Source organism: Notechis scutatus, chromosome 2, assembly GCF_049901735.1.
Source record: "Notechis scutatus isolate UNSWTSFEM ecotype Mainland chromosome 2, rNotScu1.2, whole genome shotgun sequence".
NCBI classification, from domain to species: domain Eukaryota; kingdom Metazoa; phylum Chordata; class Lepidosauria; order Squamata; family Elapidae; genus Notechis; species Notechis scutatus.
Window position 1 is genome coordinate 127,096,600 of NC_142010.1, and position 144,179 is coordinate 127,240,778.

At 43.0% G+C, this 144,179-nt stretch overlaps 2 protein-coding genes and 1 pseudogene across 12 annotated transcripts in view; 1 reads left to right on the forward strand and 2 right to left on the reverse strand.

Moving 5' to 3' along the window:
* Positions 1 to 2,705: 2,705 nt before the first annotated feature.
* KMT2D (lysine methyltransferase 2D) lies at positions 2,706 to 116,214 on the reverse strand. 11 transcript variants are annotated; one of them, XM_087956136.1, is made up of 56 exons: positions 115,756 to 116,214; positions 114,634 to 114,755; positions 90,932 to 90,998; positions 88,729 to 88,873; positions 88,014 to 88,231; positions 87,054 to 87,163; positions 81,840 to 82,002; positions 81,402 to 81,567; positions 81,187 to 81,301; positions 78,914 to 79,062; positions 76,395 to 76,561; positions 75,870 to 76,001; positions 74,299 to 75,212; positions 73,995 to 74,108; positions 72,430 to 72,540; positions 70,867 to 70,971; positions 69,620 to 69,801; positions 68,607 to 68,771; positions 67,184 to 67,293; positions 66,035 to 66,082; positions 65,701 to 65,940; positions 64,201 to 64,347; positions 63,984 to 64,100; positions 62,970 to 63,106; positions 61,418 to 61,598; positions 60,981 to 61,061; positions 57,296 to 57,412; positions 56,809 to 56,970; positions 56,269 to 56,356; positions 55,916 to 56,151; positions 53,574 to 53,647; positions 52,110 to 52,160; positions 49,996 to 51,726; positions 49,564 to 49,740; positions 48,226 to 48,374; positions 45,415 to 47,585; positions 43,774 to 43,897; positions 41,911 to 42,001; positions 41,289 to 41,352; positions 39,292 to 39,524; positions 35,405 to 38,491; positions 33,227 to 33,370; positions 30,670 to 30,834; positions 27,364 to 27,520; positions 23,288 to 23,369; positions 22,635 to 22,810; positions 20,842 to 20,969; positions 20,198 to 20,324; positions 19,967 to 20,091; positions 17,960 to 19,103; positions 15,113 to 15,249; positions 12,411 to 12,541; positions 10,934 to 11,219; positions 9,356 to 9,429; positions 9,050 to 9,158; positions 2,706 to 5,963 (listed from the first exon to the last, which is right to left on the reverse strand). In XM_087956136.1, exons 3-56 carry the CDS (start codon positions 90,978 to 90,980, stop codon positions 5,871 to 5,873), a joined length of 15,699 nt encoding a protein of 5,232 aa, XP_087812262.1. In that variant the 5' UTR covers positions 90,981 to 90,998; positions 114,634 to 114,755; positions 115,756 to 116,214; the 3' UTR covers positions 2,706 to 5,870. The 11 variants fall into 11 exon arrangements, with proteins under 11 accessions (XP_087812262.1, XP_087812266.1, XP_087812264.1 ...); XM_087956140.1 differs by lacking the exon at positions 114,634 to 114,755 and having other exon boundaries at positions 88,729 to 88,867; positions 90,932 to 90,996; XM_087956138.1 differs by lacking the exon at positions 114,634 to 114,755 and having other exon boundaries at positions 88,729 to 88,870; positions 90,932 to 90,996.
* Positions 28,223 to 28,812, forward strand: LOC113419381 (small ribosomal subunit protein uS4 pseudogene; annotated as a pseudogene).
* Positions 116,215 to 135,262: 19,048 nt separating the features above from the next.
* The window catches only part of RHEBL1 (RHEB like 1), an 18,614-nt gene continuing 9,697 nt past the window's right edge, over positions 135,263 to 144,179 (reverse strand). Inside the window, exons 5-8 of the mRNA XM_026678707.2 lie at positions 143,687 to 143,743; positions 141,993 to 142,040; positions 140,137 to 140,221; positions 135,263 to 136,818 (exon numbers count right to left, since the gene is read on the reverse strand). Of these exons, the coding sequence (XP_026534492.1) occupies positions 136,729 to 136,818; positions 140,137 to 140,221; positions 141,993 to 142,040; positions 143,687 to 143,743 (280 nt within the window). The 3' untranslated portion in view covers positions 135,263 to 136,728. The remainder of the gene's footprint in view (positions 136,819 to 140,136; positions 140,222 to 141,992; positions 142,041 to 143,686; positions 143,744 to 144,179) is intronic.

The window sequence follows — 144,179 nt, forward strand, 5'->3', positions numbered from 1 at the left end:
AAACCAGATGTTGGTCACTTCCTGTTTCAGTCAGAGCCACTCCAGTCTCTTTCCGACACAACCATTGTTATAGTGAATAGCTTTAAGTGGGGGTTTCCCAAATGATGAATTGTCTTTCTACTGGGGAGGTGTCCACAGAATCCAGGGGAGTGTGAGGGACCCTTTAGTTGTACATTGTTACAATAAATCCATCTTTCCCAAAACTTTGTTGTATTGTTTCCATTGTTCATTTATGTTTATTTTGGTGTTCAGATTTTTTGGGACGTGCTACGCACTGTGCTCTATTGGGTCCTCATTTCAGAGCTATTTCCTTACCACAGGAGTCTGGACTGGTACCACCCGTGGCTTGTTGAGAACCGGGCCACACTAGTGGCAGGGGAGCACGCAAAGCTTCACTTGTGCGCACGCGTATGCAAAATCATCCCCACTCCCAAACTGCCGTTGCTACTGCCAGTCCAAGAACCTGCAAAAGTTGGGGATTGCTGTCATACCAGATTCCTCAATGCCTTCAACAGTGGCAGAGCTTCTAATGTACTCTCTTCCCTGGAAAAAGTTGAGATGCATTCAGAGAAGTTATCTTGCCTTGAAAATAACCCGTGTTGAACTGTACAGCACAAACAGCACAGGAAATGTTTTGCGTCATTATGTCATACATTTTAACGATAATTTCATGTCACAAAAATGTTTTATAAAATTTGCCTAATTTCAACTCTCAGGACTTGTAGGTACCAGATTTTGGATGCATTCTGTAAATTTGCCCATTTGAGCTACCTTTGTTCAAAATGTTTTTCCCAATGATATCCCATTTCGCCCTGTTGAAAGTTGACCGTAGGAATACAGATGTACATTTAGATTACACAAAGGGAGGTATGATGGCAAAAAAACAAAAAAAAATTAGGAATCCCTGCTTTAAGTAGTCAGGTAACTCTGGGTAACTCCTCCTAGTTGCCTTTAACTGGTCTAAGTCAAAGAGATTTGAAACATGTCCATTAAAGTTGCCTCTATATAAATCATCAGACTCCTCTGAATGATCTTTGGGAACTACCACCAGTATCTGCCCCCGTGTCTATCCTGACTATCAACAGCAGGCAGTTAACATCTATTCAGGAGTGTATCCTCAGTAAATTTGTGGCGTGTTTAACTTAGTTCTGTCATTGGTCTAGTGATATATCCAAGAGCCCCATTCAGGTGAAGCACTTCTACTTGGACTGGAAAAAAGATCACGCTTAGTGAATATTAAAAAAAAAATCCGCCGAGTTCAAACCAGAAATCTTCTATCGAGAAGACAAATGTCACTCTGCTGTCATATACTAAAATTCTCATCTTGATCTTTAACTGGGTGAAATGGTGCATTGCAGAGCAACGGTTTTTGAACCAAGGTACCTCAAATGGCTAACTTACAGAATGTGCTCAAAATCCAGAACCCAAGATTCTCAAGGGATCAATTTGGGAAATTTGTAGCTACCTACTTCAGTGCTACAGCACCCGGGGTTTTTATTTTCAATATTCTGTGACAGTTTGCCAACCAGTCTTACAATCCCTTGCTCCCTTCCCCACCCAAGCAGCAACAACCATCAAGCAGTATAAACAATAGTGTAATCAAAGAACCACCAAGAAGAAAACACTGCCTGACCAATACTGACAGGGCAAGCTACTATTTATAAACAGAGAGCAAGCCCCTCCCCTTTCTAACACCAAAGACGTACCTAGTTGGATAACTAAACATCTGCAAGCAAACAAGTTCAGAGAGTACCAAGTAGCCCACAAATCTTAATCCATGTATGTCTGATTATTCTGGCTCTAACGAACTCTTTGCACAGCTAGCTTAAATTCCCTCACCCAAAAAGTACTTGTGGTGCTAAAACTATTTTGTACAAGAAAATAGTGCTAGAAATGCAGAAAACTATTTCAAAGGTGATCACCAAAAACAGCGGCCCTATAATGGTGAGGTTGAAGGACATCTCTATTTTAAATTAATTTCCTGACTGTCCTTAAGCATTAAGTCTTACTAATCTTGCTGCACTCTGTGCACTCTTGCTTCAACAGAGGGAATAGGGGCAGTGTCAATTAACCCAGCAGTGATCACTGTTACAGATGATTAGGCACTGGCAGCCCAGCAGAGAAATTAAACTAAAATTAAACATTCAAACATTCATGATGGCTCTCATTCAACTGGCAACTAGGCCATCCCAGGGTTTGTTTTTTACACCAAATAGTAGGAAATAACAGGAAGTGCCCGCTGACTGGCCACCAAACTTGGATATTGCTCCAAATACATGTTTATTGGCAAATCAGGCCTGCTCTTGATGTGCTCTCCTGACTGAAAGAGAACTAGTAAGAAAATAACTTACCTGTATTTAACATCAGATGTGAGTCTATTTTCCACCGGCACATATTAGGCATAGAAAATCAAACTTGTCATTTAGCATTTTTGGAAAAAAAAATCTCAAATTTACAAAGCCTCAAAAAAGCAATCATGAGAAAAATATTTTTTTCATCTTTGAACCCAAACTGTATCTATTTTAAAACTATACCAAATACAGAACAAGGAAGGAGCAAGGATGGGGTTTGATTTTTGATTTTTTGATTTTATTTATGATTTTTAAGGAATAGGTCTATTTTCTTTTCAGTTCTTTCATTATGAAAGATAACTTTGCTATACAGAACTCACACACACAAAGTAACAAAATCCCCAACACAAAATATTATTCCTCACAAAGTCCACACTTTATTTTTAAAAAAGTGATTATTTGGGTTCATAAAAGGGTTAAAACTTAATATATATAATATGTGCAACTGTAAACAGATGTATGGGACAAGGCGTCAAATGCGGTTATACAGGCAGAGAACTTTAAAAAATTTTTTAGCTTCAAGACCAGGTTATAGTTTATATAAAAATTAAAAATCGTAAAGTCTTTTTCTTCATCAGCTAAAATCTACAGAATTATCTTAAACTCTAACCGTCATCCCAAAAAATCTTGACAATCTATTATATTCAGTCATTTTATCATCTTTAAAATCTCTCTCAAGCTTTTAAACCTTTGTAGCAATTCTTTAAAATTTATTTATTTTTTTACATCTTTACAGCCTTCCTTCCAAATTAATGGAAAGACACACAAAAACAAAATCCAAAGAGACAAAAAAATGTATACTGGCTTTAACTCAAACCTTTATTTTTAAAACAACGTCCAGTGGTTTTGTAAATGATAAAAATTCCCCCCTTCTCTACACAAATGTCATCTTATATACAGTTTTAATTACTTTAATAATCTGTCATTACCTCCTACTGTTTTGTAACCGTCATAGATTGGTTTTGCAGAAGCAGCTTTGCACTCAAGAACATGGTTCTCATCTTGCCACAAGTTTTTTTTTTTTTTTTAAAGACACTTTTGCATGCTAACCCTGATTTTAAAACCCCCCTCTTGTCCTTCCTCTGACTTCGACTATGCACACGTTCTCTCTGCACTGTCTGATTGATCATCTGTGAACTGTGGTCGGTTAAGATGCCACTCTTATAGGCGTATTGGAGGATGTGTGTGTTTAGAAACCGGAGAAGGGAAGTGGTGTAATTGTGCGTTAAACGATCTGAATGGTAATATTGTCAGTCGAGAGAGCCTCCTCCATCAAGACCCTCTGACAACATTTGCTCCTCTTGCACATCAACTTCAGTTCAAGGGTACAGCAGTCTTCCAAAGTTTCGTTCAACAGCAGGGAGAACACATATTTTAAATGGTGAAAACGCATTTCTGACTGTCTCACCTGTATAATGCCCATAGTTTGCCTTCGGTTAATAAGAAATTTCCCTATAAGGGGGGGAGGGAGATGCTGCTGGGCAGATGGCTCTTTAGATACTGGTTATAAATTGATTTTTTTCTTCTTCTTATTTTTTAAAAAAGGAAAATATATATATGTATACACATAGGAAGCATAGAAACAAGCTCTTTACATGCTTCCTACCCGAAATTCTGCAAATAAAACAAGTGTATCTCTCTCTCTCTCTCTCATTCTCTCTCCCGAAGTTCCCATCCCACCCAATGGAGGGGGGAGGGCGGGGAAGGTTCTGCAGAGATCCACCCAGCAGTCCAGAAGATAACCCTGCAGGCAGGGCGTCCTGCTCCCCATGCTATTTCAAATATATACACAATATATTTATATATTTATATATATATTTATATATATTTATTTATTTATATAAATAGATAAATAATCCCAAACTCTGCAATGTGCCCACATCTCTCAATCTCCTCTGTTTATATACACAGACATAATTATACATCCACACGCGCACGCATCCACACGGTGAGCCTTCAGAGCAGCAAGTTGATCGGGGGGAGAGGAGAGAGGGAACCGACTGCTTCTTTACCGGAGGGGACGAGTCTCACTGCGAACCAGCTCTCCGCCACCTGACACTGTCAAAGAGTTCGCCAAGGCTAACCCCGGGCCTTCTTAATTCCATGGGCATTTCCCTCTTCCGGCCCACAGGCAAAAAGGGTTTCTCGGGTCTGGGTCTACCAACCAAGCAGCTCTGCTGGGTGTGGTCTCAGGTGACCTGAAGTTCTCTCTCCTCCTTGGCATAGTCAAGCCACCTCGTTTTGCAGTGCGTCCGGCTCTTCTGTTGATGGATGGGGGTTCCCAGAGCTCTGCGGTTCAGCCTCCAAAGAGGTCCAGGAGACTGAGGGCTATACCTGGGGTTGCGGGGGGGGGGGAGGGGGGGAAAGGAAGAGAGAAGAGGAGAAAAGGCAAAGTCCAGAAGAAGACATTTCTCCCCTCCCCTCCAAATCATTTCCCACGGATGACAGGGCAACTGTGGCTCTCCGTGTTCGGGGGACTCAGAAAGAAGGGCGGCACAGCGAGGGGCTCACATTAGAGAGAGGGAGGGGAGAGGGGGGAAAAAAGACACCAAAATCTAACGCTTCAAATGAGGTAGGTTCAAGTGCAGATGCTCCTCGCACATGGAAGATTTCGGGACGGGGGGGGGGGGGGGGGGCAGGGCTAGAGACGGGGACGTTCTGTTTCCAATTCCTGCCAGGCAGCGCCTGCTTTCTCTCGGAAACAGACCGATTCCGAAAAGCACACGTATGTACACCCGCACTCACACACAAAGTTTAAATCCAACACCCAAAAAGTAAAGAAAATCCAGAGGGAGGTGCTCTGGAAAGTGGATTGTCAAGCTAAAACAAGTCTCTTTGAAGTCTCTTGTTACCTTGGTAGATTAGCAAGCAATAGAGATTAGGGGTTCTTTTTTAAAATTCTTCTTGCGTCCAACACGCACACACACAAAGGGGGTGGGGTGGGGGGGAACCCTACAAATTCTTCCCTAGCCATGCTGCAGCCCTCTTTCCCCGGCTCTGCTAGGCAGAATGCCCCAGGGCTCTCCCCCACCACCCCACCGCAGTATATTTCAGATAGTCCATTATATACAGGTGCACCGGGGTAGAAGGACCCCCATTTTGCCCGCAAAAAGAAAAATACTAAAAAGAAAACCCTGAGTTCCAGTTTATCCGTTTCCCCACCCCGGGTGGAGTTGCTAGCGGCGGCTGCCTTTTTGTTGGGGGAAAAGTCGGTTTGCCTTGTCAAGAAGCAGGAGGCAACCGAACCCAACTGCCAAAAGAACCAACTCGATGTAAACCACCAACAATATTGGCTTGCAGGGGCGGGCAGGCTGACATCGCCCCCTTTTGAAATCTGGGTCCCGGCTACCCCACGAGCATGTTGGGATGGCAGGTTCCAATCATGCTTTCCTGGGGTGACTCTCGGCCATGCTGGCTGGTTGGGAGAGTTGGCAGGAAAGGCCTCTCTCGCTCAGCCGAGGGCACCACCTGTGCCAGGCTATCAGGTTGGCCTCTGCCTCGTCAAAGAGCCCCTGGAGGCTAATTCATCCACTTCCTGCAGTTCCAGGCTCCACAATGGCACGGGATTTTGTGCTGATCATCTTCAAAGTCAAACTGGTAATCGTATGTCAGCTGCAGGAGAAAGAAACGAGAACAGGGTAACTCGGGCTTAATTCGGCCCCCCCTTTTTTTTTCTGGGACCACTTATAATGCAGGTGGCCCTTGACTTAATGACCACAACTGAGCCCAACATTTCTCTTGCTAAGCGAAACGTATGTAAAGGGAATTATGCTCTATCTGATCAACTTTCTTGCCACAGCTGTTCAGTCAATCGCTACAGTTGTTAAGTTAGTAACCCGGTTGTTAAGTGAATCTGGCTTCCCCCATTGACTTTTGCTTGTCGGAAGGTCGTAAAATGGGACCACATGACCCCCGGGACCCTGCAACCATCACAATAAATATGAATCTGTTGCCAAGCGGATGAATTTTGATCACGTGGCCACGGGAAATGCTGCTATGGTCAGCAAGGGTGAAAAAACGGTCACAGGTCATTTTTTTTTCAGTGCCATTGTTAACTTTGAACCGTTCAAAGTTACAACAGCATTGAAAAAAAAAATGACTTAAGGCTGGTTGTCACACTTACGACCGTCGTAGCATCCCTGCAGTTGCATGATCAAAATTCAGGTGCTTGACAGCCAGCATGTGCTTATGATAGGCGCACTGTGTCCCAGGGTCATGTGTGTCATGCCCCTGGTGGAGACTGACTCCTAGGGAGAGGAGGAACAGCCAACAGGAAGTGGAAGTGTGGCTCTGGAGGTTGTGGAGGAGGCTGGGGAAGGGCAGAGGCTGGCTGGGCAGTCAGAGGAGGACCCAGGCCCATCCCCTCTCCATCCTAGGGCATGCAGGGAGGAGAGGATAAGGGAGAGATCGTGAATGTCATGGTCTACGGGGGAGGAAAGGGCCTTGATCCTCTTCATGGGCTGCAGCTGTGAGAACTGGTTAAAAGGACGGACATGCGTATGGGCCAGTGCTGGAAACAAAGCGTGGAAGTATCTCTAGTCTGTCGTTCCTCTCTTGAGTTTGGCGTCCTTCTCAGTGTGTGTTACGATATCTGTGGACGTCTTCAAGCCCTTATCTTGCCTGGTTCCCTTAATTGCTTCAGTGTGGTTTGTGTTGTTTTTAACTCTTTATAATTTATAGGCATTTTTAGTTTAAACGGCATTTCCTCTTTTTCGTAAATGCTTGTGGGGGAGTTTTTTGTCTCCAGTCAAGGATATTTGGAGCTTTGAAGCAAAGAGAAGGAATAAAAGGGGCTTCACCTGTTTTTATGACTGTGTTTATTTTGTATCCCACTCTGGGTCATCACAATGTCCTTCCAAGCTGGCTTCCACCACCAAGCGAAGACAATGGGGGAATTGGCTTTGCAGCATGACTGCTGGCCGTGGCACAGAGCCTGAGGTGGCCCTTCCTTTGGGGTGAGGGCAGTGGAGCTGAGGTCTGGGGTCAGGGGTGGCCAGCTGAGGCTGCTGAAGTCCCAAGACTTCTCCTTCAGCTATGCAGAACTGGGGGAGTCAAAACATCCCTCAGTCGTAACGGCAGGCAGGCTGTCAAGCAACCAAATTTTGATCACATGGCCCCTGGGGTGCTGCAACAGCTGTAACTTCAGGGACTGGGCTCAAGTTTGTTTTGTTCAGTGTGATGGTAACTTTGAATGGTTGCTGAACAAATGGTCGTAACTCAAGGAATACCTAAGATGTTGAAAAAAATCCCAATATTTCAATGGACGTATTTTCTTTTTCATATGACTGTATACAAACACCTGTCAGGCATTGGTACAGACAAGGAAAGGATCAAATGCAAACACGTAAAAACGAGATATTCATAGCCCCATTGTCCAGATTAGGCAAGCCAAGTAAAGCCTTTGTGCAGCATTAAAACCAAAATGAAATAAGCTGTAACTTTTTTTTTTTAACGTGTACTCTCTTCCTCATTTAGGAGACATATGGCACTTACCATTTTAAAGCAATGGATTCATTACAGGAGAAAGGCAGAAAACTTTCTCCAAAGCATAATAGTAAGGGAACATAATGTAGAAAATTTGTTGAAGCTTAGCAGATCAGTTTTGTCAATATATAAGTGAGAGATCACTGGAAGCCTGTATGTTCTAGCTTGAGTTGAACAAGAATAAGATAAAAAATACAACGTTCTAAGTAAATACGCTCAAAGTGTACTACAACATGAAATCTAACCTTTTATTATCAGTCAGGCATTTTCCTTGTAACGTTTTAAGAGAAATTGTGCACCATATAGACAGTCCTCCACTTACAATGGCATTTCCATCACTAAATGATGTAGTTGTAGAGCATAACTGTATCGCTTAGTGACGGCAAGCCCTGCAGTCCTGGTTGCCATTGTTAACTGAATCCCACAATAGTTTGATGAGGCAACTTCCAGAGGCAGTGGGGAAGTCGGCTGGAAGTCATAAGCGCCAAGTCCACTGACCGGTAACTGGTTGCTGCCAGGTGAGGGATAGAACAAAGGGGTGTGGGGGGAGGTGTGGGGGTGCAGGGAAAGGTGAGGGAGAGGGAGAAGGTGCAAGAGGCACCGCACAGGTTGGGGAGGGTATGCAAGAGACAAGGGGAAGAGTTGGAGTGGGCCAGGGAGTGTGTGCAAGGGTGTGCCTGAGAGGAGTTGCATAGGCAGGGAAGGTGCAAGGATGAGAGGCAAAATACAGAATGGATGCATGAGGGGTGCAGCTTGGGTCGGATTGTCAGGAAGGGTGTGCAAAGGTGTGAGAGATGTCACCTGGGTCGGGGAGGATGCAAGGGGATGCCCAAGAGGTGTGAGGGGTTGCATGAGGGGTCAAGGAAAGGGTTCACAGCAGCATACGAGAGTTGCAGCGCAAATCAGGGCGAGTGCCTGGGGGTGCGTTAATAGCTGTTGTGGCAGGAGTGCAGATGGGGGAGGCTTGCCCCAGGAACACGTGACTTCCCTGCCAGCATCTCCACTGACTTCTAGAGAAGTCAGCAGGAAAAGTTGCAATCATGTGTTCGCGAGGCGCCTGGCAACCAGCTGTACTTCTGACTTGATTGCCATTTGTTCAATGCAGTCATAACTGGGAACGGATTGCTGACAGAATCGGTTGCTGTCGTAGATCAAGGACTACCTGCAAGTTCATTTTTGTGCTGTCTTTGTGTGTACAATAGTGCAATATTCACCTCCTCTCCTTTGGGTATTCGGCGACTTGAGATGATGATGATCTTGTCTTCCTTGTCAAAAGTCACAACCTCAGCCACACAATTCGGTGCACAGGAATGATTAATGTACCTTGGAGGGGATGAAGAAGGAAAATCATGCAAGGGTTTACCTAACTTTACCTAATTTGCTTTCCCTATATTTCAAATGAGGACTTGAGGAGTAAAGAAACTATTCCCGTTTAAAATCAATGAAGCCTTTAAATGGATCGACAAAGCTAATAACTTTTAATTTTGTAAATGGATACTTATAAATTCAAATTCACTCACCTGGCAGGGCCACCTGTTAGGGTGGCATCGATCACATGCTCATTATTGATACGGAACATGTAGATGCCTCGGTTCTGGAAAAGCATGAAAAGAGAAATTATACAGCAAGTTTCATGTTTCCTTCATGCTTCGCAGATTTACCATCAATTTCAGCTGAATTTAGATTAACTGCTTTGGTAGTACAAATGCTAGGGGACAAGCATGAGATCGCTCTCTTTTGAAAAACTCTTAACATCAGCTGACTTCATCCACATCCAGCACCAAAATATTTAGATTGAAATGTATTCATCCACTGGCTGAAGAAACATCAATGTATACAGGTAATTCTTGATTACAGATGGTAACTGGGACTAGAATTTCAGTTGCAACACAGTTATAATCTGCAATATCATGTGACCACATCACTCAGCAGCGGCACTCCCCGTTGCCATTACTAAGCGAGGACTGTAGGTCGTTGAATTAGTTCCAGGTGGCTTGCAAGACCCAGGTAGGTGCAGCACCTGGGACTGGCTGTTTGACAATTGTGGCAAGAAAGGTTGTAAAATGGGGCAAAATTCACTTAACAAGTTCCTCACTTAGCAACAAAAATTAGGGGTTTAATTGTGCTCCTAAATCAAGGGCTACCTGTATGTGACTGCATGGGTGCTGTGACAACTGGACCTTCAAGGACTGGTTCTAAGTGTTCTTTTTCAGCACCATCGTAACTTCAAATGGTTGCTGAAAGAATGACAAGTGAGCAAGGACTATCTGTGTATACTTTTACCATGTGAATATGGCAAAAATTAGAACACACTTGGTAGATAACCACATGGAAATGTAAACAGACAGAAACAGGCTGGTTTCTTCACCTTCAGAAAGCAGTGCACTGCACATTTCCTCACAAGCAAAATACGAGTTCTTTCAAAACAGAATCTGGGTAAGCTAAAAGCCTGCAAGCACCCACTTCAAAACTTTGCCTAGCTTAAAATTGCAAATGTTGCAATGAAAGAATATAGAAAAGCTTCAGAAGAAATAGCACACCCAAAAAATGCAGCTGCTTCCTTTTTTGTAGAATGAATGAATCTACAGAATGATATAGGGTTTTGATGGCATGGACCGACGCCACTCATGTGATAATGACTTATACATCTTTATTGTAAACTATTCTTCCCCAATTAAAGGACAGAACAGAACTCAGGGAGAGAATTATCCAAGTCCGGTGGCAATCAGAGATCTAGAAATACCAAATATCCAATCAGAATCTGATTCTGATGGAGGCCTCTTCATAAGCAATAACTAAGCCAAGTAACTTTCTCACTATAAATGTTAGCCTAGAATGCCCTTTATAACACGGTTTCCCCACCTTGGCAACTTTAAGATGTGTTGACTTCAACTCCCAGGATTCCTGAGTCATCCATGCTGGATTGGGAATTCTGGGACTTGAAGTCCACATGTCTTAATGTTGCCACAGGAAATACTTGTCTACAAAGACCTATTACCCAAGCGAAGGCCACCCATCCTTCCTGTAATTAGAAGTGGATGTTTCTATTTCCTTAGCCCAACTATATTCCAGTACAGAGTCCTTATTCCACCCCTTACCTGCTCCTCATAGATCTTCTCCCGCCTATTAGCAACCTCGTTCCGGATGATGGTGCCAATGTATTCAATAACCATTGTGTGCTTCTCAAGATCCTTGGCAGCATAAAGCCCAAGCCCCTGGATGCGGGATCGGGCCAGGTACACATTGTTCTTCCATTCGGTCTTGAGACGGCGATACTGTGAGGACTTGGAGTGCACAAACTGCTTGCTATAGGGTGTGTTTGTTTCACCTGTAAATGTACTCTGGTAAGCTTTGGACATGCTGGTGCTGTTCAGAGTGTGGGGCCTTCAAATTACATAGGGGGAGAGGGGAGAAAAACAAATGATACGAAGCCCATCAGTAAAAGTAGTGAAGACTTAGGATAAAATACAGAGATTTTGCGATGCAACTACCATTGGGACTGTGTTGGGTATGTAGAACTTAACTTCTTCGGATCCTAATTGCTGAAATTAATTGACAAAGTTCTTTGCTGTTTCCAGGTGGAAAAAAGACCTTTAAACCATAAACTGTTAAAATAGGTATATAGTTTAAAAGAACAACTCAACCCTTAACCCTAACAAAACCATCTAGAATTTGCTTACATCGCATCACACAGCTGGAAGACGAATCTTCAAACATTATGACTTTATCCAGTCCTTATAAAATCATCCAAGTCAACTGCCCCCAACTTTTTGGGCACCAGCAACCAGTTCCATGGAAATATTTTTCCCCCCGCAGACCGGAGAGGGTGTGATATCACCTGCTGCCTGCATCCCTCAGATGGGGCTTTGCTTGTTTGTGCTGAGCGGTTTCTGGCATTTTGCGGACTGGTGCGCATCCACAGACCAGGGACTGGGGACCCCTGATTTAAGTTAGAGGTCACTCACCACATCTTGGCCCAATGAATTCCACAACTTTAATTTTGCACTACTTGCCCTCTTTCACCTACTCTAAATCTCCTAATAAGTTTCACTTGGTATTAATATATTGACTGTAACAAAAGAAACATATATCCCTGTAATTTTCCTATATATCATTCATGGCTTTGTACACAGTATGTCACCTCTTCCTAACCTGAACAGACCCAATGTTTTAGCTTCTTTTTTTTTTTTTAATAAAGAAAATCTTTGCTTCCTTTAAACATTTTGGTTGTCCTCTTTTATAGCTGTACTACATCCCTTTTCAAAGGTGGTGATTGGAACCGAACACGGTATTTTAGATGCGGTTGTACCCCAGATTTGGAAGAAAAGGTAAGAAATACCGGATTCATTCTTCGCTTTGCAAAGCTTCTCAAGTGGCTCCTCTTGCCATTACAACAGGGCCACAAAAACAGCACAGGAAGCTCCCTTGTTTCAAATCACAAGTGGCTGGCTATGCTCTTTCCTATCAAATAGGATTCTGTCCCAGAATCTTCTGCATACATTTGACTCTCTCAACTTGATATCTCAACGCGGGTTCTTCACTGAAGATGGAGCAACATAAATGACGTTCACTCACCGTTTGTAGTGTGTAAGGATTTTGGGTTCTGATCGAGCGCAACCGGTGGGATTGATCATGAGTGGCAGCTCCATGAGTGGATGACGTCCATAGCGAAACAGGTAATTCTGGCAGCTCTCTACACCAGGCAGCTGGGAAGAGAAGAAGATTTGGCGGGGTGGGGTGGGGGGGAGTTTCACTTAAAAGGCAGTAAAGCTCAGAAAGTGATAAAAAGAAAAGACACAGTGGCTAGACACCATCAAAACCAAACATAAAACAATAAGCAGAAGCCATCTAAGACTGGAAAATGTCTAGTGAGCTGATCCATAGAATCTCTGAGGATCGGACACAATTGAATGGACTACATCATCAATATTTCTACTGCATGAACAGTCCTTCCTCCTGGTGCTGACATAGGAAGACCCAGAGTCAAGTCTACCCTTAATTAGAGTGGCTGACTCGGTAACTATTTGTGACTCACTGTCACCTTAATCTATCCCACAGGGTGGTCGGTATGGAAAAACAATAGAGGAGAGTTATATAATCTTGCCAGGGCTCCTGGAGAAAACACGGTATGAATGGAGAGTAAGCCAGTCCCTCACATGAGCCCACTAAAGCAAATCTGTTCCCAGAGCGTAACATTCAAGGGGATATCAATATGATAGCAGCCTCACTTCCAGAACTGGTGTCCTTCTTAATCAGTTTATCAGCATCAACTGGGAAGCATGCTGTAGGCTGTATTTCTGGGACTGTGGCTTTTTATTAAACTTTTTATGAGCTGTGGATCAACCTATACACAGCAATGAGAGCATCTCGCGGAGAGTGTAAGGTCCCTTTTGTGACAAATAAAACATTACCAAGATGACACATTAATTGAGTGGACCCCACTGAAAGAGGGAGCAAGGATAGGACTTAATTTTAAGGCATCTTCAGTTTGTTACTATAAGCCAAGAAAACATATACCGTATTTGCCGGCGTATAAGACGACTTTTTTGCCCTGAAAACATGCCTCCAAGTGGGGGGTCGCCTTATACGCCGGTAAATACGTTGTCACTCGGTGCAAGAGCGACGGGGCGGGCTCCGCAACTTGCGAAGCCCCTTCAAGCCCAGCCAGAGTCTCTTCCTCCTCCTCCCCCTCCGCGCCGGCTCGGGCGCTGGAGGCCAATCTGGAGGTGGGGTGGGGGTGGAGCGGGAAGGTCTCTGGCGGGCCGCCGCCCAGCCAGCCCCGAGCCGCGTAATGGCCCGGGGAGTGGGAGGGAGAAGGTGGTGGGGGTGGACTGTGGCGCCCTCCTTCTGGGCAGCGGGGCGGGGGCGGCATTTGCTCCTCCCGCTTCTCCCTCCTCTTTGAAAGACCGGGAGGGCTGTGCTTGGGGCAGGGGGTGTCCTCGGGAAGTTCCTGATGGGACCCCGCTGGGCAGGGCCACCCGGCCCCGAGCTGCTTTCCAGGGTCCCCTTGAGAAGAAAAGGGTCCGGTGGGCGGTGGAAGAAGGCGAGGACCTCCTCCCGCCCCCTGTCCCGTCCCGTCCCTCCTCTTGTCCCCTCCTCGCTAAGAGAGAAAGATCCGCTCCCCTGCACCGAGCTGCCACCCGCGCCGCTCCCGCCAGCGCGCTGCGACTTGGGAACCGGCCAAGCGACTTTAAACCGAACGGAGGCCAGAGATAGCCGGAATTACCCTCCACACACACACACACACACACACACACAGAGAGAGAGAGAGAGAGAGAGAGAGAGAGTTGGCAGCTGTCCATCCCCACCCTTGAGTCCCGATGGCACGCACCGGGGCTGTCACAAAGAAAGGGAGAGGAATTGAGTGCCAGCCTGAGAAAGGCGAAGCTGCCTCTCTAAAGCATTTTGGTGGCTTTGTAAGTTTGGGGGAAAGGGGCGGGGGTGTCAATCAAGAATTATATCCAGAATACCCCAAGTGTTACAACTTACCGTATTTGCTGGCGTATGAGATGACTTTTTTGCCCTGAAAAACATGCCTCCAAGTGGGGGGCTGCGTCTTATACGGCGAGTATATAACAAAACTATATTTTGAGTGGAAATGTTGGGGGCTCGTCTTATACGCCCAGTCGCCTTATACGCCGGCAACACGGTAGTTTATTCAAAATTAATATTATCTGCTTTACACTATACCAAGCATGCTTGCTAAATAAGACCATGTGTCTTGGTAGACTTGTAATAGAAAGTTAGTCTGTTCTGCCACCAAGTTCTCTGTCAATAGAGACTGGAGGACTTATGAATGAGGAGTTACTATGGTCCATAAAGACTATCAGTCTTGCTAGTTCTTTTTTCTTAGGGTTAGAATCTGAGTGGCCTATATCTAGTGATGGGTCACATAGATAAATTTTAGATGCTGCTAATCTACCACCTACTCTACTTCACAGCTTTATTCCTGAAAAATGGCCAGGAAAATCCTAGAGGTGGTAGTTGTAGTCTTTTTTTTTTTTTTTTTGGGGGGGTGTCAATATCCATGCCAAGATTGTTGTTAACTTGGCATTTCCCGGTCTCCATGACAGTCATGGGAACATCCCTATTCATCAGTCTGCCCACACAGAAGGCAGGATATATCCTCAGTCTGATTTAGTTGTTAGATTTGAGCCGGTCATAAAAGAGTTGAACGATCCCCCTTAGGATTAGATCATTTCCTGTCAAGATTTGGGCTGCTGGCACCAGTTTTACTTCCTGATTCAGGGTTTCTATTTCTTGCATTTGGTACATACGGACTCCGCGATGCGCAGAACAGCATGCACTGTCAAGCCAAAGAGCTCTTCTCCCTTTAGATACTCAGGGAAAAGTCGCAGCATGTCAGCTTCCTTGCGCATCATAGCCACCGGTTCGATGATGCGGTTCCAGACGGCTGTTACAAGAGAGGAAAAAGGAAGAAGAATTGAAGACGAGACATGTTCATTCATCTGAGACAGTGAAGTACACATTGGCTGAGGGAGAGAATCAGAAACCAGATTCCAAATATATCAAAATGCTTGGCCATATACACAATCATCTATAGTTTCAAACAATGTTCAGGAATTCAGGCATAAAAATGCAATAACTAGAGATGGCACAAACGTGCATTAGGCATCCTTCAATAACTGCTAAGTAGATACATGCCACCAGCTCCCTAAAAACTGACTGACAACAGGGCAGAATTGGGCAAAAGGCTTGTCTTATAATGTCCATGCCGAGAGGCATCCACCCTGCGTTTGTTCCACCAAAACAATTTGTTCTACTTATTACCTATTTTCTGTATCTCAATATTAACACTCCACCTGATGTAAAGAGTACAGGTAGTCCTTCAGTTAACAATGGTAAATTGGGACTGGAATTTCCATTGCTAAGTTGATGCGGCCGTAAAGCACAATGACTTCATCACTGCACTCCCCGTGACTGTTGTTGAGCAAGGATGACAAGTCATTAAATGAGCGCCAGGTGACTCACAAGCAGGCTGACAGGCAGGTAAGTGGCTGCAGATGGGGGGGGGGAGTGTGAGCAGATGCCAACGAGGCACAACAGGAGCATAGGTGGGTTGGCTGTTGCCAGGTGAGGGAGAGTGCATGCGATTTACCAGAGCAACTTGCAACCTTCCCTTCCAGCTTCCCAGTTGACTTTGCTTATGGGAAGCGGACATAGAAGGTCACAAATGGTGATCATGTAACCCTTGGATGTTGCAACTGTTGAAAGGGGGGAGTCGGTTGCTAGGCATCCAGATTTGATCACATGACTGCAGGGATGCTGGGACAACCAGAACTTCGAGGACTGGTCATTTAGTACCGTTCATATAGTGCGGTTGTAATTTTGAACGAGTGAGCCGTCATTAAACAAGAACGATCTGGATGCTCGTATAATTTATACCGTGTCTTCTAACTGTAGAAATGGAATAGGTACTGTTTACTGACATGAACAAGACCAAAAATTTGGAACGTTGAGTGAAAGCTGTTTTACTTTTAAGGAAACCTGTTCTCTGGGAAATGAACCGACCCCAAAAGGGAACAACGGTTTGATATGTATGAATATACAGCTATGCTTCTCAACTGGGAGTATGTGTCCTTCTGGTGGGGAAGTGACCTTCCTTCTCAATTGGGAAAGAGTAAAGAGAGAAAGAAAAAGCATAAGCACTAGTTACCTCTCTTTTAATTTGGGTGGGGATTGTTTGTTTGCTTGTTTAGGCTTGGGGAAAAGATTGCTCCCATATCAGCAAATACATGTAGTCTTCGACTCACAAAAATCCCTTTAGTGACCGTTTAAAGCAGGGGTGTCCAACCTTGGTAACGTTAAGCCTGGAGGACTTCAACTCCCAGAATACCCCAGCCAGCAAAGCTGGCTGGGAGTCTGGGAGTTAGTCCTCCAGGCTTAACGCTACCAAGGTTGGACACACCTGGTTTAAAGTTATAACGCCACTGAAAAAAAGTGACTTATGTCCATACTTCACACTTACAACCGTTGTAGCATCCCCCTAGTCATTGGATGAAAATTCCGACACTCTGCAACCGGCATGTATTTATGATGACTGCAGTGTCTTGGGGTCATGTGATCTCCTTTTGCGAAGTTCTGACAAGCAAAGTCAGTGGGGAAGCCAGATTCAATTCACAATCGTGTTACTGACTTAACTGCTTCAGCGATCCACTTAACAACGGTGGCAAAAAAAAAAAAAAGTAAAATGGGGCAAAATTCACTCAGCAGCTGGTTTGCTTAGCAACAGAAATTCTGGGCTCAATTGTGGTCGTACGTTGAGGACTACCTGTACTGTTCCAGCCCCAGTAAGTTCTCAGTCTTGCCGCCACCCTCACCAAAAGTTCCTTCAGGGAGCTTGCCATGCCCTCATCCCCTTGTCAGAAGGCTGAAGGTCTGTATACACAGGCCTCAGGCCTGGGCCAAAGAAACGAGGATGGCACAGATTGTTATTTCCATAGATACTTTACAAAGAAATGGTCACTCTAGTCCAGGGGTGTCAAACTCACGGTGTCACGTTATCATCATGTGACATATTGCGACTCCCCCCCCTTAGCTAAATCGGAGGTGGGCGTGGCCAGCACGTGATGCATCCGGCCCGTGGGCCGCGAGTTTGACACCCCTGCTCTAGTCTGAACTACCTCTATGTGCCAATGTATTATTCCCTTGTCTTCCTGATCTTGAAAAACTAACCTCCCTCCTCCTCCCTATGCTCTTTTTAGACCGAAAACATGAAAAACCACTTTTTCCAAGCCACTTTTAAAGACTGGCTGACAAGCATGATTTACCATGTAGCAACTATTTTAAAGTGTTATTCATTTTACAGGCTACCCAAGAGGACATCTTTGGAGGTCTCTGCTGAGCTGTGCAGGGTCCAAAAGTCTCCCTCCTACTTTCAAATATGAAATAAGCTCAATGGGTCAGAAAACAGACTGATCTTAACATACGCCTTCAGCTGCTGTGCTTTTCAAAGAATTAATTCTGCGCAGAGGAAGTGGATTTTCACAAGTCAACCCGGCACAATATTAAGACCCTCGGGATCTTAGAGGAAGAATTCTGGCCCTACTCCAAAAGCTCACAACCAACACACTCATGACAACGGAGCCCAAGCTGATCTCTACCCTGTGGCGAGGAATCTGTGAAGACCAAATCCTCCAAACCATGCTCCATCACTTGAACCACAAACTCGGGCCGGCCGTTGTTCTCGCAAATGGTACAGCGGTAGCAGCAACGCCGGTTGTTGGTCCGCAAACTCCAGTAGATGCGGGTGGCCTCGTAGCCCACAGGGTAGAGTGCCGTGGCGCTGTGAAAGTCTGCCATCTGGTGGGGCAAGAGCTGCCCTATGGCATGGAAGACCAGGCCTCCCACTCGGAACATGTGGAGGCGCTCCCCGCGCTGGATGATGCTGGCGATCTGCTTGACCTCGTCCCGCTCGATGTAAACCCGCCGGAAGACAGTGAAGGTGCTGAGCTCCTGGTCGCAGGGACCCTTGAGCTTGTGCAGGGGGCACAGCATCGTCTTGTCCTTGAAGAACATGCACTTGGCACGGATAGCACAAGCAAAGTGATAGACGTTGGGGCAGCGGATACGGTTGCAACTGTTAGTGGCACCGGTCTTCTGGCAAAGTGAGCATTTGGTGAGCAGGCCCCGGTGCAGCGCCACTTCCACGTTAATGAGGGCCCCACCCTGAGTCTCGTAAACCTCCGTGGACCAGAGGGCACAGTTGAGGTGCACCCACAAGTCCAGATCAAGATTAAGGAGGCGGGCTGGCCCATCTGTGGCCCCATCTCCTTCCTCGTGGCAAAAGCAGCACTTCCGTAAATCACGTGGCACTTTCTCGGGCCGAAGAGTGGTCGCCAAGCGCTCGATGAACTCCGCAATCTCCCTCTCCCCGTCACGCTTGGTACCACCCTTCTGAATGGTAATGAGGAAGCGCAATCGTTTCCAACGCACCCCTTTCCACTTTTTTAGCCTTGGCTTGCTCTCCTCATTCTCTTCCAGGGGCCTGGAGCGAGGCTTGGCTTTAGGGGGAGACTGAGGAGCTTCTTCTTTAGGAGATGAGGGCGGAGGGGAGGCCACGGGTGCAGGGGGTGCTTCGGGCTCAGGCGGCGGCTCGGGAACCTTGGGTGGGCTTGGCGGAGAGGGTGCAAACGGGGACAGGGGAGGAGACGGTTCTTCAGGAAGCATCAAAAGTTGCCGGACATCCAGATTGGCAACGTTGTTGATGTAGCAGTGTTGAGCAGCTTTTTCTGGAACGGAAGTCTCCTAAAGAGGGGAAACAAGAAACTTATCAGGTACTCAGAACCGGAACACCTCTATCAGCTGATCAGAGTTGCTTCTTTATTCTGCTTGACCATTTACAAGAATCTTGCCAGACTTGACTACACTCTCTTGGGAGCCATCCGATAAAGGCTTCAGGAATTCTAAGGGAGGGGTGGGCTGGGGTCTGGCCTCTGTGCCTTCCTTCCCTGCAAGGACTCCAAGCTTGATAGTTTTTTTTTCACTTTTCCTCCCACTCTAGCTAGAGATTCTATCACAAACTTCTTTGAAAAAGAAGCAACTAAGGCTACCAGCCAATTTGCTTGATAGTCGTAGACATCCTCCCAGCACAACATCTGGTTTTAACATGAGCACTATTCCATCACCACCAAAGGCAGTTGGCTATCAGAAATTTGACATTCCCTTTTTTTCCCTTCTTCTTCAGAGTTTGGTTAAGAGAGATGGCTGTCTAGGGGAACTTGCTGAATGTCATGGGAGGAGAGCAGGGGTGTCCTCAGAGAGGAAATAGGAGTTCTCCCCCCTGAAAGCAACCAAGTCTGTGAAAGATCACAAGCTCTATTCGAGGTAATCAACATCTTCTCTCAATAGGGTGCAAAAGATGAAATGGGGGGATGTGGCTCTGTTGTAAAGTATCATTATCTTCTCTCAAGATCTTTTTTTTCCCCTAATTTGAACAAAATAGTAACAAAATATGAGGTTCTGGTGATAATCTGTAATCTATTCTTACATGAAAAAGGAAGAAGAATTACGCCAAAAACTCGAACAATTTTCTTTCAAATAAGCTTATTGCAAGTAGTTCAGTAACAAAGGAAATTTAAAAAAAAAGAAGCTCCCAGCTCCTCCTTTACCTGTTTGAGCAAAGTTAAGATGTCCAGTTCATTCTTGAGACTGTAGCCAGGCAACATGGCGTCAAACTGTTTCAGCCACTCCGGTCCTCCTTCGGGGCCCTTTGAAACAACCGGCTTCTCTTTACCTAAGAAAGTTGGGATAGAGAAACAGGGACCAATAAAAGACAAGACCGGAAAAAAACCCCCGAAAAAGATGTACTGCCAAGAGGCCATCGTGACTAGAATACTCACTTTGTGCATCAGTTTCACCTTTCCTGGGTTCACCGGTGACATTTCGCTCTGGAAACAGCACTTCATAAGAACTGGGGATCTTCATGCTCAAAAGCTCTGCCACTGCCACCATGACACCGTTCAGGTTCTGGAGAAGACGATGGGAATGGTCAGGAAAAGCATTTTCGGCAGATTGAGAAATGGAAACACCCCCCTCCCCAAGCCCTTTAGCATAGCCTAATCACCAAATAAATTTTTTGTTTAAAGGATCCATTTTGTGACCGAAGAATGTCAGCACATTCTTGTCGATGTGGAGGACACATCAACCTGAACACCTGCCAAGTGCTTGACAGCTGTTTAGTAATGAGACCCAGAAAAGTAGCAACAATAAAAGATGTTCTCCGACTCAGGAGGAGCTGTCAGAATAGGCGATGGCTATGGCACAAAACAAAACTAGAGACTTCTTGCATTTCTACCAAATGTGGAAAATGGATCATGGTTCAGGAATAGTTGATAGGGCTCTGAGACAAACAAGGCAGATAAGTCACTTCATGAGGACTTTATCATGCCTAAGATACAGCAACTCTTGCCAACTCATGGCCTTCAAATATCTTGGACTATAATTCCCAAGGCTCAAAAGACGACTTTCGTTGCTCACTTCATACCTTGGCAGCAGCTGCAGACACGGTGAGCATGACAGAGACCTCACTCCCTTTGGCTCTCTCCCAGGAAGTGCCGGGTGTCTCCTTTCCCACTGGCTCTACAGTCCCATAGGATTTGGAATCTGGGAAAACTGAAGGAAGGAAAGCAAAGGGAAAATTGCCGCTCAAGGTCGTATTCCAGGAATTCAAACCACTTATCTAAGGTTACGGTAATTCAGCACTCAACCTGGAATCGTGTATCTGAATAGACTTAAGTCACAGATCAACCGATACAAATGCCAGCATTTTCCTGAAGGTGTGGCTCACAGTGTCAGTCTGGGAGATTATAAATTATACAGAGCAGAAGGCCAGAGATGAGGTGGAGGATAACAACAGCAATGAGCAAGAAGGGGAACTCAACATCTAGGAGACCTCATTAATTGACCTCATTCACTTAATATATTATACTTTACTCGGGGCTGTCCTTAAAGACAATCCAGAAACCTCAACTAGCATATGACGCCATGCTCTGTATGTCCAGGGAGTTGTTGTATTCCTATCATTTAACACTATTACTGCTACAGGGGCTGCACTGGTTGCTAGTATGCTTCTGAGTGCAATTCAAAACATTGATTATTCCTTACCCACTTGCCTTCTAACATACTATTTTTCCCAGATAGATTCTGCCTATCCATCTGAGCAACCATAGAATGCCTGCTGAAGTTCTCCATCTGTAATGGGACATTGTGGGAAGGATCACAGAAGTGCCTCTCCTCTAGAACAGCGGTCCCCAACCTTTCTGGCTCCATGGACCGGCAGCAGTGGGTAGGGCAGGAGTCAGCAACCTTAAACACTCAAAGAGCCACAAAGGTCCTAACCAGAAGCCCCCTGTTCAATTCTGGAGCCGATTCCCCCACCATAGAGTCTCCTCCTAGCACTACGTCCTTTTTCTTCTGCCGACCCGAAGTCCAGTTCCCCCATCATAGAGTCTCCTCCTAGTGCGGCGTCCTTTTTCTTCTGCCGACCAGAAGTCCAGTTCCACCACCATAGTCTCCTCCTAGCGTGGTGTCCTTTTTCCTTTTACTGACCAGGGACAGGAAGCCTCAGCAGAGGGATGAAAGAGCCACATGTGGCTCCAGAGCCGCGGGTTGCTGACCCCTGGGATAGGTGATGGTTTTGCACATGCAACATAACTCCCGCACATGCACAAATGAAGCTTTGCACACTTACCTAACACTTACGCGGCCCAGTTCCCAATGGGCTACGGACCGGTACCAATCTGAATCCTGAGAGGTTGGGGACCCCTGCTCTAGAATATCTTATTGTCTACACCCACAGGTGGCTCCCACTTTCACAACCTATGGAAGACCTGGCTAATTTGAGAGGTCTTAAATAGAGTTTATACCAAACTGGAATTGTTATTGTTACATTTAACAATATGTATAATGTATAATGCAACAGTTTATTATGGTCATTACAGACATTGGTATGTTGTTGTCATTGCTGAGGTATATAACATTTAGAATCTTTTTAGATCGACACAGTTTGGATTAGAGACTACTTCTCAACTGGGAAACAGAGATGCAACAAGGATTAAAGATTATTCTAGCTCTGTCTTCACCACGGACCCCCTTTAAGTACCTTTTGTGGCCACGGAACCCCAAGATTTAATTCAAGATTTAAATCGTAACATTTCTTCAAGCCTTCCCAGACCTCCTGTGACACCGCAGCCCCCCAGGGGTTCGCAGACCGCAGGTTGAGAACCACGGTTCTAGCTCATGGGTTATCTTCCATACAAGTTATTACTTTTCACGAACCTGGGATGCTGGCCTTTGGAATTATGGGGATGACAGGGGACATGGGGCACTCCTCCACTTCAGACTTGGCTCCAATCAGCAATGGGAAGCGTGGTATCTCTTCTCCCAAGACGCTCTCTGGAGACGACGCTGGGACAATGGAGTCAGGGCAATCACTCTCCTCATCACTCTCCATCCTGCAGAGATATTGGAGAATGGTTATACAATTTAGGATGCTTCCGCTCCCGCCTGGCTTTTGTGAAAGTGATTTAGGGGCATTATGGAGGTGCTGGTGAATACCAACTTATCTTGCCATTTCCAGAGTTAAGAGGTGGGCAGGATATAAATTTGGGAATCGGATGAAATGAAGTAAATTAGCAATGGACTCCAACTACACCAAGACAAAGAAGGCTAACGCTCCCCAAAAGAAGCTTTATATTTTCCAAGTTCAAAAGATTATGCGCTAGATCTCATTTGCTTCCTATAAACTAAACAATATCTCTTGATTTCATGCCCCCCTCAGATGTATGGACTTTGGTACACTAGTTGGGGATGGTGTGAATTAATGATCCACACATCCGAAGGAAACCGGGATGGGGAAGATTTCAGATGGCACAACTTTTCTTTTTCAGTTTGTCTTTTGTGTTTCTGCTCAATCAGACTTTTATTCTCACCTGACGTCCTCGGTCTGGTTGTGTGGCGGGGTAGGCAGAGCTGCAAGCAGATCTAAGCTTTTCACTTCCACAGGGGGAGCATCTGCATACATGGAATAAGAAAGAAAGGATGAAATATCAGATGCTCCAGGAGTACCGTTAACCATGCCTACAGCATGAGAATTCACAGCCTGTGGTTCTGCACTAATATACACCAGAAGCCTTTTCTTTCTATATATTCCCCCCAATTCTTGGCAAAGAAGAGGTCAATGGGAAGTAAGGATAAGGCCTTTTCAGTGATACAGCAGTGCCTTGCAAAATGCCATTCTGTAACCAGGAAGAGATTAAATCTTCATCATCATTTATGTTTCAGAAATTTGCAATCATTTCCTATTTTCCTCTTGGCCACTCTTTATCATTTTTAATATTTCCTTTTAAAATTTCTTATAAAATAAAAATGTGAAGAATCCCCAGAAGTTGGGAATAAACTGTGTATAAAAAGTTTTGTAACAGCAATTTATAAATATTCCTTATTTGCCACTTTTCTCAGAGCTTAACACATACAAAAATCATTTCCAGATACTTCCGGTTTGAGCTTCTTCGGCAACGGACCGAAATCTGCAATCATGCGTGATTTTGATCTGTGCTCGCCGCTGGAGCGCCCCGAGCCGGCTGGTTTCAGGGCTATGCCACCCTGTAGAGGTGGTGAAGAGGGGGGAAACTGCCAGCAGGGTTGAGGAGAGCTGCATCTCTCCTCCCCAGCTGGCCATTACTCCCTTTCCCGAAGGCGGCTGCAGCGGTGGTCAGAAATGGCCACCTCAAAGAAGAACTCAACCGGAAAAGAATGTGCAGGAGGAAGATAAAAAGAGAAAGTTTTGGCTGACCAGGTGGAACTGAAAAAGCCACAACATAAGGTACCCAGGAATTTGAACCATAAAGAATAACATTGCTCCCAAAGAAGATTTTGAAGCGGCGAATGAGAGGGAAGGGAAAGGATTTTGTGTTTGTTTTTTCTTTCCTTCCCCATATTAACAACTAAGAGATTTAAGGAAGAAACCGACAAAACCCACTTTAACATTAATAGGCATTTAAACTGAAAATAAAATGTCAAAGGGATAATAAAGACTTCTGGATTTTCAAAAAATTTTAAAAGAAGGAAAGGGGAGAAAAAGAAAAAAACAAAAGGGTGCGATCTGGAAAAATGGAGACCACCTGGAAGTAAAAGGAATTAACAGTTAAACTTTTACAAGATTCCTAAAAGATACATTCCAACTGAAACTCTGTAACAAGATAATAGAACCCCAGGAAGAGAAAGTGGAAAAAAGAAGCAAGAAGAAACAGCTTGGATTATTTGGATTACTTGGTGATTTTTGGATTTCGGGTTATTGGATCTAAAGGACTAAAATCAATCGGGTGGTTGTTTAAAAGTTTTTAAAATGGTATCACTCTTGGAAGAATTGAAAAAGGAACTTTAAAAAAACAGAAGATGCACAAGAAGGAAGAGGGTTTTTTGGGTTCGTATTTCAATTTTTATAAATGGAGATCTTCAACTATGAGAAACAACAAGAAATGCCTGTAGAACAAGAAGGGTGAGACAAAGAAGAAGCCATCTTCAATGACCAAGTAATTGTATGGGGGGGAGGAAAAGGGGGGAAAGAGAGTGAAAAATGTAAGATCTGAGAAAACAACCAAAAAAAAGAATAGTTTGAAAAGTAATTACAACGTTAGAAAGAAACAGAAGACTACAGAAGAGAGAATTAGAATTAGAGAGACAATGGGTCAAAAAGGGGAGGGAGAAGAAGAGGGGGAAGAGGGAAAGGAAAAGAAGTTATAAAGGACAGAAACGGAATATAGAGAAACAGGGAAAATGTACAAGGATTAAAGGTATAAGCCTATTCAGAAGACATAGAGATAATGGGTGAAAATTTAGTTGAAAGAGGGATTCTGCAAGGGTACATAAGATAGTATTGTTATATTAGAAATAGAAATGAACTTAGAAAATATGAAACAAGTGTGATTAAAATGATAGATAAAATACTAATTGGAATGGAATGGAATGTTTGTTAATAAATAAATGAAATAAAGAGAATGAGAGAATGAAATTAGGAAAGGATGGGAACATTTTAATTATTATTAATGAGTTATAAAAATTTAAGTGAAGAGGAATATGGAAGAAATATGAAAAAATTATGGAAATATTATAAGTGTTCCTAAGGAAGTATGATATCCCATTGAAAAGAAATGTTAAAGATGTTAAAGATTATAACTAACATTAATGATAGAGCTGAATTGGAATATAATAAGTATTTTATTTATTATTGTTTTATATATATACTTTCTCTTTAAGAACTTAGTGTGTACCAAGCAGAATTCGACTGGAAGTTATGTGTTATATTGAATGTTACAATTGTAAAGGCATAAATTGAAGTTTAAATAAGAGTTGAATGGACAAAAATTAAAAGATACAAATGTGTCATACTCCAATCAGTAACTATAGGGGAAAATTTGTTTGAGAAAAGAAAATATAAAATTGAAACAGGACAGACAAAAGTATAAATGTAATGATTAGAAAGATATTGAAACTTAGAAAAAGATATATATATATATATATAATTGTATTTAGAAAGGAATGAGATAATTAAAAGCAAGGTTGAGAAAACTAAGGGAAGGGAAAAATTATTGAGAAAATGTTAAAATAGTAATAAGATATGGAATAGAACACAAAGATGAATATGAAATTGAGTTTGGGTCTGTATGGAGAAGTGATAACCCGGGACCATGCTATTCTCAAAAAAAGATATTTTATTTGTATTATGTTTTGTGAAAACCTAAATAAAAATTTTACCAAAAAAAATAATTCATTTCCAGAGACCTCCTCAAAGCTCTTCCTCTTTGCCTTCTCTATATGTGATCCTTCGCCTTAAATGTTTGCTCTACAGGTAGTCCTTGACATACAACCATTCATTTAATGACCATTTGAAGTTACAAGGGCACTGAAAAAAGTGGCTTACGATCAGGGGTGGGATTCAAATTTTTTAACAACTGGTTCTGTAGGCATGGCTTAGGTGGTGGGCATGGCTTGGTGGTCATGTGACTGGGTGGACATGGCTTGGTGGTCATGTTATTGGCTGGATGTGGCCAACTCAATATCACTCACATTGAGGCATGCATCTCCTTGCCTGGCCTCTCATGACTGTGGGGATGCTGCAACAGTCGTAAATGTGAAAAATGGTCATGTCACTTTTTTCAGTGCCATTGTAACTTTGAATGGTCACTCCACACAAGCAAAGTACCAGCAAAGGAGGGGAAAAAAACTTCAGAGATGTTCCAGAGACAGGAAGTCTAGTCCTGCCAAGAATGTAATAAGGGTTAATGGAGAGGCAGTTTCTGTAAGCAACACCAGAATGTTTCCTTCCTGCCTTCCTTACAGGATTAGGCCAGTAATTTCTTCTAACAACCGGTTCTCCGAACTGCTTAGAATGTTAACAACCGGTTCTAGCGAATAGATGCAAACTGGTAGAATCCCACCCCTGCTTACGATCGGTTTTCATATTTATGACTATTGCAGCATTCCCATGGTCAGGTGATCAAAATTCAAAGGCTTGGCAATTGGCATGTATTTATGACAGTTCCAGTGTCCCAGGACTGTCTGATCACCTTTTGCAACCTTCCGACAGGCAAAATTAATGGGGGAAGCCAGATTCACTTAACAACCGTGTTACTAACTTAACAATTGCCATGATTCGCTTAACCACTGTGGCAAGAAAACTTGTAAAATGGGCCATTTAACTAATGTCTTGCTTAGCAAGGGAAATTTTGGCCTCAATTATGGTCATAAGTTGGATCAGCTGCATTGCTTATAATGTATTTCACTGCTAAGATAAAACCTTCTGAATCACAGCACTTTCTACTGAACCGATTTATTTAATTCCCTCGTCTCCTCCACTTACGAAGACCAAAATCAGAAGCTTCCGGTGTTATCCCACCAGATACAAAACAGAACACGTGCTGAATATCCACCACACTGCAGCATTCAGATGCCTCCCTGAGTGTTTTAGGCCATAACCTTAACATCCATGCTCAGCAACAGCTCTCACCCTTCTGTCCTCCAGGCTCATGGGGTAGCTCTGGCTCTTTGAACTGCCCGGTCAGCTCCTCAGAAGACAGGACGCCATTCACCAGCTTCTGCTGCACAGAGGGTGGGGGTGTGGGGGGCAGTGAGGAAGGTGGTGTTGGAGGGTTGCTCAAGTTGTTCTAGACAGAGAACACAGGAATCAACACCCACCACAGTCCCCTGCCTGTTTTTTTTCCCCCTTCATTTCCAAGGCTGCACAAATCTGACAGGCTACTCCATCACATGCTGCATTTACATTCTTCCTTTTACCGTTTGAGCTGCCCCAAAATTGTGTTATAAGTAATGCAAAGATATGAACACCTCCTTAGAACATGACTGAAGTGTGAAGAGTGATTTTGTGGTCATGGAGATTTGCCTACAACTGTTCTCTGGCGGCCTGGTCTACCACTCTACATCCCTGCCTTGAAAAAAAAATTCTACTAAATTGTATTACATTTACCCCTGAATGCAAGCCTTCTCTGCACTGATGTAGTCAAGCATAGCACAACAAAAGTGCTACAGTACTCCTTTCTTTTCTTTGATCTTCCCAAGATCACGTTAGAAGTTTAGGAAAGAACAAAACTGTAGCCAATGAAAAAAACATGCTAGTGACTTCAGTGTGACACATCTGAAGGACTACCAATTTTCTTTATTGACAAACAGGAAGAATCTTGTCTTATAGGGCAGATTAAACACCTCTTGAAAGTTCATAATTATGAGGCAGAACTAGTTTATAGTTTTAGTTTGTATTTTTATTTTATTTTAAATCATTTTTAGATTAAAGATTGTTTTGCTAACTCTGTGTGTACACACACAAATAAATAAATAAATTTAAATATTTATTGGTGAAACTTATTGGTGAATATGGGCTGCGGAACAAGCGTGAGGTATGGCGAGTGAAGTTCACTTTGGCCAAGATCCGCAAAGCTGCCCAAGAGCTGCTCACCATAGATGAGAAAGATCAGCGGCGCCTTTTTGAAGGCAATGCCTTGCTGCGCCGTTTGGTCAAAATTGGGGTGCTGGATGAAGGGAAAATGAAACTGGATTACATCCTGGGTCTGAATATTGAGGGTTTCCTGGAGCGTCGTCTCCAAACTGGGCCTGGCTAAGTCCATCCATCATGCTCGTGTTCTTATCCGCCAGAGACACACCCATGTAAGGAAGCAAGTGGTGAACATCCCTTCCTTCATTGTCCGGCTAGATTCCCAAAAGCACATTGATTTCTCCCTCCATTCACCTTATGGTGGAGGCCGACCAGGCCGCGTCAAGAGGAATAATGCTAAGAAGGGCCAGGGCGGTGCTGGCGGTGCAGATGATGAAGAGGAAGACTAAAATGTAGAATAAGGCTTTCCTACCGTATAAATCGGTGGGCCACTGAGCCTATCTTACATCATCCAATAAAAAGTACTTGTGGATAAAAAATAAAAATAAATTTAAATAGTTAAAACAAATTACTGAGCCAGCACATGGCAAATGCTATTAATTACTACTTAAATATCTGTATATTTTACTTTGGATATTACACTATTATTAATTTCTGTTTAGATTATTTTGTTGCTATTATTATTTAAACAGTTCTTTTTTTTAAAAAAAAATCACATACTGTTTCTTAGCTTGCCATGCTGTATATGAGACCCCTTTCTGCTTAAATTTGGTTAATTTCTGCTGTAAATGAAGACAGTCATTTTTTTTTTCTCTCCATTGCCACATAATTCTTCAATTTTAGTCTCCCAATCCTATGTTGATAGTAAAGTTTCTTTTCCAATGTTGCTCCAGATTGATTCTTGTTGCTATCAGCATATATCTTAATACATTATGATACATTTCATTTATATTCTCTGAGATCATATCTAATAAAATATTTGTAGTTTAATTTAAATTTTATATTCAGATTGTTTTGGTTTACTTCTTTCCAGTACTTTTGGGTTTTCTTCACACAACCACCATATATAGATGGAAAATGTTCGAATGGAACAACTTGCCATGGCCCGCTCACCACAGCCAGCTTGCCATGACCAACTCGCCTCTGCCAACTTGCCACAGGATACCTCTACGTGGCCAACTTGCCACAGAGACAACTCACCATGGGCAGCCGGAGGAAGAGCCGGGCAGGAGGGTAGATATCACAGGATGCTGTGGCAGGCAAGCAAGTGGTGGGCAGAGCACACTGGATGCGGTAAGAGGATGGATCACATGCGGGTGAGTGAGCGGGTGGATAGAGTGTCCGGGTGTAGAGAATGGGCCCAATGGGTAGCAGTGGAGGCATTGCTCAGAACATGTCTTTTCAGCAGCTCAACTTCTTGCCAACATAGAAGTTGAAAACAAAGCATCCGTGGCATCTTACAAGCTAGTTTATTGTGATAGAAAGTGTGAGGGTTCTTCTTTCCCAGAATGGTTGTTTCACAATGGACACATACCCCCTGCCACCCCCGACCGCTGCCACTTCCCCACTGCCCACCCCGATGCCGTCACCTCTACCATCCCCAGCCTCTTCCACCTGGACTCTGATGCAGTGGCTCTGCCCACCCATTCACTCGCCTGCTTGACTCTCACACGCAATCCATCCTCTCGCTGCAGCCTGTGCATTCTGCCCACCCACTTGCTTGCCGCACCTTGCACACTGTCCTCCTGCTCGCTTGCCCGCTGCATCCCATGCGCTCTCCTCATCCGCTCACTCGCCTGCCACACGCCCACATGCTCTGGCCACCAGCTCACTCACACACTGGACCCTACACATTCTGCCCACCCGCTCCCTTGCCCACCCAACCCTTCCTCTGGCCACCAACGGAAAGTGGTCCCCGCAGCTACATGGACATGTGGAAGTGTCTGGCGGCAACTTTGTAGTGGCGAATTGGCCACAGTGAGTTGTCCTAGACCCTCAAGACTTTCCCTATGTGTGGTGGCATTTCCAACATTTATTGTTACAGGATTTATCCATCCTAGCAATTGTTAGTGGAATTATATACCATCTGTAGAACGTTTTGCACCAGTTTTCCCTCAGATGATAGCTTGGTGTAAATTTCGATTCCCCCACCCCATGAAACTTCCCATTGATCCACTGCTCTTGCTTCTTTGAACTTCTGTATCCATTTTATCATATAGCTTTATTTGTCCCGTCTCCATGAAACATGCAACATATTAATATATGGGTGAAATGAGTGTTTTTCTCCCCACTCCCCCAGCTTATTCCCTCTTTCTTATAATTTAATGTTTTCTTTTTTTCTCTCTCTTTCTTTTTCTATATTCAAGTCAGCTAAAAAAGAATAAAATGCCACAGGGCTGGCCTTACTTTGGTGAGCAGCTGTGAGTAGTAATCTGGAATGCTGTCCAAGGCCGCATTGCCAAATGTGCCTTTCAACTGGCTCTTGCCATTGATCGGGCTGCTTCCAAAGGGGGGAAAGAGGTTGAAATTGGCTGTGATTACCGGTTCCATCAGAGGCAGCAAAGAGAGTTCCTGAGGAGAAAAGAAATGAATCAGACCAAGACCAAGGCTGCTTCATATACCGACACATCCTGCAGAATTAGAGGAATCTTCTGATATAAATGAAAGGGAACAGTATGAGTTCACGGGCCCTAAAGGTCTAATCATGGACTTCTCTCTAGGCCTATTCTCCCATTACTTTAGTGGGAAAATCTTGAGGTTACATAGCTCCTGCATGATTTTTGAAAATATATTTATCTGTATCTGTAGTATCCACACTGGTGGGATTCTTTGCTAAAGGCAAGAAGAAGCTACATTAGACCAACCCCAACCAGCCCAGGTTTTTCTCAAAGACAGCGGGTGTTAATGCAGTTGAATAGGGACTTCTTTGTGCTGCTTCTGAACTCCTAATATACCCAGAAAAGGATACAAAATCTATTTTATTGAGATAGGGAAGATTCAAGGTTATGAATGAGCACCAATAGCTCATCTGGAAACAAAACAACTTGTGTCACTTGCTAGTACCTATCTGCACAAACAGACAGAAAAGGAGAGTGCCCTGTTGAAGAACGTTCTTCTGAAAATTAGGTTGAGACATAACACCATTTCTTTTCATCTTCAAAAAAAGTATATAAAATTATGGACCGCACTTATAGAAATCTATATGAAAAGAAAATCTGGAAGGAATGAAAAATGTGTATTGATTTATTTTAAGTCAAAAGGGCAGTAAAATATCTGGGGAGGAATGAATAACAAATGGAAAGAATATAAGCTTCCATTTCCTGTTTCATTCCTCATCTTGCAGATGCCCTTTTCTTTTTCATATGTCTTACATATCCTATCCATTCAATAATACCATGAGAATTTTAATGAGTCTTTAAAATGAATATGTGTACATTCATTGTATACATTTAATATTATGATAATATTGTTGAAGCATATAATCATTTGCTTTAAAAAATTAAATTACCATAATTTAACCAGAATGCATCTGAACGCTAAGTATTCTTTAAGAAAAGTTTCCATCTAAGGTAGCCCTTGTTTGAGACCCCAATTGGGACCCACAACTCTGTCACTAAATGATGCAGTCACTAAGCAAATATCATGTGACGGTGATGGACTTAAGTCACTTCTCATTAGGTTAAGTGAATCACCACAGGTTAGTAAGTGAGACATCACATGACTGTGACTTGCAATTTTACCGCCGGCTTCTACACTGACTCTGCTTATTGGAAGACGGTTATGAAGCAAGCAAACAGCATGTGACTTCAGGAATGTTGTAATGGTCATAAATGCAAGGGCTGATTGTAAAGTTACTTTTTCAGCGTCATCATAACTTTGAACGGTCACTAAAAGGGCAGCCGTTAAAGCAAGGTCTATCTTTATAAGGAAGCCACTTGGGTTGAAGAGATACTGCCATTATTTCTTTGCAGCAATCAGTTATGGTAAGGAAAAAATAATAATCTGAATACAAGCAATTATGCTTGCTGAAAGAAAAAAATAGACTCTTTATTAGTTTGGTGTAGTAAATACCTCACAAGTTTTTTAAAAAAATATTTTTCTCTTCTGAATTAGTCCCCCATCTTTTGTAATGACTAAAGTATAGATAATATAAGTAAAAATATGGATTAAAACTGCCTCTGTGATAATTCTCGGTGGGAATTGCTAAATGTATTAATTTCAATCAAATGTCTTTGAATGAAATGGTAATGTATCATCATCAGCATTCAGAAGTTAAATTTCAAAAAGTAGGGGATCATTCCTAAAATCAGATTAAAACCATGAGAGAACAAGTGCGTACAAGCCCTCATTATGCTGAAAAAAAACTGCATGCATTCTGACACAAGATTCACTAGGCCACCTTGTTTTCTTGTTTATTAAAGGGAAAATAATAAGGGAAAATAGCTTCAGATAGTTGGTGTAATTGATGAGTTTGCAATGAAAAACAAACATGATTTGTAAAATGGCTTCAATTGTATCAATCCACTTATTTTTGTTTTCTGAACAACCAAAAATCAACCCCAAATGAAAAGATAGAAGATATAACTGACATGTTTCACTAGATTCATAAAATGGATTAAAAATGTGAGGAAAAATTGGAGGTGTGCATGAGTTTAGAATAATAGCTCCACTCCGTGCAGTGGAATACCTTCCCCAAAAGGGCACAATACCATTCCTAAATTTTACAAATTAATGTATTCCCAGGGTTAATAAAGTGGAAAATCCAATGTTCAGTGTTGTATATTCAATGTATTCAAATATTAATGAAGACACAAATACTTGCAGGAAAAAAAACTACGTGACCATGATCAGAAAAATAAAAGCCCTATTTATCTAGTTAAGACTGTTGTGGACTCTTTCACACAACACACACACTTTATTTTTGACTCAGCCTTTCAGCCAGACAAATCCAAAAGCATTCTACCTGCTTCAGTTGTTTCATGAGGGCTTCGTTGGACTTCACTCCATCCTCCTTGCGCAGTTTCTTGCGGGAATTGACAAGTCGCTCCCCAGCTTTTTGGGATCGCTTTGGCTTCGGTGGGGGGAGTTTCTTTGCTGCGAGGACATCCTAGTGAGGAGAGAGGCAAGCATAACTTTGAATGGTCTCTCCTCAGCAAACTTGCTTCACGGTGGAGTCATTTTATGGAGTTATCAAAGCTCACCCACTCAATCCTCCTGCCCCAGAGGGGCTAAGTGAGACACAAGCAAAAGTACCAAGAAGACCGAGCAGGAGGGACAGAATTATGGGCAGCCCTATTTTACACTGCGGATGAAGAGAATGTGTTTTAAATGTTACTTCTTCATGTGTTCAGTGGCTTGCAGATGGCTATTCCAAACCTCTCATCTCAGTTTGCTGATTTACTACAGAATCTGCACATTCAAAACGGGACGCAGTGGCTCAGTGGCTAAGACGCTGAGCTTGTCGATCAGAAAGGTCAGCAGTTCAGCGGTTTGAATCCCTAGCGCCACATCACGGAGTAAGCTCCCGTTACTTGTCCCAGCTTCTGCCAACCTAGCAGTTTGAAAGCATGTAAAAATGCAAGTAGAAAAATAGGGACCACTTTGGTGGGAAGGTAACAGTGTTCCATGTGCACCTTCGGCGTTTAGTCATGCCGGCCACATGATTATGGAGACGTCTTCGGACAATACTGGCTCTTCGGCTTTGTAAAGGAAATGAGCACCGCCCCCTAGAGCTAGCACATATGTGCAAGGGGAACCTTTAACCTTACCTTTTACCTGCACATTCAACCAGATTCGGGGAAGATACTTTTAAAAAATATGGAATAAGGAGGTATGTCTCTCTTTTAGACTCCTCATTCCAATGGTTGTAGCAGGGGAAGGGCAGAAATCAGTTAGCATTACAGGTAGTCCTCGATTTACAACCACAATTGAGTCCCAAATTTCTGTTACGACCTTTCTTACCTCAGTTGTTAACTGAGTAACCCGACTGTTAAGTGAATCTGGCTTCCCCACTTGACTCTGCTTGTCAGAAGGTCGCAAAAGGTGATCACATGACCCTGGGACACCGCAAGCGTCGTAAATACGAACCAGTTGCCAAGCGTCTGAATTTTGATCACGTGACCCATGGGGATGCTGCAAAGGTCATAACTGAAAAATGGTCGTAGGTCACTTCTTTCGGTGCCATCGTAACTTTGAACGGTTGCTAAATGAACTGCTGTAAGTCAAGGACTACCGGTATCAGGCGCAGAAATATGTTATTTCAAAACCTGAATGAAAGGCAATGTTGTCCCAAAGGTGCTTTTCCAAAAGGCACCTGGACTCCCCACCCCCCCTTGAAAAAGTTTTGCTTCTCGTCCAAGAAGCTTGAAAATGGAAGGAAAATGTTTTGGAAGTCTGGTTGCCTTTTGGAAAAACACCCCTGGGACAACCAGGACCTGGATGACTGAGAATCTCTGTAGACATTTGAAGCCTGTCAAAGAGGCCAAAGGAGGTCACCTGCAGCCTCATGGGAGTACCTAGAATTTGCGGCAATTATACTACTGAGCCATTCCCCACTCCCTCTCCACCCCCCCCTCTCAGCCCAACGCATCTCACAGGGTTGTTGCTATGGGGAAAACGGGAGGAGGAAGATATGTTGGATCTGTTTGCCACTTTGAAATTCTTTGTAAAAACTATAAAGGCCGGGTATAAATAAGTAAGTAAATAAAATGAGAAACTTCCTTCTGGGTTATTTTGGGGTGAGTTGGGGGTACTCTGGACATTCTGACACAGCCCCTTTTAGCGATATTATCCCTCCCCCAACTGTGACTGTTGACCACTCAATAATAAAAGCTTGGCCCAAACTAGCCAGAGGCAGAGAAGCAATGCTCGCCAAAAGCTGAGGATGGCTATGTCATGCCTCTTTCTTCTTTTATAAATGATTTCTTCTCCAAAAAGGTCTCCTAAGCTTCTTTAATCGATTCTTAGCGAAATCCATTCCACAAACCAAAAATACCTTCTCTGCCATTGGGTAGGATTGGGGACTGGCTTTCAGGTATAGTTTTCCAGTCGGCTATTCATTAGTCCCAGAGATATCTCAAAAGTAGGTGGGCTCAAAAAGCTGAACTGCAGCCGCCGCTATTCCCTTTCCCTTTATGCTCACCTCCCGAACATCTGGCGCCATCTGCAATCGGCCCTCCGTCCCAGCAAATTTGCCATCCACGTGCCCGTTGACATCACCTGAGCGCTGAGTCCCCAGCGTGACGTTCTTGGCGCGGAGCAATTTCTGCAGCAAGAGATGGCTGGCTTCAGTGCGGCTGAGGCTGTTATTGTTAGTGGGCACCGCAACAGCGGCAGCGGCAACAGCTGCCGCCACAGTGGCTGCTTGCGAGACAGGCTCCCCGTTTGCTTCCCGCTTGACTGGCTGGGGACCGCTCATCAGTGCACATTGGGCTACCTCTTCCCTGGGTTCCTGTTTGATACAAACAAGGGGAGGGTCTCCTGATTGGGGCAAAGCTTTTCCCATGACTGAGGAAGCCAATTCCCTCGTCTGCCCATTGACCGCGGCTGGCTCCGTGGGCACTTTGGTGGGGGACACTGAGTTTCTGAGGCTCCCGGGGCCAAGAGCCGTTTCCTTTGTGTTTGGAATGAAAAGCGCTGGGTTAGGGGAGAGCAGGGGACTGGGAGTGGTTGGCTGGTGTTTCTGGGCGGGAGCCGGCTGCTGTTCAGGGCTTTTAGCCAGAAGCAATGGGGATGGTCTCTTTGGCTCTGAAGGGCTGGGCTGCTGCGGTGGTAGAGAGGCCACACCAGCAACGCTCAAGGGAACAGAGGGAGTCGGAGGAGTCGGAAGCCTTGGTGCCCCCTGCTGGTGAGGACTGGTGGCCACCTGCTGGTTCACCGGGACCCTCTGGTGCTCAACGGAGGCAGCAAATCCCTGTTCTGAACGAAACTGGAATACAGCGAGGGACGGCTGCCTTGGGATCTGCTGCCCCATGGAGCTGGGGAGGGGAAGCTGTGGAGCAGCTGGCCGGCCCTGGTCCAATGACACCTGGGCCTGCCCTGGGTAAGGGCTGCCTTGCCGCAAGGCTTGGTTCTGCTGCAGCAAATTCTGCTGATGACGCTGCATGAGCAGAGCCTGAAGCTGCTGCTGCTGCTGAGGCGTGAGGTTCCGCAGCTGTGGATTTTTAGAGATGACTCCCTGAAGCTGAGCCCGGATCTGACCCATTACAGGGCTGGCCAGGAAGTTTTGGCCTTGGGGGGATGACTGTGGAACCATCATGCTTTGCTGCTGCTGCTGCTGCTGCTGCTGCTGCTGCTGCTGCTGCAAGGACATTATCAACCCAGGGGTTTTGGAAGGTCCAGCTGGGCTTTGTAGGCGCTGCTGCTGCTGCTGCTGCTGCTGCTGCTGTTGTTGCGCAAGTTGGCCCGGTAAGCCTTTGGAAGGTGGTTCCATGTTTTGGCCCACAATCCTTTGCTGTGGAGCCAAGGTGTTCTGCCCCTGGCTTTGCTGCTCCATCTGTTGACTGAGCAAGTGGGGAGGCTGAGGGGCCTCCCGGTGCTGATGGTGGTGGTGTGGCGGTTGCTGAGGAGACACCTCTTGCTGCAAGATGCCATCCATTGTCGGGTGAGTCCGCAGGGGCTGCTGCAGATGGCTGCCTTGCTGCTGCTGCTGCAGGTTATTGTTGGGCTGCTGTTGCTGCATCTGCATCTGCAGAGGGCCCAGCAGGCTCTTCTTCTGAGAGTCCAGGTGAAGCTGCTGTGCTTGGCCCAGATCGGCCGGCTGCTTCTGGGGGTCCCCATGCTGCTGGAGCATCAGCTGAGAGGACTGCTCTTGGAAAGGGGCTCCGTGGCTGGGCATCCCTTGCTGGTCAGGGGGATTCATCTGCCCTCCCAGCTCCTGACCTCCTAATTGGGGCCGAAGCTGTTGCTGCTGCAGGACTGCTCCCTCCTGGGGAAGGACGCTGGCGCCTTCCGGCCCTCCCTGCTGTTCCTTCACAGCCAAGCCCTGCTGCTGCTGCTGCTGCTGCTGCTGTTGTGCTGGCAGGGCAGGCTGCATTCCCTGACTTGAGTGCAGCGGCTGGTTCAGAGACCCCTGCTGCGCAAAGTGCTGGATAGGCTCGGGGGCGATGCCCTGCCCTTGGCTAAGGGCACTTGGTGGAGGGGCCTGGGACAACATTCCTGGCTGCGTGCCTTGACCCTGGCTGAGGAGGGCCTGGTGCTGGGCCAGGGAATTCTGCTGCTGCTGCTGCTGCTGCTGGCCTAGCAACCTCTGCTGGCCAAGCAGCCCTGCCGGGTGCGGGGTTAGTGGCGGTGGGGGTGGCTGCTGCTGCTGCTGCTGCTGAGGAGGTGGAGACAAAAGAAGCCGGTGCCCCATCATCCCCTGAGTCTGCTGGGCCAGCTGCTGAGGACAACCCAGGGTCCGATGTTGCTGCGGGGTCAACAGCATTGGCCTCTGGGCAGCCTGGTGGCTTAACACACCCTGATGCTGCTGCAGCATGGAGTGCCCTAGTATGACTTGCTGCTGCTGCTGCTGCTGCTGCTGCTGCTGCTGCTGTTGTTGCTGTGGAGAGAGCTGCTGGATCACAGCTCCTGGCTGACTGTTCAGCAGCCCTTGTTGCTTAGGGAGCAGGTTCTGATTTGGCTGCGGGGTGGGGGGTGGTGGCGGCGGCAGCTGACCCATCAAACCAGACTGGCCGATTGTGCTTTGTTGCTGCTGCTGCTGCTGCTGCACGGATACCTGTCCCATCAGGCTTTGCTGCTGAAGCTGAAGCTGCTGCTGCTGCTGTTGCACAGACAGCTGTCCCATCATGCCTTGCTGCTGCTGCTGCTGCTGCTGCATTGTCATTTGCCCCATGAAGTTCTGCTGCTGCAGCTTCTGAGCCAGCTGCAGCCTATGCTGCTGCAGCTGCCTTTCCTGTAACAGGCGGTTGCCAGGGAAGAAATTGCTGGCGGGAGTGGCCCCGGATGGTGGTGGCAACGGGGACTGCTGCTGGCTCATGAATGGTAAGCCCTGTTGCACGGCCATGGGCGCAGCCTGAGGGAGGCGCAGGCCCCCTGCCTGACCAGGCAGGCCTTGTGTCCCCTGCTGGAGGCCGTGAGTAGAAAGCAACTGGCTGGGAAGCTTATTCATGAGGCGAGGGCTTTGGGAGGGGCTGAGGGCCATGACCGTGGAGGTTTGTTGCTGGTGCTGCTGCTGCTTGTTGCGGTACTCAGCCATGAGGTTGGTGTGTTCCTTCTGCTGTTTCCGGACCTGTTGAGTGCGAAAGAGAATGTCAGAAGGAACTCTGTGGCTTACCTCCTTTACTCTTCCCCGGGAGAGGGCGCCTCCCTTTGCTCTGAAGTGCCACGGAGAGAGATCTGCGTCATGCTGAACCCAAACCTCCCCACTGAAAATATACCGTCTCCACCTGACCTTGCCCCAGTTCGTTAGGCAATTCCCTCCCTCCTTGTTCTCAGGGGACATCTCAATCTGGAACCCGGAATGAGGGAGAAACTTCCTAATAGCGAGAACAATTAACCAATGGAACGGCTTGCCTTCAGAAGTTGTGGGTGCTCCCATCACTGGAGGCTTTTAAGACAAGACAGGACAATCACTTGTCTGAAAGGGTATAAGGTCTCCTTCTTAAGCAGGGGGCTGGACTAGGAGACCTCCAAGCTCTATTCTGATTGACTGATCTTCATCTTCATTTGTTCAAACTCTTCCTCTTCCTCCATTAGTGTCTCTCACTCCAGAGGAAACAACAAGTCTCTTGTTCTTATAGGTTATTAGTTGTTATTTTATTTATTAAATTTGTGTGCTGCCCATCTTGCCCAGTCTTACATTACTTTGGTTCTGTTTCCATAGGTGGCAATTATCTTTTAGGATCTTTTAGCCACAGGTGAAACCGCACATACAGCTCTGGGCTACTGGGTGAACTAAATGATAAAATGAATAAATAATCTAGGGCCTGCCAATGTTGTACGTGTGTGCATAGAGACCTAGGCCCGTGGGCCGCTTTCTTGGTCAAATCAGGAATGGGGTGTATAGACAGCCCTGATACCGGAACATACCTGATCCAGCTGCTTTTGGATCTTGCTCTGTTGCTCAGTTACTAGCTTCAGCTTTTCAGCATCAGCCTCCGGGAATTCACGGCCGGCCTTTTTAGCCGTCCGCTGCTTGGCACACAGGGCCTTGCGGGACTTGCGGTGCACCCCGATTTGCTCCTCCAGCACCTTTAGCTGCATCTGGAGAAGCTGCTGGGTGTGGAAAAGCCAGTCTTCATACTGACGCTGATCAGCCTCATCTGGAGATGGAAACAGAAGACAAAGATTTGGGTAGCTGGAGAGCCACGCCTATGAATCATGCCTTGCGTAGGAAAACAAAAACAAAAATTGCTAACCTCTGCAGCAGGTCGAGACCAAACACTGCAGGAAGCGTCACAAGATGGGTACAACTGCTTGTTTGATATTAAAATCTTCGTGGTTTTTTTTTTTTTTTCCCTCTACTCCAGATTTTCGGGATTTATTTTTTGGTGTGTGCAAGGAACAATAAGGAACACGGATAAAGAAAAAGCCACTGACCAAACATTTGTGGGACTAATATCGCAGGATCAGAAAGAAGGAACACAAAGGCTACGAATGTGCTTTATTAGGTGCTGCTGCTGCTGCTGCTTCTGCCTCCCTCATATTAATGTGTTATTAATATTAATGTTATTAGTTAAAACGTGGTTTCTTGAATATCATAATGACCTGGTTAATGATAAAGCCTGGGTATCAAGCTACAATGGCAGATTTCACACATTACACTAAGCCAGAATTCAACATTGCACTGCAATGTGACAGGCTAGTTTGGGTGAAAGCCATTCTCCTGATCAGGTATATCTGTGGGTAACTAAGGTACCCCAGAAACATCACAAAGTGTTAACTTCCCTTAAAAGTGCTTATTTGTATTGGAAAACAGACTACTTATTCAATAGAGCTAAAGGTGGCATTTCTCTTTCTTTTCTCAGCATGCCAACTAGCATCTAGTAAGTGCTTTACAAAGTTATTGGACCTACCAATTGCACGTAGACTAAAAAAAGAAAATATGACTGAATGACAACAGTCATTTTCAAGGTTGCATATTATTTTTCAGCAGACTTCAGCCTGTTTTTAAAAATATTCAGTCTGTTTTTATAGAAATTGAGGACGCAGTACATAAACATGAAGGTTAGGAAGTATATGCTTCCAAATGATTCCTTATTTTTGTCAGAGTATATTCATGAACTGGAATAGAGCATGGTAACAAGGTCAGTCAATGAATAGGCATAGCAACTAAATCAGCCAATGAGAACTGTTTGGAAACTGAAACTAAGAGTAGCCTAGGTGTGGCTCTATATTAAGCTCTGAAGCTATGTTGAGCTCTGAGTCTGTCTATTGAAAATGAAACTGCTTTTCTCCTCTGCTGTGTATAATGCTTGCCTGCTGAAACTGATGTCTATTTCTGAGCTGCTGAAGTTGCTGCTGAAGCTCTGAACTTGTAACACGTTTGCTGCTGTTTGAGTTTGCTCCATGTTGGAGAAATCTACAACTGGTTTGTAAAAAATTTACTTCATATGTTTATAAAGAAGCTAAATGAAGCCTCAGCCATCGGTGTTTATTTTTCTGGTGCTGGATTAACGCTGCAAAACTCTGAATAATTTTCTCTTTAGCATGTAGTATGTCCAATTTGGTCCATTACTTCAGAACTCGTAAATTTCCCAGAAGGTAGCTTATCTACTGAGAACTGATATGGGACCTTGAAAAAGTTCCTTCTTAGATATTTCTACCCACACCTTCCTTGTACAGCTGAAAGAACATGGATGCCTGGTTTTAACACAACAAACCAATATAAGTAAGGATTGTGTTACTAGCCTTTGGTGTCAACCTTCCACACATGTTCATGAACAGAAATATTTATGTAGCAGAGAAATTGTACTCAGAACCAGAAAGCAATCGTTATTCCAAATTAAGCAATCCAAAATGACTGTTAAGATGAGCAAGAAGAGACTTTAAAGAAAAACACCACCCAGCAGAACCCAGCTACTCACTGATGACGCCTTGAGCAAAGGTTGGAGGGTTTGGACGAGTCTGTGCTGCATCATTGTTGCGCTCCTGCAAGGAATATTAAATTATACAAGCAGTCTTATCTTTTTAAATATTTTACAGGAGCCATTTCATTTATGCCCAAACTACCTCAAAACGGATAAAGAAAACCCTTCTCCCTCCTATACTTTATTCCTTGAGATAACTTAAAGTAACCTAATAAATTTTTTATGGCTAAAAATGAATCTCCACCTCCCATTCTCTCTCTAGCATCTCTAGCCAAAACCCTTATTCTCTACTGCCAATTGCGTTGAAACATTCAGCCTGGCAGGGAGGAGGGATCAAGCACAGAGTCAGCCTGGAGTCACCGTACAACTGCAAAAGGGCTAGGACCAACACCTCCCCCACCCACCCCGCAAAGTTTCCTTGGGGCCTGATGTGATAGCTCCTAGGAGAAGGCTGTCAGACTAGGGGAAGATTCCTGTATTATAGGCAGGATAAAATAAAGTAATTAGCTTGAACTCTGCACATGTGGGTCTGATTATTTCCCGACACCAACTGAATCATCTCGACAACCCTCAAACCCACCAATAGAAAATCTCACATGGCCTGCCAATCACTGCTCACCTGCCCTCCAGTTACAGGTAAAATGTGATTTGTCATTTCAGATGAAGATGAAGCTCCAGATAACCTCTGAGCCAGCAAGGAGACCTGTTGCCTAGAAGGAGGAAGGATGCAGGGCACAGAGTGATTGGAAGATACCACATAAATGCAATGGATACTGCTAGTGTTAGCCTAGGACTGGATGGGCAACATTTGGACCTCTGTTAAGTTTTTGGACTGCAATTTCCATCTTCCTTCACTAAAGACCACATTGTCTGGGACTGATAGCAGCTAGATAATTCAACACAACTTCATAATTTTTTGTGGTGATCTCAATTATGCCTTTGATTTTATTATGGAATATCCTACCCAAAATGTACTTATAATCAGAATTAGAAAATGTTTTATGCTTATTTCCATGCACTTAATTCTGTATATATTTGTCATAAACTTTATCTCACCACAATGGGTTATATATTTACTTCCCATGCCACACATTTTTTGTGATTATTTTTTTATTTTGTCTTCTATTAGATTGTGTTTTAGATTCTAAGGCTGTTTGTAATCAGATGAAGCTTCAATCATAGAAACACTTCAATTTAAAAATGAATTTTAACATTTCTGTTATAATGTAATAATAATTATCCTACTTACATTAGACAACAAATATCATTTTTTAAAAAAATAATCATAATCCAACTAATATTCAGATAATTAGGGATGCATGTAAGGTGAACAGAAGGACCTGGATCATTGTTTATGTTGCTTGGTGAGGGAAATTTAAAAATCTTCATTGTCAACAGGAATTAAAGAAAGTTTTTCAGTTTTTAATGGAAAAAAAACACCCTACCAAACAAACTTATAATGCTTTCATGTTAGCCAACAGGACTAATTGATTTCTATGCAGAGCAGATTAAACTGCTTTTGGGTGAATAAAGTTAAATTATTGGGAATCTAGAAAAACACTGGTAAATTGTTGGCACATCAACCAAACCAAAAGAGAGAACAAAATATTTGTTTCCATCTGATGCTAGCTTTGGAAACAATATTTGTTTCCAACTGACACTAGCCTTTCCAACTGATGCTAGCCTTGGAACAGGATCTGTGGAGATGTCTGGGGTGCAGGTGCAGCCCCTTGGCCCCAAGGAAGCAAACAAGGTGTGAGTTTGGTCACCTATTTATTCAATTGATGCCCTTCCTGATTGGTGAAAGCTTTCGAGGAAGCACATGCAGTGCAGTGCAGAAGTGGAAGGAACCGCTTTGTCAGGCAGCTGCATGGTGTGATGCAGAAGCAGCCACCATTTTCCAAGTGGCTGCATTCAATTCTGATCACTTGGAAAATGGTAGCACTGCAGAAAGCTCCAGAGCGCCGAAGATTTCCAAAGTGTGCAATCAGTGACAGAGGGTGGGTGAGAGGAGGCCCAAGCCCTGCAGGGACCTAACCGGGGGAGCCTGTGGAGACCCCAGTGATGGTGGGGAAAGGCCTGAAGGGACCCGGTGGTGCAGCATTTCTATGGCCAGTCGTAGTGACAAACCATCACAGGAGTGGTGCAACAGCTGTGATTTTGGGATTGGGCCATAAGTAGCTTTTGAGGGGTCTGCCAGAATCTTTAATCACCTTTAAGCGATTCTGCTTAGCAACTAAGCAACTGGTTGTTAAGCAAGGACTTCCTTCAAAAGACAGGAAGGGACAAATGGCCTTTTTATGTTGTCATTATTGCAATGTAAGTATCTCATTAGGAGCCATCGCTAGAAAGCCTCTGTCTTTGCTTCCAGAACATTCATGTAATATTAATAATAATGATTACCTCTTCAACAATCAAAACGAAAATTAAAGACACTCTGCCACATATGATAGAGTAGCCCCTTCTCTGGTTTTCTGCTTACCTGTTCATGCCTGGAGCAACCCCAATGCTCCCTTGCGCCATGACCTTCTTGATACCCTTTAGAGCTACCATCTTGGCTTTGGCAATGGGATCCATTATGTCCTCAGTAGCAAATTTATCTAGATCTTTACAGGCACATGGGTGACAGGAGGTGAGAGGTACAAATGAGAGAAAAGAGACCAACACGTGAGGAGACTATGCATTGCCGATATCTCAACATTAAAGCATTTGTGATCTAACACATAGTTCACTAAAACGAAGAGTTTGTTGACCAAAAAACCACCACTTGCTGGAAATAGTCAACTCTTATTCTCTGCTGCCATTTAGTGATCACCCGGATTTCTACTGTTTACATACAGTAAACTCAAACAAGCATCATCACCAATCTACAGCCACTTCAAACTATTATTTCTAATACGGGAGTGAATTTAACTCACTCATTGATCTTCTTCTTTTAATGACCCCATAATCCCTTGAGGGGTGGAGTCTGGGCAACTGAACGGAGCTAGCAGAGTGTTTTAATGGCCGGATGCTCTTCCTGTCGCCAGTGCGGAATTTTGTTCAGCAGGTATATTTTCAGTGTGCCCAGAGAGAAAAATACCTGCCTGTACCTATGACTGAACTCACAGCCTCCTAATTGTGAGGCGAGAGCTCCACCTCTAGGCCACCGCACCACTCAACTGAACTCACCATATGACAGCTCCATATTCACAGAGAACTAATTTTTTTAGAGTTAAGATCACAGGGTAAAAGTCATGTTTTTACGTCTTCTCTCCTTCATACATATAAATCACACCTGATCGATATATCCTCACTGTACACATAGTTACACATACGATCTATGGAATTTTGATGCACTCCTCAGATGTGCTGCTGCATAGTTTCAGTTGGCTGAAACTATTTAAGTCAGTAGATCGGTGTGATAAGATGAAATTAAAGGCCAGGTGTGATCTAGGCTCATTCGCTCATATCACATTCAAAATAGAATGCAGGCACATATAGTGCACTCTTGGATATCTGTGATTCATGTTAAAACTATGTGCTTTTCTTAGCAGATTAAGACGACTGCATTTGAATTTAGATGAAACAGCACTGAAAATGCCATGTGATTCAATTCTCCAAATGTTTCCTTTTCTGTTAGCCCCTGCAATTAGAATAACAAATTTTAACTTGCAATTAAAGCAGGATTTGCATAATGGCAATCAAGAACTTGGCATATCCTGGACAAAATGAAATAAATAAGCTGATATAGTTCCCATCATGTAGGAGAAAGAGTGGCAGAATTGGGGGGGGCGGAGTCAAAAGAAGAATCAGCCTACAGCAGGGCTGTCAAACTCCCAGTCTGCAGGCCGGATGGGTCACAAACGGGCCATGTCTATGCCCGGTTTAGTGAAGGGAGATAAAGTCCCAATACATCACCTGATGATGCCCTGACGACATGAGTTTGACACGCCCCTGACCTAGAGTCTCTCTATAGCCACAAATGGACCAAATCCAACTCTCTTGCATTTCATTGATCCTTATCTAATGCCAAGTTAGTGCTAACCATTAGCTGAGTAGATGCTTGTATACAGGCATGATTAGTAATAAAGTTTAACTGGAACTTCGCTTGTGGTCCTGATCTTTTGCACCTGACACATACCAGTATCAGGGAAGAAGCTGTTAGCCAACTGCTGCTGCTGCTGCTGCTGTTGTTGTTGCTGCTGCTGCTGCTGCATCACAATTTGCTGAGGTTTAAGTCCCATCATCTGCTGCTGCTGCTGCTGCTGCTGGACTCCTTGCATATTTTTCTGGACTAAGAGCTGCTGTTGGTTCTGTTGGCTGTGATTTGCCTGCATGCCATGCTGAGGGGTAAGGAGTTGAGACTGGTTCTGAGGCACTGCCAGGTGTGGTGCTAGCCCTTGGTTTTGCTGGGGACCAGCCAGACGTTGCTGCTGCTGCTGCTGCTGCTGCTGCATCAGTTGCTGGTTGCCCACCATGCTCTGTGGTCTGGCCACAATGCTCAACTGAAGCTGCTGCTGAGGGCTTACCAGCTGCCCATCGTGAGGTTGGGAAGGGGGAGCAGGATGTGCCAATACAGTGTGGGGCTGGAGGTGTTGGGAACCCCCTGGTATTTGGGCAGACATCTGCTGCTTCTTCTGCAGTTCCTTCTTTTCATGTTCCAGCAGATCTTCAATCAGGAGAGGCAGCTCACTGGCCACCAAGGAGCTTTCCATTTTGTCTAGTTCATCAGCCGGAGAATGCTGCTGACTACTACTCAAACTCAAGGGTCCTCCATCTAGCTCAAACTTTTCCAGGATGGAGTTAGTGTTGTTGGGCATTGAGACAGGAATAAGCGAGGGGCGAGTTTGGGTGCTGTAGAGGACCTTATCTGATATGGGAGGGTGATTGTTGCTGTGGAACTGAGTCATGCCAAGTTGCACTCCACCAGGACTCATAAGATTCGGGTTGGTTTTGATGTTGACTCCTAAGGTAGCAATCATTTTCTCTGCTCCTTCAGATTTCACAGGAGGTTTCTCTACAGTGCTAGTGTTAAACTGGCAGGGTGAAGACTTTAAACACCCATCCTCTACCTTGGGTTTGATATCAGCTGGCAGGCTAGCCATTTTGCTGTCCAGCAGGTCACTTTGGGCCTTGAAGGTTGTAAGGATGGGAGATGGAGACACCCTTGCAGAAGATGAACAGGGAACCTGGAGAAGACCAAGTCCCTCTTTCACTTTGGGAACATCATCTCTGGGCATTGATGCCTTCTGTTCATCTGGCTTGCCAATACCAGCAGAAGGAGCATCCTTGAGGTAGGGACTTACGGAGGGTTCTTTTTTAAGCCGATCCTCACGTTCAGCCTTTTCATTGGCAGATTCCACCAACCGCAGATGCTCATTGAAGATATCCTTCTTATCACCAGTATCCAGCTCTGGGTCTGTATATGCAAGCAAATCAAACTCATCACCATTTAATAGATCATCGAGGTGCGGGTCATTGGTTTCCAGGTTATCCAGGTTGTCAAGATCATCATCACCTTTGGCAACATCTGGATCAAGGCTTAAGTTGGCCAAGTCATCATCATCTTCAACAAGATCCTTGTGAGAATCAAACTCGTCATCTAAATCGGGTTCCACTGGGACCTCGCAAGCTAATGGCCTATTGACCAGACTTAGCTGATTCTTGCCAGCGGCTGGGGTAGAATCAATGTTAGTTGAGGTGAGGGGTACATCTTTAGGGACAGACGAAGAGGGTGTTCGAGCTGCGATGTGTCGCACTTCCATGTTGCCGGGAGGCAGTATCAACTGGGGAATGGCCTTGGCATGAGAGTGATGATTATTGCTCATCTCTGAACCCTGAAGAGAGGATGAAATAGGGATCTTCTGTGATGGTAGGCCTTGGTTTCCCAGGACAGGGGCCTGCACTGGCATAACAGAAGCTTTCAAAGCCTGATTGGTGCTGTCGTTCCCAGGCAGGAAGAATCTGGGTCGAGCCTGCAGATTCTGCTGGATGAAGGGAGGGCCAGCTCCACTTCCTAGCACTCCCTTTGAGATGTTGTGCCGCAACTCAATGAACTGAGCTCCCAGTGGGCCAGAGGAAGTCTGAAATTGTTCACCAGGACCAGGCAGGCGTGGAGCCAGGCCTCCCAAAGTTTGTCGACTTAGGTCTTGTGTGGGGGGATGGGGGAAACGTGAAGAGATTGGGAGACGCATGGATGCTGCTTGTTGCTGCTGCTGCTGCTGCTGCTGCTGCCACATCTGTTGCTGTGTAGGTGGCGTTTGGAAGACACTGCGGGGATAAAAGGGCTGGGCAGCTGCTGTCACCGATGGCCTGAAAAAGAAGACGTTTTTTTTAAAAAAGCGGGTTAGGTAACCTATTACCATTCACTCTAAAAGGCTTTCTGGAGTAGACTCAAACAGCGAGATGGGAAGTTTACAAATCTGCTAAATAGATGAATATGAGTAACCCCACCTCACCCCACCCCGGTAATATAATGTGCCAATATGAAGAAATCCTCAAAAATAGGGGACAGTTGTCCCTACCAGGTGGCAGTTGTGTGACCAGCGTTTGTTTTTATCCAGTTTTATTATTCTGCCATCTCTTCCCTTTTTTGTTTGCCACATTTTTTAAAAATATTTTCCTGTTTAAATCATTTGTAAACCACTCGCAGTCGCCGAGAATTGGGGGGCAATGTAAATTTAATAAATAAATAGTATGAACAGCTTGCTTCTGGCTACTCGATATCAGTTTTATCACTGAATTTCTGTGGCCCGATCCTAGGATGCTTTTGGTGTGTGTGTGTGTGTGTGTGTGTGTGTGTGTCTAAAAGTGGGTGGAGTGAGTCACAAACAGCAAGATACCTCCTGTTGGCTGGAAAGTGAGTTCTACTGATCAATAATTTGCCTCTTTCCTTCAGGCTACCTTTCCGTTGTGACTGGACTGGCTTTTCTAACACCAGCTAGAGCCTTACCTGCCATTAATATCCATGGCAGAGGGTGTTGCCGCTGGAGATGGCCGGACCATTCGGTCATCCTGTATGTAGGGTGCCTGTACCATCACACCACTGGGCAGCTTGCTGCCTCCTGGAGCGCTCCCCAGGCTGCCAAGTAATCCCTTGTCCTAGGGAAAGGAAGAGTCAACATTCAAGATTGATTGATTGATTGATTGATTGATTATTTATTTATTTATTTATTTATTTATTTATTTATTTATTTATATTTATTTATTATTTATTATTTATTATTTATTATTTATTTATTTGTTTGTTTGTTTGTTTATTTATTTATTTATTTATTTATTTACTTACTTACTTATTTGATTTGTATTACCGCCTATTCGCCCATGGAGACTCAAGGCGGCTTACACAATGTAAAATCATATTTAAAACAAAAAATAAAAATAAGAACTAACAAAAAGAATCAAATAAATTAGTGAAGTACAATAGAACAAAATTTGGGAAAACAAACAAAACAAAACAAAACAAAAACCAACTCCCACCCCCCTATTACTGCTTGATAGAACAGTCTGAGTTCTGGGAGTCATCTAGCACTGTTGATGCTACCTTGTTGGGTAATGAAACATCAGCAAGAAAACAACCAAGCTTAGAAAAGCACCAAGGACCCCACAATTCAACCCTGAGCTACAAATAATTCTCTTCTGTTAGTTATGAGTTCTACGTAGAGTAAAATACTTTCAGGAAAGTCATAATGTAAAGTCACCTTACAGGGGAGATGGGCGGCATAAACACTTAATAATTTAATTAAAAATAAATAAAATAAATAATGTACAAAATTTAGTGCATTCAGGACCGTCACCCAATTGTATTCATCTGAACGTTTATCTCACTAGAGTTAACACAATGTAGCACTGTAGATTTAGCACTACACATTTAACCCACCAGGGCATATACAAGGTTATGCATGCAACAGATAGAGGAGATTTAGACACTGATACTGTCTCTGTTCCAGAATGTCAGAAAGAGGATCTCCTTCAGGTCTTTGAATGGAATCTGTAGAAGGAAGGGCAGAACCTGAGGGCAGGGTGGAAAGGGAACCCCTACATAGCTACAAGTGAATTAAGCCCATTCCCCTCTTAGGTGCTGTTGACCCTTATCTAACTCTTCCCAGGTGCTGACAACTAGTTGAGAAGATTCCTTACCAACACCAGTAAATCGGTTTAATTGACCCTTCAAGCATGGAACCTATCTTTCATGCCTGACAGAATCTTTTCGGTGACGTATCAAAAGCTGTATGGAAAGTCAGATGCCACAGTTGGATCCAGGTCTCTCTCTCTGTGGCTCCAGGCCTACCTGTGCCGATGGGTAAGGAGTCATGCTGCGGTTGATCTGCTCAAAGGCTGGTCCGGGGCCTTCGGCATTCCAGGAGGACTGAACGCCGGTGGCCGCAGCTGCTGCGCTCTCTTTTTCTTGCCTCAAGTTGTTCCTCTGGATCTGCTGACGGATAAGCAACTCCCGGAGCCTCTGACGCTAGTAGAGGACCAAAGGAACAAGGCACAGACAGTTAGGAATACCTCGTGCTCAGAAGCCCTTTAAGCCAACCTGCCTTTCTTGCCTACTTCAGGACACACGTAATTCTTTACTACCCTCCTTTACCTCATTGCTACACATTCAGGTAGCTGGACTGGGAAAAGGCCATGAAGCCCCTTCCTGCCCCTCGGCCCATCTGCTCTAGTTCCCATCAAGCGGAAATCCAACTTCCCTGCCCCAGTGGGATCGACTCACCTGCCGCTGTTTTTCCATCTCTGTCTGAGTAGCGTTGCTGCCAGCGGCCCCCTCCTGGCCAGCCGTCAGTTCTTGCAGTTCCCTGCTGGGGGGTCCTATGGTCCCCTCCTCCCTCTTGTCACCTGAAGGCATGCCTCCTCGTGGCAGAAAGGACAAAGCGCCATCTTGCTGTGAAGGTGGCTGCTGGGGCAGCACCGACGGAGGTCGTAACGGGGAGATCGTGTAAGAGTCTGGGGTGTTCTTGCTTGGGCCCAGAGGGCTCCCAACCTGGTGGAAGCCCGGTGAAGAAACGTAACTTGTGCTTTGAGGTTTGCCAGGAGCAAAATGGCTGTTGACCCCTTGGGAAGGAGAGTTCTTGACTGGCTCATTGGGAGGGAAGGTGAACCGCATCTGCGGCTGAGCACTGGGAAAGACACCTGCGCCAGGGGAACGAATAAACTGAGACTGCTGGCTGGTCTTTGGGTGGGACTCAGATGGGGGTGGCACCGCTGAGAAATTCCCAACTGTCAGGGTATTATGGGAGACGGGCATCGGCTTGAAGCCAACGTCTGGAATTTGAGCCCGAGGGGGCTTGTGCAGTGGGGCAAAGGGGTCCCGGGACTGGGGCCTGGAGGGAGGCCGTGAGTAGGGGTCAGGGGACTGAAAGCGAGGAGTGACGGGAGACTGGCAGAAGGCCTCAGTGGAGAGGGGACGGGGAGTGAGGGGGGACTGGGAGTTTGATTGAGACTGTGGGCTGGCAGGTATGCGTGAGAAGGGGTCCGAAGGCAGGGACCGGGGAGGCAAAACACAGCAGGGCTCTGGGAGTTGGGGCTGAGGCCTCGGGGTGAGTGGGGGCTGGGCATAGGGATCTGGGTAAGGTGACTGCCTGTAGAGATCAGCCTGGCTGGGTGGGGAAGCAGCCATAGGGTGGGAATCTGGGGGGCGATGCCCTAAACCCGGGCTTTGTGGCTCCACCTGAGACTGGCGTGGGGTGAGCGGGGCTTTAAAAACGTCCGGGGCCTTCATTTCACTGGAGGGGAGAGCACTGGAAGGGGAGTTGCTATAGCTGCAGCTGTAACTAGGAGAGTTGATCCCTGGACCGGTCTCTTCCTTCTTGATATCCAACCCCTTTTTTTGCTGCTCCCCAAAGGGTGGGGGGGAAAGCAGAAGCGCAGCTCGCTGAGGACTTCCAGGCACCGTCAAGTTTTCCAAGGATCCAGTGGGGCAGCGTGGCTTAAGGAAGGGGTCCGGCGTGGAGGGCTGATGCCTTGGGGTTCCAGGCGGGGTGGGCTGCAACTCTCCAGCTTGCGGGGACGGACGAGGGTTTGGTAGGAGCGGAGATTGTCCAGAGGAGGCAGCGGAGGAAGAGACAAAGCCGCTAGGCACTGTAGGACTCTGGCCCACCAAGGAGGGGGAAGGAAAACCTGGATCTGGTGGGGGGCAAGCAGAGGCCATGCCGTAGGGCTCGTGCAAAGGCACTTGCACTGGGGGCTGGGCACTGGTGGCAGAAGAGGGAAGCTTAAGGAAGAGCTCACTGGGCGACTCAATACCCGGCCCACTTGGCAGAACTGCAGCATGATTAATATAGAGGGGCTGTCCCGAGGCTGAAGCAGCAGAGGAAGGAGGTGGCAACGGCTGAGGGGCTCCAGGCAGCACCCCTGCCTGAGATGGTATGCGCAGATGAAGCGTGGGGCGGTCGGGCCTTCGCAGCACCTCCACTTTGGTTTGTTTGCTGATCTGGCTCTCAGCTTGCTGTGGAAAAGGGAGAAGAAAGTGCCCCAGAGGGACAAGGCATCGTCAAGGCCGGAAGAACACTCAAAGGCAAAATACAAAGAGTTTAAAGTTTTAAGGGACACGGGAGGCCAGATATTCTTGGGGAGGTGGGAGAAGAAGAGTATCTAAGTGGCCCTTGAAAAACCCTCAAGCGCTGTCAATGGTCTGTTCTTTTTCTCTCTAAATTTGGTTAATGTGTACTGAAAAATAGGTTTCAGCTTTTCTCAGGACAGAATTTACATACAACCTTGGCAATAACATATTCCATACGGGTACCACGGCATATCAGGCCTAGTTTCCCCAACCAAATTTCTCTGTCCCGGTTTCAACCAATCCCTTTTCATATCTATTGTCTTACCTACCTTCTGCACCTTGTTGATGCGATGGGCTGCCCGGTTATCTTTGGCCTTTTGCTGTCAGAGAAATAAGAATAAGATGAGAGAGGGAAAACAAAATCCCTCCCATTCAACCCCTCTCCAGTCACTCAATGCTTTTGAACAAGTCTCATAATTTGTTATTTTCAATTCATCAAAATGTATAGTATTTTAATACAATGAAAGACAGTTTGGGCTGGTGGTTAAGGCTAGAAAGAGGAAGACTGTTGAGTTCTAACCCAGCCTTAGCCATGAAAGCTGACTGGGTGACCTTGGGCCCGTCATACTCTCTGTGCCCAACCCACCTCACAGAGGTGGAGAAAAAAGGAGGAGGAAGATGTGCTGGATATATCCACTGCCTTGAATTATTTGTCAAAATAATAAAGGCAGGCTACAAATCAAATAAATCATAATAGTGTAATATATATTTGTGTGTAATATATTTATACGTGTAATATAAAATAATTGACTATTGCTAATGGCTATCAATTCAAAACCCTTCAAAAAAGAAAAAGAAAATATTTTGTCTCAAAACTTTTATTTCTCTAGCAATAGCACTTAGACTTATAAACTGCTTCACAATGCTTTAACTGCTCTATCTAAGCTGTTTCAGCCTATTGGAAGGAGGAATAGCATTATGACTTCTGCCTTTCTTTTGGTCGCGTAGTTGCCATCTTGCTCTTTCTCCTCCCTCTTTTCTCCTCTCTTAAGTTAGTAATTGTCTTCCCCATCCCTTTTAATCTTTGCTAGTCCCCAAATGCAAAAATTAGATTATTATAGTTTGAAGAAACCCCCCCTTGTTTCAAATTCTTCATGTGAATGGCATCCCTCTGGTTACTCTTGAGTGAAACACTGTCACCAGGATTTTTATTTTGCCTGTCACTCTCTTCATTTATTCATAGAGAAATCCTGAAACTTGATGTATCCCACTCCAAAAGCAGTTCAAAGAGCGGCACAAGTGTGTTACTTCTATTTGTGAGAGAAGTGCGACACACTCTCAGAACAAATGATTCTTTTCCCCTCACAGGCTCATAATGGCAATCTCATTTTCCAAATGTGGATTTCTGCACAATCTGCTTAAAAGCAAGGGTGGCATCGCCTGATTCAGGGCATTCAGTCTGGAGAAGTATTTAAAAAAAACATTAAAGAAGGAATCCCCCCAAAAAGAAAGTGTGGGGCATGATGAGAATTAGGAGAAAATGAAATACAGTGTATTCAAGAGTGGGTGGCTGAACACAAACACTCCACACACAGTACAACATTCTGTAGCGGTTGTGCTAAGAACATAGGAGTTGCACTGATATAAGGATACCAAGAACGTACACACCCTCCCCCTTAAGAAATCTAATCAATTCTGTTAAATATAAAAGAAAAATAAACTCAGTTTTTTTTTACAAAAAAAAGCTTCACAAAACATCCAATTCAAAACTCATATTTACGTGGCCCACTTACCAAATATGGAGCTTTGTCTGGAGCTGGCACCTTTCGCCAAAGCTTCATGATCTGCTTGCAACGGCTAGACCAGTCTGGAGGCAGAACAACAACAATAAAATGGAAATGAAATGGAAACACTCATATGCCAAGGCCAGTTAATTTTGTCCAGGGATTCTACAAAAACGTTTTATCATAAAGCCAGCGTAGGAGTCTACTTAGGGAAAGGCTCACCGTATTCCATCTGGCTACAGAATTCTATTCTTATTGCAACACATCTGCCTAGTCTCCCAGTCAGTACCTCCATGATCTCTGCTTATTCCACCCATATATTTTTAAACAGCTTTGTTAAACGCATTTCAGAAAACAAAAACAGCCAACCCTTTTTTGTTCACCCAAGAATATTACAGGATATAGTGTCGCCTAGTATCCCTCATCATTGGCCATACTCAGCAACCTCTGGAGAACAGTAGATTCTGCATCCTACCACAGGCAGATATTAGACTACGCCAATTTTTCTCAATCGGTGGCTTCTATATGTGTTGGGGTTTTAACTACCGTAATGGTATGAAAGCTGAACCTATCTGGAAAGCAACACATGAGAGGAGAATGCATAAGAAAATACAATGCAAAAGACAAATCAGGGTTTAGAACCACTATCTCTTAGGAGGAGCAATCATAAAGGTAACACAGGGCTTCAGCTGTGAGTCAAACAGTAGAATTTGCTTCACGGGTTATGAGAAGCACTAGCATTGTGCATGAAATGGGAAATCTCTTGTCTGGAACCTGGAAATAGATTTTGCATCAACTGAAATCCAGAACACTTTGGTTATTTCAGACTTCAGGAAAAAAAAAATCTGAACAAATCCAGTAGGTCTAGATTGCTGCACGTCACACCGCTGCTGCCCATTCCACCACTCCAGGTCTGCCTGCCGTTATTGAGCATTCTTGCGCCCTCCCTCAGCTGCTACCCCACCAGTATCCCAGAGCACCGTATCCCACAGGCCTACCCTCCTTAATCTTCTCAGCATGTTTCCTATCCTCCTTCCCTACCCTCTGCACAACCGTCAATGTCCAAGGCTTCTTCCCAAACCTCACTGCTCCAACAATTTCTGAAAAAAATATCCATTACCAGCTCTTCTGAGCACATTGCTACAAGTAACCATGGACAACTCCTAGGACTGGCTTTTCAATCACCTGGATAAAACTAAGATGGAACCCCGTCTGGACGTTCTCTTTCATAAATAACCACATTGCAGAGACCTCAGTATTTATGAAAAATATTCCAAGACAAACACCATCGTTAATTCTAAAGTCGCTCACAGATCATCTCCTAGAGAACCGCTCAATAGAAAGCATACAGACAGTAACTGGGAAAGTGAGGTGGGTCATTTGGAAACAAATTTGGGATATGGTGAACTAGGCAGAGATTTATTTCTCATCTAGTATTATCATCACATAAAACTGGTTCAATCAAGGATTTCTTTAGTGGCAACATTAATAGTTCCATATATATTCTAGGACAGGGTGGTCAAACTCAATTTTGTTGAGGGGGGCATCAAGGTTGTGTTTGACAATAAGGGGCATGGGGGCATGGATGAGGGCAGGGCCAGCTCGATGTCACTAGTGTTGGGGGTGCTGACGTTGGCCTGAGCGCTCTGTCAGCAAAAATGGGTTCCTGAGCTCTGTTTTCTGCTGTGACGGCCTCCTCCAAACTTCTACCAGTGAAAACAGAGCTCGGGAGAGCCACATACAACCCTCCTGAGCTCCATTTTCACTGGCAGAGACACCACAGGCTGGTCCTTTACTGTTTCTAGGGTGGCTCCACGGGCCAGATCTAAGCACCCCGTGGGCCGGATCTGGCCCGCAGACCTTGTGTTTGATACCCCTATTCTAGGAGAACATAGAGCTTATGGACAGCTGATCCAAACTAACAAATGTAGAGCTGTGGCTGGTCAGGAATTCTGGGAGTTCAAGTCCACAGGTTGTAAATGGGACATAGCTGCCCACCCCTGTGCCATAACAACAAAACTAAATGGAATTTACTAGCCTTTGGCAACAGCGGGTCACACAATGATAATACACAACAATAATACCAACAAAGGAAGCAGAGGACTCCCAAAGTCAGGGTACGGGTTGTAATGCACTTCAGATTTATTTGATCCTAGCAGCATTACTTGGATTCTTTAAATCACACAATCTTTGATTTCTTGAAGATGATGATTGGGATCCTTGAGCTGTTGACTTTGACTTCTGTTGCGAAAAGGGAAGCCTATTGTTTCTGTCTCCACAGATCTGACTGAGAGGTCATTAAAAGGACCTCAAGCACAAAGGAAGAAAGGAGGGAAAGATAAGTAAATAACCTGGGTAATCCTGCTTCAGGCTGGGGAAATTCATGTTGGCATAGAGGACAGGTGAGATGGTGGAAAGCTCTCCCAGTTCCTCATCCTTCTCCCAACGTTGCAGGCTCCGCTGGTTATATGAGAGTCCATCACTCTCCCCCTCTGTGGTGGGTGTAGTTGGTGTGGAAGCTGCAGAGCTGCTGGCCCAAGGACTCTCTGGTTCACACTGCTCAGGGCTGAAGAAGCCACTCCTCTCCCTACACGGAGGTGAGCGAAGACAGGAGAACACATTAACAGCAGGATATAATGGAGGAATTGTCAAGGAAGGGGCTGGGCTGAACCCAGAGATCACGCTGTACACGTAGGTGACTTACTTATTATCAAGGAACGGGGACTGGCAAACTCCAGAGTAAGTCTCCATGGGTATGGCAGGCTGCAGGGGCCCAAGAGATGTACCACCACCTATAAATGAGTCAAGGCATTGCAGAGATTGAATCAAAAAGAGCTCACACACAAAGCACCATCCAGATATTCTGGCAAACCTCACCAAAAGCAAGAAGGTGTGAGCTTAAGCAGGTGAGGTCTGAAGTAATCTTAAAAATTAAACTTTAAAAGTTAACGGAGCAAGGGTAAAAGAATACACAAATATGTACTACGTACAAAATAGATAATGGTTGTTGGGTTGTTGTTTTTGCTTTGGCCTTTATTATGGGGGAAGTATATTTATTCGGCTAACTGTCCCGGGGAGCATTTATCAACCAGTATTCACGCACTGATTTTCTAACTGAGTTCTAGCCACAAGAGACTTCGCCACGATCTAATCCAGACACAAGTACACTTTTAACTGTAGAAAACCTAAAATATCGCAAGCAGGTAAGATGTGTAAATACCCCATCTCAGTATTCACAGCTCACCTTGAAGAAAAGGCCTCTGGGCAAGCTGGGAGCAGTTCGGATCACGTATGCCTCTGGCCTCAGCATCCACCCCAACAGAATTAAGCTGCTGCTCTCGTTCAGTAGAACCCAGGACATCTTTGAAGAGCTGCTGAACATCCTTGCTCTCCATTTTCGGCAACTCTGTTAAAAAAGCGGGGAAAGTCATAGTGAAATCACAAGGCAGGGAAGTTCATTTGGAGCAAGCTCAGTAATGCAGGGAATCTGAGAGTCTCCAATAGACAGCAGGCTGAATTACAAGGGAAGTGAGACATGGATGGGGAATGAGGAGAGCAAAAAACAAGAAACATGGGAAACGAGAGCACCTAAGACTGATTTTAAGCCTTTCGCTAGCAGTCAGAAGGGAAGCCAGGAGAGAAACCTAGCTTTCCTTCTCTGCTGCTCTCCACGGAGCAGACACTTGGCAGGGGGATGGGGACAGTAGGGTCTGTCCAAAGACCCGCCTGACCTTCAGTGGGGATTTTGTCAAGGTCGGAGCTGAGCACCCCCTCCCCCGGGGGTGTGGCTGGGTTCTCGGCACCTGTAGGTTCTGGAGAGGTCTTGGGCACCATCTGCTCTTCTGTCCCTGTAGAGAGCAAGCATACCATGTCAATCAGCACACGGCATTACTTACAGTACGAAGTGGCCAGGCTGTGGGGAAGAGGTATGACCTCTGTATCTTGGAAGGATGGCTTACTCCTTAAAATGAAAGGTCAAGCCCCCTAGCCGGCTGCATTCTTATGGAAACAAAGTCAGTTTTGTCGAAGAGGCGTATCCCAAATCTCCTATAACTAGGTATTTAGAAAGCAAGGCTTTTAGAATGAATGACTCTGGGCATCTAGAAAGCCAGCCAGGGTCACTTTGGATGTGGAAATAGGCAGCATGTAAATTTAATAAATAAATAAAAATTGGCTCTAGATTAAAAAAAAAATACTACAGTAAATATCTATGGAGATTCTCAGTCATCCAGGTCATGGTTGTCCCAAAGGTGCTTTTTCAAGAGGCAAAGCTGGACTTTCTGGTTTTTCTTTGAAGATGTTTCAGTTCTCATCCAAGAAACTTCTTCAGCTCTGACTGGATGCTGGGGAATGGAAGGATTTATATTCCTTGCTGACAGCTGGTCATTTGCATTCTTTTAGAGTGTCGTTAAGGCCACTTGGAGGTTTGTCTGTATCCTCAGGGTCACCTGAGTAGAGCAAATGGGTGTGGGGCCTTCTTGGACTGTGTTGTAGACTGGAAATACAGTAGATGATGTCGTATCCCTCCCCCTCTGTTTGAAGATAGCAAACCCCACATTTTGGACAGAGAGGACCGCTAGTTTGAAAGAGGGATCAAAGCAGCCATCTGTGTCAAAATTGAATGGCCCTCAATCAACGGAGGGATACGACCTCCTCTATCTCCAGTCTATTTCCAATCTATAACACAGTCCTTTCAACAGTTCCAAGAAGGCTCCACAGCCATTTGCTCTACTCAGGTGACCCTGATAACACAGATAAACATCCAAGATAAACCTCTCTAAAACAGGGCTGTCAAACTCCCGGCCCACAGGCCAAATGCATCACACACTGGCCATGCCCATGCCCAGTTTAGCGAAGGGGGAAAAAAGTCTGGATACATCACATGACGCTGCCGTGACGACATGAATTTGACACACCTGCTCTAAAAGAATGCAAATGACCAAGCAAGGTCTATAAATCCTTCCATTCTCCACCATTCAGTCAGAGCTGAAAAAGCTTCTTGGATGAGAAGCGAGATGTCTTCAAAGAAAAACCAGTTTTCTCTTTTCCAGTTGCCCCTTGAAAAAAGCACCTTTGGTACTAGTTAATGTCAGGTATCCTAAATTGGGGCCTACGCCAGGTATTGTGTTTGCATGTCTTTTTTTTTTGTCTTTTTTCCCTCAGCTGAACATTCTGTTCAATGGAACTTGAAAGGCATCTATATGTCTTCGCTGTGGAGGCAAGATACAGACTGAGTTAAAGAACAGGGACCAGTGACTGTAACGACAAAGAATGCTTTTTGCCACCTTGACTCAGAAGGCTGGTTATTGGAGTTAGTTGAACTACAGTTCTGTGCACTGACAAGACTTAAATTATAAATCTTGATGCCTGCTTCATATGCCGCCATGGACTGCTTTGATGCTCACTCTAGTTACTGTAGATTGGGGTCCCCAAGCCCCCTGGTCCGTGGACTGGCACCGATTGGTAACATGCCAGCAACCAGGCCGCGCAAACAAGCCAAGCCCCATTTGCAGGATGCATGCAGCAACAAAACCAGGCCCCTCAAGTCCATGGAAAAACTTTTCTCCACAGAACCAGTCCCTGGTGCCCAAAAGGTTTGAGGGGCGCTACTGTAGGTAGTGAAAAATGTAACAGTAAAGTTCCTATGCTTTATGTTTGGGCACTGCCAACTAACACTATTGCTGAAAAATATACATTGGATACTGAACTGCCACCGGGACAGGTTTAAGGGTTTTGATGGTACCCTAAGGTCCAAGCGATTGTGAATACCTCAATTGTGAATACCAGCCACTATGAATACCTCGGAAATAAAACAATACCTCGGAAATACCTCGGAAATAAAACAATACCTCGGAAATAAAACAATACCTCGGAAATAAAACAAGTACTGATCATTATAATTCAGATACTTGTTGGGAAGAGTTTTTATCTTTCTTAAGCATTTTAGTGTGTTGGCTTATATGGACAATAAGGTTTTATCGTTCAGCTCTGCAGAGATGCTAGGTTTTATCTATCCTTTTAAAAGGAACTAAGAGGGAACACTTAGCATTTCTTGACAAAGTGACACTCATTGTGATCACCTTGTGGCTACCCTCAAAAGCTTCAGTTAAATCTTATTGTACTAGCAGACAAAGTGGGAGCCTGCCATTCGATTCCTAAGACTTTGGGACAAAAATGCCAGGAAGGAGCAGCAGCAGTAGCGACAACAAATCCATCTTCTTTCACCTTAGATGTCAAAGAAATCCATTTTATGTTATCTGTCCATTAATGAGAGCCAATGCTACTGCTACAACAAGCACCAACTGTAGGAGCTACAACTGTATGCACAAACTTTCAAGAATCAAATACAACTACAACAGGTATTGGATTTAAGTAAGACTATAAGCAACTATTCTATGTCCTAAGCATCTTGAGTGCATGTCCATACATTCTATAGTTAGTGTGATGCAGGCTTTTAAGCTGTAATGTTTGATTGCAAACTAATCTCCAGATTTGATAACTTAGCTTCCATAGAAGAGAGTGATCGTGCTTGGGGATAAAACTGGGTTTTGAAAATTCCAGTGGCCTAGATGTGTCCTGACTGATCACCCCCATAATAACCTCTAGCAAGGGATGCCGCATGTGGCACCAGTATGACTTAAGATTGGTAATCTAGGGGCCATGTTCTCAGAATTACTAAAAAATGTTATTTGAAAACTCTCAATAGATCGAAGTCACGATACGTGGGAACGATCAATACATACAGGTCCATCTACTGATTTCCATAATATAAGAAAGACTGCAATTTAGAATGTAACAGGAATAAAGAGCAGGAAAACAGATCAATTGAAATACAGAGGGAAAAAAGATATGCTATGTTTTTGTGAAATTAGCTGAAAAGGAAAGCAGGTAACAGATCAAAATAAAAGTAATCTGATCCTGAATAGCAGAGCTGATGAAAAAACAAGCAAATTGTGGTTGGATGGATTTGATGAGTTCCACAACAAGAGAGAGCTAATACGTTTATAAAGAACAAACAACAATATGTGACATCGTGTTTAGAAGTAAACTAATTTTAGCTATTTCTTTCTCCTTTCTTACATCTTCCGATTTTTCGGCTTACTAATTATGAACTGATTTTTGTGCGTGTCACATAACTTTCCCAATTCCCCAAAAGAAAGACGTTTGGGTATGTAGCTATATGAAATTGTGCAGATTAATAGGCAGAAAATACGTTAAAGGCAATAAAAGTAATCACTTCAAATATTCTAGAGCACCATGCTATGCGCATCCTTATTGAAATACATAGGTGGAGTGTTATTCCCCCCTCAAAGGGGGGGGATAACATTCCACCTATGTATTTCAATAAGGATATGCATAGCATGGTGCTCTAGACCCCAAAGCCTCCTATGCAGTTTTAAAAATCCTGATACCCACCAGTATTCTCAGTCTTGGCATCAGCTGCTTTCAAGTTGTTTTCAGGAGCTGCTACTTCCCTGCTGCTAAGGCATTCATCCCCTGGAGATGGGAAGACAAGAAGCTGATCTGTTAGAACAGACACTAATGTCCTAATACTGGCTTAAAAAATGGTTCGGGCTTCTGAGGGCCAGCTACTTATTTCTGCACAGAACAATTTTCACTTCATAACTTGCCACCACCTATGAGCCCGAGGACATTTTATTTGGCCAATGCTTCTTCAAAATCAAATGAAATTTTATTCTAAATTCCCAAGCAAATGTATTTAGAACATAAACATTTTGCCCTTCCTTCCCTCCCTCTCTCCCTCCCTCAGAATCCAAATCAAAGCCTGATCCCCAAATCCCACTATTTCTACCTTCTCTAATCCCGCCATTTTTCCTCAGCCTTTCACTTACCTTTGGGCTGAACTGGAGCTGCCTTTCCATCCTCTGGCCCTTTTTGGAGCCTGCTGGAATCCACCTTGGGCCTGGGAGCTCCCTGACCAACAGGATGGGCAGTTCCATCTCCACCCACACCAGCAGCAGCCAACAAAGCCTGTCTGCTCAGGTCTAGGAGTGCTTTCCCAAAAAATGCTTCCTGTCAAAAGAGGTTGCAAGAAAAGGGGGGGAGGGAATATGATAAAGGCCCAGATGAATGAATGAATGAATGAATGAATTTCTGGAAATTCCCTCATTCCAAGTGTCTGGGGGCTATTGCTTTAACTCAGAGGTCTCCAAACTTGGCAACTTTAAGACTTGTGGACCAACTCCCAGAATTCTCCAGCCAGCATAGCTGGAATTCTGGGAGTTGAAGTCCACAAGTCTTAAAGTTGCCAAGTTTGGAGACCCCTGCTTTAGCTAACAATATACATAGAATCATAGGGCTGGAAGGGACCCTGGAAATCTTCTAGTTTAACTCCCTACCCAGGGCAGGAGTCTTATATCATCCCAGATAAATGAATAATATCCAATATTTTCTTCAAACCCTCCAGCGATGGAGTACCCACAACTCTAAGAGACAGTTAAGAACGATTAATCTATGTTCCATAGATTAATTATTCTCAACTGTCAGGAAATTTCTCCTCAGTTTTAGGTAGGATCTCTCTTTAATGGGCTTGCATCTATTGCTTTGCTGTCCTGCCCTGAGGTGTTTTGCAGAATAAGTCTCCATCTCTCTCCTCATCTCTATGATTGCCCCCAAATACCGGAAGACAGCTGTCATGTCACCTCTAAGCCTTCTCTTCATAGGCTAAACATACTTAGCTCTCTTAGCCATAAATCACCAAATTTGGCCTCCAGACCCCTTATCATTGTTGTTGCTCTTCTCTGCAGTCTTTCTAGGGCCTCAGCATCTTTTTTCTATCGTGACAATTAGAACTGGACACAGTATTCGAAGTGTGGCTTCACTAGTGCAGTATAGAGCAATACTATACTAACACTTCACATGATCTTGATTCTATCCCTCTGTGGATGCTGCCCAAGACTGTGTTGGCTTTTTGGGCAGTTTCAGAAGTGGTGATCCACCAAGTCACCTAGATCCCTTTCCCAGGCACTACTGTCAAGTTAGGTACTGCCTATCCTGCACCTGTGGATCTGTTTTTTCCTGCCATGCGCCAAGCTATCCAAGCCCCCACAGATTTCCTTTTTAAAAAGTCCATACAGAGACCTACTTCCTTTATTTGCAACAGCATCGTTGTTTCTTCCACCTTTACCCATGAGATCCACATCCCTTTTCTCTGTCCTTCCTCACAGCTACTAAAACAAGAGCTGGGCTCAAAGAAACTTGGTAAATCCTTGCCCAGAGACATTTATTTCTCATTAAGCTAGCCCTCTCCTGGGCTTCTTTTTTTTCTCAGGTGCATGGGATTAAAACTCACATTATTCACAGCTAAACAAGCATTTGGATGACGAGATTCTGTATCCCAACAGAGCTGGAAGGTTGAGGAGCACGACACTAAAACACTCTTACCTGAAGATAGGCAGGGAACATGTCTTCTAGCTTGCTCTTCTTCCGCCCCCGCCGTTTCTTCTTTTCATCAGCTTCAACCACTCCCTGTTCAGCCAAGGTCTCAGCAGGGTTTTCAGCAGCTGGGTTAGGTTGCACCCCTGATAAAGAGAGAAGACTGAATGTACCACGGTCCTATATGTACCAACCAAGCCTAGGAACGCTAAGGACATTTGCTGACTTTGCTGCAGTAACTTTCGGGGTGAGCAGCAAGTTAGGAAAGGAAAGGAAAGAAGAGGACGTGCATAGGCCACTGATGACTATTGCTCCTTAATAATCTTTCTCCCAGCAGCAAATTCTGGGGGAAAGAAACCCCATCCATCAAAACCAAAATTCATAGATGATAAACATTCAGCCCAACAACATCTGGAGGGCCAAAGATTCCTTACTCCTGCCTTAGATTCCATCATCTATTTTTCTTCTAAGTGTTGACACCTCTCTCTCTCTCTCCCTCTCTCTCTCTCTCTCCCTCTCTCCCTCCCTCCCTCCCTATTTCTCATTCCAAATTTGAGAATGCGGGTCTGTAAGTTAGAATATGCGCTGCAATTTAAAGCAAACACTTTAAACTTTAAAAAGAACACTGATGTATATGACTCAGCCAGCAAACTGAGGCATGAGGTCCTTGGTACTTTCTAAGCCTGATTCTTTATACTTGCAGGTGTTTCATTACCCAACTAGGTAACATCATCAGTCCTAAAAGGCCCTTGCTAGAAAAGACTCCACAATTCAATCCTGAACTACAAATAGTCTCTTCTCCTGAATCTGAGGAGTGGCAATCCTCCTTCTTTAAAAAAGGAAGATTGTGGCTACGAAGGGAATTTTTATAGCCTTCCCAGACTTGCACCTTCCAATGACTGGGGACTGGAGGATGCCATGTTGGTGAGTTTGTTCTCGGTTAGAAGGAAATCCCTTACACATTTATTCAAACTGTTTGGATGAAGCAAGGGAGAAGTACAACTACAGGTAAGTAGCACTTACCTTCTTCCGGTTGCCCTTCCGTAGTTGTCAGCTCCCGAGAGACTTCGGCCAAGACTACTGAGCCCTTTTTCAAGCGCGTGTGTGATTTCCGCTGTCGCACCATGAAACCTCCAATACCTATCCCACGGCAAAGGAAAAACAAGCGGAGAGCTAAAAAATGGATCGGTGTGGGAAGAATACAGGCTCTTTGGTGCTTGGCCAAAGGGGGAGGACTTACCCGGGCGATAGGGCTTCCTTTTCCGCTTCTTGACCTCCTCAGAATCTTCCAGAAGGCCTTTTCCCGCTTCGGCCTCGGCTGCAGCTTCCCTCTCTGGAGTAGGCGGGGCTTCCAATTTGATTTCACACTCCATGTGCTCAACGCTGACTGCAATGGGAGCAAAAACAAAAACACATTCAAAGTCTCCCATTTATAAGGAAAGGTATACAATTTGTGTAAAAAAAAAAAACACCCACATGATTTACATACAGGTAGTCCTCAGTTTATGACCACTCCGTCAGTGTTCATTACGACAGCACTAAACGAAGGATGGTTATGACTCTTCCACAAAGTTCGGACCATCCCAGTCCCACCAGTGATATAATTACGATCTGGCTGCTGGGCAACCAGCTTGCACTTATGACGCTGTGGCAACCTATGGTTACAGGATCGCAATTTGCAACCTTCCCCGTCATATTCCCTCAAGCAAAGTCAATGGAAAAGCAGGCACGGAAGGTTGCAAGTTGCTTGGGAAAGTCTTCCCCCTCTCACCCTCCCCACAGCCCTTCTGTGCTCGTGACAGACCGCACCAGCCACCTGCACATCCTGGTACAGAATTGTCCCTCACACACGAGGCCTGCTGAATGTCAGCCTACAAAATGAAGTTTTACTGTAATGGAGTATGCATATGCACTCAGAGCTAATTTGGAGGGTGGGGGGGTAGGTATAGCGTTGGGGGTCCCAGTTTTCCCTCTACCACAAATCCATTAGGATTAAAACGGTAACTGTAACAATCCTTAATCGAGAAATCAGATGGTGTTTGGAAACAAATCAACTTATCCTAGAGTCCTAAAATCTCAAAAACACAAGAGTTAGTTGAGGCCATACTGTAGGGCAGGGGTGTCAAACTCAATTTCATTGAGGGCTGCATCAGGGTTGTGTTTGACCTCGGGGGTATGAGTGGGCACGGCTGGGGTGGGTGTAGTCAAGGTAGGCGTGGCCAACTCGACGTCCTGCAGCTGTCTGCCAACGAAAATGGAGCCCAGGACGGCTGGCAGAGGCTCCGCAGGCCGTCCTTTGCTGTTTACAGGGCGGCCCTGCAGGCCAGATCTAAGCACCCCATAGGCCCGGGGGCCTTGAGTTTGACACCCCTGCTTGTAGGCCATCTAGCCCAAACCCTTGCTCAGGTCAGGAATCCAAATTAAAGCATCCTGGACAAATGCCTATCCAGCTTCTGCTTGAAATAACAAGCCCCAAGCTCACTACTCAGAATTAACCACTTGGGAAAAAATCTTTCTCCATAGTACAAAAAGAAAAGAAAAACAAGTTTTTCTAGTTTGCAACCATCCAACTGCATCCTAGCTTCTACTGCCTCGCAGAGTCAGATGACTAGACTAACAGGGTCTGATTTCAAGAATTCAAGTATGAAGCTGCGGCACGTAATCTCGATCGGTATTATATTACAGAGACAATGGGGCTATTCTCCTACTTTCTCAAGGAACCAGTAGGACAAACACGAACCTTCAGCTTTCAGGATCTCATCCGCCTCCACATCCCCGTCCTTTTTTTCATCTGCACCCAGAGAGCCAATGCAATCCATTCCACCTTCACCATTAAGAACGCCTGGCCGTGGCATCATTGGTGTCATCGGTGTGGTTTTGCGCGGCCGACGCTTGTGCAGTGGTGACAAAGACAGGTTCCGTAGCACCGCCATGCCTGTCTCCGTTAACCAAACACCTTCAAAGCGAAAATATTGGGGCTCTGCACGGAGAGGATAAAAGAAAAGCTTGCTCGTACCTACCTGACTGCAAAGTAGATACGTGCAATTTAAGGTATTTAAATTGAAGCAATTTACCTGGTTCCTTGATCTTCACTGGGATAATTTCTGGAGGGGGAACTGGAACTTGGAAGAAAGCAAAAGGTAAATCATTGCTGGGGGCAGTTAGTCAATTTATTACATATGATTTGTGTCCCTCTAGAGCAGGGGTGGGGAACTATGGCTCTTTTATGACTTGTGGACTTCAACTCCCAGAATTCCTCAACCAGCTATGCATTCTGGGGGTTGAAGTCCACAAGGTCCATAAAAGGGTCATAGCCTCTGTCCTAGATAAATGTAATAAACTCAGACATCCCATTTTAAATATTTTAAGAGCAAACCTCATACCCAGCCTCTCCCCTGTTCTGCTGCCACACACTATTCTCTGTCAGTAACTCCCAACCACATTCTATTCATTTCCGACTACAGCAGCTTCAGCCCTATTATACCTGTGTTTTTATTCAATGCACGCCCTGCAAACGGTCTCCCCAAATAATATTGCTGAAGCCATCATGTAACCATGATCTACTTTTTTCCTTCCTGTGCTCCAATCTCTTCAAGCCAGTTATCTAGAGCAGGGGTCTCCCACCTTGGCAACTTTAACTTAAAGTTGGCAAGGTTGGAGACCCCTGATCTAGAGGACATCAGTAGTCCTTACTCTTGCATCTGAAACATCTGGCTTAAAAAAGACTTTGCAGAAGGGACAGTAGCTGGCGATCACCTAGATGGGGTTACACTGCACACGAAATAGATCCATTCTGCCAACTCTAAGAAGCAAAGTCTCTTTCTTAGGATGGCTCCAGGTTTGAGAGAACTTTAATAAACCATCCTCTCAAAATGGTCCGTGGTGGGCTTAGCTGGTGGTAGGGATGGTGACAGCGGTGAGCACATCGGGCAGCTGCTTCTAGCAGCAATGTTCTTAATTTCTTGCAAATATTTCAAAAATATCTATTTATATTATAGGAACCATTCCTGGATTCAGCCTCCAGGCAGTCTTCAAAGTACAACAATAACAACAAAAACACAGCCAAGGCAAGGATCTGTATATGTTTGCCAGAATGTCAGTACACAAGCATTTTAAAAAGGATGTTACAGAGGTCTCCTCTCCCAGTCCTCTGTCCGACAGATGCTGCCTTCCCTTTGGAAAAAAGGAAGGCTCAAAAGGTTCACACCCGTTGCAGTACTCACCAACAGGCTTGACTACATATGGCTGGCATGAACTGCAATCAAACCCCTCATCTGCAGCCTGTTCTACTTCTTCCTCGCTGAAAAGGTTGTCACAGACAGCATGCATCCACCTGAGAAAGACAGAGAGCAGTAGCATCCGCACTCCTGTTTTTGTGGATGCTGCTGATGTTAAAATGCCAAACGTAGGTGCCGCTCTTGCCTTAAATTCTGTCCTTCTATAGGAGTTAGACTGTTCCTACAATTATCTTTTTGAAAGTACAAGGTAAAAAGGAAAGGGCAAAGGGAAGCACACATATGCACTAGAAGCACCCTAGTACATTTTAAGAGAAAAGGGAGGAAGCTAAAACGTTTGAACCATTGCTGCCAGTCCACACACTGCCACTCACATCTTTCATTATTCAGGTTAGTTCTCGCTCTGTTCTCCGAGAAGAATACTAAGTCCTCAAAGGACAAACCTGTGAAGGAAATGTTCTGCACCTATCCCAGGATGACCTTGACCACTGCCAGGCAGGGGAACACTACGAAGGGATTAGAATTAATCCAGAATTAGGCGCCGTGTCAGGACACATCATACCATGAAATAAACCCTAGTATTAGAAGTTGTCCTCAAGAGAAGAGAGGCAGCCAGGGAGAACCGAATCATTAAGTGTGATGAATGATGATCAAATGACCATGGGACCCTGTAATGGCTGTAACTTGGGGAACTGGTCATAATTAGTATATTAGTGAAGAGCTATAGATCTGTCTTCCCTTTATTGGCAATTCTCCTGGTGTGGTGGATTTCAGCTCCTATTATCCCTAAGCCAGGATGGAACTCCAATGTATCTTATCTATTGGATAACAGCAATGGGACTTATATACCTCCTCACAGTGCTTTTACAGCCCTCTCTAAGCGGTTTTACAGAGTCAGAATGTTGCCCCCAACAATCTGGGTCCTCATTTTACCAACCTCGGAAGGGTGGAAGGCTGAGTTAACTCTGAGCCTGTCAGGATCGAACTCCTGGAGTAAGCAGTGAGTTAGCCTGCAGTACTGCATTCATTCTAACCACTGCACCAACATGGCTCTTATATCAACCTTGCTCACATAAATGCCACATACTGAACTTTCTAGAGGGTATTTCTCTTCCTTCTGATTTTCATGGCTTCAATACCCCCTCTCATTTGTGTCACTCGCCAATGTAATAATGCCAGCAAGAATTTGTCATGAAAAATGAAAAAGAAATAAAGAAAATTCTAGCCTACATTAGCATCCTTGAACTTTACCCTTTTGCAAGTTGAAATGTCCATGAGTATAGCAATAAACAAACTACCCTAAAAAGATGTTCCGGGAAACAAAATAGGTGCTGGGATCCAAAAGTATTTCCATAAATTTAGTACCACAATAAAATGGGAATACAAGGTGGGTCAAGGGATTGGGGCTTACCGTTCACAATGCTGACACTGGATTAGGAGGTCATCCTCAACGTACTTCACGTGGCAGATGGGACAAATGACAAGACTAGCACAGGGGGCACAGTGGGTATAATTGCTCTGCCATTCACAGTGGAAGCCAGGTGAAACTGCTCCACACTGCACACAGCACACGCACCTGATAAGAGAGAGATGGACAAACGATTACTACTGCCTGTAAGATTCAACTTATTTCCCTCCTCATCTCTAAGAGCAGAAAGCCAGAAATACTTTAAAGTGACAAAAAGAGCTCAGGAATTTTTTCTTCTACATTCAGCATTCTATAGGTGCATGTCTTCCAATTCTATTGGATGGGAATTGCCATAATGTCCAGTCAGTACATTTCATAATTGTGAGAGTGGGGATGTATAAGAGTTGTAATTGCAGAATATCTGGAGGGCATTACATTGTGGAAATCTGATTTTTCATTATACTTTGCCACTACAAATTGTGCAACTATGTAAGTATATCAGAATGGTTTTTAAAAAATGGCCCTAGTAAATAAACAATGCATGCAGGCAATATCCAGTTTTTAGAATATTGGAGGCATGTTATTGGAATACATATGATATTACTTTATTATGCAATTTGAAACATCTGATTTTATGTATAGCTGAAAATATACTTAACCAGGAGTTAGGTACATTTTCAGTCAACCTAACCAGAATTCCTAATATGATTCTTGTTGAAAATTCGGTGTATCATCCAAATGCAAGTGCAAAGATTGGGAGAAAAAAGGGTTTGATTATGATACTTAATTTCCACTTTATTTGCAGCAAAATGCATCAGATGAATTTGCCTATCGTGTTAATGAAATACTATTAAAGCATGATTCATTAAATAATCTGAAGCGTTGTTCTTACATATACTAGGCTGAAACACATGGATTGTGCTAAGCCAACAATCCAAACAAATCCTATGATGAGTTAACATACAGCGTGATCTGCCCTTCGAAGCACCCTAGAGAAATTTTGATCTGTCTCTCACCATTTACATTTCCAGCCGCCCTTGGGCACAGTGTTGAGAGGTGGATCCAGGCAATATGTATGGTAGCTGATGTCACAATCATCGCAGAGCAGAAGGCGGGAGGGATCAGATGCTTTGCCACACACCTCGCACACAATGCACTCCACACAACGCCAACCCTTGAGCAACATCACCTTTGTAATCTTAACACAGAAAGAGACGCAAACATGGAGAAAGGAGAGGTCATCGTGAGATAAGTTATTGAGAACATGCAGTGTTGCTTTAGTGGGACCCAAGGCATATGGATTGCAGAACATCTGGCAATCCTTTGCGTCGGTGGCTCTCAGCCTTGCCCTGCTAATTGTAAGACAAATGATCTATCATCCCGTGAGTGTGGGTGAGGGAAAGTGCAATACAATAACAACGGGATGGGAAGTTTGGGACTCACCGCTTGTAAATTTGTTGTGTGACTATTCTCCCATAGGCTTTACTACACTATAGATAAGCATAGATAAGCTCTTGAAGCTTGCTAACTGTGCAAGACAATAGAAAACAGGGCAAAAAAAAAATCTATTTATGTTTATTTATAAATTTAATTTGCCACCCATATTACCATAGGGCAACTCAGGATAATTTTATCCTATAGAAATGGATTTTTCTTTAAAAAAAAGTTATTTCCTAATCAATTCCAATGACACAATAGATCATTCAAATCCTAGGGGTCTAATGGGACTTCCACAGGCCAGGATATGTGACGGGTGCCCAGAGTTTTCTTCTTTTTTAAAAAAAGAAATTATCCCCATCCCAATGTGGGATGCTTAGTGCTTTCTGAGCTTGGTGCTGACGATGTTACTTAGTGTGATACTGAAATGAAAGGAAAGCACAGTTCAATCAGACCCCACAGTTCAATCCTGAGCTACAAATATTATCTTCCATTGGTAACCCAACTCAATCTTTCCTGTATAGTATTAATTCTCTCCAAACACACCAATCCCCAAACCCATGAGAAACCAAATGATAACTACCACACCTCAAAAGTGGAATCCTATTTTTCAAAACTTCCCTCCTCTGATGTCCTCCAGACTGCTGGATTCTAATCCTCATCCTTGGTTTGCCACGTTAGTTATGGAAGAAGGGTACTGTGGTCCACAATATATTTAGATAGACTGGCAAATCTAATTGCATTGCCTAACTAAGGATGTGTTGGGCAGCATCTGAAGCTGCTTTTTAAATTCTGGGGAAGAAGAGCAGCTAAAATCAGGTCTTACCTTGCTGTTTACACAATAAGGATGGTAACACTGAGAACATTGAGAACAAGCCAGGAGGTGGCCCTCTGCACCACGGCCAAAACTACCACACACTACGCACATGTCCTGTCCGGGAAAGAAGAAAAATCAGGATGAGAACAATCAGGTTTCCTCAAGCCTAGGGAAAGCTTCTACATATCTACCCTTACTTTTTCTGTTATTCTGCCTACTCTATTGATGGTAGGTAGGTTATTACCACCCCTTCCCATAAACACACCGATAGTTGGCTGTAAAAAGCTGGTGCTGCATAGCAATCTGGCTTTTAACTGATTAAATCACAATTTCCAAGTATATAACATATCTCAACTGGAAAACTTTGATTTCAGAGTAGTCAGTGAAATCTGCCATTTGCCACTAGAATGCAAAGGCTTGTTTCCTCACAAAGCAGATCGCCTCAAAATGGAACACATGCACAAGCAATTATAAAGTGACAAACTGAGTATATGTCTCAATGATTTTGAAGGCTATCAGAACTATGCGCAATCTTAAGTTTAAAAAGAACGATACTGACTTCAGTTGGGTGCTATCAGTCAGCTACACGCAGTGATCCCCAACCTTTTTGACGCCGCAGCCCGGTACCGGCATCAGCTGGGCGCCGCGGCCCGGCACCGGCATCAACTGGGCGCCGCCATCTTTTTTTGACGAAAAAGTGCTTCCGGTGACCTCACCGGAAGCACTTTTTCGTCAAAAAGATGCGCGCTAGCGCTCCGGTGAGCTTTTCGGGTAGAAATGGCTTTCTACCCGGAAAAGCTCACGAGCGTAGCGCCGCCATCTTTTTGATGAAAAAGTGCTTCCGGTGAGCTTTCTACCCGGAAAAGCTCACCGGAAGCACTTTTTACCAAAAAGATGGCGGCGCCCAGCAACCAGCGGCCCGGTAAGACTTGTTCCGCGGACCGGTACCGGTCCGCGGACCGGCGGTTGGGGACCCCTGAGCTACAGGATGTCTTATATGAAACAGACAGAGCCTCATCCTGCAGGGCAGAATCTTTCCTCTTTAAAGCAGGGAGAATGTTCTGGAGCTTTGCATAGTATAAGGCAGGGATGTCAAACTCAAGGTCCATGGGCTGGATCCGGCCTGCGGGGTGCTTAAATCTGGCCTGCAGGGCAGCCCTGGAACCAGCGGAGGCCAGACCTATGGTGCCTCTTCCAGCGAAAACGGCCCTCCCGAGGTCCATTTTCGCTGGCAGAGGGTTGCAGGAGGCCGTCGCAGCTGAACAGGGAGCTCATGAGGGCCCATTTTTGCTGGCAGAGTGCTCGGGCCACCACAGGTGCCCCCGACATGACTGATGTTGAGCTGGCCACGCCCCCCTGCCCTCCCCCACAGACACTCGAGGTCAAACACAACTCTGAGGCAGCCCTCAATGAAATCGAGTTTGACACCTCTGATATAAGGTTTACATTTTTTAAAAATGCATTTCTTTGAGCCCTCTTATGCATCCTACACATACAAATGAAAGACATCAATCTTTCCTTCCATTGATGTAATTAACTCAATTGGAAACCAACTGAAGTTAGCTGACCCACCTGCATTAGCACAAACTTGTCTGTATTGGAGAAGAGCACCACTGTGTTTTGCATTGTGTCATCGTCGTCATCTTCCTCCTCTTTGCTTGGGGAGCTGTCAATATCGGCCAGCTTGTAGAAGAGAGTGCAGAAGCACAAAGTAAGGGTTGAAAGGCATTTAGAACACGCGTGCAAAAAGTGTGGCCTGCATCCCATTTCCAGAACAGGAGGGGGGCAATTTTTTTCAGGGTTTTTTCTTTTGCCCATAATGGAACTGATCAAGATGGGGTTTGAGGTACCCATTTTATCCCTTAAGATTCACGTAAGACATTGCTCCCAAAATGCACTGCATTTCGGGAATGTGTCCCTAGGCATGCTGGACAGAACCTGCGGTGGCCTTCAGCTGACAGAACTTATGCACTGTTGGGACTCCTCCCCAAGATGGCTGCTGAAGAGCGAGAGACTTTCTTTCTCTTATTCACCCTCTGCTTTGTTTGCTGCCAGAGCTGGTCCTTTGGCAGTCTTGCCCCCCTGGATTTGAATGGGGGCACTTAGGAATGACCCAAGACTTAGGAAGAACTTATGCGCTGCTATTTTAGTAAGCATTCCGAGCTGAGGGCACATGGGACAGGTAGCTTCAGCCTGCTCATGATGCACCTGAGTCCTGTCCATACTACAGAAGAGGAGGCTGACCAACTCCTCAAACTATCTGTCTTCTTCTCTCTCAATAACAGTGAAAGATGCCTTGGTAGGATGCCCCTGTTCCCAAACCTGCCCTTGAAAGAGGGCAAGAGGAAGGCAATTTCAACATAGACCTTCTCCATCTCCTTACAATGCACTGCTCCAAAAGGAGAGAAATCCTATTGTAGCTAGAAGACAACCATCCAACCGAGGAGGAATCCCCTAGAAAACCCGTTTAAAATAAGGAAGGGAGACAAGAAAACTCAGACCACTGGCTCCAGCAGGAAGGACTACAGGACCAGTCAACTGTAGGCAGACCGATAATGCTTTGCTACCTGCCCCCCTGTCTGAGCCACACAAAGAATTAAAATGGAGGCCCTCACAGCTCGTCTTTGACTTACAACCTTTCATTTCCTGATTGTTTGAAGACACAGCGGCACTGAAAAAGGTGACTTTAGGCCCATTTTTCATACTTGCAACCGTTGCAGCATCCCCATGGTCATGTGACCAAATTTTTGGATGTTTGGCAACTGGTTCAATATTTATGATAGCTGCAGTGTCCCTGGGGTCATGCAGTCACCTTTTGCGAACTTCTGACAAGCGAAATCAATGGGGGGAAGCCAGATTCACTTAGCAACCGTGTTACTAACTTAACAACTGAAGTGATTCACTTAACAACCGTGGCAAGAAAAGTCATAAAATGGGGCAAGCCTGACTTCACAACTGTCTCACGTTCTGTTGCTTTCTAGCAACAGAAAAACTTGGACTCAATTTTGGTCGTACTTGCTCTCTATGTTAGCTAACCTCCCACTTCTGGGAACCGTAAGGTCTCTTAGACTGGATCCCACTCATCCCATCCGATCCCAGTCCCAAATATTATCCTGCCTTCTAAAAGCTGCCCCTACCGCCAGTGTCTCGATGGAAGAAGTGGTGGATTTCAAACGTGATCGGCCCCGCCCTCGGCCCGTGTGAGACCCTCCCCGAGGCCGTCTCCTCCCAGGAAAACTGCTGCTGCGACCCTATGACCAAAAGAAAAAAAAGGGAGGGAGAATAATGGCTGGAGATATAGGGGAGTTATAGACATCCTCTATTTCACCACCCTTCCTCCAGGACTCCCCCTACATGCAGGTGGGGAGGGGGGATTTCAATAGCGTATGGAGGAGACAGCAAACAACATTCCAAATTAGCTGGCTAAAGGCATCTGGTTACCTGCTTGACACGAGAGCGGGCTGGGGAGCTACGCCGCCGTCCCTTCTCACATTCGCCTTTCACATCAAATAGCAGAGAGTCCTCCATTTCCCCCAGAGGCAAAGAGGCTCCGTCCTCCCTCTGCAGACTGACGTCTGTGGAGGTTAAGCCACCCATCTCTAGGGAAAGCGAGCCTCCGCCTTCGTGGTACGGGGAGGCGAAGGGGAGCTCTGAGCCTGGGAAACTGCTGGCGCTGGCATCCCCCTGACTCAAGTTTGAAATCTCATTCACAATATCCGACTTCACCAGGTGGTGAGGCCTCGGGGATGGGGATGCTGGCCCTAGTTCCTCCTCTCCGAGAGCCCCTCCTTCAAGTGGGGTGGCAGATCCATAGGCTTCCATTGGAAGGGACGTTCTGTCCAGCAATTCCACCTCTACGGGGGAAGGAGAGCTCTTGGATTCATTGGTAAAGCTGAGGTGAATCTCACTGGGTTCTGGTTCAACGGTGACATGCCCTTCATCTAATGCCTCCTCTTCACTCAGCTGCGGGGAGAATCTCTGTTCGTGTTCTCTCTTGGGCTCTGCTGTCGCCTCTACCTCTTCCTCTACCTCTTCCTCCTCCTCTTCCTCCACCTCCTCCTCCTCTTGGTTGGGCTGGATTCTATTCCTGTCAGGGCTGGCAAGGCCCGAGGCTTCCATCTCTGTGTCCATGGGCTCTTCGCTGGGCTCGCCTTCTTCTTCAACAGTTTCTGAAGAGTCGCCTTGGAGCACACCAAGCGGAGGAGGACTCCTCGGAGAGGACTCTGCTTCCTGGGCCAAGAGTTCAGATGGAAGGTGACTTTCTGGGGGTTCTGGCTCTGCGGGCAGCAATTCAAAGGCAGGATGCTCTTTGGCACCAAGCGGGGGATCCTCCGGGTGAGCAGAAAACCCTGGATCTGAGGGATGTTTATAGGAAGAAAGAGGAGAGTAAGAGAAGGAACCCCGAGGAGAAAGGAGCCAAACTCACACATGGAAGAAATATAATTTATTTAGAAGATTTTACATGGCCGCCCAGAGTCACTCTCAGCTTACAAACAATAAAAAAAACCCAATATGCAAACAATAAAAACAATAACTCCCATGCCCCTGGCAACAACAACAATCGATCAGATAAGCCATCTGATGGGCTCCATCCCGCTATGGGCTCCCCAGGCCCGTAGTAGAACCAGATCTTTAGGACCCCTGTGGAAGAATGTCAAATTGGGGGCCAGTCTAATCTCTGAAGGGGTATGTTCCAAAGGGAGGGAACCACTATGGAGAAGGCTCTTCTTCTGGGTCCCGCCAGATGTATCTCCTTAGGAGACAAGACCCACAACTTTCCTTGCCTTCTGATTCTATCAGGTCAGGTCGACGGGACTAGGAAAAGATGGGTCTTTCAAGTAACCTGGTTCCAAGCCATGTAGGCTTTAAAGGTGACAAACAGCACCTTGAATCCCACTGACAGAATCAAAACAAAGAACTAAATCTGTCCTCCTCATCTCTAAAATACTGGACTGCAGGGCAGGCCTTTTGTGTTCTAAAATTTAGCGCTATATCTAAGATAAGCAACTCACCTGGTGGTACTGGGGGAGGGGGTGGAGGGGAGGGGGCTTTTTCAGGCTCTAATGCTGTTTCCACTTCCATTTGCTCCTGCCCTATAGCGGCCTCCAACTCCTCACTGCACAGTTCTAAAGGTCTGTCTGCATCTGGAACAGAAACACGCACTTTGTTTAAAAGAATCTGCACACAGATCAAATCTAACTCCCTGTCCAGCTCTTCACAAAACTGCACTTTAAGGTTTCTTCTGACCTACAACTCCTGGGTAAATGAATGCAGGGTAATGCAGCAAAGGTTTCTTGCTCTAGAGTTGTTCCATGATTTCTGAGCCTATTCACGCAACTGTTTGGGGCCTAAAGCCACCAAGGCCACAAACAAAAACAATTTTCCAAGTAAGATTTGTATTGGACCTCATGTATAAGACTGGCACATGTCATTTGTTTCAGCCTAGCCAACTGCTGTAAAAAGCATGAACATATATATGATGGCTCTTCTCAGATTCAATATCGCCTACTTCCAAAAGTAGAAAGGTGGTGACTCACCAAGGGGCTGCTGGCCAGTCTCCAGTGGCACTGGTTCTTCTTGTTGCATGCTTACAGGGCTGACGTGACCTTCTAGTTGTCCCTGACTGGCCAGATCAACTTCTTCTGGGGGTTGAGGGGAAATCACCTCGTCAGTTGCGGGGATGCTGTTTGCTGGGGGAATATGCCTAAAGTGTTCAAAAGGAAGCATTTGAAATGAATTGTTTGAGGCTAGAAGTTGCATTCACTCTATAAATATCCCATATAATTCTATGAAGCATGCCTTTATAATTACTTCTGTCTTATAGCTTGAGAGGGATGGAGAGTGGTAGACATAATGACCGTTTATAACGCAGCCTTGAAAGCTATTGCCAAATTTTCTCTCAACACTGATTTTCTCTCAGTGTCAATTTTTAACAACCACATATAGGCTTTTTCCAGCTTGATCTGTCCCGAACCAGGGCCTTCAATTCTTCCTGGTGCACCCCAGTCCAGCCATCATCACTGTAACGGGGTACATCCACTTTGCTATTAGTTGCCATCTTCTTCCCTTTTGTTCCATCTTTTCCAGCATCATGCACTTCTCAAGGGAGCTGCCTAATGTGTCCAAAGTATGATCTCAACAGTCGCATTTGGAGGTCAAGGAAAGCAGAGATTTAAGACTCTCCCCATTTGTATTACCGTATTATTTATCGAACGGCATTGGCGATTTGCTCTGACTCTAATATCCAACAAATCTGTGTCAATATGAATGGGGGAAACTGAATTTGTGCTTTCCTTGATCTAGTAAAATCTAATGTTTCATCTAAAAGAGTGAAATGTTCCCTTCTCCTGAAAGCCCTCCAGTCTAAAGTGTCTGAAAACCTGAACTTCATCATCAGTGTCTTTTGTACTCATAAAGCATTAAGAAATTCAGTTACAATATGGGAGCTCCTATATCCCATGGAAGAAAAGCTTGTAAGAGCTTTAAGTTTCCACCAGGGGGAGATACTCTCTCAATTTAATAGTAATCCAGGTGAAAAAACAACTTATAAACTGAAAACATGTCAAAACATAACTTCTGCCAGAAGCATCTGGATGCCCAACTCCATATGGGCCAAAGGAGCCATTATCAGAAGGTTCAGTGTTCCATCACTGCTTACACAGAAGGGTAAAAAATATCCCTTTACAGGATGTTCAAATAGCAGACACCTAATCAACCTTGGCAGAATTGAAGTACATCTCTCTCAGCTGTACAAATAATAGCAATTCTTTCCAGCTCAGTTAAGCATAGGTAACGCCTAATGAAATATTTGTGGACAAATATACAAGGAATCACACGTCATGTTGTCTTTTTATAGGTAGTTGACCCCACAACATCAGCTGCAAACCCAAAATGACTGACCATGAATATTAAACTGTATGATGCAACAGTGAACATGGATCTAAAAATGTCATGTATAAAGTGGGTATATCTGACAGGGAAAAGAGAGCGAATGATTGCAAGTTAAAAAATGCAATGTGAAAAGCAAAAACAGACAGAATGTTTCTTAAAGATGTGAGGTACCTTATGATGTGTAAATACTGCCAGAACACAGTGGAAATCATTTGGTATGTTGTGAAGAATGTATGTTTGTCAAAAGAACTAAAAATGGTTGGGTACAAAAGTATGTGCCTGCTTCCTCTCTTATATATAGTGAGGAAAACATAAAAGTATGTTGAATGTTCAGTAGCAGGAATGAAGTGGGTAGTAAAACAGGGCAAGAGATAAGGTCAAGAATAAGGTGGTTAAGAGAATACAGATTAAATACAAAAATCAAATTAAGATACAGGTAGTCCTCAACTTGCAACAGTTCATTTAATGCCCGTTCGAAGTTACAATGGCACTGGAAAAAAGTGACCCATGACCATTTTTCACACTTATGACTGTTGCAGCATCCCCATGGTCACGTGATTTACATTGGATGCTTGACAACCGACTCGCCTTTATGACGGTTGCAGTATCCCAAGGTCATGTGATCTCTTTTTGCGACCTTCTGACGAGCAAAGTCAATGGAGAAACCAGATTCACTTAACGGTGTTACTAATTTAAGAACTGCAGTGAGATTCAGTTAACAAATGTGGCGAGAAAAGTCGTAAAATAGGACAACATTCGCTTAACTAATGTCTCACTTAACAACATAAATTTTGGGCTCAATGGTAGTTGTAAGGTTGGAGGACTACCTCTAGTTTTGTCTCATATACAAAGAATGAAAGTATACCAAATTGCAAAGCCAATACATGAAGGAAGAGTGAACGGCTGAGTAGGCGGCTTGGACAGAATTGATGTTGAAAAAGTTGAAAAGTCTTAAGAGGAAACAATCACATATGACATGATGCATGAATGTGGTGAATGCAAGGACAGATGGCCCTGTAACTTATTATAGGAGGTTTCGAATTTCAGTGCAAACATATCCTGCCATCGCCCTCACCACCAGAAAACAAGGTAAGCCATCACTGCAGACAACCCATTTAACTGAAGCCAAAGAGATGGAGGGATGAGTTCAGCTGAAGGAACTCACTCCGGACTGTGCTGCGCAGCCTCTGTACTGTTAGCTTTGTTACAGCGCTGCTCACGACATCCTTCACACAGAGAGTAGTTCTCGTACCACTGAATGCTGGACTCCAATGAGGATGGGCGGAAGCCGCAGTCAGAACAAACACGGCAGCTCTGGAAGAAAAAGGAGAAATACAGTAATTCTGGATGGGAAAAGAGCATGGGGGGGGGGATTTCACAGACAGCCTGATTCCATTGGATTTTCCTAAAAAGTGTAACTAATAAACTAAGACAGGGAAAGGTGTATTTTGATTGTGCAAGTAAATAGATCCCGCTGAAGCACCAAAAAATAAATGTAGGCCTACTTGGGTGTGTGTGAGTGTGTGAGTGTATCTCTTTCACTTGGGCAATCAATTCCATTTGACTGGATGGGAAAGACTAACCATAGTACACGGGACTTTTCCTTATGTAAAGCATTGCAGAATTTGTGTAAATTGATCCCTGGTTAAGTGATATACAGCAGGTTGGGAATTCTAATCTAAAATACTTCAGGTATGCTTATGTGAGGAAACAATTTCCCTAGCCCTATCACGATGAAATGGGCTTCCCTCCCCCCAAGCAGAGAGATTAATTTATCTAAATGTTTTCAATCTATATAATGCAGTAAAAATTTGAGGTTTGCCAAATTTCAACATCCCAACCATGTAAAGAATTGTAGTCTCACTCTTTGAAAACCGATATACTTTTGAAATGTTTTCTAGAATGCCTCACAGTAAAAGGACAGGAACTTAAATGTTATATAACATTTTTCAACACTTCAGCAGGAAAATCAATTCTGCTCAGGCTGAAGATAAGAACACTTAAAGTAAGGAATCACAGCCAAACATGGTATACTGCCTTACATTAAGAAATGATCTGGATTCTGGACAATCTTTTAAACCCAAACCAGGTTGGTCACTGGAACAATCTTTTAGACCATTGAAAATTGTAACATTCACAGGTTGTTTTTATGAAAAGAGAATTTCTGAATGTTTACAGATGATTCTCTTTGCCACTGTAGTAGTATTACTTGAAATCCTGGTGAAACAGACCTATACAACATCCCTTCAGTGTTTTCCTTTATATACATTATCAATTAATCAATCAATTAATTTATATGCACCATCTCACCAAACTACCCAAATATAATCCATGAAAGCTCCAGCCTTGCATTTACATCTCTCATACCCTTGCAAACATGTCATGAAAAAGAAACTAGAAGGATTTGCTTTACACTTTAAACTAAGCAGAGTTTATCATTGTAATAACTCCAGTTAATTTTAACAATAGGGCATTGTACGAGCCAGGACTGTAATCCATTTTGTTCCTGGTTTCCTTGAATAATTTTTAACCAATATTAAGTAATACTTTCTCTTTCTGAATGGAATCATGAGTTTTATTTACTTAAAACTTGGAAAACAAATGCTACAATCACCTTTTGCAGCCATGTCAGAAAAAAAGGAGGCAGGAAGGAAATGATGGCTTGTTTACACTGAACTATTGCTTAATGTCATATCCAGAACAGGTTCATAACTATAAACATGACAGGAGCTTAAGGACTGTAATTTACATGGAGTGTATTTAGTTAAGGGAGAAATTCATAGCAGTGTAAGAACATGGTTTCTAATCCTTAAGCCAGCAAACACACTGATACATTATGGGATTCCCTCCAGACAGCCGATGGACAGAAAAAAATGAGAAGCATTGCCACTGATCTCATCTAACACAGATAATCCTTGACTTACAACAATTCATTTAGTGTCCGTTCAAAGTTATAACGGCATTGAAAAAAGTGACTTATGACTTTTTTTCACTTACGACCACTGCAGCTTCCCCATGGTCACATGATCAAAGGTGGGATGCTTGGCAACAGGTTCATATTTATGAACGGTTGCAGTGTCCCGGGGTTATGTGATCATCTTTTGTGACTTCTGACCAGCAAAGTCAATGGGGAAGCCAGCTTCACTTAACAAACATGTTATGGACTAAAACTGCAATGATTCACTTAACAACCGGGGCAAGAAAGTTTGTAAATTGGGGCAAAACCCACTTAACAATGCCTCACTTAGCAACATAAATCTTGGGCTCAATGGTGGTCATACGCCGAGGACTACCTGTACTTGTCCTGAACAAAATCAGCAAATACGCACATTTCTTTGTCTGACTGGCCGAGGTTGGGAGATTCAAGACTGAGGAGAGAAATAATCAAGACGCGGTCCCCTCGCATTTTGCTTATCTGCTCAAAGAGACATAGCTTACTTTGCACTTCCAGAAGTCTGTGGGGAGGCTCTCAATAGCAGGTTTCAAGCAGTAGGTGTGGTAGCATTTTTCACAGGCTTCGCACACTAGCATCTTGCTGTCCTCACCAGACAGCCTGAAAGGAAGAGACATCACACATCCCTGTCAAATCAATGGGTCCTCTTCCTCAGTCCTTCCTGAGGTACTCGGCACGTGCCAGGGGCCTTCACACGCACCTGCAGGTTTGGCAAACCTTGCATTCATGACACTGCCAGCCCGAGCGTTTCCGCGGCGTTACCGTGATCTCCAAGCAGGTGCCATGATAGTGCAAGCCACAGCTAGTGCAGAAGAGCAGATCACGAAGCTCCCCTGGAGCATCGCACACCATGCAGCGTGAATCCTCTGGAGAAAGAAAAGAAGTAGAAAAGAAAACCACTAAAGAAAAAAAAAAGATACTGAGGTCAATTCCTCTCCTGTTCATCCTAACCCTCTCTTTACAGCTAAACCCAGAAACGCCCCATTCACTCCAGACTTCTCTTGTTCTAATCTATTCAAGTGACTTCGATTTGGCACTAGACAATTCAATGGGTAGACCCTGTCACAATCCCAGGAGGAAACCATGGCTCACCGCTCACAAGAGCAAGTGCTCTTGGCACAATCCTGCAAAGACTTACCCATCTGTACAGCCTGATCGAGATGCTCTGGACACAGAAGTTTCAAACTCTTCATGGATTGGAAGCAGCCACTAGCCGCGGCACAGGGGAAGTGATAGTGGCGCTGGCACCCTTCTGCGTGGCATGGAATAGTAGCACCTTGCCTTTTACAGTGTTCGCATTTCTGGAAAGAGCAAGGTAAGATTATAGCTAGCAGGACAAAAGCACTATTCTTGCACAGAAAAGTAGCCATATCAAGCCAGAAATGTGTCACATATCCAGTGATGAAATAATTGGGGCCAGGCAATTGTGTTTAAGGAAGAATGAGGTATAAACATAATTTAGAATAATACTATTATGATTTCACTTCGGCCATGGTTTATAAACTGTGAACTAAAGACACTCTGGGGGAAGACTGGGGGTGGGAACACAGTACCAATATTCGCACTGGCATTTATTAATTAAATACAAACAAGAAACACACAGACAAAAATAAAAAAAATATGGCATTTTAAAAAAAGATGGGCCGAAACACCCAAAATATACAGGGCATATATCTACAAGTATGCATGCTACATGGGCATTTTAATGAATAATAACCATATTCCATTATTATCATACAGAGCTAATCTACATTGGCAAAGGGTTCATTCATAAGTTACTAATGACATTAACTCAGCAGACCATAGTGAAGTTTCCAGCACAGAATAAATAGTGCATGGAGAATCCACTTTATTTGCCCAGATGTCAATTTCCACACAATAGTAATATGAATGTCTGAACATTAAATCTTGCCTCAAAGATGATCTACCTGTAACAACTTCCTCCCAAAATTGAACAATTATAGGATATTGCACATATATTTGAATTAAACAACATATCTAACATATTTAAGAGGAGATTGGATAACCATTTGTCTGAAGTGGTGTAGGGCTTCCTGCCTAAGCAGGGGGTTGGATTAGAAGACTTTCCAAGGTTCCTTCCAACTCTGTAATTCTATTCTATTCTACCTCTCTACATTTCCAACATAATGATTTATGTAGCTTTTTCTATGTAAACGCTGGAGTCCTGTGAAATCTAATAAATTTCAAGTATTATTGTTGGTTGAAGAAATATAATCCAAGATCTTTTTGGATAATGGTATTAACATTGTTTGCCGTTACCATGGCAAAGAAAGGAATGTCAATTCTTTATTCTAAATTGGTTCACAACAACAGAATTTTATGAAGAATAATGATAGGAAAATTATGTCTTAGATGTAATAACTGTTTGTAGTAGAATGGGTATTTACAAGGCCAAAAATGCTGCAGATCAAACAGAGATGTGAACAGATGTTGTAATATATTGCCATTGAATCATATTGGACAGATAATATTTGTCCTTGAATTGGATCATGATAATTCAATTCATCATTTTCATCTAATTAACATAAAATGTTAGCCCCCAATCCAAATTTTCTGCATGGTTGGGAGATTTTTTTAAAATTAATTTCAAGATCTTACTTATTCAGTCCTAACCTAGGATGAGTAAAAGCAGCTAAAGGTCATTTTCTATAAATAATGTACCAGAATCTTCAAATTGATATAATAATAAGAGAAACTATTTTATATCTATTATATTTACATCTCAGAGCATTCCAATTAACTAAGGGTATAATGTATGAGTATTCTAGAGGAACCCAAGGAGAATTTCCACCAGGGGGAGCCATCCAAAATTTGAGGTTAGCTAAGGAAAATGCAGAATGATGCAGTTCCAAAATTTGGAAAACCTAACCCCTTCTTTTTAATAAACAACTCTACAATCTATCTTATCAACCTTATCTATCAATCTTAGCTATCAATCTATCTTATCTATCTTATCTATCTTATCTATCAATCTATCTATCTATCTATCTATTTATCTATCTATCTATCTATCTATTTATCTAATCTGAAATTGAAACATTCTTCCCTTAAATTTATAAAGCAGTATATCAATTTTTAAAAAGTATTTTAGAGAGTATAGGAATTCTATGCAAAATGTATAATATTCTAAGAAATACATTCCAAGAGTCTAATCTTGTTCAAAGGATAAAATTTTGATCCTGTCATCTATCAAGATCCAAATATATTTCTTTTTATATTTTATTTGTGTATATGAGCAAAAAATCACATGGAGTAAGAATTCTGATAGTTTACATAGTTTACATAGTTATCTGTTGGTTCAAATAACTATGTAAGTTATCAAGTTGAAACTGAGTCAATATAGTTATTGGAAAATGAAACTGATCACTGTTCGAATTAACAAAGAGATGCAAATGAGTCAAAATTTGCATCAATTCCAACTTGGACCAGTTAACTATGTATTTCCCCAAATACATTTGTTAAATATTAACAATTTAATAATTATTTAACAAGGCTGGAATTGAGGTTTGCAATATAGATATAAATAATAAAACACCACCATACAACATTAATTTATATTCTAAGCAATTATGAGTTAAACCATAAATACTGTAATGTCTAACAGAGCATCTAAGGTTTAAAACAAATATTTAAAGTTAAACGGGAAGGATGTTCTTGTCTCTTCCTTTTGAACTCAGTGAAAAAAAATCCATTAAATTTCACTCAAGATATGGGAGTAGCAGAATCCAGATTAAATTTATAAATTCTTTACATGATCCAAATTTAGCTAGTTGAAATGTTAGCTGAAAAATTGCTGTAACTTTTAAGAGACCTTTCTAGCATCGAATGATACAGCTGGAACTCCACTCTATCAAAAATTTTAAATTAACAACTATTTAAGCCTATGCCATCGCATGACATTGCATGAAAATTCTCAATACAAGCTGCAAAGATTCTAATATGTCTCCTGCATGGCCAATGGTAAGGATATTATCTTTTTTTAAAAAACCCAAAAACCCAGGAAGATACCAAATGCCTGACTTCTGATCGGTTAATTAATCTAAAATTCATCTACAGTACTAAGAAACCATCCAAAGCTGCTAGATCACTTTTTTCTAGGCTGCATCAAAACAAACAAACAAAAAAAGTATGGACATTCATCCTAATTATTCTGCAAACAATTCCCAGGATCTGGCATTTTCCCATCTTATTTGCTTCAAAAGAGAATAACACTCTTTTGATAAAAGCTTGGAAGCATTAAAAAAAAAAACAGGATGTTGTTATTATAACGAGTTAACTTGCATACATTAAACACAATCTGGTTCCAAGTTCAGTTTCATTCTGGAAAGGGTGAGCATGTAAGGACACAATTTGCTAGGGGCAAGATTGTTTGCGGGAAGAGTTGAAAAGTTAAGAGAACAAGCAGAGAGTTCTACTTGATGTGCTCACCTGACTCCAATATTGTACTCACTCCTCCTTTAGTAACTATCTCAACCTTAGTGACCATTTGCAAATGTACAACAGTAATAAAAAAAAAATCATTTTTTGACTGATGTGCATTTATGACAAAATTTTATGTGTCTGACACAATGCACACTGGAGTAAGAAATAACACTGGCAAATCTGTACAACAGACCTTTATCTGAATGAGAGGGTAGCAACCAATGGTCTTCATAGCATCTCTCTGTTGCACATACACTCTGTCTTATGTGTTCACTTTGCAACCATTCTGCCTAATGATCTGGTCACTGGAATGAAACTAAGTTGCTAAATCAGGGGTGTCAAACTCGATTTCATTGAGGGCTGCAACAGGGTTGTGTTTGACCTGGGGGGGCCATGGCCAGCTCTATGTCCCTCGTGTCAGGAGTGGCTCTGGTGACCCAAGCGCTCTGCCAGTGAAAACGGAGCTCGGGAGGGCCTTCGCTGTTTCCAGGACAATCCTGCAGGCCAGATCTAAGCACCCTACGGGCTGGATCCGGCCTCCGGGCCTTGAGTTTGACACCCCTGTGCTAAATGAAGAATGGGTATATTCCTTTCAAGTCTTCATTTTTAGACATGATGGCAAATTCAGATGAATTTAAAGAGGATTTGCATTTGAAGAGAAGGATGTTATATTATGACAAGACAAATTTAATTAAATAGAATGTAAGCCACCTGTGATAGGAAAAAAGGAACCCCTTCTGATTTTGATCCCTTCCTTTGCAAATGCAAAAACCATCTAAAGTCCCGATTCCCAATATATCTATAAGATGTAAACATTTGGGAGTTTCTAAGAAGAGATTGGACAATCATTTGCCTGAAATAGTATATGGCCATGATGGTGAACCTATGGCACACATGCCATAGGTGGCAAACAGAGCCCTCTCTGGGCACGTGAGCCATTGCCCCAGCTCAGTTCTAACGCGTATGCGTGCATGCGCCTCCTTCTGGCCAGCTGGTCTTTGGGTCTCTGCCATGCATGCACCAGGGGCAGGGGCGCACGGGGGTCATGCATGCATGTGCAGGGGCGGGGCACACACATGGAGGTCTCGCACACATGCGTGGGAGTGGGGCGCATGCATGGAAGTCATGCGCATGCGCAGGGATGTGGGGGGGTCGCATATGCATGCGTGGGGGCGCGGGACACACACACACATTGCATTTTGGGGATTCGCGCACACGCACACGCTTTGGGCACTTGGTACCGAAAATGTCAGCCATCACTGGTATAGGGTTTCCTCCCTGAGCAGGGGGTGGTCTAGAAGACCTTTAAGGTTCCTTCCAACTGTTATTCTATTCTATTCTATGTGTAAAGACATGACTGAGGATTAGATTATGCACTTTCAGAGGAGCATATCCTTATTTCTTGTTTCTCCGAGTTTAACTACAGGTATTCTTCCATTTATAAGCATTTGTTTAATGACCTTTCAAAGTTACAATGATGCTGAGCATACAACCGGTCCTCACGTTTAGGACTGTTACAGCATCCCTGAAATCACAAGATCAAAATGTGGCCACCTGGCAACTGGCGTGTATTTATGACAGCATGTGATCACCATTAGCAACCTTCCCAGGGGGCTTCTGACAAGTAGATGGGGGGAAGCCATATTTGCTTCACAACTACACAATTTGCTGAAGAACCATGGCAATTTGCTTAGCAACCATGCATGACTCACATAATGACTGCATTGCTTTGCGACAGCTATTCTAGCCCCAATTATGGTCATACGTTAAGGACTAACTGTATTGATGGTACATGATACTGCATCCTGTGGAACCCCTTCAACAAAGAGCCTGCAAAGCTCTGTCCTTGTTCACTAGCCGTTAGAAAGGAACTCTCCCTCCCTCCCGCCCTCCCTCCCCCAGGACAGACCTGTGCAATCCCTGAGATGACAGCTTTGTTCACAAGGCTCAGCCACGTCCCTTCTGCACGTACAACTCCAGCTGACCACACCACACACCAGTGATGAGCCCAGAAGTGCCCTGGAGGAAGAAAGGCAAATAAAACAACAGGTAAATGCAAAGGTTAACCTTCCCTTATGATATTAAGAAGTTCAGCCAAGGAGAGGGACCTATGGTTTGAGGTAGCTGATAAGGTAAGAGAATTTGGAATGAACAAGGAGATATAATTGAAGAGGAGGAATGTATTATTCCAAGGACTGCTGCTGCACCTCCATACAGGAATTACCATTTCAAATCCCTAGTTATTCAGAAACAGCTGCTATTCCCAAACCTCTTCCACAAAACAATGGACAGGGGAGAAATTTAGAAGTGTTTCTGTGAATAGACTGAAAGCCTGGTTCTGGCCAAGAAGACCCCTGGGACTGAGTATATGCTGGCAAAGTTCTGCTTCTTTAGACACGGTTCCAAGTTATCTGAGTCCAGTATGGAGACCTTGGATTCCATTTAATCGGAAGCTGAGCCCATCAGGCTTCCCTCTCCTTACCTAATTTACCTTAACTGATACACACACAGAGAGAGAGAGGGGTAAGAAGTAGGAGAAGGAGGGAGGGAGGGAGGGAGGGAGGGAGGGAGGGAGGGAGGGAGGGAGGGAGGGAGGAAGGAAGGAAGGAAGGAAGGAAGGAAGGAAGGAAGGAAGGAAGGAAGGAAGGAAGGAAGGAAGGAAGGAAGGAAGGAAGGAAGGAAGGAGAAAATATATGTTAAGGAGCTGCAAGAATTGCCGTTCCATTTGACTGACAGCACTCTACACCTAAGACAGGATGTGGCTTTCAATGGCTCCTAAGGAGCCTCGTGTGTTACAAGTGAACCGCTTCACAATGAATATAAAAACCAGGCTCCCCTTCATGGAAGCTTCCCCACACCCACCACTCACCTGTTGGCTCAAACACCTCCCTTGCTGACACACTGTCTGCAAAGCCAATCAGGGTGAGATCATCATTTCCAGCTTCTGTAGAGGCAGGCTGCTTTCCTTCTGGCAAATCAGAAAGGTCCGCCGTCCAGCCAGGTGCAGGATCAAACCGCAGCAGTTCTCGCTGTCCGTGCAAGCTCCACTTGCTGCAGTTACAGAACGCACAGCGTTTGGGTGGGAGGCTGAAGGAGGCAAGCAGAGAAGAAAATAAAAAGCTCTCATCACTGCAAAGGAATGAAAATCTCTCCGATTCCTTAAGCAACCGAAACACCAAGCCTTCTTAAGAGGAGCCATCCAGATCAAAATATCAATGGAATCCCACCAACTCTCCATAATACATAAACACTCCAGGCTTCTATTATCCCTGGTTACAGCCTTGTATAACCTTGGTGCTCTCTGAGCTTGGTGGCTTTCTTGCAGGTGTTTCATTATGTCTGCAAAAAGAAAACCCACCAAACTTGGAGAGCACCAAGGACCCCGCAGTTCAACCCTGCACTAGAAATGTCCTCTGCTATCAGAACCATGTATACTCCACTTCACATTCAGTGCTATGGTGCAAGCAAGATCCTACAAACGTCAGGTTGAACCTCTGGCATTCATCCAGGCCTACCTACCCCCTACGTTTCAGAGTTAATCAATGAGTCAAAACCACACTACATGGTTTCAAACAACTTCTCACCTGCAAGTCTGGAGCAATTCCTCTTTAACATCCACCGTGTCCAATGCTTCTCTCACAAGGCCTTCTTCTGGCGGCTTCAGAGGATCAGCTTCCACACTGCCCTGCTCTTCTGAGGAGACAATTCCATCTGCTGCTGCTGCTGCTGCTGCAAGAGGACATCTGTTAAGACTCTGGTGTGTGGCACCCTGGCATAAGCCTCATGATTTCTGCCACATTGCTTGCTCTGAGGATGTCAAAGCATGTGGGGATCTTCCTCCAAATCAGCAAGTGCAGTATCTATTTCAATGGATCCTGACAAATAATGATGGGCATTCCCTTAGTTTCAAACTATGAACCCAGTATCTGAAAGTGGAGGGTGTATATAACATATAAATTACACAGATGAGGTACCAGATGCACGACAGACTGAGTGGCATCTTAGAAAAGGAACAAAAGGACATTTCACAGCATTCCACCACACTAGAAGTTCTTTGCAGCCTGGTTTTTTCCCCCTCCAAATTGCAAAAAAAGAAGAAAACTTACATGGAGACTATGCTCACATGTAGCAAATAAAAATTCTTTGGTGATCCTTTCATGAGGAGAGGACATGAGCTACTACCATTCCTGCCCACTTATGAATGTGGAATAAAATACACCTTTACAAATTATTTCAGCAGAGTACTGGAACCATCCCACATAAGACCTCTCCCAACCAGGCAGCTTCTGGGAGTGTTGGGACTGTAGCCCTCAGTATCCTCATACAGTTTCTGTGTTTATAGGAAATTGTGGGCGTTGCAGTCCCAACATACCCAGAACTCACTAGGCTGGGGAGACCTGTCACAAGATGAAAAACCAAAACAACTCCTTTTTTTAGCTTGGGAAATTAGATCAAAGAATCACATAACATATATTGTGCTTCATGTTCCTATTCCATTCAGTCCTATTTCACAGAAGCCCATTTCTCTCTCAAAGTGAAACCATTAACACCCCACCACCCTCAGGAAGCAGTCTCTTAGCATGCCGATAGGAAGCCCTGCCATCTGCACAAAGCTTGGCTTGAAAATGAGGAGAAAGTGACTTAGATCAAAGTTTCACAGACTTGGAACATCTAAACCTTTTGACATTTTACTTTGGAAAGAGAAATAAAATATGCCAAACCTCTGATAAGCTGAATCTCCCTTCTTGGGAAAAACAACAGGTAGTAAATACCCTAAATCAGGGATCCCCAACCTTTTCGACGCCGCGGCCCGGTTCCGACATCAGCTGGGCGCCGCGGCCGGTACCGGCGTCAACTGGGCGCCGCCATCTTTTATGACGAAAAGGCGCTTCGGTGGCGTCACGGAGCGCTGTTCGTCAAAAGATGGCGGCGCCAGCGCTCTGGTGAGCTTTTCGGGTAGAAATGGCTTTCTACCGGAAAAGCTCACGAAGCGCTGGCGCCGCCATCTTTTATGACGAAACAGCGCTCCGGTGAGCTTTCCAAAAATAAGATGGCGGCGCCCAGCAACCAGCGGCCCGGTAAGGCTTGTTCCATGCCCGGACCGGTCCGCTGCCCGGCGGTTGGGGACCCCTGCCCTAAATGACCTGTCCCTGTACAAAAGCATATTAAGAACCTACTCATCCGAACTGGTCTGGAGATAAAACAAACTGAATTCTATTCAGCCTCAGTCAAATAATTTGAGAGTAACTGTTAATCACTGCAATTTACTTTTAACGAGGGTAAAGCATAAATCATTTTCAACTGTCTTTTTTCAGTATTGAAGTATAAAGCAGGTTGTTTATCTTCTTCAGGCTAAAACATGCCCCCTCACCATGTCATCTCCCAACTATTTGGCTATGCTAGAAAGTGGATTAACTGTAGTCCAAGAGATACGTAAATGCACCCTCTTCTTAAGCACAAAATTGTTGGTGACAGCAGAGTAAGCTCAGGTATTAGTCAGAGCGAAGTAGTCATTTCTGTCGGACAGCAAATCCTGAACCCCTAACCTACCCCCTAAACTAGCCTGCGGTCCTCAGGTATGGTACATGCTACTGCCATTTTGCCAGCATCAAAGAAAAATTCTGACTAGCCACTGTTGGTGTAATTTGGAGGAGGAGGTCATTTGTTCTATAACTGCAGCTTGCATGTTTTCTAAATACTACTATCCACCCATCTTCATGCTGTGTGATGTAATATATCTGCCTAAAACTGCTCATCAAGAGAAAAGACCAAAATGGGCATACCTACCTGGTGTACCAGAGCATTGGTCCTCACCAGGTGGTTTCTGATCATCCATCCTGTCTCAAAGAGACCTAGAAAACAAGAGAAAACAGCTCATTTCACTTTCTTTCACCAGTTCCATTAAGAAACTGCTCTAATTTACGCTACACACTTTGTGCTGCTATTGAATAGAGTGTTAATGGAGCAAAGTGGATGCTTCAAATCATTTTTCCTTATACTGTGTCGATTGCTGAGAGCTGTTTGGTTACAGTAAGGTATAAGTATAATAAAAACATTCATATAATAAGACTATGTTAACACAGGCACTTTTATAGCCACTTGTTTTCCATAATCTAGTCTACTATTTGAACGATTAAGTAAGGATACAAAACAAAGAATGGCATGAGCTTGGGACTAGGGCAGCATTCCTTGATCTGGAATCTTGTTAGTTGTGATAACTACAACCCCCTTGCCCATTGCCATGCTGACTGCCATATTCAGGAGTTACAGTCTCGCCCATCTAGAGGGTATCGGGTTGGGGAAGGCCGGGCGACAGCATAAGCAATGGGAAAAGAATAACTCTGGGGGAACAAAAAGAAAGATCAGGTTACTGACCTCTCTGATATTGAAAACCCCGATCGATGACATCCAAGCATGCCTGTGTGCACATTACCAAAAACAGTACCGATTTCTGAGAGTTTTGCAAGAGTTGTGTCCCCCCCCCCCCAATAATTCAAAAGGAGTAAACATCTGTTCTGAATCAAAGAACAATTGGATCAGAGTTGCCTAGGATTAAGAACTCTGTAAGAGAATGTTCTCATTTCAGTAATTAAGGCTTGCCCTACCAAGCAGCTGTAGTTGATACAAATGGTGGACGACAAACTCAGTACAGAAAGTGCTCGGCTTACAACAGTTAGTTTAGTGACCATTCGAAAACAACGGCATTGAAAAAAAAGTCACTTATGACCATTTTTCACACTTATAATTGTTACAGAATCTCCGCGGTCATGTGATTTACATTCAGATGTTTGACAACTGGTTCATATTTATGATGGTCGCAGTGTCCTGGGGTCATGGGATCAACTTTTGTGATCTTCTCACAAGCAAAGTCAATGGGGAAGCCAGATTCACTTAACAACGGCATTACTAATTTAACAACTGCAGTGATTCACTTAACAAATGTGGCATGAAAACTTGTAAAATGGGGCAAACTCACTTAACAAATTTCCCACTTAGCAACATAAATTTCTGACTCAATTGTGGTTGTAAGTCGAGGACTACCTTTATAGTTATTCTACCCTAATCAACATAAATGTTAAGAAAATACCCCCATCCCTTAAATCTTACCTATGGCAACCCTTAATTTCAAACATTTATATTGAAAGAAAAACACGATCAGATTTTAGTATTAAGCAGCCTTGTCCAACCTGGGCATTCTTCAGTTGAAGCCCACACATCTGAAAGTGTCCCAAGTAGGGAATGGTGATATAAAGGTTAGCATATCCTAGGCAGAAGTAAAATTCTTTATGCAACTAAATGTATTTGTGTTATTTTGAATTTAGTGTTAAATTCTAAAGGCTACGATAGTTTCATAGAAGTAATATTTTCATCCTTACGGTGCAGAGATACTTACCATTTTTAAAAATGTTATCTTAAATGTAATTGTAGGGCATTGTAATAAGCATTAACACAAACATCCACTGTGTATAACAACACAGCATATTTATTTTGATATTCTTGCTACTAGATGTCATGTGCAAATGAAAACTTGCAACCTCTGCTTTTAGTATTACAACTTTGGGGCTTTTTAAAGTGCATTATAAAATCAAATACAAATCAAATATTTTAAAAACTGCTATACGAGAGAAATCTCACTGTCAATGGATTGGTGGTATGGGAAAGAAAAATAGGTTCCCTCCTTTTCTTGATGTTTAATTTATGAGCTCCAGCCGTAAAAGAAGACTTCACAACTTTGTATTAAGTTCCTTGTATGAAAATAACATTACTCTGCAACCAACACAAGATATGTAAAACTGCTAGTGGTATCTTCACCCAAGCTCGCAATCCTTTTATTTATTTACTAAAAATTATCTCTATATTGCCTTTGAGGATAAAGACTCCCCAGCCACCCAAGAATTGGCTACAGGCAACAAATATGAAGAAAAAAACCCCAATTGTTTGTTTTTTAAAACATACTTTAAAAAAAAAAACTAAGAATCTTCCCAAAGGGCAGTAGGTAATAACGGCCCTGTGGGAAAGATACAGCCTAGCTAAAAGGCTTCTGAATGTAATTTATTGTAACTAGGTTTCTTAGGTGGATTTTAAATAATATATGTTTAATAATAATATAGTATTGCAGTAATCCTAATAGATTATGTTTGTCTTTGCCTTACAACATCTCCATCTTTTAGTACAACAGTATGAGATAAATCCAAACATATACATTCTCCAAAGCAGAAACTCAAAATTTTCAGCCCTAAAACTCCCAAGTGCTAAGCACAAGTGAAACAAGTTTAGCTCACACTATTTCCACAAAAAGAAAAATGAAAGGCAAAAAGCTAACAATATTAAAAGTTAGAAATATCACCTGAAACATATAACATCCCATGTGTTAGATTAAAACTCCTGAAATCCCTAGCCAGTTCCAAATATATTCTGACTCATAAACTAAGAAGCAGTGTCTGCATCTCTCAAATTAATGTCCCTTCAGTAAATAAGAACCATACTATTTGTTATGGCAAACAAGAAAATGGATGAGGAAATGGGTTCCATTTGCCCTGATAGGTATGTTCACATAAATTACCTGAAAGTAACCTTCAGAGACCATCCTGCTATTACTAGAGCAATCAGTTTGTTCAATGAACCATTTAAAGGTCTTCTATAAAAACCGTGCAGCATGCCTAAGTAAAGTCATTTGTGTTGTGGTTTTCCCATTTCTATGCTCATCCTGATATCGTAACTTAAACCAGGACACACTTTGTTCAACAAACCAGATTCATTCTGGCAGAAGCAGTATTTCTGATTTAGTTTCCATTCTTTTAACATTTCAGGTTTGGGCAAGATACAAAAATAAATTAGGATTAAACCAGGAAATCTATAAAATGCACGCTATATTTACCCATCACCCAAACAGTAAACTACGATTGCAATCAGTAAGGCAATGGACATTAAAAACGTACAATCCTAAAACAAACTGGTTTATTCCTTTACTCCATCCACATGTTGTGGAAATGTATAATTCACAATATTTTTCAGTCAATGGCAACATCTGGAATTTTGATGGGAATACATGGGCATTCTCACAATATTGCCATGAAGAACACAGCCAATTATATATAGTACATCCATTTTCCAGAAGACAAACTGGTGAGATTACTCTCTGTTGAATTCAGTGATCTCGTCTTCATTATTCTATAATTCTCCATCATTCTAAGCCAGTGGTAGTCAACCTGGTCCCTACCGCCCACTAGTGGGCATTCCAGCTTTCATGGTGGGCGGTTAAGGGGTTTTGTCCCCTACTTTATAAATCCCCATTACTGTGGAACCGGTGGCCAGTTAGAAAATTTTACTAACAGAGATACAAAAGTGGGCGGTAGGTATAAAAAGGTTGACTACCCCTGTTCTAAGCCTTCAAAACTGTCTATCACCTTAACATATCTTTGACTTTATGGAGAGGATGATCATGCTTCTAAAGAATTTTTTAAGATGCTTATGTCATTTACATAAAGATGATGATCAAAACTGACATGTTGCTTTACAGCAATACTATTTTATCATTTAATTAAAATAAATAGGAATATAAAATCAGATGGTCCAGGAAGGCAAGTTGGGTACCCAGAATCTACACAAAAAGCTAACAGGAAACAACTAGCTAACTAATGGGACTGGGTTAGGGATTTCTGTTCTCACTGTGAGTTGTGTTGGGGGGGGGAGGGTGCACGAGGGGGGTGCACGAAGGGAAGCTCAGCCAATCTCATTGTACACATGTTGTACTCTGACAAGAAAAGTAATAATAATAATCCTTATTGCCTTAAAAATTCCCAAGATCTCTTGTGTGCATAACATTAAAGTGGATTTATGGAGAATGAAAAGCTATTATTACATTGTACCCAAACATGATCACGGCTATTGAATTTCACTCCACATTTTTACTCTTCTGTTTTCTTCTCTAATTATTGCCTCTAAAGTAGATTCTGCAATCCCAACCAAGGAAAATTACCTCAAGGCAAAACCATTCACAAGCAACTGGCCAGTTTAAGACAGCTTCCATCCCTACCTGCGAAGAGATAATACTGTAGTTCTGATTCATTGCTATAATCCAGGAAAGCGACACCTGCCTCACAGCAATTCCTTCAAAACAATAATTCCCAATGGAAGAACTGCCTTGTTAAGGGGACAGGAAGAAGTCCACCATTATCAGGAAGAGGTGGGCGAAGTTGTAGAAGGTCCTTTGGCATTTATACAGACTGACCTCAACTAAAAAACATAGAAAGCAACAAAAAATATTTCAGCTGATGTTCCCTCTAAAAGAGGCAGGGGTGAGAAAGAGCAGGAGATGAAAATTGTAGAAAAAGCAGGGATCCCAACCAGTGATCGGATTCAAAAAATTTTTACTATCGGTTCTGTGGGCCTAGCTTGGTGGGCGTAGCAGGGGAAGAATACTGTAAAATCTCCATTCCCTCCCCACCCCACTAACCTGCTTTACAGCTCCGTTCTCCTGTGCAGGGCAACAAAAGAACACCCAGCCAATCAGCTGGGACTCAGGAGGCAGAAAATAGGTGGGGGTGGGGCCAGTCAGAGGTGGTATTTGCCAGTTCTCCAAACTACTCAAAATGTCCACTACCGGTTCTCCAGAACTGGTTAGAACCTGCTGAATACCATCTCTGATCCAAACCCTCTGGCTGCACTAGCAGGATATCTACCACAGAATGAAGATCTGTGAAGCTCATTAAGCCAAAGTGATTAGAGAAAGGACTAGAAATCAAATGCCCCGCGGGTCATCTTCATCTATACTTTTTCTTCGGCCATTTGACTATCAAAAATAGAGAATCCAAGAAACGGTAAGATACAATATGGTGTCTTAACAGTGTGCAACTTGGCTTCCATCTTTATCGGATCCTAAAGGATCTCAGCAGATATTAGAGATACATTCAAGGGTAGTATTGTAACTAAAGAGTTGATATGGTGAAGTGGTTAAAGGCACTGGGCTAGAAACAGAAGAAGTTCTAGTCCTACCTTAGACACAAAGCCAGCTGGGTGATGATGAGCCAGATACTTACTCTCAACACCAAGAAGGCAGCAAAAGGAAACCATTTTTGAAAATACTAAGAAAACTGCAGAGACTTCTTTCATGTTGTTACCAGGAGTGAAGACGACTAAAACGTGCATATACAGACACAAACACACAAAAGGAAGAAAACTAGCTGTTTAAATGGTGTAAATAATATGCAAAGCACAGAAGCACCCTAATGCCAAGTGTCCTACTGTGCAGTGATCTGTGAAAGTGGGACTTGGGGACTGTATGGGTGCACATGTAACATCTGTCAGTAGCATCTTAAAACAGATGTGACTTTTCCTGGGCTCGGGGCCAAAAAAGTGCCTGTGCATGCTAAAAATCACACAGGGCTCTTGAAATTTGGATATGTGCACAGCTCTGCCAAACAGGATGAACAGCATAGAGAGGGCAATTAATTCATGCAAGGAAAAGCATATATATACAGAGCCAGGCAGAGAGAAGGAAAGGAGAGGGACCTGGAGAAAGCTAAGAGGCCAGTCACTACTGGTTCCTTTGAGATACTTCTGATCACTTCGCAAAAGTGTTACACCCAAGCTGTGTTCCCACCTCATTTTTATTTCCAGCCGTGCTCTTTAGACTTCAGTTCAGGCAAGATTCTGTAGGCCTCGTGTAGAAAAAGTAGCTTAGCCCGCCTCCTCAAACCCCCCCCCCTTTTTTTTTCATTTTTTAAAGGACATTAAACCAAACGGGGAATTAATCTGCAGTTTCTTGAGAAGATATCCTCTTCCTTCATGTTTTCCTTATTGATACAGAGATTTTGCCACATGCTCCCTTAATAATAGTGACTTCATAAAATAAAGCTTACAAAAGCTTGTATGGGGTAAGCCATTTGTATTGGTTTAGATTAAGTGCCCTGTGAACTTTTAAAAGTGGTAGCTGCAAACATGGACCACTCCTGAAATGTAACTTAGAAGGCAGCTGCTTAAAACCTTATGGAGGGTGGTGACGGAGAGGAGGCTTTTCCTAAGCCATTTACTTTAGGGCCTAGGTTCCAGGCAAGGCCTTGTAGCTCAAGAGAACCCAATACTCCTTTAATCATCAGCTATCTCGGGCCTATTTCCTGATGCCAGGATGACTAAAGAGACATGTGTGTCGCTCTCTGTCCTTTCTCCTGTCCAAATTGCACCATACCTCTTTCTTGCCCTACTGAAAAAGTTTGGTTTTGCTTTTTGTTAGGCCTGAATTGCACGATCGCCATAGCAGCGGAATCCTCGACTCTTGCAAATGGAAACTCCATTTTGAAGGAAAGATTGAACTGGGCACCTTTTCAAACTAAGAGGAGGGTGAGAAGCAAACAAAGGTCACCGCTATCAATCTAGAATTCATTGCTTTGACATATATCTAAGCCAACTCAAATCTAGACTCATCTTGTAAGGTCACTACTTTCAGAATTAGCTTGAAAGACAAGACCCTCACAAATCCAGACCCATTAGTTAATGGGTTTATTATATAGAACCTCTGAGCCAAACAGAAATTGGGCTTAACCAAGTTTTAATATAACTTGATAACTATGCCATATTGGTGAAGGTCACATTTAAAAAGAGAAACTGAGTTCAAACAAGCAACATTATGGCCTGACACAATACAACCAGTGTTTACAAAGCCAGTGTGAATCTCCCTTAAGTCAAATTTGATGTCCCTTGACTTCATAGACATAGCCATTTACTTTACTTTCCTGGCAACAATATGACAATTGTTTGCTATTGTCTTATGTCAGAATATGTTTTTTGAATTCCCAACCTAGCCTACAGCTATGACATTTCTTGGTGTTCTTTCATCCAAGTTTTAAGCAGGCCTAACCCCGCTCAATTTTTTTTCAAATCAGCTAAACTCAGCTAGATACCACTAACTGCTGTAAGAGTAAACAGCTTAGTGAGAAATAGAAAAAGAACACTGTAAACAATTTCATTCTACAAAAAAGCACTACATGCAAATCAGCATAATTTGGATTAATGCAAACTTATTGTCCAAAATTATTTGGATGATAATTTCCCAATGAAAAACTAGTAGGTGACAAGTATATTAAAATTCATTACTCTATATCCAAAGATGCCATAGTTTTATCTTTAGTTAATGGTCACATCCCATACTTTGATAATCTGAAGTGGGTCTTCCCAACAATGCTATTTTTCTGAAGTTTAAGAGAAGAGGGAGAGGAGGACAAAGATCTAAGGTACAACATACAGTTTATAAGAATGCTGCAGTTTAAAGCTAAACACAAGACCCAGGGTGATAAAATAGAACATCACCACTCGCACTGAATCATTCAAGTTCCCCTGAATTTGGAAGGAAAGAAAACTGGGACCACATTAGCTACATTTCATTTTAGCTGCACCCCGTCCCCACCCGTCATGCACTGGAATAAAAAGATTGCTGCTCACTTCTGCTATGAGCTTCTTTAAATAAATCAAGTAACATCTTCATTGAGTACTGCAACAAAAAAAACTATTTGTCATTTTTTTTTTTTTTGGCAAGAGGTGTTCAAGGTGCTCAAGATGGGTCAAGGACACTTTTGAATTGGAGCAGAGGAAAAGGTGAGAACCAGAACTGAATTCTGTTCCTGGGTCAAAGGTCACACATCATAGGAAAGGTCACTACTCTTCCAATGACTAGTTCTCTCTCTCTGTTAGATTATTTGCAGCATAATGCTACACCCAAATGCTACTGGGTCTGTGTTAATTTTTTTGAAAAGGATTGCAGCTCCGGGATAAGGAGTAAAGTGGTTTTATCACGCTACTCTGATTGCTTTAAAGATGTAGCTACACACATTAATCAAAGTTCACAATTTTCAGTTGGGAGTATAAAATACAGGGATAATTCCGTAAAAACAGTTAATGGTTTGGGCTCTGACTATCAGAACCAACATTTACACTACCATCGCCAAATCAAAATTCCAGAAACAACATAGCAGCACCAAAATGTATGCAACGAGAAGCCCGCCCACAATGATGAGAACCCACAACTCCCAACACCCTGAAACAGACAATGCCAGATGCTGTGTTGATCAGGGTACATTTTAAATAAAACTTGTGACTTAATTACAATTGGCCAACTTAACACAACATGCTAAGCCAGAATCAAATACATACATACATACATACATACATACATACATTACTGTATGTCACATTTTTCCCCTCCAGGAAGTCAAAGCAACACACTCTCCTCCAATCTTCTTCCAGCACAACACCTCTTGACAAATACATGGAGCTCAAAGACATCTAGCCCAAAGCCAGTGTTTTGATAGCTGGAGCCTAATTCTCTTTTCAGTGAAAACTGTAGACCCAGGATATGGCCTGGCTTCAGTAGCTACTTTTAGCACAGCATGGATCTATCCAATATCTAGCAGGATATTTGCTGACAAATGGGATAGGGATGGGAAGAGAGCCACAACTTAGTGACCCAGAATATAACTTGCACACTTAAAGTTCTAAATGCAGTCTTCATTTATTTATCTGTATCCTGCCTTTATTTTTATAAATTACTCAAGGCAGTGAACATATGTAATATTCCTTCCAATTTTGCCCACAACAACCACTCTGTGAGATGCATTAGACTGAGAGAGAGTGACTAGCCAAAGTCACCCAGGTAGCTTTCATGGCTAAGGCAGGACTTGAACTCACAATCTCAGTGAGCTTTTTACCTCAGTGCCTTAACCACTAGACCAAATTGGTTCTCCATCAAAAAGTCTGGCATTTCCACTAAAACATCAATATCGTGTGATGACTCCAACCATCAGCCTGAATCCTGGAGATGACTAATAATTTCTGAAGCTCATTTTAGGCTAGTTTAGGGTTGCATTACTTTGGCTGACTTGATGAGTGCTTTTGAGTTTTGGGCAGCAAAATGAAGGCCATATCCTAAAAAGTAGATACAAGCCCTTTTTACATTTTTTAATGTTGTTACTAACCAAATATTATTGCCAAGAAAATGCACAGTCCAGTCCATGATATTACCAGGGCATCCAATTCAACCCAAGAGAAACAGACTCATAGCTCCCCCTACTAAGAAAAAACAAAACAAAAAAACCCAATGCTTTTCTTTTTGAAGGAACAGGAACTTTTCAGGCTTTCAGCAAATGTTCAGCAACATGCAGGCAGCATTTGGGAAAACAAAACATAAAAGAACTTTCCTTTATGAGTTGAAACTGACAAGCAACCCAGATGCTATCTGTGCTTGTTGCTCTCCTGCGCTCAATGGACAGTGTAGTTAGTGCAGGGATGTCAAACTCGATCCCATTGCAGGTCATATCAGGATTTTGTTTGCTCTTGGGGGGCCAGGGTGGGCGTGGCCTGGTTGTCACAGCTGACTGGGTAGGCATGGCCGGGATGGGATGGGATGGGGCCGCATAGGCCAGTCTCCGTGGAACAAGTCTGGGCCTATCGCAGGCTGGATGTGGCTCGCATTTTTGACATGTCTAGTGTGCAGCAATAAGTCCTCACTCTTCAGTTCACCAAACCCACCATGAAGTTTCAGTTTGTTCACTGACTCCCAAATATTTATATGAAAATCATTTCATAAATACAACTTTAACTAGTACCACAATAATTACAACAAACTTTGGGGGTCAATACTGATCTCTCTGTAAACCTCTTATGTAGTTTGATATATTGCACTCTTTTTAGTTCTATGGGATAGTCCAATTCAAAATGTTAGCAGGCTTGCTTTTGAAATCCAGGTTCAAGACTTCAATATAATTTTTAAAAATTTATTTATTAAATTTATATGTCTCCTGCGCTATGGTTTGAGGCCATGTTAGTTAATATAATTACTTAATTGGTTTGTAATTATTAACTATGACAAATTGTATTATTATGACTTCATTACGACGTGTTCCTGCTCTGGGGTGCTTCCCAGAATCCTGATGACTGAAGCAGTATAAAAGAAAAAATAATAAATAAGTAAAATAAATTTCCCCATAACCAAGGATTCCATAAAGTTCAAAGGTATGCCTGTAGCTCACTCTGGTTCAAACTGAAGTCACACCACTGCAATCCCAATTTGGCTAGAGAAAATGAGGATACATCTGAAGGGCACTAGGGTGGGGAACACGACTGGTTTTTTCCTTTGTTAAAATAAAGGCAATGTCATCACAAAGAATCAGGACCATACATTAAGTAGCAGTTTAGATTTTTTATAAACTCGCAAGATTCGTTTTTCTCGCCATGTACATGTATAATCCGAACTAGACAGTTTCTTTGTATCATATGAGTACATACATTTTTATTTATTTATTCATTCATTCATTTATTTATTTATGTTTATGTAGTGTATATTGGAGGTGGTGACCCTTTGAGAGCTGTATTCAACGAAATTTCATTGTAATGTATGCCGATTAGTGTACACTCAAAGTGACAATAAAGTTATTCTAAGTCCAAGTCTTATTGCTCAAACCTATACAAAAGAATCTAGTCAACCAAAGTTCAATATTAAACTGGTGCTAGATAAGTGTCAATACAATTCAAGAGGCATTGGACTTAGACCGTGTGTAGGAACATAACGATTCTAGGCTGATGACTTCTTCATTTCTCCACACTTTCTACGACAGCCAGGTCACATAAATTAAATCTTTGTTTTTCATCAAAAACAAAAAATTTGCATTAAAATAATTTTAAGAAAAACACCCATTATTTTTGATACATTTCACACAACTAAAGAGTAATTCCCCCTTATATGTGGGGAAAAATTAAAAGTATTTCCTTGTAATATGACTTCCTCTTTACATTTGTAGCAATCATGGTAATAAAAATGACCCACTACCCAAAGACATCTAAATACTACTAAAACTTTGTATGTAAACCTTCAACTAGGTGAAACAGTGCATTACAGGGTAACGATTTTTGAACCAGGCATTTCCACAATTGGGTTAACTTACAGAATACGCCCAAAATTTGGAAGCCATGACTCTCATGGAATTGAAATCTGGCTAATGTTATAAAATATTTGATGTCATTACAATTATAACACATTTTATGGCAGATAGAAAGTGCTAACACATTTCCTGTGGTCAACTCCTGATGTTTGTTTGGGCTATACAACTCAACATGGGCTATTTTGAAGGCACGTTCATCTTTGAATATCTCACTGAATTTTTCAGAACTTTTCCAGTGAAGGCAGTACATTTGTACAAGGGTTGCCAACCTTTTGGACCACAGGGACCACCAAACTCATAATTTTAAATCCCGCGGACCTCTTTCACTCGAGGAGCCCGGCCGAACTTTCCTGCACGGCAAGAAAGACAGAGTGGGAGGAAGGAAAGGAGAGAGGGAGAAAGAGAGGGGTTTTTTTGCAGATAGCTTGGAAGAGCCTGGGAGAATTCTGGGAAGCCTCGTTAGCCCACCCCACCCCCCACTGCTACCACCGTCCTATCCGATGTGCCGCCGCAAGGATTCCAAGCAAGGTGGGAAGCGGGGCAGGGAACTCGGCTGGTGCAAGGCGCTTCGCGGAAGAGCCAGGGAGGGTTCTGACGCTGCCATCTCCCACGCGCTTCCCTCCCTGCATGCAGCAGTCCACCCACCAGCATCACCACTTCACCAGCTGGCTGCCGCTGCTCCCCTGCCCACCAGTGCCTTTGGCTCAGCACAATGGGCGTGGAGCATGTCTCCCTCCCCCACATGGAGCCTGTTCCCCTCACGTACCAAACTGCAGTGGCGGGCGCACGAGAGGGGTGCTTCGCCAGCAGGCCCTGCAAAAAGTGGGGGAGGGCGCAGCATTTCCCTGTCCGTTGCCAGACCTAACACGTGGCGCCCGACTGGGCTTACCCGACGGGGAGCAGGGTAGGAAGCGGCACCCCTCCCAAGGCTGGAGGAAGAGGGCCTTTGAGTCCCAGGCACCAGTTCGGGCAGTGCCCTGCCGACTTGCCTGCTCATGCAGAGGGAAGCCCCTTTATCCCTGAGCCACATCTTCCCAGAACACCGACCGAGCAGGGAATTTGACTGCAACCCTCAGCTGGGAACAGAGATGTGGTGGTTTAACTATGCCCTCCTCTTGCCGCAACAGCACCATTACCTTGTCATGGCCGGTAAGCAGATTTCCAACCCCACCACGGGCCGGTCCCATATTCCAGAGCTGCAGTAGTCACAAGACCGGCCCTTTGGTCATCCTGGAGCTGCTCCAGGATGACCAAAGGGCCAGTCCTGTGACTACTGCAGCTCTGGAATATGGGACTGACTTTCCCACCATCAGCAAGCAACCCTGGGGTGGATTTCCCTCCCCCACCATTGGTCTTATCTTCCAGTTCCAGCTCGTGTGGCTTTACTCAAGGTAAGTTTTGCGCTCGGCCAAAGGATGGGAGCCACTAGGTCGGTGGGCCATGTGGTTGCCGCAGCCTTGTGTTCCTGCACAGCCTGGATTAATTGATTTCGGGGGTGTTTTGAGAGGGACATTTCTCTGTGGAGCACCAAAATTTTCTCACAGACCACCAGTGGTCTGCAGCCCACCGGCTGGCGACCACTGCATTAGAAGCTCTGCCATGGCTGAAGGTGTTGAGGGATCTGGTAAGGAAATACCTCTGAAACAATGACCTGATGGATCATTGAGTTTTTGTTGGAGAGACTGGCTGAGCCAGGGGAAGCAGTCAAGTGCAGAATTAGTCTGGAATCCCTAGATGGACACTCTGACACTCCCTTGAATGCTGTTGAACCTTATCTAGTCTTACCCAGGTGCAAATAGTCAGTCTGACAAGACAGGAGTGTATAATAGGCTTGAACAATAAAACAGCTAATTGAACTCTTTATATGCCGGGACCCCCCCCCCCCACCCCCCAACAACCCCCCAACCCAAACCCCCCCCCCCCCCCACCCCCAAAAACCCCCCCCCAACGTAGATCTGGCTGTTCACACCTAACATTTTTAACTAAAGCTTTTAAGTGAATTATTTGAACCAGATAGTTGGCTAAACATTACAACTCACTAACAGGAAATGTGATTATTTTTCTATACTGATGCCTTCTTCTAACCAAAAAGTAAAACTTTCACGCGTCTCAATTAATAAAAATAATTGGAGCTCTCTCTGTCACATTACAATTGCAAATCAAATCTATGAAAACAATTTCTGTGTCACAGAATTGTGATTATAGTAAATCATAATATTGTCTATTTTAGATACTTAAATAGCATTCATTACCAGACATTAGTTATGGAACTTTACAATCTATGCTGTTCTTTTTAAAAAAATCATTTTTCAGATTATCTGAATTTTTGGACAGTTGTCTGTGAATGCTTTACAAGTCTTATAGCTATACTATATAAAGGGAGCCTGAATGAACAAATGATACCAAGTCTGGAATTTATTTTATAAACAAAGTCATCCAATGTACAATCTGCCTTTGTGAAAAAGTAATTAGCCTACCTGTTAAATTCAGTGGCTGGTTCATTACTTTTAGCTGCAGTAATCGGTGACTAGCCTTTCACATCACTACATAGCCCATTTCCTCCAAGACAAAGAGCTTCAACTCATTAACATTTGAGAATTTTCTCACATGAACTACTGTAGTCATTTGAGATCCTGTTAGAATTTTTCTATGGGGTTGACTTTGTCATCTGCCATCTACAAGAAGAGTTGTTTACATGCTTGGAATTGTCTTGCTCCATAACCCACTTATGCTTCATTTTCCACTGATGGAAACGTAGCATGATGTTCTCCTGTGAAAATCTGCTTCCTTCAATAATGGCAAGTCATCCAGGAATTAAGGCAGCCAAGCCAAGCCATTTCCAAATGTCATAATAAGTATGAGATTCTCATTGTGGAATGCAGTGTTTTCTTCTACCAGACATAGGAATATTCATATAGCCTCCTTAGATCAGTGCCCCCCAATCTTTTGGGCACCAGGGACCAGTTCCATGAAGGTTTTTCTGTAGACCGGAGGGGGCATGGTTTTGCCTGCTCCCTGCATTCCATAAACAGGGCTTTGCTTGTTTGTGCGGCATGGTTACTGGCATGCCACAGACCAGGCTAATCCACAGACTGTGGGTTGGGGGCCCCTGCCCTGCCCTATTTTGAACATATCTATCTATACAACATTTCTCCAGAAGTCTGGAGGTTCATCTAGATGCTTTTTGACAAACTTGGGACAAAAATTAATATTTTTTCCCCCGATGAAGCAGGGAATCTGCATTTTCCTATTCTGTAACCCCATTTTTACCTAGTTCTTTTTTGCTGATGGAATCATAAAACCTTCACAAACTAGGTGAGAGGCCTGCAATTCCCTGGATGTTGGTCTGGGGTTGTGATTTTCATGATAATTCTATGCCATGCACTTGAGTAATTTTCAGAGAGTTGCCACTGTTGAGAAGATTTACTGTTGTCCCCAATTTTTTTCCATTCTAAGTTTGTTTTTGACTGTAGATCAGTGGGGCTCCAGAGCATTAGAAATTGTTTGTAGCTTTCTTGGGATTAATAGCCTTTAATGACTACTTTAAAGAGGTCTTCAAAAATCTCGTGGCAGTGAGGTATGATATTAGAATCTCTGTGGTGAAAACGTCCCTGAGATGGGTAACTTCTGAGAGAGGTATTTATTTATGTATCATTTTATTTATTAGATTTATACAACCACCCATCTGACCAGAAATGACTCTGGCCAGAGTATAAAACTCAAATAAAACTACAATATAAAAGCAATTATTATAAACAATTTTTAAAAAATTATTAAAATAATCAAAAACATACAAATCATAAATGGAAAGAAAAGTATAGCAATCACATGTCATCCACAATACAGGAGCCACCTTAAAATGTCATCAGTTTCCCCAAGCCTGGTGACATAAGCAGGTCTTGAGGGATCTCCTGAACATTCAGAGTGATACAGCTATCCTAACTGGGAGGGGTGGAGAGACAAGAGTTTCATAAGTTGCCCCCAAGGCAAAGAAGGCCCAACTCCTGGGACCTATCAAATGTAGATCTCTCACAAATGGACCCTCTAGCATGCCCTATGGTATGGCAAGCTGAAGATGACTCTGCAAAAGTGGAGCTAACAACTGCTGAAAAGACTAAGGAACCACTGAGTAGATAATTCTTTCTAACCTCTCTGGATAAGGAGAAGACAAGAGATCGCCCACATGTGTTCCTAATGGCTGCTTCTCATAAGCAGACCATAGGGTAATGGACTCCTTCGGGTGAAGGGATTAGCTATCTTTTTTGCAATTGTGGCAGAATCTTTTAAACAACACAAAGCTCAAAAAGCTCATTTTCTAATCACTTTTGGAAATTGCCTAAACTACTCTAAAGGTATTAAGGAACCTTCATAACTATAGGTTTGAAAAAAATCTTCATTCGACGAGTTCATTTTCAACTCTGAACAAAAATTAATTATAATCTTAAGAATTTAAAGAACTTGAAATAAACAGCAAAAATTAAATAAGATTTTGACCCAAAAAGTTATCAACAGATAAAGGGACCAGATAAATGTTTAAATAATGATTTTGGAATTAATTATTTTTAAAAATGAACAACTTTTTGGGGGAAACAGACCTATTTTGGTTATCCTGGCAAGTGCAAGTCATAATAAAAGATAAATGATGATTTTAGAAACTGGACATTAGAAGGGACCAAATAATTTAAGCTAGATAAATAACAAGCCTGATGTCAATTAATATACTGGGACTTGCAGAAAACAAAATATTATAACATTGGAACATTGGAAATATTAAAGGAGATCTTTGAAGAACAGAGCCAGAAATTAGTATCTATAATATCAACACTACCAGTCATGAATAGACTATGTCTAAAAGACATTAATGAAGGAATGACAGATGTGGAACAAATTTTACCTAGTATGATAAAATACAAAATGTAACACTATAAATGACAGGCTGAGATAACAATTGGAAGAAAAGGTATTTTACAGAAAATCCTCAACAATTATATAACAATTGGAACTGGAATTTCCATCATTGAGTGATGTGGTCGGATAGCGCGCTTAGCATCGCTTAGCAACAGCAATCCCCACAGTCCTGGTTGCCATTGTTAAGTGAATCCCACAGTTGTTAGGTGAGGCAACTTCCTGCCAGCTTCCCACAACCAAGATCAGTGAAGAAGCCAGAAAGAACTTGTATCAGGCCGGCAGGCATGTAAGTGGTTGCTTCTGGGTAGAGGAGAGAGCAAAGTTGTGCAAGAGACACAACATTGGTGAGAGAAGGTGCCTGGGAGTGTGCAAGAGGCATGGGGCGGGGTGGGGTCCCAAGAGTGTAAAGGGGTGCATGAGGATGTGAGAGAGGCACACAGGTTGGAGAGAGTGTATACAAGGGGGCAAAGGGTTGTGTGTGAGAGACAGTGAGGATCAGGGAAGATGTGCAAAGATATGAGAGGGTACGCGGGAGGTATGACGCAGGTCAGGGAGGGTGGGCAGATGGAGAAGACTTCCCCCAACAATTTGCAACATTCCGTGCCAGCTGCCTCACTGACTTTCTGGGGAAGCTGGCAGGGAAAGTAGCAAATGGCAATCACATGACTGCAGGACACTGCAACCAGTTCTATGCCTGAACTGGCTGCCAAGCACCCAGATCACAATCACAGGACCGCAAGTGCTGAAGTGGCTGGAACTCCAAGGAGTTCATAACCACCATTCATCCAGCCCTATCATAATTTGAAATGGTCACTGGGCAACTGATAGAACAGAAAATAACAGAGTTAAAAGGGACCTTGGAGGTCTTCTAGTCCAACCCCCTGCTCAAGCAGGAGACCTTATACAATTTCAGACAAATGGCTGTCCAGTCTCTTCTTAAAATCCTCTAGTGACGGAGCAGCCATAACATCTGAAGGCGAGCCATTCCACTGATCATAGATCAGGGACTACCTGTGTTGGATAGGCAACAGAAACTGGCTGAAGTTTTAATAATTTAAAGAGAAATGCAAATAATAAACCAAGAGAATGAATTGGAAACTTTTTTCTTGCAGGATCTACAAAAGAGCCTTGAAGAAATCTATGCAGATGAAGAATTGAAGAGAAATCAAAGTCAAATTTTAAGAAGTGAAAGGAAGGAATATAAAGTTGATTTATCTGATCAAGGTTAAAACAAGACATTTTTATCAATGTTCTGGCAACCCTTTATGAACATTTTTGCTGACGAGCAAAATGGAAAAGTTGATGTTTATGGATTTGCTTATAGATAAGGAATGAGAAATGGGAGAAAGGGATAACTAATTAACCTTATACAGAGCGAAGAGTTATTAAGTATTTTTGGACTTGTGATAGTTTGGAAGATATCTATCTATATAAAAGCAAAATACCACTCACGCATCATCACAAAATCTCCAGAACCGTAAAGCCTACAAATCTGAAATTTGCCACATATGTTCCTCTTGGCTTCTAGGTGCTCACTAAGAAAGGATTTTTCAAAATGACCATCAGAGCATTAGTATTTCGTATATTATTATTAACATGCTCTGATGCTAAGGAGTTCTCCTCCCCCTCTCAACCTGAAAAGAAATCTGTTCTAAATGCAAAACACAAGTAGAGGAAAGGAGTTTCAGTTTTACTTTCAAAGCAGCAACCAGCTTTAGTACAGAACAGTTCAGCTAAACCACGCCCAGGCTCCTTGCTGTCTCCTTGCTCACACAGCAAACACTGCTTCAGTTTCCAAACAGCCCTCAACTCTCGCACACACTGACAGGATGCTAGCCAGATGAATGGTAGGTAGACAGATGCTGGTAGGAAGAGGCACAATTCCCCCCCCCCCCTTATTTTCCTCCCCAAAAACTAAGCCCGATCACATAGTTTCGTAGTGAAGCACAGGTATAGAACTAGTATATAATATTTTCCCCCTACACTTTATTCTTTATTTCCATTCTTTTCTCTCACCTAGTTTTAGTTATTACTTTTGACTACTGTAATTAAAATCAATAAAAATTATATTAAAGAAAAGAATGTCACTGTGATGAAGAGCCATTTATGAGCCTTATACAGAACAAGATTTACCCAAACCAACCCCAATTGTTAAGCAATCACACAACTGACCCTTAGTTAACTCCTTTATTGAATTAAATGAGGTAGTTATGTTTTCATACTGGCACATTATATGCTGGATGACTTCACAAAATAAGCACCAAGTGTTGTCCATTCACTCAAGCTCACTTCAAATATCATCAGTAGGATTCAAATGAAGCTCCATTGACACTCAATAGTAAAGTTAGGCAAAAATCAAGATAATATTAACGAGTTAATAATTTTTTACAGAACAGCAATACCACTGCATCTAATACCATCTGATCAACCATACCTGTTCTTAGAAGCTAAGCAAGCCATCCTGTCAAAATTGTTTCACATCACCCTGCTCTTACACATACATGAACACATTTTCCTCTAGACTGCACACCACTTATGACATTTTCAACAAAAGATTACCAACTATAATCCAGTCATCCAGCACTTCTCAATCTTCAACTTCCAGAACCCTTTGAAATAATATTCCCAGATTCTCCCACTTCTATATTCAAGAGGATTAAAATTGTACAGATACTCGACTTACAACTACAGTTGAGCCCAAAATTTGTGATGCTGAGACATTTGTTAAGTGAGTTTTGCCCCATTTCATGACCCTTTTGCCACAGTTGTTAAGTGAATCACTGCAGCTGTTAAATGAATCTGACTTCCCCATTGACTTTGCTTGTCAGAAGGTGGCAAAGGGTGATCATGTAACCCTGGGAGGCTACAACCGTTATAAATATGAGTCAGTTGCCAAGCAGCTGACTTTTGATCACATGACCAAGGGAATGCTGTATCGGTCGTAAGTGTAAAAAGGAGTCATAAGACACTTTTTTCACTGAGAACTGCCACTAGACAAACTGTTGTAAATTGAGGACTACCTGTATTCCAAATATTACATACCCAGAGACCCAACCATATTAAAGTTGCTTTAAAGCACTGAATATTTGAGACTTTTTTAAACACACAAACTATGTCACAAAATATTGAAGGCTCTCACCATAAAAAACAAAGTTCCTTGTGCTCTGAATATAGAAAGAGAAATATTGGTAATACGACTAGCTATAAATCCATTTAGACATAATTGTAATTGCTATTATCCATTAATTGAAATTTTCCAGGCTGCTGCATCTGCACATGGAGCTGCCTTTGAAGACTATTCAAAAAAATCGCTGGACAGGGTGATGAGTGGCACATAAATGTAATAAAATAATCTAGACACTTGGGGGCAGAGGAATCTAACACTTGTATTGTGGGCAGAGGAGCTGTCTTCTTTCCATACTGTATTAAACCTCTTCTCTCCCAGTCACTTGCATGGAATTCCTTGCGTTCTCCAGGATGCAGTTCTATGGTTGCCAGGCTAAAAGTGCAAATTTCAAGCTTCCTGGGAAATTTAAATAAACTCTGCCCATGCATGAACTTGCCCAAATCTACCATGGAAATACCCAGAGCCCCTTTTCTACATGCCTCTCTATAAATTGGAGATCATTCTTCTCTCTCCCAGAGCCATTTTACAACCATCTTGTAGACTCTAACTTGATGTAGATATTCCTTCTTCAATATGTTATTTTAATATGAATTTGTAGTTTTTCTTAAAAGTTATTTTATTATTTTGAAATTTCAATGAACTGAGAGGTAGAATCTAAAATGGAAGAAAGTTAACAACCTATACAGCACATTACTACTTCATATTCAAGTAAGGTCAATTTCACACTGTCAATTTATAATTACAGTACAGAAACTTTGGTTCCAGGGAGAAGATCTTTAACAGAGTTTTTTTCTATTCATATATGGCTTCAATTCTCTACTTCTGCCAAAGTAAGTGTGGAAAGCATCACAGAATTTAGCGATTTTCAAATTTCAACTACACTTGCATGTCTAGCCTAGTAATACAGAACCTATGTCCCTCCAGATGCTGAGCTACAGGTAGTCAACTTACGATTGATTGATCCGGCCAGTCATTTTACAATTGTTTGGAGTTAGGTGCTCAGAACAGGTGCTTTACATCCCATAAAGCATTTCGGACCACCATGTTATCAACCCCGAGGTCACATGACTGCATTTTCAGTGCCCGGCAACCGTCTTACCTTTACAACTGGTTGCTGTGTCCCACAATCATATGACCTTGATTTGCAACATTTTGCCAATTTCTGGCAAAAAACACCCACTCGGAACAATAATTTATTTAACGACTGTTCCATTCGCTTAACAACCATGTAATTTATTTGCTTAATGACACCATGAAAAATATCTAAAAAAATAAACTGATCTGAGTTTCTGATCTTAATTGTGGTCACAAATCAAGGGCTATCTGTACAGGTCCCAGCATCCCCATCTGCCTACATAACAATTCTACTCTCTTCCTATTAATATATACAAGTAGAGTCAGTAGATAAAATGCAAAAAATTCTTCTGATGTCATCATATTCAATTAGGCTATATCAAACTGCTTTCTCTCTTCATTCCATACTGTGTAAATTACATATGTTATTCTACGTCATGTTGAAAACTTAACAGAGCATTCTTCTCCCAAAACTTTTAAGTGGAAAAGATAAAGTATCAACCTGTCATTCCAAAAGAATAGTTCTCAGCTTATAGGATAGGCTGAGACTGGTATGCAAAATTTGGCAATAAGCATATGCAATTATCAAGTGTGAAGAAACAAAGAACTCCTCAAAAGAAAATTTTCTCTATAGGATCTCTCAATAATAAAACGATTACAGATTTAAACCAACAACCTCAGGCTGGGACTTTGCATAACAAGTTTCATGGACCAATGCACATTTAGATTGCAGCACTCTTTAGATACAGCAGAAATAAAGTAATTAGCATCAAATTCTGCTAGTAGCAAACATCTTGAAAACTCTTACCTGGCCAAACTTCAATAAATAGTAGAAACTCACTGACATTATATTGTAATGTTCATAACTGACCTCAGAGCCTTGGATTGTATGTATACATAGAAAAATACACTATACTTAATGGTCTGGAGTCAGATATAGCTAAAATCCCCAAAGCAAAGGTTCATATTTTCCATGGAATGTTTCTTTAATATATATTTTTGTTCAAGAAACTTCAGGAGACATTTCAACTGGGCTTTTTTCATCCCGTTTTTGCTTCCTTTGAGGATTTAGAAAAAAGCAGAATGACAGTAAGGTGTCTTCCATTTCTTTTCTGGTTTCCATATCTTCATAAACTTGGTTTCATGACCAACAGAGTTTAAACTATTGCATTCTATTAATTTATATTCATATTTCCAGAAATTATTGGTGCTCAACATAACTAACAAGTGACATAGAAAGCACCCTACAAATCACATTGTCAAATAACAAAAGCATTTTAAAACATGTCTGTAATAAAACAAAAAGTAACGATTTAGCTATTTAGTCTTGGGACTCCCTATTTAAAATGTTTTGGCTTAGTCTGGAAAGAGTAACAGAGAAAACTTCTCCCAAAATTTAGAAGCTGTCCATGTGAAGACCTTCTACTCCTCTCATATGCACCTCAAATGGTGCCAGAACTGAGAAAGGAGGTTCTTTTATCAAGACTTTAAAGGCAGGGCAAGTATAGAGGGAATTATTGTGGTCTTTAATGAAGAGATACATAGTTTCCAACTAGTACTCACATTATCCCTCAAAACAATAATACGCAATGGAACTGTTTCAGTATAGGAAGCCTTAGTGTCTAACCTAGTTGCATCCTCTGGACCCCATGAAATTTCCAAAAACTTTTCAAAGACAGCTCCACACTACATGCTACTAGTATCTCATCAGGATGTAATCAAGGCACAACTGTCACAGTGAAAAGATCTGATATCTACAGTCACTGCAATCAATGTGCTTGAATATCACGAAACCTTGATATCAAAGGAAGATTCAGAGCACTGAGAGGAGTTTGCCCCACCAGGTCTATACCCTGACCTCCTTCCAACTGAACACAAAATTCACACCATCACCAGACCTTTGTCTAATACTGTCATACAAAAAGGGTGTGCGTCAATCTACATTTGTGTAGTCAAAAAGCATTCCTACATACAGGTATATATTACGCTTACAAACTCCTTTGCATTTTTTCATACACACTTTGGAAATACTGGTGGCTGAAAAGCTCTATTGCCATTTCTACTAGTAATAACATTGCCAAATCTATTTATGTATGCAATGGGGTTTTAAACATCCAGTGCAGTCTCAAGTGAAATCTGTTCCTTCATGTTAACTCTCCTCAAAAACCAGTTGTTGTTCAGCTGCTCTCTACCCACTGGTAAGAAAAATCAAAGTTCTCCATCCAGGCAGCATAGGTCCAACTGTGAGTGATCTGATATCCATGCAACAGGTGTGGCCCACAAAGTCCCCCTTGACAGCCAGAGGGGCAAAAGTCAGTAACCCTCCTCCCATTAAACCAGAACAGGAAAGCTGTCCACTCAGTTCATGCAACTCTGCATTTAGAATAACCTACAGGAAGAATCTGAACTTCAAGAGACCTAGTAAAAAACCCGCCATCCTGTCTTATATCCAAGCATGAAACCACCTAGGAGTCCGCTGGTTTAGGGAGAGAGAAAATGCCAATGCAATTCTCCTCTCCACCCACCTTCTCTTGGTAAATCTCTTTGGAGTCCTCCATAATCCCATGCAGGCTGCACTGATCGCTAAAGGACTGCTGGGTAAAGCAGGCCTTTCCAGTTGGCTGCTTTGCTTTGGAAAAAAGCAGGCTTCTGGCTCACTCTGTTAAACTGGACAGCATTGCTTTTAAGAGGGCAGTTCTATCCAAGGGACAGAAGGGAGCTACTCCATCCAGAAGCAGCCATAACCTCTTGGGCAGTTAAGCTCTCCATTTAAACAAACCCCATCACACAGATGCAGCTGAGTTAAGAAACATCCAGTTAGACATTAAAAACTAACCCTATCATTTTAATCCAAATCCCCAATCAAACAAAACAGAAATGTAAATTAATGGGAGAGGAATGAACACTTCCACCTCTGTGTTAAATGCTTTCTAATTCTCCCCTCCTCTTTAGAATAATACAATGGGACCAACCATTTTGACCCCACACACAAATAGAGTCCCCCCCCCCCTTAATTCTTTGTGCAAAACATACCAGCAGATATGCAATGGACAGGAAAATAAATTAACAGATCCTCCTGCTGAAAAATATATAACTCAATTATTTTAGTAAGGATGTAAAGGAAGCCATACCTCCCACCACCACCATCATCCACCACACAGTCACTTATTTATGTAAGCCAATGGAAACATGAGGCCTAGGCTTAAAGGGTACATAGACATATTTTCAGTTTGCTTCTTGTGAACGATCTAATTCTAAGGCCTTTTATCATGCATCCTTCCTGAACGCTTTCTAAACAGATTTCTTCTCATGCACCAAAATGTTACATAAATCAACAAAGATTGAAAAGTCTGAAGTAAATACAGCCTTAGATACAAAGAGCATTGATATTCAAATACAGTTAAAGGAATCAACACTGGGGCTAGAAAAAATATATGCAAACCCTCACCTACCTCTCTTCTACAAGACGATCCAGAAATTCTCACCCGCCAAAATCCATAGGCAAGATACAGCAGAAATCATTATCCCAAAAATCGAAAAGGGGGGGGAAGGAAAGCTTTGCATTTGTCCCCTCCTTTCCAAAAAGAAAAAAGAAAAAGGAAAAAAAAAGATGCCCAATAAGATGCTGGTTGCTTACTTATAGCCACTCAGGGGAAAAAAACAACAACACACAAACCCGCAAACATTTAAAAAAAAAAAAAAAGGTTTAGAAAGGATGCGAAATCCAAATATCCGAAGATTTTTCTCCACCCGGGGGCGGGGGGAGACAAAAAAAAGCCAGGCAGCCCAGCCCCCTTACACAAGGCAGAGGGTGCTTCGGCTTCCTTCCACCACGATACTTCGGAGTTTCAAAATAAGGCAAAAGAAAAGAGCGACGAGCCAGATCTTCCTAGGACGGCACACAAAGGGAGCTCCGGGGTTGCCTTTGATCTTCCAGCAGCCGCATCCGAGGAAGAGATAGATCCCTGCTTTCGGGGCTGCCTCGGTCGCCCTTCCTAGACCTCCCACTCCTCTCCCCCCCCCCCTCCACTCCCGTGTTCTAAACGAGAGGCGCCCAAAACAGACCGCTTGGGAGGCCGGATGGAACGCCGGAGCCCTCCGGATGGAACGCTGAGGTCTTTCCGAGGGAGGGGGAGCGAATGGAGGGAAAGCGAACGTTCAGAGTTTCCCGTCCGCTGGAACGTTCATACTTTTGCCTCCCGCCCCGCCTTGCAAAGCCTCCCCCTCGCGATGTGGCCCCCGCCGCCGCCTCAAACTAACCCGGAGCCTCAGCTTATCACCATCCCCATTTGCACCCCTGAACCTTCCCCCCAGCAGGCTAAATGCCCTCATCGCCGCACCCCCCTTCTCTCTCTCTCTTTCTCTCTCTCGCGAAGAAAAAGCTGCCGCAACCCAAGCTTTGCTCCGTGTTATCGGCCGGGGAAAATTTCCCCTTCTTTTTTTTTTTTTTGTCCGCCCCCCTCCCTTTTAATCTCCTCCCTAGCTTCTGTTCCAGGCCTCTTCTCTTTCTTTTCCTGTTTCGCTCTCTCCTTCCCTTTTTTTTTTGTTTTTTGTTTTTGTTTTAAACTTCTCACCTGCTCCCTTCGCACTCTAATCCTCAGCTCGAGCAGAGAACGGGAGTCAAAAAAGCATCGGTGGCAGAGCTTTATCTCCCCCCCTCCGCTCGCCCCCCCACAACCCAACGAAGGGCTTTAAGGAATTGAACAGAAAGTGTTCACCGAGGCAGCCATTTTCAGAGAGGAAAGTAGGTCCTGCTGGGCCAGCTCCGGGTTTGCTTAAGCTCCCCCTCCCTCCTCCTCCTCCTCCTTGTATGCAAAAGGGAGGGTGGAATCCCGGAGTTAGGGACTTGTCCCTCCTCTTCGGCTCCCTTTCTCGCTCCGCTTCCTCTCCCCGTTGGACGGGAAGGGACCAGCTTAAGGCCCGCTCCAATTCCAGCCCCTCGCCTTCGGCGCGAGATGGTTGCGACGGCCTCGCGAAAGGAAGCAACCCCGAGTACTTATTTTGTGTTGGAAGCTCGGGCTTCGGCGGAAGGAGACGCCGAAATGGCGCGGGGGGCGGGGGGGGAAGTGAACAACGCATCCGTACGGAGCCGCAGCGCACGCTTCGGTTGGGCGGATCACTTCGCCGGCTTTAACCCTCCGATGCCCGGGCCGGGTGGTTACAAAAGCACGTGGGATGGGTTCAGAGGTCCCTTCCTCCTTTCTCCGCCCTGGCCGGGAGCTGGCGGGAGAGGAGCGGGACAGGGGCACGTCCCGCAGGAGACGGTAGCGCCGCGGCTTCCTCCTCGCACACACGCGAAGGACGTCCCGAGGAACACAACAATAAAAAGGGGAAGAGCCAGGACACTTTGGCCCGAGCCGTGGACGGAAAAAGCCTTTTTTGCCGAGGCCAAAAGGGGGCGCTCGCTCGCTCAGACGCCGGCCTCGGGGACTTCTCCAAGCGAGGTCCCGCTGCGCCCTCCAGCGGTCGTAACTTATACAACTCTTCCCCGGGACTGGTGTTTTTTTTTTGGGGGGGGGGAGGCTTGGGAGTTGTCTTTCCAACGATTTCTGCCCGTCGATTTGTCCGGCGCCTTTCCAAGGAAATGGATCCAAGTCGGTCTCTATGGATCTTGGCTGCTCAGATCTGGGAGGAGGATGCCCAACGTAAGGAGCTGCGTTAGATTGAATCGACCCCTTCTCGGTCGGGTAGTTCGACCCCGACTGGTCGAGGCTCTTATCTATAGAGTTTCCGACAGGACGGATTCTCCCTCCGGTTCAATCGGAGATCTCCGCATGGAGAGAACATGCTTTTTTTTTTCTTTGCACCGTGCTGTAAAAAAAGTTCTCTTTCAGAATGGTGTGTGTGTGTGCTGTGTGCACACGTAGTTAGGTGGTGCAATGTTGTGGATTGGACTCAGCATGGACGCTTTAGAGTGTGCGGACGTTAAATGTTAGCTCCTCGTTGTAGCTTCTTAGTGCAGCCGGGTTATTTCTCAGCAGGCTGTCACTCAACCCCAGAAAAAGACATAGCTGCTTTCAAGAGGTGCAGATATACACTTATTGGGCCCTTTATACACTTATTGGGCCAAAGCCTCCACTCCTAATTATTTCCAAAATGCTGCACACTTCTAATGTTAATATTACACACCAATATCGTCTCTGGGAACTGACCTTCAAAAGTGTCCCCTCTCGTCCCTGCGTTCATTTTCGGTCATCAAAAACTAGAATGCCTGTTTTCCACATGCTGCCCCTGTGAAGTAATTGGATGCAGCCAGATATTTTGGTAAATAGGCCCTTTCAGATTGTCAAAACCTACTCCTATGGATTAGCTTCAGCCTTTTGGTTCTGGGAATTTTTAAATGTAAATATTATGAAGCATTTGTAATGTCAGTGTAGCGATTTTAGGAAGTTCCAGTAAGGAATTGCTTGAAGGCCTGTTGGGCAACATTGTAACTTGTGCTTTGCTTTTATCATAATTGAAAAAGTATATATTGGGGTTCATTCATAAATGTATTTTATAGATTAATCTCTGTTTTTTGGATGCTGTGTGTGTTTCTGATCAATTGGTTTTATATAAATTAATGTGATGGTTCGGTTTGCAATCATGAGGTGGAATATAAATATAAGGGAGGAAATAAAAGTTTGATTAATCCTTTGGCTATCTTTAGTGTTCTTAAAAATCTTACATGATAGATTTGATCAAAGACATTTAATTTTTCAAAGTAACAAAAACATAAGGTTTACTTCCAACCATGAAGAAAATGTCTATATAGTTCTAGCAAAACTTAGGCTTACTACCATATGCACAAATAATTTTATGCTTTAGGAATCTTCATTTTGGATTACAGCAGCTTTCTGTACAGATTTTCCATTAAAATATATATAAATTTCAGTGCATACATTTTTGGAATAACAGAATGTGAATGTTACTGAAATCAGAGCTGGAAGGGGATTCTTAGGTATAATATTCTCATAGCAATTAATGCCAGTCAATAAGTGGGCTACTATATTTTGAACCAGGATCTTTTTTTAAAAATTGTTAGATTGGTGAAATTCAATGAAAAAAGAAAGTCTACATTAGATAGTGACAGTAGAATAAAACACATAAAGGATTTTGTTTTGTTTTTTAATGTTTTAATTGGTTGAGTTTTATAGTTGTAAGTGATTTTATATGATTTTTGATTAGGAGCCTCCTAGAATTGGTTGAAAGATGGGCTGCTGTATAAATGGTTTAAATAAATAGAAGATAGATAGATAGACAGACAGACAGACAATGGACAACTTTCTAATAAATCATTCTCTTGTTTTGCCAACCAGTGACTGCATCTAGATAATTATTCTTTATGGTGAACCATAAATTTGGTTAAATTTCTATTCTTTGTTCATATTCCACCTTTATTATTAACAGGTCAAGGCAGTGAGCATACTTCATATTCCTTCCTCCTCCTCCTATTTCCCCACAACTCTGTGAGGTGAGTTGGGCTGAGAGACAATAACTAGCTAAAGTCACCCAGCCAGCAGTTATGCCTAAGGTGGGACAGAACTCACTGTCTCCTAGTTTCTTGCCGGGTGCCTTAGCCATTGGACCACAGGATACTATCATATTATAGATATGCAAGATATACCAAAAGTCAGACTCTATATATTTTATTATTTTTTTCCTGAGAAAATGTTGCTGTACTGTACTTAGGAATGTTGAAAGATTCATGCATCAAACAAGTAAGATTTAAAAGAAAATGGCAGACAATTCAAACATTTAATGTAATTGATAATAAATTTTCTATGAAGCTTGACTTTTGCTATACCCTGTATACCAGGGGCTCCCAACCCCCAGGCTGTGGCCCATTACCAGGCCTTGAGCCCTTCAGAACCAGGCCGTGGAAGTGACAGGTGAGTGTATGTGTGCACACTCAATCCCCACATGCATGAGAAGTGGGAAAGCATGCTCTATTTGTGCAGAATCATCCCCCCCCCCCCCCAATCCACAAAGCCACATAGATTGGGGAACTCTGCTAGATACTATTAATTTTGCTATTGCTCATATTTTTACATTTTAGTTTCCCATCGGCCTGGTTCCTCTTTTCCAATGTTGTACCATATTTGTTCTTGTACAAGAACTACTCATGTCTTATTCAACTGTGTTTCTCTATTATGTTTTCTGAAATTATGTCTAATAAAATATTTGTGACTTCAATGTAAATTTTATTTTGAGAATTTTGAGAATATTTTGATGTATTTTTTCCAATACTTTTCTGGATTTTTGTTTTAACTTCACCACCATGAGGATGAGTTCCTCCTCCTTTGTAATGGTATTTCCAACATGTATTAATATGATTTGCCTCTATTGACAATTCATCTGTAAAAGAGTTTACACCAATTTGAACCAGCCATTTTCTGAGGGGGTCTTCACAAATAACCCCATGTGGGGTCGCCTTGGTGAGATGGGTAATGAATGAATGAATAAATGAATGAATGAATGGTTCATTGCAAAAGGCTAACCAAGTGGTGCAAAAGGCTAACCAAGTGGTGGAATGGGCATGGGTCATTAACCTTTGCTTTTCAGAAGTGAGGACTGAATAGGGTAAAATGATTTTATTGTTTTGTCTCAGCTGAGCTGGTTCTGTTTTTGGAAATCCACTGAATTATTATTCATGATTACAGTATTAGTTTTCATTTCACAGTGCTGCTATTTTTTATTTATACTTATACTTTTACTTCATTTGGAGAGGAGTATGAAGCTACTTGCTTTATGTGTGTGTATTTTCTCCTAAAGAAGAATGATGTATACCCCCACCTCCTATAATAAACAATTATTCTTCAAAAAAGTTTTTCTGGAGCATGAGACAGGACTCTTTTAGAGGTTAGGATGATAGATTGGGACATTGCAACTGTCATAAATATGAACCAATTGCCAAGCTTCCGAATTTTGATCACATGACCTTGAGGATGTTGCAATGTTTGAAAATCAGTCATAAGTCACTTTTCTCAGTGATGATGTAACTTCAGTCACTAAATGAACTATTGGTCCAGGGCTACCTGTAACATGTTTTTGCAATGCTTAATATTCTTTATTATTGCTTATGTTATCCGTAGTATTGGGTTGTTGATAAAAACTTAATACCTGCAACAGAATGGTACTTTACCCTGATTCTGAATATGTTCCTTGTCACTCTCCCTACAGTGGAAAGCTTCAGCAACCACTAGGACTTGACATGGCATTTCCCATGTCACTAATATTTTGGTCTCTCATCAAGCAGATTAGTGTATCCTGTGTACTACAGGTGCTATCCATGCTGAGTCTTTGGTCGGACTGCAGGCAGTTGGCCTCCCAAGGACAATGGGAACTCATCCAACTAAGCTATATTTAGCCATGAAGCACCTCCACACACGCACACATAGACATAGTGATCCAAAAGATCACTACCTAATGTTTGATCAGCCTCTGGCCTTCAAATTCTTAAATGGTTGTGCCAGGCCCAGACTGCACAGTCACAGTCAGTCTCAGAGTTTGATTAAGAAACTTTGATCCAAGGGATCTGCATCTGTGGGTTTAGAATTTGCAGGGGGGGGGTGGAGCCTGGGGATAGTACTTAATAAAATAAATGCATTTTATGGAAGACAGCAATGGCAATTTACTTGTGTGTTCTTGTCGAGAAAATTGAGAAATGTGTCCATGAGGGATCAGCTGAACTCAAGATGTTTGCTTTATTTTATATGGCTGTTCCTATTAGCACTGTTGTCGTTATGAGGTTGGGCTCTCTGAATATTATTTATTATTCCAGACTTACAACCAGAATGGAGTCTGCAGTTGCACTCGTAAGTTGTGATAGTTGTTCAGTGGGTCATCACACGACTGCACCCAGTTTTGCAACATTTTTTTGTGGCAGTCATTAAGAGAACGCTATAGTTGTTAACAAACCCATTGTTCGATATGGGTGTTTTTTTGCAGATAAGTGGAAGAAAATGCCAGTTTCCAGCAAAAGCATTGTAAACTGCAGTCTCATGACTGCAGGGCACTGCAAATGGTTGTTAATGCAGGCGGGTTGCCTTGAGTGCCCAAAATGCAGTCTTCATCTTTGTTGTAAGTATCTTTTTCATGGTCCAATGGTCCATCATAACTTCGAATGGTCATTGAGTGCCTAGTTGTACGTCAAGGACTACTTATACTTTAGTCCTATTCTGTTCAGTGAGACTGACTTCTTGATTTAATGGATCAGATTAAGGTGCAACAATTTAAGCCATATATTCACAGGCAATTAGATGTACATTCGACTCAACAGGTTCCCTCAAAACGGTCCTGAGTATTTTAGAGATATTAAAAATTAGAACTATCTAGAAATTATATCTGAACAAGTCATTTTATGAGAACTTAAAACTGGTAAGAGAACCCCACAGGATTCTTGACTGAGCTGTACTCACATCATGGTCCACAAAAAATATTGTGTTCCTGAAAGCTATCTGTTGTGCATCAGTCTGGATTGCTTATTCAAGACTCACAATATAGAATTACAGCATACATATTGTCCTTCACTTACAACCATTCATGTAGTGACCAATGATACAACAGCATTAAAAAAAAGTGGCTTATGACTGTTTTTCACCCTTACAACCATTGCATGATCAAAATTCTGATGCTTGGCAACTGGCTCATATTTATGACGGTTGCAGTATCCCGGGATCTAAGCAGAGTCCATGGGAAGCCAGATCCACTTAGCAACTGTGTTACTGATTTAACCACTGCAATGATTCACTTAGCAGCTGTGGCAAAAAAGGTAGTAAAATGGGACCAAACTCACTTAACAATTGTCTTGCTTAGCGACAGAAATTTTGGGCTCAATTGTGGTTGCAAGTCAAGGACTACCTGTATGTGTTTATATCATAACTTCATCACTGAAGCAGCAATGAACGTTATTTGGGGAGAGGGAGATAATTTTTTTCAGCTCACATCTACATGCAATGAGTTTCCTTACACTATCCCAAGCAACAAATCTTAAAAATAGGCACCAGCAAATCTCAGAAATTCTTTAGGACGGTGATAACTTGGACATGATTCTGAAGGCCCAAGAAAAATGTTTTCCACCTTCTGAGAATATCCCAGCTTCGGAGCAGGCCTGTTTCAGGTTTGCATATTCAACAATAACCCAGTGTATAATTCTGCACCATTTAGCAAAGAAATGCTGTACAGTAGCATACCTAGCATGTTTGACACCCGGAATGGGATCGTTTTTAACACCCTCACCTTTGGTGTTGCTGTGCCACAGTGCCAACTGTCAAAACAGCTGATCAACATGCTGCCAAAAGTAACCCAACTTCATCCCCCACCATCAATCCTCCAGAATAGTCTCCTTGTAATCCCTAAATTGCAGACAATGCAGCCCCTTACTGCTTGCACCTGGGGCGAACGGCCTCTCGCTGCCCATCTTTTCTTTGCCATTGATAATCCCCCAAACGGAGCCCTTTATATCACCTTACTAGAACTAAAGGTGGCATTTGATTCCATATCCCAAGAGAAAATCATGACAAAATTAACCGCCTCAACAATTAAATCGCCATCTACTTGCATTGATTATACAATTACACGAAGACACTACAGGTATCATAAAAGCTCAATGGTGATGGTAATGGGGACCGGACAGAACTTATTGCTACCTGTCAAGAAGTCAAGCAAAGATGCAATCTTTCTCTCTGTCCCTCTTCAATCTTTATACGAACAACATAGTTGAGGCTTGTTTTTGACAACTCAAGCGTTACTCCTCCTCTTACCCCAATGGCTACTGATGATGCAGCCATTCTCTCTATATCAAAAGTGGGGCTGCATATGCATCATAGAGCCTTAACCACCTATTGCAAGGGAGGAGAGTGAAAGAGAAGGGAGGGAGGGAGGGAGTGGCACTTTCAGACTTGCAAGATTCTCTTAATGTAACCTTACAATAAAGACAGAAGTAGTTGTCCTGAATATGCATCTTATCTGGACTACCTCACAAGATTGACAGGTAGAGACAGAATCTCCCATCTCTATTATAAAATTGCTCCTTCCTCCTAGGGTGACCCATGCTATTTTTTTTAAAGATGATGTAAGCCCCTCATAGGCCTTTTTCTGTGGCCTGAATTGATACATTATCCATCAGGGCTATAACTGGAAAGAGTTTCAAACCTCTGTATGAAAATTAGATTTATGTGTGTTCAAAAATGGAGGTTGAACCAGCATTTCTTGTTCTGTTAAAATGTCCACTCTATATACAATGTCAATTAAAATGTTTTAACTTCAGTTAATTCAATATTTAATTCCTCCTCCTGATAAGCAGATCACTGCTTTCCTTTTAAGTGACCAATTTTAAGCGTGTCAAGGGCGATAGCAATTTAATTTTATCCGAAGCTGTAGTTTATAAAAAGCAGCTAGTACCTTCATCACAGCTTTGTGGCCTCTATGTAATTTATACTATATGACCTTTAAAAACTATTGTATATGTTTTAGTGTTTTCTGGTTCAGTCTTGCTCCATAAAATAAGCAATTGGGGAGGGAAGTAGTTAATGCAACTTCCACAACAGAAACCTTGCATATGTATTTATAAACAAATGCAATATAAGTTAATATTTATTTATACACACAGAGACACACAGAGGTTTCTAATGTACAACCCCATCGATCCCAAGTTTTTACTAAAATCTTAAGACTTGGTTTTTTGGGTTTTGTTGATTGTTTTATCTGAATAGTTGATGCTGTGTGTATTTCTTGGCTGAGTTATTTGTTTTATTGGTGTTTTCTATTTATTATTTGCCATTTTCCTGTGTTTGGAAGTCATTTTACCTTTAAAGCTGTCTTAGAAGTATTTTGAATAAATACATCGTATTCTAAAAGCAGTTAACCATACATTGATTCCTATGAAAGGAGAGCTTCTATAAGAACAAGAATTTGATTTTACTTCTGTCTCTTAGAATTAGATAGTCCAATTTGCATTAATATCACAGCTGTAATATTCTCTTTGCTGGGTGAGTTCTAAGGCCTATTGTGAGAACTGTTGTTTTAGAGTCCAGAGGGTGTAACTTACCTGGGCAACTGGGTGTAATTTGCTAACTGTAAGGAAGATGAGCAGGAAGGCCAGTGTGATTAAAAGGAGACACATTTCTGCTGAAAGGACATCCATAGAACTATTCTGCTCATTAGGTCAACAGACAAACAGTAGGATTAGCAAATGGGATGAATTTCCTCGGTGCTCTCAGTGGAAAAAGATTAGCAAGCCCCACATCTGCCATTCTCCTAGATCTCCTGTTTAAATATTAATAGATGGATTATTTCAGGATCCAAACACCACTAAGCACCTCTGGCCCAGAGCTTTTTCAGAAAGGACAAGGCTGATTTAGGCACTTGAATTCTGGAACCAAAACTAGTCAGAAATCTGTCCCACAAAAGCAGCAAGTAATTGCCAAATTGTATAGATCTTGTTTTTTTGTTTAATTCAGGGAGCAATTAGGAATAGGGAGGGAAAGATTTTTAAACAGTGCAGATGTTCAGAATATCAAAAATGCCGTAACTGCTCCTGCTCCCTATTTGCTATGAAAACAATCAACTATATTTGACAGCTTTTCCACCACATATAAGTACAGTATGCATGTCTCTGTCACAGTACCCTAATGTGGGTCTTGAAAATTTGATTGCATTTGTTGATCTGATGAGACAGAGGCTTTACCTAGAAAACGAAATGAGCATGTCTTTCAACGTTGCTGCTTTCACATGGCCTTTCTGACTTAGGTCATCCTAATAAATGACTTACCCAACACTGAAGAAGCAAATGATTAGAAAAGTCCAAAGTTGCCCTGGTTATAACAAGACAGACATTTTGGCTGTCTGGTTGTAGGGCTCTGTGTGTGTGTGTGAGTGAGAGAGAGAGGGAGGGAGGGAGGCCTTTTTTCCTATACTGGTTTTACCCTTTTCCATCTCGAGGGAGGGGAAAAAAACCTACAGGTAATCCTCAACTTACAACAGTTCATTAAGGTATCTGCTCAAAGTTACAACAGCACTGGAAAAAGTGACTTATGACCATTTTTCACACTTACAATCATTGCAGCATCCCCATGGTTACGTGATTTACATTTGGCTGCTTGACAACTGGTTCATATTTATGACGGTTGCAGGGTCCCGAGGTCATGTGACCATCCTTTGCAACCTTCTGATAAGCAAAGTCAAAGGGGAAGCCAGATTCACTTAACAACCGTGTTACTAATTTAACAACTGCAGTAATTCGCTTAACAAATGTGGCAAGAAAAGTCGTAAAATGAGACAAAACTCATTTAATAAATTTCTCAGTAATATTCTGGCTCAGTTATGGTCGTAAGTCAAGGACTACCTGTATAAGAGGCAGAAACCTCCAAAGCTTCAAGTGCCTAGAATTTTGTTACTATTCTGGATTTACATGCGAACAAAGTTAAGGATAGTAAACATATCGGCCTTAACTTAGTTCCTTACAATATCATGTTTGTTTTTACTGAATTAATATTCTCTATCCATTGTGTTATGGTTGTGTTGTAATTATAATGTAGTATTGCAGGCTAACTCTGCCCACAAGCAGGAGTTCAATCCTGACCAGCTCACGGTTGACTGTCTTCCATCCTTCTGTGGTCAGTAAAATGAGGGTCCAGATTATTGGGGGCAATATGCTGACATTTGTAAACCACTCAGAGTGCTGTAAAGCACTATAGAGAGGTGTTTAAGTCTAAGTACTATTGCTATAATTGTATTGCCCAGCTTTAAACATGTGTCTGCAGAATATTTAAGGTATTTGATTTTGTAGTGAAATTATTTGCACTGGATTTGTCTAGATGTGGCAGGCATATGGAAAAGCTATTGTGCTTATTTTATTACTGTCACAATGATGTGTTGCTTAAATTCATCAGTTTCATCACTAGTGTTGCTTAAACTCATCAGTTTCCGGTCAGTAAATTTAATCTACTAGATTGAAAAGGACCAGATGAAAGAAGCCGATCTAGATTTATATCTGAAGCGATGGTCATTTATTCAAGACTAACACACATTTCCACAGGACTGATTTGAAAGTGCCTGAAATAAGGCTACCGGTCTGTCAAAAGCTAAAAGACTTAACTTGTTAAGAATAGATTTCAGAGTAAGGATAAAAGAAAATCAGTCTTCCTCAATCTGATGCCTCCCCCTTCCCCACCTACTTTTATTTCCATTCCCAAATGATTGGACTTTATTAAACCCAAAAGAGGTGGACACCCAGTATGGCAAGACTGATACTAAATTGAACTTGGTCGCTAGAGGGCACTATGTAACTTTCAGATGTGAAACCTCTGCCTACATCTGTTTTAAGACAAGCTGTCTCTTTCCTAGGAGAAATCCTTCATTGGATACCAAAAGACCAAATTCTCTTGCAGTTTTTGTTTAGGATTAGCAGCTATTTCTAGATCGACTTGATACTTGACTAGTATTAGAATACCATAAATTTGAAGTTAAAAAAAAAATCAAGACATAAAATAAATAGACTGTGATGTGCGTAATTAGAGACTATGTACAACTCTTTTTCCTCTGTGCAGAAAACAAGCAACCTATTGCTCTTCAGATATTTTGGAGTAAATGTCTCTTTTGCCTATAGCCTATATCTGGAGATAATAGAAGCTGAATGTCCAAACCTCTGGAGAGGGTGATATTTTTCTGACCATCAGCAACACTTCTTATAAAAGCATCTTTGGGCTGAGATGCAGATTACCAGTTAAAAAAGCATATACCTATTTCTGGAACGTCTATATTACAGGGTAACGATATACCATTTCCACTGGGTCAAGTACAGATCAGGTTTGGTACAGTGTGGCAAGGGCTACACTCCAAACATGGGCAGGACTAAAACCCTGGGAGATTATTGCTGAGAAATGTATTTGAAATTGTTAAGTATATCTAATTCCATTTAATTCCCTACTGAAGATAGATGTAGTAGCTATTCAAATAGTCAGGAAAGCATTTATTGAACTTTACTGAGGAATGTCACGATCTGAAAACAGCCCATTCTTACAAATCCAAGAGAAAGGAATATGGTTTTACTTCTGTGAAATCAGAAGTGTAATTTTTAATCCACAATTATTTAAAAAAAACAACCCACATCTTCTCATGTTTCTTATTTACAGTATACAACAATACAGTAGAGTAGTAAATACTGATGTGGAGCAAGATACCACCAATCATTTCAATGTGAAATTTATCAGAAGCATAATTTGAGTGCAAAAACTTGTAGAAGCAAAAAAAAGTACCCTTGTTGGATACCTATAAACCTTCACAACAAGTTTGGCTTCTACACTGTATTCAACCAAATGTTATTTGGTTTTGGCTCAATCTGTTCCTTTTCATGGCACCTTTCCAGTAATGGAAATTTCCACATTCTTGTTCCATTTGATTTTAGTATCAATGTTAATAGTCAAAATTGTACAATGAGAGAAAAAGAAACTACTTAATCTGTTCTCTTGGTTGCCAGTTGGTTGCCTATTGGCAAACGGGGAGTACTTTAGTACCTATACGTCTGCACAGTAGACATGTAGGTTTACCATAAAATGCAAACCTGATGTTAAGTAGTGGGCTCCAATATTTAATGTGTGTGTGTGTATGTGTACGTATGTATATATGTACATATGTATGTATGTATGTATGTATATAAACACTATACAGAAGCCTGATGATGGCAGATGAGATTCTGCCGAAACGTTGCTACAACTTTAAAAGCACAACTATAATGACGTGGGAAAATACCCGAAAATGCCACCCACAAACCCAAACTATGGCTAAGATACATCGATGACACATTTGTTATTTGGCCCCATGGAAAAGAAAACCTAAACAATTTCCTTACACACCTAAACAGTACATACCCCAAATCAAATTCACCATGGAAACGGAAACAAACAAACAACTACCATTCCTAGATGTACTAATCTACAAAAAAACAGATGGCACACTAGGACACACCATATACCAGAAGAAAACACACACTAACCGCTACCTCAACGCCCAATCCCACCACCACCCAGCACAGATAAACTCAGTGGCTAAAACACTAATTACTAGAACCAAACACCTGGCAGACAAGACACACATAAAGACTGAACTATGCACCCTGACTAAAGTACTGACAGCCAACAGCTTCCACAAAAGCAAAATCACTGGCTTGATCCACAAAAACACACTGGGACATAATGGAGACCTAGAAGATGAACAGACCTATGGAACAGCTGTCCTGCCCTACATAAGAGGTACTACAGACAAAATTAGTAAGATACTACACAGACATCACATCAAGACTGCCTTCAAAACAGACAGAAAAATACCAGCCATCCTTAGAAACCCCAAAGATAAAATTGACCTGGAAAACCAAGGCATATACGAAGTCCCCTGTGCATCATGCCCGGCCACATACATTGGACAGACCAATAGAAGAATAAGTACCCGCCTGGATGAACACAAAAATGCAGTCAAAAAGCTGGAATACACTTCCTCACTAGTCCAACACATGGAAGCCACAGGTCATAGTATCGACTTCAATGGCACCAAAACCCTAGCCACTATAGAAAACCCCAGCCACAGAATCATCAGAGAAGCCACAGAGATTGAAAAAAGACCAGAAAGCATGAATAGAAGAGATGATTCCACCAGACTGTCAATCATTTGGAAGCCTGCACTCACAAACAAAAAAATCTCCACACCACAAGCCAGGCAAACACCTGGGCACAAACAGATCCCCCCTGATACCTCCAGCTCAAACACACCCCAACCAGGCACCCAGATGAAACCTAGCTTCCTAACTAATGATAGCCGTCCATTTACCCGGAGCCAAGCTGCACTAAAGGCCTCCAATAAAGTAATACAATGTTGCCAGCCAATCAAGATACAAAAAGAGCCAAAAAACAGACAGAAGATATTAGAAACACCAATCAAGCAGAACACAGCAAACTCCAAGACCAATAAACACAGACCAAGACTCCCAACCAATCAGGATGAAGAAAAAACCATTCTGGCACAGCAATAGGCTGCCCCAAATTTAAATCTGAAACGGCTGTAAAAGTCTGACTCACAGATGAACACTATACAGAAGCCTGATGATGGCAGATGAGATTCTGCAGAAACGTTGCTACAACTTTAAAAGCACAACTACGATGTGGGATAATACCCGAACAAAGTTGAATACCATACATGTAAGTACCCGCGAAAACTTAAGAAAACATATATATATATATGTATATGTATATGTATATGTATGTATGTATATACGTATATGTATGTATGTATGTATGGTATTTAGGTTTCTTCGGGTATTTTCCCACGTCTTAATATTTGTGCTTTTATTTTAGCAACGTTTCAGCAGAATCTCATCTGCCATCCTCAGGCTTGTGTATTGGGTTCTTTTTAATCTTGTGTGTCAGGCTTAGCAGCCGTTTTTTGTTTGAATTTGGTGCTGGCTTTCTGTTTTATTTGAATGTTTTTTTTCCTCATCTTGATTGGCTGGAAGTCTAAGTCTGTTTTTATTGGTCTTCGAGTTGCTGTGTTCTTGATTGGTTGGCAACATTGTGTATGTTGGTTGGCAACATTGTGTATGTTGGTTGGCAACATTGTGTATACAACTATGTATGTGGCAGGACAAACCAACAGAAGGATAAGTACCCACCTTGAAGAACACAAGAATGCAATAAAAAAGCTGGAACACACTTCCTCATTAGTCCAACATATGAAAGCCACCGGTCATAACATCGACTTCAGTGGCACCAAAACACTAGCTATTATAGAAAACCCCGGCTACAGAATCATCAGAGAAGCCATAGAAATTGATAAAAGACCTAATAGTAAAATAGAAGAGATGACACCACCAGACTGTCAATTATCTGGAAGCCTGAACTCACAAACAAAAAAATCTCTATACCACAATCCAGGCAAGCACCTGGACACAAACAGACCCCCCTTAATACCTCCAGCCCAAACACGCCCCAGCCAGCTACCCAAATAAAACCTAGCTTCCTAACAATTATCGGCAATTCACAAGAAACCAAGCTGCACTAAGAAACCCCAATGCACAAAACTTAATGTTGCCAACTAATCAAGAAGACCAATAAAAACAGACTTAGACTCCCAGCCAATCAGGATGAGGAAAAAAACATTCAAATAAAGCAGAAAGCCAGCACCAAATTCAAACAAAAAACGGATGCCAAGATTAAAAAAGAACCCAGTACACAAGCCTGAGGATGCATACATACATACATACATACATACATAATTATATATATATGTATGTAACCCAAAACAAAAATTACATGGTTTCAAAAATGTTTGAAATGTGCCACATAGCACACAGGTTGTCCTCACTTAACGGCCCTTCAAAGTTATGACCGTGCTGAACAAATGGTATTTATGACTGTTCTCAAAGTTATGGCAGTTGCAGAGCCCTGAGGGTCACATGATCAAATTTTCGGCAACTCACCTGCACTTGCAACTGCAGTGAAGAATTTTAAGAATGGTTTCAGAGAATGGGGGTTTCGTGGCTCTCTGAACATGTTTGTTCTCGGAAGCACTTAGTTGTACTTTTCCAAGTATAAAGTTTGCAGACTTGCCCTCTAAAAAGCTGTACGCTTGTTGCCAATGGGTGGTCCCGTATCCTTGCAAACGGAGCATTAGTACAATAAACACATTTTTCTATTACGGAATGCAGAGTGGATTCTAAGCAGACAACAATGAGGCTGGCCAGAATGACAGAAGAGCATCACAGTTCCAGGAGCAAAGGCCCAGTACAGTTAGTGGATCGAAGCAATTTTTCCATATACAAACATGGGTTTGATAATGAACTCTCCCATACAAGGAAGCCCTTAGTGACACAGAGAAACATATGTGGCATGCCTTGCTCTGTCTTGTATCATCCCAAGGCCCCTTTCCCCTATTTTACTATGGCTGCTATCTCTCTAGAATGAAACTATCCCTATTTTGCATCCCTGTGGTGCCCTAAGCTCTAGTTCCTGGCATGATGGTAGACCACCATAACCCTTGAGAAATATCCAATTCCAAAACAGTGCAAGACCTGGAGGGACCTCCAGATGCTAAAGTACAACTCCCAGCAGGGCCAGTGGAGTGGAATGCTGGCAATTATAATTCAGCCATCTGGAGGGTTACCAGTTGCCCGCTCTTGACCCAGAAGAATAGCTGTCAGCATTGGTGTCCTGATTTATGGGAGAGCACAAGCTATCCCCTGACTTAGCACGGAGTGCGGCATCCACAGCCTAATGTATAAGGTAGATGTCAGGGAAAGAGCGGGAGCTCACCATCCCTAAAAATGGGTGGCTGTGATCAACTCTCCCATAGCTCTTTCGGTCAGATATGGGAAAGAAGAGGAAGCAATCAAGTTGGGGTTCAGGCTGGTTCCCAGGAAATTCCTTAAGACTGTTAATGCTACTTTAAAGCAAGTCAAAACCCAGGATGGCAGTGGCTCAATACTGCTCCTGTGTTGCTAATAACATAATTGACACAATTAACATTAGTTTTACCCTTGGAAAAAGCATAGCAAGTGCCAAAGGTGCCTGGAAACCAAAGCCACTTCAATTTTGGGTGCTCAGCAAGACAGATCATTGCTAAGTTCCCAACACAGCTGATAAAAGATAGAAGTGTGTTTGTGTTTTCCACCAGACACAGGCCTAGTGTGCTATGGCTAAAATAGGCAGGGAGCCATTGATCATATAGGTCAGGGACATCCAATCTTGGCAACTTTTAAGACTTGTGGATTTCAACTCCCAGCATGGCTGGCTGAGGAATTCTGGGAATTTAAGTCCATAGGTCTTAAAGTTGCCAAGTCTGGATACCTCTATATAGGCCATGCTCACATTAACAGTGAGATATCAGAACAAAACCTTTAGCTGGAACTCATAGAAATCATCAAGCCCAAGTTGCTGCTTCCAGTTCTCACAATGGTAAAGGAAACCTCCTTTGCAATGTCCAACAAATTCAGGTAGCATCAATGACCAGGCCCACATATTGTGCTAACCCATAGTGTGTCTCTTATTAAATTGTGGGGATTGTTAAACCCATAAGCAAGGGGTTTCAAACTCAAGGGTGCTTAAATCCGGCCTGTGAGGCCTGGAAATATCAAAGGACCAGCCTGGGGTGCCTCTGGTGGCTAAAATGGGCCGCATGCGGGGGGGGTACACCTCATTTTCGCCCTCCATGGCCTCCTGCAGCACTCTGCAGGTCAAAAAAAGGGCCACGTGGCCCATTTGGCTGGCAGGGTGCTACAGGAGTTATCCAGCCTGCCCTACCGCCTCAGCCTCCCGCCCCGCAGAGAACTACAATGCTGATCTGAACCTCAAAGAAATCCAGTTTGACACCCCTGCCATAAGCCATATGGTGTGTTGTTAAACATGGTTACATCTACATGTTACACATGTATCATGTGCAAATTTATTCCTTGCAACCTTAAACCATTTTGAATGTCTTTCCTCCTTCTTTTATATACATAAATCAGAATGTACAGGCAGCCTTAATTAGGAGGCTGAAGCCATAAGGGAAAACAAGAGTTTAATTACAGAAACAAAGCAAAGCATGGAAATTTCCTTCAAATCCTTGTTCTATTGTCTGATGCCATGTTCTTGATTTCAATACAGAAATCTCATTTAAAGGAAAATCTTGATTTGTTTTAATAGAGTATTTACACTGAAAGCGGGACAAGTAAAATGGAAAGCTGACACGGTGTAAAGCAAGACACAAGCTCTGGCATCATCTTTATTTCCATAATGCTTCTTACAATGCAACCTAAGCCTCATACGGATTTGCAAAACAAAAATATAGATCCACCTTTACAGAAAGAGATGCTAAAGTGAAATCACATCCTACAGTAAAACCGATCGGCCCAGTACAGCAGCCATTTGAAGAGCCAACTTCTATCTTACCAGTCATAAGAACATCTACAAGGCTGCCTTCCACTGACACAAAGCAGACTAGAGTCAAAATTAAACATGGATTTATCAAATTCAATCTTGTATGATGCACTCCTGTTAATCACAAGTATACAGTTCATGGCAGTAAAAGAGGTATAGATACCAATGTAACACAGACTTACCCAACTGTGTAAAGGTATCCAGGTTTGCTGATAATGCTGTAATTCACAGCTAGCATTAACAGTTATTTCATAGGAAACATACTGCACATTTTCATCATTAAAACAGCCCCAAGGGAACTTGCATTCAAAAGCAAGACAGCTTTGTAACACTGGTTTCTGGGGCAGACAAAGAGGCTGAAGTTCACCCCGTTCAGGGTTTCCTCCAAGAATGCAAGCAACCATGGAACTTGTGTAACAGAGTTGTACCATACACCTCTTCAAACGGGCGATGGAAGCACTCTACAACTAAGTGAGTGTATAGAGGCAGCCTGCACTACGTTAAGCATCTCCCCTGGGCCCTGGACTAGACTTTCCAAGCCAGTGATATTGCTGGAAAGAAGCCCTCAGCGTCTAAATCCTTGAGAGAGCTGCTGGCCGGCAAAGCCAGCCAACGTTCTGAATGGCAGACTGTGGATTTGCTAACACCCTTTTCTTTTCCTCCCACCATGCCTATTGCTTACCTTCCATTCCTCTCCTCAACTGACCTACAATGTGAAAGCAAGGCTTCATGGGTGCAAGGACAATTAAATTCAAAACTCAGCTCCTGGAAAACGAAGCCTCGTTTGTAAAGATCACTTTCAATTAGAAATCCTAAATCTGGCCAAGAAATGCCTTCTATCTGTTCCATGAAGAGAATTTGCCAATTTATTTTAGTTTATTGCAGTGCGATTTGAAATATTTTGGCATGGAAGTCCACAACTCTCTTCCTATTTAAACTGACAGCCAGATTGCAAGCTGCTACTTTTCTATCCAATAATATGTATAATACAATACAGGGGTTTGTTGAGATACTAACATCACGATCTGGTTTAATGGGGGAAACGCTACAGGATCCAGAGAATAAGATGGGTGAGATATTTCAGCCCTGGCTGTAGTCTGTCGAAAAAGAATCAGGAGATGACAAAGATGTGGACAAAGTTGTAGACACTTCCCTTTAGGGCTAGCAATAATAGTCACATTTATTCCTAATGGGAAGGGAAGAAATCTGGAGTGAATGTTTTTAAGAGTTCAAAACAAGATCTGGGGGAAATAGTCAACACTATAGAAATGGAGCAACAACACACAGAAACAGTAATTCCTGGAAGTCCCAATAAAATGCAAAATAAATTCCTTATGAAATGGCCACCCACCAAGTACAGGGATCAAGTGGATTCATTCTGAGAGCAATAAATCTATTGGCTCAAAGCACTCGTTTCAAAAAAGCAATTTTTACAACTGAAGATAATGTACAAGGAGACTATTCCTCCCAAACCAGAATTTTCAACAAAAATCTCATAGCCATCCCTTTTCCTATCTATGCATCCAATTTCATTCTGAATACATAAAAGCATTCCTAGCAGCCTTGCGAAAAGCACTCTGGGAACGTCTTTAAAAATGAGAAGCTTTTCTGAAAAATAGCATCACTGAAACGAATATATGCACTGGCACAACAACAACAAAAAATATTTCATCTAGAAAATAGCTTTGTAGGGACTGCACAAAAAGGAAGATTGGGCCCAAGGTTCAAGTTCCCCTCAGCGCAGAGGGACAGCTTTTGGCAGGAAGAACTATGAAAATAAAGGATGTGCTTTTGACAAGATGCTATGTTCCAGAACATCAAAGCAATCCTCCCCACTTTTTCTAGATTAAAGTTTATTGGGCTTCACTGGAGAGCTTGTTTCCAAAGGCTCACCCTGCAGTCCATGTAGCTTAGGCACACTCATTCCCTTCAGTGTTCAGTGCTCAGTTCTAGTCTGGAATCCCATTCCCAACATTAAATGCAATGCTTGAGTGTGCCCAACCAAGTCAACCAAAGGAAAATCACAGCGATGCTATTTAGGCTCAGATTAAGCATGTGATCAACAGAGAGACTGGCCATTTCCTAGACCAGGGGTCTCCAAACATGGCAACTTTAAGCCTGGAGGACTTCAACTCCCAGAATTCCCCAGTTGGCTGGGGAATTCTGGGAGTTGAAGTCCTCCAGGCTTAAAGTTGCCACGGTTGGAGTCCGCTGTCGTGGACAGGAAGAAACCACTTAAAAATCTTCATTTTTTTCATTCTTATATATACATCTATCTACACAAACACACACACATTTGTGCATGTATGTCACAATATTAAGCTAACATGCCTAATTCAAGGCAAAAGGCAGCTACGCAAATGGGAAGTTGAAAACTGTAAGCTTCAGCTCAAATTGTTCCTTCTTAGCTTTGCTTCTGCACCTCAGCATGATCACAGGATTTCACAGGATTTTATAGAAAAATATTCACGAAAGCTGCCTCCCTTCCCAGTTTTTCCCCACCAAAGAACAATGAAATATAATTCTATCCTGTAAACTCAGCATTTCCCAAACGTGGCCATTTTTTTTAGATGTGTGGTTTCAACTGCAAAATTCCCCAGTGGGGAATTCTGGGAGTTGAAATCCACACATCTTCATTTTGCCAAGTCTGACAAACACTGCTACAGCTTTTACAGTCCCTTTTACAGCTACCGCCTTACAAACTCCTTTGCAGCATTTCAAAAAGCCTCCAAAAAGAGGCGACAATTATAGGCAAGACATGGAAATGTTCATTAAGCTTGGGCACATCCATTTTGTCTTGCCTTTTTTTCTTCTTCTGCATACTATTAAGCCAAACTAGATAGCTGCTATACAAAGAGGCTCGATGCAATTATGACAGTGTTTAATGCACTGAAGTGTAACGAAAGGTTCTCTCCTCCTCCACAAAAATATTGTTCTTAAAGAAATTTATATTTATTTGCATATAACCAAAGAAAAGTTGCCTAAGCACCGCTAAGACCTCAGCCACACTGTGATTTCTAGCAAAGAAAAACCCAACTTTGGATCCAGGCTGCGTCATAAAATTTCACCCTGATTAAAAAAAAAAAAAAATAAGGCCACGTGTTGCAAGAGCTACAACTGAAAACTAACTTACGCATCTGGGTCCAAGGCTCAGCTATCACCAAAACAAAACTATCAAAACAAAATTACTGGCCTTTAGCAGATCCCACTCGGAAAATGTTACATTCAGCTGCCTCTCTGTTACATTGAGTTGTGAACAGTTCCTTTTGTAAACAGGTGAGCTGATTGTAACTTTTGTTATAAATATACACACACACACACACACGAATCCCTATATAACAAATCATAACTAGATCCTATTGTGGCTCCCACTTCTGTAAACATTTGGCAATACGTTACACACAAACACACACATACATATATGTACAGGAAATACATACATGGATTGCTTCCAGCAAACTAATGTGCAAAACATGGCCGCCTCCCATGGAGGACCAGTGATGAGGTATAATTGTATCTGTGTGTGAGTTACCCGTAAGTTAGTTCAGACCTGCTGATCAGGGCTCTAGGTAGCCACAATACCTGCCCTGAATTGGCCTGGGTCTGTGCTTTACCCCCACCCGCCCACTGGCCAAGCAGCATCACGGGTAGGGGAAAGCAGCATCACATTATGGTGCAATTGCGCTGTTCACCATAGGAATTGTCCACACGATCAATTTCTTCAATGACCTTTGTGAAGATACCTTGAGTCATCTGCAGGGAAGAAAGATGGTGCCAGAGTCACTCCAAGAGAAAAGTTTTACAACCGTGTTTAAGAAGCAGCAAAGAACTTTTTATTTATTTGTACCCCGTCTTTGTTGTTTTTACCAATAACTCAAGGCGGCGAACGTACCCAACATACCTCCCACCTCCTGTCTATGGAGATTCTCAGTCATCCAGGTCATGGTTGTCTCAAAGGTGCTTTTTTTCAAAAAGCAATTGGACTTTGTTTTTCTTTGAAGACCTTTCTTATCGAGGAAGCTTCTTCAGTTCTGACTGGATGATGGAGAATGGAAGGATTTATACTCCTTGCAGACAGCTTGTCATTTCATTCTTTTAAAGAGTCTTTTGAGGCCATATGTGTCCTCAGGGTCATTTGAGTCATGCAAATGGGTGTGAAGGTGTAGAGGCTTCTTGGAATTGTTGAAAGGACTGCGTTGTAAACTGGAGATAGATGTTGTATCCCTTCCCATCTGTTGAGAGGGCTGTTCGATTTTGACATAGATGGCCTCTTTGACCCCTCTTTCAAACCAGCAGTCCTCTCTGTCCAAAATGTGGACTTTGCTGTCTTCAAAAGAGTGGCCTTTGTCTTTTAAATGTAGATGGACTGCTGAATCTTGTCCTGATGGGTTTGTTCTCCTCTGTTGTGCCATGCATTTATGAAGTGGTCCAGTCCAAACAAGAAAGTCCAGTTGCCTCTTGAAAAAAGCACCTTTGGGACTCCTTCCTCCTGTTTTCACTACAACAACAACCCGGTGAGGTGAGGTGAGGTGGGTTGAGAGAGAGTGATTGGCCCAAAGTCACCCAACTGACTTTCATGGCTCAGGCAGGAGTAGAACTCACCCTCTCCCAGTGTCTAGCCTGGTGCCTTAACCACAATACTCATATAACATTACTGACCTCTTGTCACACTGAGTGGTATTGTGTTGGTGCTCTGCTATTTTGGTGGGAAGACTAGGTTTCTCTCCTATTTTGAAGAGACAACAGAGAACAATCTCCCTCTTTTATCCATTAGAGCAGGGGTCGCCAACCTTTTGGACCTCAGGAACCACCAAACTCATAATTTTAGATCCCAGGGACCAACCAGTTATGTGGCCGTGGCCTAATTTGTGGGTGTGGCTTGGTGGTCATGTGACTGGCTGGGCATGGCTTGTATGTAAATATAAATATTTATATAAATATTGAATTTTTTTATAAAAAGAGCAACTTTTACCCAAAATCAGGCAAAGCAGGCAGGCAGATTGAGTTGCTCACAGAATCACAGATTCATTCAGAGATCTATCTATCTGCCATTGGCTAGCTCAGTCTGTCACATAAAATTTGCTTGCAAGAAAACTCACAAAATTAATTCACAACACACCATGCATGTAAATATTGAATTTTTTATAAAAAAGAGCAACTTTTACCCAAAATCAGGCAAAGCAGGCAGATTGAGTTGCTCACAGAATCATTCAGTCATCTATCTGCCATCGGCTAACTCAGTCTCTCAAATTTGCTTGCCGTGAGTCTGCACTGAATTTGCTTGCGAGCAAACCTTCAGTCCTAAGGGAGGCTCAGCTGTGCTGAGCTGAAGATCTAAAGACTAGCTAGAAAGCAAGAAATCCAACTATTTCCTGCTTCCTAGCTAATCTAAATCTCCCGGAACAGAACAGATGATGGTCGGAAAAAGGAAAAATAGCAATTTAGCATGCAAGTTTACCGAGTAAGGAGTGAGTGGGCGGGGAGGGTTCTCGCGGGCCATGTGGGCGGCGCAGCCTTGTGTTTCTGCACAGCCTGGATTAATTGCTTTGTGGAGGTGTTCTGGGGGTGAGATTTCTCTGCAGCCCACCAAAATTTTCTCACAGCCCACCAGTGGGCTGTGGCCCACTGGTGGGTGACCGTTGCATTAGAGGACATTTGTTTTGTGCCTGTGTTTGCTTTTGATTGGTGAAATTACTAAGAAATATTTTTAAAAAGAACAAGGTTATCTGCTTGTATTTAGACATTGGGACAAAGAAGACTCTTAGCTACTGTGTTTCTCATAAAATAAGGCCGCGTCTTATATTTTTTTGAGCCCCCAAAAAACGGCTAGGACGTCTTTTCGGGGGTGACTTAATTTCCTCCCCCACACACACCCCAACCTAGAGTGCCCCATGCGCAGTCACCTCTCCACAAGGCCACTTCTATCGGCTGATGGAAGCTCCCCGAAGGCAGAGTCACCAGCCGCTTCTATCAGCTGGTAGAAGCGGCTTCGTGGAGAGTTGAGTGCACATGGGCCACTCTAGGTGGGGGTGCGCGTGGGGGAGGAAATCTATCAGCCGGTAGAAGCAGCCTCGAGGCGAGCGCCCGCCCACACGCACTCCCCTCACCACGAAGCCATTTCTATCGGCCAATGGAAGCTCCCCAAAGGCAGAGTCAGCAGCTGCTTCTATCGGCTGGTAGAAGCGGTCTCGGGATGAAGGGAGTGTGCGTGGGGCACTCGCCCTGAGGCCGCTTCTACCGGCCGACAGAAGCAGCTGGTGCCTCTGCCTTCGGAAAGCTTCCATCGTCCAATAGAAACGGCTTTGTGGCAAGGGGAGTGCACGTGGGCGTTCGCCCCTGGCCGCTTCTACCAGCTGATAGAAGCGGCTGGTGACTCTGCCTTTGGGGAGCTTCCATCAGCTGATAGAAATGGCTTTGTGGTGAGGGGAGTGTGCGTGGGGCGCTCCTGTCAGGAGCGCTCCGCGGGCAGCCACGCCTCGCTCCGAAGCGGCTGGTTACTCTGCCTTTGGGGAGCTTCCATCAGCCAATAGAAAGGGCTTTGTGGCGAGGGGAGTGCACATGGGCGTTCGCCCCGAGGCCGCTTCTACTAGACGATAGAAGCGGTTGGTGACTCTGCCTTCAGGGAGCTTCTATCGGCCAATGTTCTATTGGTAGTAGATTGCAGTATTCTCGCCTGGGGTACAGGCAGGGCGCTCCTAAAGGCAAGTTTTCTCCCCCCCTTCCCCTCCATTTCTCTTCATCTGTAGTTTTAACGAACGATGTGAGAAATGTCGGGGAAACACATGGATTAAATAGGCCTAAATTTTGGGGGCGGGGCTTAATTTCACCTCATGCCTAGAAATCATGCTGGGCCTTTCTATTGGTGGAGGCCGTATTGTTGGAGAAACACGGTACTCTTTTCTTCAAATTGGAACTCAACCCATGCACTCATTCTGTTTGAAATTAAACCTGTGAAAAATCCTTAGTCTGTTGCAGAAAGCACAATGGATTGACACGGACATTTGAAGTGGCATTTTATGGCTTTTAGATCTTATCCCCACCTCTTTAATTTAGGTGAAATCAGAGTCATACCTGGTTTTCTTTTGCTGAGGATTCCAAAAACACAGCACCCCATGAATCAGCAAGTTTCCGGCCTTCATCTGTCTTTACCTGACGACTAAAAATAAGGGAGTAATTAAACAAAAGAAAATAAGGGAGTAATTAAACAAAAGAAAACAAAACCTCACCAACACTGTCATATTGTAGTCAACTTCAGGGGTGCCTATGTGTTTCTATTTATTTATCAAACTTGTATGATACCCATCTCGCCAAAGACAACTCTATAACTTTTACGGACTCTATAACTTTTACGGACACATTATAACCACAATAGCAGTAGCTTATAATCTGGTGTACTTTATATATACAGTATATAGGAAGTTTTCACATGTACAATAACTGTCCCTTTATTCTTATTGCAGTAAATTTCTTTTGTATTTTCTGTACTTTTTCTTGCTTGTTTTCTTCTCTATGTTCCTTGGAGTTATGTTAACATCTGTGCTCCTTGGTGTACAGTCATGTCAGCCACGTGACCATTGAAGTATCTTTGGACAACGCTGGCTCCCTCGACTAGGAAACGAAGATGAGCGCCGCCCTCTAGAGTCGGACTTGACTGGGAAGGGGAAACCTTTACCTTTACCTTTTTAGTTATCCGATATTGCTTGTTAAAATTTAATTAAAAAGAATCACAGCATAAAAATCATAACAGATCAACGCTACTGTAAGACTTCCCTACCCTATTTTCTACTCAGCATAAGCCGGTTTTTGTAAACACCCAAATCCTATTCTTTTACTCAATGCTAATTTTCTTGTATCCATAAGAATTGAGTTAAAAACAATGCAGAGATAATGACTATACTAGCTTATGGTGGATAAGAAGCCATGAGAGTTAAATACAATAAAAGATTGTTAAACAGAAGGCTTTGAAGTTTAACTTTGCTGTTGGTTCTTATACATAGTTTGTTAACCAGTTTGTTTTTATACATAGTAGATGGATGACAGGTCAAATTGGTTGTAAATAAATGTAGAAGTTTATACATTTGGGGCCTGCTTCCCAGGGATGGGAGGATTATATTTATCAGTATATATTTATCAGTATTCTAGTAGAGTGGATAAGATATGTGTGTATTTCTGCCTTTTGCTCTTTTAATGCATATTTTCCTGTTTAATATTTTGTCTATTTTTGTTGTTTTGGTAAAATTTCTTTTTCTTTTTAAAAAAAGTTTGTATTTTACCGTAACTCTCTGAATAAAATAAATTAAAAAAAGCAATGTACCTAATTTTTTTTCTCTAGATACAAGATTTGATATAAACATTTCAGAAACACACAGCCCTATCCCTAGAGCATGATCCACCAGTTTATTATTATTATTTACAAAAGGGGCCAATTAAGATAAAATTCTCCTTTGGAATGGCAGGAATGAGGATGTAGCCACTGGTACATACAGTGTGCTATTCATAAAAGCAGAGAAAAAACGTTTCTGCCCAGTCGAAAGAAAATATGTAAAATTTGAGAAATGATTTTCAGGATTATTAAGGAAATCAAAGCACATCCTGAGAGAAGGCAGTGACAACCTTTGTCCTAAGTTTGCTTTTAAAAATGCCAGGAGAGATTAGAACCTATGTGAGGGAATGGAAGAAGGAAGCCCGTTTAGGAATAAGTAACAAAAATTACACCCCCATGTTCCCGTGCACTGCAATTTTTTTGCAAACGTGCTACAAAACTTCTAAAATTCTTCCAGGAAGTTTATCTGCTATGATTCTAGAGTGCAGACTCCTTTAGAAAGAAAAAATGACTCAGATTACAGCCAATCTTTTAAAGGGATTGAAGATACCTCTATTCTTATACCTCAGCTATCATTTATTAAGCAATAGACAAAAGTTCTTACCTTTCTAAGGACAGATCAGCTTTATTGCCAACAAGAACTACAGGCATCCTGCCAAACGAAGAAGGAATATTTCTAAAAGTTGCTTCTTGTAATGCTAAACAGAAAAGTCATCCCCCTTCACTCACAACTTCCACAGTCATATGTAAGGGGGGGTCACTTGCTTGTAACTTAACGCAATAATTCTGCCTATGGCTGGGATAGTTCTGAATTTTTGGTTGCATGGGGTTGCAATTGAAGGCACAGGTAGTCCTCGACTTGCCACCACAGTTGGACCCAAAATTTCTGTTGCTAACCAAGGCAGTTGCTAACTGAGTTGCACCAGATTTTGCGATGTTTTTAACCAGTTATTAAATTAATCACTTCAATTGTTAAATGACATGGTCATTAAGCAAATCTGCTCCTCCCTCCCCCACCTGTTTATCAGAAACAGACTGAGAAAGTCACAGGGATCACATGAACCCAGTATATTGCAACCATCTTAAAATATATATGCAGATTGCCAAATGCCCAAATTCTGTGCTAGGACAGATTGTAAGTCACTTGTTTCAGTCTTGTTGTAACATCCAACTGTCACTAAATGAATATAAGTTGAGGACAATTTGCATTTTCCAATGTACCTTGCCTTTATCTAAAATGAACCTACTTTTAAAAATAGACCTGTCATTTTACATGTTCTAGGCCCGTGATGGCGAACCTGTGGCACGCAGAGCCATTTGTGTGGACACGCAAGCCCCAGCCAAACTTACCTGCACTGCACATGCATGCACCTCCCAGCTGATTTTCGGCCTGTTCCAGGGGCTCAAGGGAAGCCTCTGCAGCTTTGGGAGGCTGAAAAATGGGCCTTCGAAAATACCGGAAGTGCCCGTTTTCATCCTCTGGAGGGCCTCTGGAGCCTAGGGAGGCCGTTTTCACCTCCTGAGGGTTCGAGGAAAGCCTCTGCAGTCTTTGGAGGCCAAAAAATGGGGCTGTTTCGGCACTTCCGGAAATACTGGAAGTGCCGAAACAGGCCCCGACCTGGCCTCAAAGACTGCAGAGGCTTCCTGAGTCTTCAGGAGGCGAAAAAAACCTCAAATGGTCAAAAATCAGCTGGGAGGTGCACACATGCGCAGTGCAGGTAAGAGTCACACATGCGTGCACAAGGGGGAGAGCATTGCATTCCGCCCCTCTTGCCGCACACCGTGCTTTGGCACCCACAGGACAAAAGCCCGCCTCGCTGTTCGCCGCTTGACGCCCTGACGGGGCGGGTTCAAAACCTCCCTGCACCTTGAAGACAGTCGACTTTCGCTGCCTGCCCTGCGATAACAGGCTGGCCCGGGATTCTGGGACAGTTGATGTCCACGCTCTCAATGCAGAGGTCGAAACCTGGGACAGAGAAATGCCGTATGAACATGCTCAGAGGAATCCAGTTCTCTATTGGTATCACTACATTCTATGCAAAACCTTTGTGTTATATAAACCTAAAAAGTGTCATCATTTAGAGGTGGCTTATTGTACTAATGTTGTTCAGTCTGGAATCTATTTCTGGGAGAGAATCCGGAGTACACAAGTTAACATCTCCAGATGTTTACACAGATATGGCAAGCCACCGAACCCTTCCCTACCCCATCCTTTCAGACAAGAGTTCCCTAGTAATATGCTTGCACATCTTGCCTGAACAGTTGCATCCCTTCCTGACCTGCCATGCTAATCTTTACCTTGTCTTCCCTCTGCTTTCATGTAACTTGCTGTGCAGGGACTTCACCACCTGAAAACTGGGAAAGGCAAGAAAGAAGATCAGAAGAGCTTTTTATATCTTTAGTGGGAGCCAAGGATTACGAGAAAACATTGGAAAACATTATCCCTAAAATGCCCCTTATGGATAGAAAGCCATTGCCCAGTATTTGCGTATTTGAATGCTTTTGATTAGATGATTTTTTAAAAATACTAAACGAGCATTTCAAGGTGACTAAAAAACAAGACAGGGTGGAATATGAACACAGTATTCCAGTTAGACAAACCTGGGCTTAAAGAGACTAATAAGGCTATTGTTCCAAGCCTTTAATGTCTTTCCCAAACCCATTTCTGTGGACTTGCAAATACAGGTAGTCCTCAACTTATGACAACTGGGCTCAAAATTTCCATTAATAAGCAAGATAATTGTTAAATGAGTTATGCCCCATTTTACGGCTTCTTGCCAGAGTTGATAAG

Excerpts from the sequence above, each read along its gene's own strand:
- KMT2D (XM_087956135.1), bottom strand. The coding sequence starts at position 90,980 with ATGGATGATCAGAAACCACCTGGTGAGGACCAATGCTCTGGTACACCA. Across the intron at positions 70,972-72,429 it reads ACAAGTTTGTGCTAATGCAG|GACATGTGCGTAGTGTGTGG; the intron begins GTGGGTCAGCTA and ends TTTCCCGGACAG. Across the intron at positions 5,964-9,049 it reads GAATACCCAAAGGAGAGGAG|CTGACATACGATTACCAGTT; the intron begins GTGAATATTGCA and ends TTTCTCCTGCAG.